This window comes from Octopus bimaculoides, chromosome 10, assembly GCF_046866305.1.
Source record: "Octopus bimaculoides isolate indiv1 chromosome 10, ASM4686630v1, whole genome shotgun sequence".
NCBI classification, from domain to species: domain Eukaryota; kingdom Metazoa; phylum Mollusca; class Cephalopoda; order Octopoda; family Octopodidae; genus Octopus; species Octopus bimaculoides.
In genome coordinates, this window is record NC_142937.1 from 55,937,152 (window position 1) to 56,081,330 (window position 144,179).

General features: G+C 37.7%; 3 protein-coding genes across 3 annotated transcripts in view; all 3 read right to left on the reverse strand.

Annotated features, from left to right (window-relative positions):
- Positions 1-3,072: 3,072 nt before the first annotated feature.
- Positions 3,073-62,762, reverse strand: LOC106881235 (prolyl 4-hydroxylase subunit alpha-3). The gene is made up of 13 exons (XM_052971004.2): positions 62,108-62,762; positions 60,438-60,613; positions 58,424-58,752; positions 56,789-56,834; positions 48,443-48,606; positions 45,872-46,033; positions 42,951-43,021; positions 30,575-30,689; positions 28,365-28,415; positions 23,553-23,633; positions 13,742-13,810; positions 12,641-12,737; positions 3,073-5,988 (listed from the first exon to the last, which is right to left on the reverse strand). Exons 1-13 carry the CDS (start codon positions 62,317-62,319, stop codon positions 5,918-5,920), a joined length of 1,644 nt encoding a protein of 547 aa, XP_052826964.2. The 5' UTR covers positions 62,320-62,762; the 3' UTR covers positions 3,073-5,917.
- A 3,741-nt stretch (positions 62,763-66,503) lies between these two features.
- LOC106881238 (prolyl 4-hydroxylase subunit alpha-1) lies at positions 66,504-112,055 on the reverse strand. The gene is made up of 14 exons (XM_014931548.3): positions 111,678-112,055; positions 103,080-103,246; positions 99,996-100,080; positions 96,450-96,696; positions 95,325-95,376; positions 88,900-89,051; positions 86,904-87,068; positions 80,376-80,443; positions 79,253-79,367; positions 72,009-72,059; positions 71,483-71,563; positions 69,685-69,753; positions 68,535-68,631; positions 66,504-66,605 (listed from the first exon to the last, which is right to left on the reverse strand). Exons 1-14 carry the CDS (start codon positions 111,881-111,883, stop codon positions 66,526-66,528), a joined length of 1,635 nt encoding a protein of 544 aa, XP_014787034.1. The 5' UTR covers positions 111,884-112,055; the 3' UTR covers positions 66,504-66,525.
- Positions 112,056-134,645: 22,590 nt separating this feature from the next.
- The window catches only part of LOC149133738 (ganglioside GM2 activator-like), a 36,883-nt gene continuing 27,349 nt past the window's right edge, over positions 134,646-144,179 (reverse strand). The window contains exons 2-4 of the mRNA XM_089358691.1: positions 143,600-143,789; positions 136,614-136,821; positions 134,646-134,944 (exon numbers count right to left, since the gene is read on the reverse strand). Coding sequence (XP_089214817.1) covers positions 134,828-134,944; positions 136,614-136,821; positions 143,600-143,789 — 515 coding nt within the window. The 3' untranslated portion in view covers positions 134,646-134,827. The remainder of the gene's footprint in view (positions 134,945-136,613; positions 136,822-143,599; positions 143,790-144,179) is intronic.

The following is a 144,179-nucleotide window of genomic DNA, read 5'->3' on the forward strand; positions in this document are numbered from 1 at the left end:
TACTTGTCTTAATCTCTTATGGAAAGTGTTAACAAGCATCCTCACAGGGAAAATATATGCATTCCTTGCGGAAAACAATCTACTTCCAGTAAAGCAAAAGGGATGCCAGAAAGGATCCAAGAGCACCAAGGACCACTTTGTGACAGACAAGGTTGTAATGAAGAACTGCAAACGGTACTAAAAAAACTTGTGCATGGTCTGGATAGATTTTAAAAAGGCTTATAGCATGTTGCTGCATTCATGGATTTTGGAAACACTTGACATGTGTGAAAATAGCTGAGAATATGTGTGCAATGATTAAGAACAGCATCTTTAGTTGCAAAACATGTCTTTTCTGTAAAACCCAGTGCTTAGTCAAAGTAACAATCAAAAGAGGTATTTTCCAGGGAGACTCCTGTTCACTTTTGTCATTTGTTATATCCTTGATCTCACTTTCTATAGTCCTAACCAAGGTCAACACACACTATGAACTGAGAAAGAATGTACTTCATCTCAACCACCTTCTCTTCATGGATGATTTAAAACTGTTTGCAAAAGCATCCTGAAATGGAGAGGCTGGTTGAGACTGTACAGATGTGCAGCAAGGATATAAGGATGGAATTTAGTATCTTAAAGTGTGCGGTGCTCATTTTGAAATGGAGGAAAAAATCAGATTGCAGGGGCATAAAATTGCCAAATGGAGAAAGAATGGAAGACCCAGATGATGATGGGTACAAGTATCTTGAGATCCTGGAGCTGAACAATATCTTGCACAGAGAAATGAAAGACAAGGTCATCACTGCATATTTGAAGTGCCTCAAATTTCTCTTGAAATCAAAACTCAACTCAAGGAATCTTGTGACTGCCATCGACATATGGGCTGTTGCTGTAGTCCGCTATAATGTACCCATCCTGAAATGGACACAAGCAGAGATTAACCAACTTGATCGCACTATCTGAAAGACAATGCCAATGCATGGTACCCTCCACCCTAAGGCGAACATACACAGGCCCTACATGAAGAAGTGTAAAGGTGGACATGGGCTGATTAATGTATGGGAGTGCATCAGCAGTGAAAGAAGAAACATGGCAGAATATTTGGTAAACAGCAAACAAGACCTGCTACAGTATGCTGCTAATGCAGAAGGATTTACTAAAAATGGACTTGAGAGTGCTGATGAATTCCAATCACAAATAGCCAACAAGAGAAACCCTACTCATCATGGAATTACATGGTCAGTTCCACCATGAAACTAACAACTTAAAAGACCTGGAAGCATCATGGAGGTGGTTCAGCAAGAGTGACCTAAAAAAGAAGACTGAAAACCTAGTCATCGCTGCCCAAGATCAACTTAGTGAAAATGGATATATACCACACAAGTGCAACAAACCTCTGCAGAATGTGTGGGAAGAGGATTGAAAGCATGACTCACATTGTTAGTGCTTGTGAAAGTCTTGTGCAGAAAGAGTACAAGTGCAGACATGACAAGGTGGAAGTATGGATATGAGTTAACAGGTGCTTGGTACCAACATACACCAGAAAAGGTAATGGATTAAACGGAGAAGGCAAAAATATTCCAGGACTTTGACTTCCAGACAGACAAGGTATTAGAGCACCGAAGACTGGATATAGTAACCTTTAGGAGGGACAAACAAGAATACCTAATAATTGACATGGCAGTACCAAGAGATCAACATATTATCATGAAAGAAAGAGAAAAGATTGATGAATATGGAGACCTGTGAATTGAGATTGGCGAGTTGTGGCAGCTATGAAAATTAAACATAAAGGTTGTCCCTATTGTCATCAGAGTATTGAGTTCAATACCACCCAACCTGAAGAAGCATCTGGAAACTTTAGAAATACCCTACAATCTAGGTGCATTGCAAAAATTGGCATTACTTGGAACTGCATGCATATTGCATAAAGTACTGTCTGTCTGAGGTCCTTGTGACTTGACAAACAGTACAAACCCCCAGTAGACACAATATCTTCAATCAGCAATATCATGATATTTAATACTGTACCACATCTTTAATAATAATAATAATAATAATAATAATAATAAATAATAATGTTTTCAAAGGATTGACGTAACTCTCCACAAAGGTAAACAGTCAAGACGAAAACCGCAATTTGATTGTAATAGATATTTTATTGGTTGAACAATATTTCAACAGTAAGCCTGTCTTTGTTGAGTTCAAATAAGAAGTGATAAAAATTTAAAATTATAGAAATTTAAATTTAAAGTATGAATGAGAGAAACCAGCGTCTACATGTTGATTGAATGACATCATCAGTCTTTAAATTTCAATTTTATAACAGGTGAAAAGAAAAAGGCAGAAAGAAAGAAGAAGGATAAAAAGAAAAGGAAAAAAAGAAGAATATTTAATCAAACAGTTTTGTATAAATTTGATGATATTCTCCTGTCATTTTATTCATTCCTCCAGGGTGTGATGTTAATAACCCACAAATATATTTCTCCTCTTGCATTTTGAGAAGTGAAAGTGAAGCAGATTCAGAATATTTTCTGAGAATATGCACTTTCAAGTCTTTTTCAAAATTGCAGCCTTTTGAAGCAAAATGTTCAGCAAGTTCTGTCGAACTACTGTTATTGTGCCTGACATCATATCTAGGCCCATTAAATCTTTTGTTTAATTGTTCTGTTGTACAACCAGCATAGGTCAAGTTGTGTTTCATGCATTCTGCCATGTATACCAAATGGGAATCTCTACATATCTCACCTTCTGTATAAATCATAACATTTCTGTTATGATTCCTGATGGAATTCACTTGACTCATGTTGTTGCACAATGAACAGGGCTTACTTCTCTTGCGGCTGTTTTTCAAGGTACAGCATGCAGATACTCCAATGTTCATTTTCTTGGAGTCAGAAATAGTGGTCAATAATTCTCTTATATTCTTATTCTGTCTAAAGGTTACAATAGGCAGCTGAAGAAGTGTCTGTTTGAAATGTGGATATTTTTTCACTACATACTGGTAACTTTCATGCAACACTTTTGAAATGCCAACGAAATTTCGGTGCCAGTTAATCACTAAAGGAATTCTGTTATCTATTGTATTATGTTTGCTAAAATTATGCATGAAGGTCTGACTATCTTTGCTAATCTTAGCTATTTCCTTTAATCATGATTCACTGTAACCCCGTTTGACATAATGATATCCAAAAGCATTTGCATGTTTCCAGTAATCCCCTATGTCAGTACAAATCTGTTTTATCCTCAAAAATTGGGATTTCAGATTTGACCGAATAATACGATGTGGATGATCAGAGTGGTGGTGGAGATAAATGTGGAATGACGTGGGCTTTCAAAATAACTCTGTCACTATTCTGCTTCCAGAAAACTTAACTTTTGTGTCCAAAAATTCAATGTTAGTTTTTGAAAAACTAGATCTAAATTTTATGTTGAACTTAAAGCCATCGTTTTTAGCATAACAGTCACAGAAATGCAAGAAGTGAATTAAACTATCCTGTGATCCTTTCCAAACAAAAAAGATGTCATCAATGAACCATAACCATACTCTTGTTTCATGACCATGAAGGGATTTGAATGTCTTCAGTAGCTGTGTCTTGAATTTCGTCATAAAGACTTTAGCAAAATTAACTGCCATGGGAGTACCCATGGTGCAACCTCTCATCTGGTGGTAAAATCTTTGTCCAAATTTCATTGTGTTACTTTGTAACACAAATCTCAATAATCTACAGAGAAAATTTGATGGAATACTTTTGTTTGACCACTTTTCGAAGGCATCCATGCATGCTTCTACCCCTTTCTCATGGTCAATATTGGGATATAAGGAAGAAACATCCATGGTTACCGTAAAACAGTTCTCAACACAGCCTCAGTGCTTAAAAAAGTTGTTGATTTAGACACAAAATCAAGAGTATCCCAAATATAGGAACTTGATCTTTTTGCAACAGTGAGTAGAAAGTCATCTAGCCATTCAAAAATCTTGGCTGTACAACATTCATATCCACTGCAAATTGGGCACATTAGAGAAAATCTTTTGAACTTTTTGTGTATTTTAGGGAGACTGTAAAATACAGGTGTTTTTCTTTCTGACTGTAAGATCCTAGATTCAGCCTTATTCTGTTTTCCTCCATTTTCAGAATTATTTTGTTAAGTTCCTCTCTGTAATTGAGGTTTGGATCAACGAAGTTTTGTCATTTAAAACTTCTTCACAAGCTGAAATACATTCACTTTTGTCCATTACGATAGTGCCTCCCTTGTCTACCATTTTAATAACAATAGAATCGTTATTAGCTAGATGTCAGAGTGCGTAGCATTGGGAATTTGTGAGGTTATTCCAAGACTTCTTTCTACTTGTTTTAAGGCTTTATCTAATACCTGTCTGACAAGATTCAAGAATTTCTAGTAGTGCCTATGAATGTCCATCCCGAACTTTATCTGGATACAGATTGGGATTCTTTTCAATCCAATTATGCCAGATTCAATCATCATTGTTTTTATTTTCAGTAAGCATAGGGTTTTCTGACTCCTCATTACCAGTTTTTTCAAAAAAATATTCCTTCAGCTTGTGATGGCGGACAAAATGAAATAGCCCTTGAGCTAGTTTATTCTTGTTGAAATTCTTAGTGCTTGGGCAGAAACTCAGTCCAAGCTCCAAGACTGAGACACCGTCGAGCTAAAGTTTTAGTTTAGATAAATTTATGACTGACTTATTCTCTAGTGTGATGGATTTTCTCGGGCAAGTGGTTTTCAGAGTCTTACTCTCATTGGATTCCCGACTACTTTTTGGGCTTTGCTCAAAATCTTCACTTAAATCATGGAACCTATTGGGTGATAAAATTTGTTCTGAATGTTCATGTGAGAAGTTATAATTTTTAGTTGTCTTTCTATGGGTAATCCATTTCTGGGTAGGTGATAGAAAGTGAGTGACTTCTGCGGTTTTTGTTGACATTTGAAAAACCTTGTTTTTGAGGCAAAATCTTAAATGTGCTCACATTTTTGACTGATCAAATAAAAACTTCTCTGGAACATTTCTAATGACCAGTTCAAATGCATATGCCAGAGCAAAAAGGTCACAGTCATATGTGTCAACTTGGGGATTAGTTATATGAACTTGTTGAACTGTAGAAATAATGTTTGTTTGTGGTGAGTACAACGTTGTTATTTGTGCTATTAGTTCCTGTGAAACTGGTGAGTTCAAACTGCCGTAAATATAAACATCTTTGAGAAATTGGTCGACAAAACAAAATAATTGTTCCTGGTGTGATGAATGAACAGTGTGTGGTGTTGGAAATTTCATGTGAGAAAAAATGTTCTTTTTAAAACAGTTTATCCAAAATACAATGATTTCATTTAATTGTATTTATTTAAGGTATTAATGAAACTTGGCCAGGTTACATACGGTAATAATAATCTCACAATAAAAAATATCTCTAAAAAGTTTCTATAAGAGATTAAAAACAGTTAAATGTATTTTATTTACTCAACACAGCATTTCTCCCTCAGACTTCATCCCATGTTGTTTCCAAATTGTCATCTTCCAGTATTTCTTTTATCAGAACACCATTGTTGTTGTTAGTTTCTTTAAGAGATCTTTTGTTGTCTTTTCACTATGAAATCTAGTCTAGTTATCTTTTTTTCTTTTCTATTTTTTTTTTTGTGAGGATTCAGTATGATGGCTTACTTTAGCTACTTCATGGCAATAATAATTAAAACTCAACTGTAGAAGCACAATTTGTTGATTTATTTATTAGTAATGAAGACAATAAAGACTAGTTGCATGTATTTCAATCTTATCTGAATCTCTTCAGTGTGAAACTTGAAAAAAAAACATTATTTCTTTTCTATTTATCATCAAAATATTATAATAAAAACAACTTTCTAGAAATGTGCTCTGCTTTTCAATATTCTTCACAAGCTTTTGGTGTCAAAGTCACTTCCCAGTTTACAAATGAGGATCTAATAAACATGGTCTTCTGAATGTTTGTCCTGCTTCTCGAATCCATTTGGTACTTACTAAATAAAGAAACAAGACAACATAGCAAAGGCTTTTGAGATGTTTCAGTATTAGAATAACACATAGTTTTTAACCAGTAAAACAATACAAGTGGTGATGTAGTACAACTATCATGTGATGTTAAGACAAAGAGACAGTAACACACACATACTTACACATGTACACGCATGCGCGTGCACATGCACACACACACACACATAAATATAAATACATATGTACCATACCTTTTTAAAAAAAACTTCTTTATTCGTTTTCTTGCTTTCAAACTGTATATTACACTGAAGATGGCAAAGGGATTTAATATCTCTAAGCTAGAAATCAATCTATAACTAACCTGTTTTTAAAAAATCTCTTTTTTAAAAAAGAAAATCTTCTATATTCATTTTCTTACTTTCAACCTGTGCTAACGGAGAGCAAAATGTGGTTTTTAGCACCATTTGGCATCTCTCTCTAGCATGTTGGTGTTGTTTATCAGCCCCCTTTACTATAATTATATCTATATAATTATATATTAGTATTAATTGTAACCTATATGGTTTTTATTACATGCTGGCCACTTGATAAAATCTTTATAATGATTTTATCCTTAATTATATATAAATATATACATATGTATAATATATATATATATATATATATATATATATATATATATATATATATATATATATATATATATATATATATATATATATATATATATGTATGTATGTATGTATGTTTATATATTATGTAATATCACTTGATTGATCAAATTATCAGATGTTGTTATACATCACTGGTTACAATATACTTTGCATCATTTTAACATTTGAACGACGATCTGCTCCACTGGCTAAGCAAAGCAGGTCAATATATGTGTGTGTGTGTGTGTGTGTGTGTGTGTGTGTGTGTGTGTGTGCATGTGTGTGCATGTGTGTGCATGCGCTCGTGTGTGTGTATCTATATATATGTGTATATATATATATATATATCACATGATTGACCAAACTATCAGATGTTTTTATACATCACTAGTCACAATGCACTTTGCATCATTTTAGCCTTTGAATGATCTGCTCCACTGGTTAGGCAAGCAGGTCAATATATATCATATATCATAAAGTCCAGAAGGTGTATTAAAGTTGAGAAGGTGTATTTAACAATTAACCTTCTTCACCTGACAAAGTAGTCCAAATTTTGCATTATCCTCAATGAACTTTTCATATGTTGCATTAATGCAGACATGTCAGTAGCTTATTTATTATTAAATATGATGATATGAGCTATTTACATGTTTTGGGACTACTAAAACAAATTTGTTGTGATATTTTGATGTTTATTGTTAAATAAAATTCATCATAACATTTCTCCATCATTAATATTGTGATGTTCTCCTTATTCTTTTCTCATGTATATTACTATATACTCCATATGGTTTGTGCTATGACAAACTAAGGAGCTTTTTAAGAGTACTATGAGATTATTTGAATCTATATATCGGGACTTATATTTATATATACTTATATACTTATATAAATATATGTATATGTGTGTGTGTGTGTGTGTGTGTGTGTATACACATACTTATATATATACATATGCATATGCGTACACACACACATGCGTGCGTGCACACACATGCGTGCGTGCACACACACACACATGTATATATACAGGGTGCAGTGAATAAATTGTCGTCTAAGTTATGCAAAAATGAAAATAACACTGACATCTCATTTTAACAGATATTTTTACCAAAATTACATTAAAATATCTTGAGATAGTAAAGAGTAAATTTATTCAACAAAACCACCATTGGCTTCAACCATGGCCTCCAGACAACTTTGGAATCTCCTTCAACTCTTCTGGATGGTCTCCTTGTTCAAGTTGGTGAATGCTGCTATAATCCTTGCCCTCAGTTCATCTTTGGTGTTACAAGGAGTTTTGTTGGTCTCTCACTCAACCATGCAGCACACATGATAATTAAGGGGGTTGCAGTCTGGGAAGTTAGGTGGCCAGATGTTAGGGGTGATGTGGTTGTAGAAAGCCATGACTGGGTTCTCCTGCTTGTGTGGCAAGGCGCAGAGTCCTATTGCCAAACATAGGGTCTTCCAGCAGCCCCCTCTTGATCCAGAGCAGCCCTACCTCCTCCAGTCACTCGATGTAGCCTTCTATGTTGAGTCTGAGGCCGTGTAGGGAAATGAACAGAGGCATAACATTGCCATCACTAGTGATCACTCTAGATACTATGATTTTGACTGGATGTTTGATTTTTATCACACTTGGAAGATGTTTTGGAGACAGAGTAAGCCAGCAGTTGTTCTGAGTGTTCACCATCTGATCCTGGCAGAAAATTCTCTGGTCTGTTCAAAAGAGAAAATTCTCTGGTCTGTTCAAAAGCTTTGGGACATGGTTTTTCCTCTTGTCCTTGATGGCTTGGGATAAAAATTGATCCTTTCTCATCTTGCATGAGGAATACCGAATGTCTTCATGCACTACTTGCCCGATAAGATACTCCCATGTCCCTGGCGATGGACCTGATTGACTTGGAGATTTTGTCGCCAATCATGGCCTGGATCTCACCAACAAATTCAGGGGTTCATTTCTTATCAAAATGATGAGAGTGAGTTTTCCGAGCTGTCATATCTGCATAGTCACCATTAGAGTCATCCAAGTCTTTCCAAATCTTCTGCACGGTCCTCAGACTAACACCCAAACACTCTGAAATGTTCATATTGGAGCTTCCGTTATGAGTGCTAAGCAGTAGAGCATGTCGTTTCCAAATTTCTGGCTGAGTGAATTGTGTCATGGTGCTGTTTTTCTCACAGATGGTGCCCAACTGCCCCTACAAAACTGTGTAGTCAACAAAATCAAAAACAATGTGTGTGTGTGTTTGTGTGTGTGTGTGTGTTTGTGTGTGTGTTTGTGTGTGTGTGTGTAAATGAATATTTATATGTATGTATGTATATTTATATGTGTATATATATATATATATATATATATATATATATATATAAATTCAGATGAGTGGTACAAGGCACCAATATTTATGTATACATATATATATATATATATATATATATATATGTATACACACACACACACACACACACACACACACACAAACACACACATATATATATTAAAAGTCAGTGTACAATATGCGCCTGTTTGCTAGAAAGAAGAGTTAAAACTCTCCAAAGCCTCACATCTCTCACTATTTGTAAACACACACAAAGAATGTAGCAAATATACTAAAAGCAGTTTTTTTAGTATATTTGCTACATTCTCCGTGCGTGTTTACATATAGTGAAAGATGTGTAGCTTTGGAGAGTTTTAATTCTTTTTTCTAGCAATTAGGTGCATATTGTACCCTGACTTTTAATATATATTTTGCAGATTTTGCCTATTTGGTTATGTTTGCTGGCCACTTTATCATTATTTTTTTAATGATAATAACTTATTTGAATTTTGTACACACACACACACACACACATATATATATATATATATATATATATATATAGGTGCCAAAGAGCCTCTCGCTCAGAGTAAAAGGTAGACTGTATGATGAATGTGTGCGAATAGCCATGTTACATGCAGTGAGACATGGGCCATGACTGCTGAGGACATGTGTAAGCTTGCAAGGAATGAAGCTAGTATGCTCCGCTGGATGTGTAATGTCAATGTGCATACACGACAGAGTGTAAGCATCCTGAGAGAAAAGTTGGACATAAGAAGCATCAGATGTGGTGTGTAAGAGAGATGACTGCATTGGTATGGTCATGTGTTGCGTATGGATGAGGACAGCTGTGTGAAAAAGTGTCACACCCTAGCAGTAGAGGTAACCTGTGCAAGAAGTAGACCTAGGATGAGGTGGTGAAGCACAACCTTCAAATGTTGGGCCTCACAGAGGTGATGACAAGTGACTGAGAATTTGGAAATATGATGTGCTTGAGAAGACCCGGCAAGCCAAGTAAGACAGTAACCGTGGCCTATGCCAGTGCAACATAATCGACCCATTTAAGAGTACCCTTCAATCATCGGGCAATAAACTGTGCTTGCGAAGACTTATTGAAGCAAGTGAAGTCATTGTTGTAGTCAATGTCAGTACTGCCTGATTGGCTCCCATGCTGGTGGCACGTATGAAGCACAATTCGAGCATGATTGTTGCCAGTGCTGGCTAACTGGTCCAGTGCTGGCTGACTGGTCCAGTGCAGGTAGAACATAAAAAGCACCATTCAAGTGTGGTCAATTCTAGTACTGCCTGACTGGCCCACATGCTGGTGGCACATAAAAAGTACTTACTACATTCTCGGAGTGGTTGGTATTAGGAAGGGCATCCAGCTGTAGAAACTTTGCCAGATCAGATTGGAGCCTGGTGCAGCCTTCTGGCTTGCCAGCTCTCAGTCAAACTGTCCAACCCATGCCAGCATGGAAAACGGACGTTAAACGATGATGATGATGATGATATGTATACGTATATATTTTTTATATATATATATATATATATATATATATATATATATATATATATATATATATATATATATATATATATATATATATAAGTATATATAGGAGTGGCTGTGTGGTAAGAGGCTTGTTTCCCAACCACATGGTTTCAGGTTCAATCACACTGTGTGGCACCTTGGGCAAGTATCTTCTGCTATAACCTTGGGCTAACTAAAGCCTTGTGAGCGGATTTGGGAGATGGAAACTGAAAGAAGCCCATCATATATATATATATATATATATATATATATATATATATATGCATATGTGTTTATCCCCACCACTATTGCCTGACAACTGATGTTGGTGTGTTTATGACCTCATAACTTAGTGGTTTGGCAAAAAGAGACTGATAGAACAAGTAAAAGGTACAAGGCTTACAAAGAATAAGTCCTGGAGTTGATTTGTTCAACTAAAGGTGGTACTGCAGTATAGTCACAGTCAAATGACTGAAACAAGTAAATGCATAAAAGAATATATATATATATATATATATATATATATATATATATATATTTATATATATGTAAACATATATATGTATATATACCCAAGTAAGTACACAAATGTGGAAGCACATGGCCTAGTGGTTAGAGCTGTGGACTCACAGTTAAGGGATCATGAGTTTGAATCTCAGACTGGGCAATGTGTCTGTTTATAAGTGAAACACCTAAGCTCCATGCAGCTCTGGCAGAAGGTAATGGTAAACTTTGGCTGACTCTTTTGCCACAACTTTCTCTCACTCTTTCCCCCTGCATCTACTGTTAACAACAATCATAGAAATGAATTGCCTGTGGCTACAGTTTAGCGTAGATATGAAGATTGCAGTAGAGGAGTAACTACTGTAGGGCTGCTTTGTAGATGACATTTTTGGTTTTGCCTTCAGGAGTGTAGATGAATTAGTTGTCTGGATGGCTGGAACAATTGATGTAGAACTGTCCATGTGAAAAGCATGACGTTCGAAGGTCCAATCTGACAACTTTCAATGATTGACCTTGTGCTTTGTTAATTGTCATGGCGAAGCTGAGTTTGAGAGGGAACTGAAGTCTCTGCATAGGGTAGGGGCAGTCTGTTGGGGTTAGTGGAAATTTCAGAATAAATACGGTATCATTTTTGCCATGTCCCATGATAATTTGGGCTTCAATGATGTGGTCTATCATTTGTTTGACCACAAGGCGAGTTCCATTGTATAGTGTGGGTGCATATAGATTGTGTAGGAAGATAACAGGGCAGCCAACTTTTAAGTGAAGTTCATGGGGAGGGAGTCCTGGAGGATCTTGGGAATTGAGAAATTCTGTTGGAAAGTGTGCAACCTGATTGAGATTAGTAATGGTGTCAACTGATCTGTAACAACATTCTTGAGAAGGTAGCTTACTGAGTAAGTTGTAGTTAAGAGTGGTGACAGCTGCATTTGTAGGTGCAAGAACAGACCTGTCGTGAAGCCAATCTGGTTTTATGTATTCCGTTGTAAGATTTGGGTAAATAGCAGAACATAAGTAGTCAAGGCTGGAGACATCATGGCCAATGATGGTAGTGTCAATGTATCCATTGTCATTGCATGCAATTTGTCCATTGCTGATTTTAAGGAGCATTTCTGAAAACTGGGTTGTAGGCTGACCCAGTGAATGGGCAGTGTAAAAACTGTAGTAGAAGATGAAGTGAAAGTAGCATAACTATTCATCAAGAGTAATGTCCCCCGAAGCAATGATCTTTGGTATTTGTTATTTACCTATGAGAAGGTATTTTCGCCCCCTAGGGGCAGTATTACTCATTATGTGGAAAATTTGAAGAGTCTATGACCATCTCTGGAACATAAGTGATGTATGTTCCCAGTGTGAACAAAATCGGATGAAAAATATTGATTTTAAGGGGGATCAAGAAAAAGGCCTTTACACACACACACACACACACACTCATCTTCAGTTTTGTTATATAAAAGATATACACACACACATCTTCAGTTTTGTTATATAAAAGATATACACACACACACACACACACACGTACTTACATACATACATACAGATCCTTAAAGCCAGACATACACACACACAAACACACCCACATGTACACAAACTCACACACATTCAAGCACATATATGCACAATTGTTAATGTTTAGTTATTCTAGAAAACAATGAAAAGTTACTCTTACTCCATTTGTCACCAAATATAACTGGGCAACCTCCATGGAGCAGACGTGTATCTGGTGTCCCATTGCGATGTAAGTTGTACCACACAGCTGCTGCACCCTATAACAATAACAACAACAACAACAAAAAAGAAATATTAAACCATGTGGTGTGGGATTTAATGGAAGAAATTATCATAACGTATTACATAGTGTATGATTTCAAATAATGATTTCTAACTGAAATACAAAACCACAAACATTAGGAGAGAGAGCAGTCATTTATATTGATCCTAGTATATCACTGTTACAAAGATGAAAGGTTACTAGTGACAATAGAATGAATATTGGGGAATCACAAGTAAACAGTTCAAGGCATTCAGTTTGTTGCTCTACCAATTTCGCCATTCACTGAAAAATATGATACAGTGCAAAGAGTTGAGAAATTGAATTTTTATGAAACAAAAAAAAATCTTTTTATAGGTGTAGGCATGGTTGTGTGATAAGAAGCTTGCTTCCTAACCACATGGTTCAGGGTTCAGTCCTATTGCATGGCACCTTGGGCAAGTGTCTTCTACTATAGCCTCAAGTGACCAAAGCCTTGTGAATGGATCTGGCAGATGGAAACCGAAAGAAGCCTGTCATGTCTGTGTGTGTGTGTGTGTGTGTGTGTGTGTGTGTGTGTGTGTATCTTTGTGCCTGTATTTGTACCCCACCACCACTTGACAACTGATGTTGATATGTCCCTGTAACTTAGCAGTTTGGCAAAAATAGAATAAGTGCCAGGCTTAACAAAAAAACAAAAAAATAAGTACTGGCATTGATTCGTTTGACCAAAAGTTCTTCAAGGTGGTGCCTCAGCATGGCCACAGTCTAATGATTGAAACAGATAAAAGACAAAAGATAAAAGATACTGCCCAACCTTGAGACTAGTTTTGGTTCTATGATGTAAACCCTCTTATTTGAGAATGTTTACATTTTAGTCAAGACCACATTCATAAGAACATTTTTGCTTAGTTAAGTTAACAACAAAATTTTCATTTAATTAAAACCCCTCAAAAATAATTGAGATGCATAACTAATATATTTTGTCAGATATATAGTAATGAAACAGTTAAGTCAAACCTTTACAATTGGTACATGGATGTTAAGTTTGGGGAACACTGTTGCACCTCCCATTAGGACATCACTTAGCTGGAAAATAATAAAAGATTTCCACTGGTGAAATTGGAACAAAGTTGTTAATAATATGTTTGGATTTCATTTCATATGATAATTAATACCCTTAAATCTAAAAGTTACATCCAAATAACTTTTACACACTAACACCCATGTACACACATGTGCAACACATATGCATACTCATGCATGCATATATACACACATGTATACAAACATACATATCTATCTGTCTATCTTATATATATATATATATATATATATATATATATATATATATATATATATATATATATATATATATATATATATATATATATATATATAAACAAAAGTGACTATATACAATATAAAACCAAAAAGGAAAAAATCAATTGTCACAGGGAGTAAGATCACTATACTAATCTAGTTTTGTTTGAAAATTACAAACTCATCAGTAGTGACTACTTCATTGCTGGATGGCTTTGCTAAACCCCAACTGTCAGTGCATATATTTACCATATGAATCTATGGCTGATTAAGCAAAATGCTAATGTGAAAATTATAAAATAATGAAGATAGCTATATGCAATCTAAAACCAAAAACAAAAGATTCAATTGTTACTAATTGTGTCTGAGAGTGCAAGGTAGCACCTACATTGATGGAAATAAGAGTTAAAATCCCCCGAGAGCTGCAAGGAAGCATATTTTCATATATTGACAGGGGAGATAACTTCCCCACTGACAGGATTTAGCCAAACCATCCAGGGATGGAATAGTTGCTACTGATGAGTTTGTAACTTTCAAATGAAATTATACTAGTATAGTGATCTCACTGCTGGTCAGTTATCTCCCTTGTCAGTATATGAAAACATGCTTCTTTACAAGTCTAAATGTTTCTTAACCCTTATTTCTAGCAATGTAGGTTATATATATATATATATATATATATATATATTCTGTTGTGTCTCGGGAGAGTCATTTTCTTTTTGTGCCTTATAATTTAACACACTCACTTATATATATATATATATATATATATATATCAGACAATATCAGACAAATTACAATGAATACAGAAATTAATACATCAGAAATTGCTAGTTTTCTATGCTGCAGAAACATATGTTGGCCATATTTAAACCAAATATGCTGTATAATTAACTGCAGAAAAAAAAAAAATGCTGAGGTCCTAATCTCCATATTCATTGTAATTGTCTTGGATTTACACTCCCTTAAATATTCGTAACCCCAAGAAGCGAACCCAGTGTTTACTCATCGGATGAATTACAGTGGGATTGCTTACCATAAGTTATCTCAGGTGCTCTTTACAACTCGATGTAGCTATTCATAGTATAACTGAGTGTTCATATGGTACCTGCCTAGATAATTTATCCCTATATACAAATTATATATATATATATATATATATATATATATATATATATATATATATAGTGGGTTTGAAGATGCTAGAAGAAGCAGAAGACAGTGAGGCACCAAGTTAATGCTTGGACAGGTCTAATACTAAAACTCCAACTTCTTAATCAGGGTAAAGTAATCCAACAGAATAGAAAGAAACAAAGTTTTAGCAAATATGAAAGAGTAATGGTGCATAAATGATTATAAGTGAAAGATGTTACATATATTTACAGAATGAAAGTAGATCTTCAAAGCTGTTTCAAACATTTGGTGAGTAGTTGATATTATAATGCAAATGATGCAAATATGTGTACTTTATGAGTTTGCTTATATGCTTTTGAGACATATTGCAAGTATCGAGAATTCTTCAGATGCAGTGAAGACACACACATGCACACGTATGCACACATACATTAATATTATATATATATATATATATATATATACACACATATATATATATATAATCCAAGAGAGTTAGGGGTTGAGGATTCAACCCACTAAGGGATAGTGTATATCCAATATACTGCTGGGAGGGTACCCAATTATTGTTACACTAGTGTTATACCAAGTGCAATAAGTGGGTGCGGGTAAAAGAGGTTTTTTTTTTACCCTACATTTATATAGCAATAAGAAAATGGAGGGGAATATGAGGTACTCAACAACTTGCAGACACTGTATTCTGTTGATTAATCTGTTTATTTTATAACCAAAATGACAAAAAAGACAATATACAGACATTTATGACATACCATGTCATATCAACAATTAAGATTTCAAATTTAATGGACATCTAGCAATTGGAGAAGGGACAAAATCTTACAGCTGTTTCGGCCTAGTGTTGGCATGCCCCATTCTATCTATATAACTCCAGTACGCTGGTGTAATTAGTAGATGAAAATGATGTAATGGGGGTACATGTATGATTCACTAGGCCTCTTCAGAGATTTACAAAATTCAATTCATGAAAATATAAAATATAAAATAACAATAAAAAATGAAAAATAAAAATATAAAAATATAAAAATATAAAAACATACAAAAAGTATATAAAGAAGTATATAAAAAACCATATAGAGTCATAAAAACTCATATACATGCATATGCATGTATACATTACCATATACAGATATACATGGATACAAAGAAATAAACACATGAGTATATATATGTGTGCTCAGATGCACATACACAGATGGCTGTACATGCATACCAAAATAGTCAACAGTCACTGTTACGATATGTGAGGGGGACAGACACACACACACACACATATACACACACACACATATATATATATTCCCCTACACATACATACATACATACATACATACATACATACATGTATATATAAATACTCCCATACATACATGATCCCTGATATGAACTTTTTCGTTGCGTTTGGAAAGCTGTTTATATTCTAAATCTGTGGGGTACGTGTGTGTCAGTTCTGTATGTGGTGGAGGGGTCTATGTAGAAATTATTTCTTGAGGAGTTGTTGATATAATAATAAAAATAATAATAATAACAATAATAATAATGGTATGGACATGTGGTGAAAATGGATGAGGATAGCTGCGTGAAAAAGTGCCACACCCTAACAGTTGAGGGAACCCGTGGAAGAGGTAGGCCCAGGAAAACCTGGGCTGAGGTGGTGAGGCAAGACCTTCGTACATTGGGCCTCACCGAGGCGATGACTACTGACCGAGACCTTTGGAAATGTGCTGTGCGTGAGAAGACCCGGCAAGCCAAGTAAGATCGTTGCCAGTGCCCCTGGACTGGCTCTTGTGCGGGTAGCACATGAGATGCACCATTTTGAGCGTAGCCGTTGCCAGTACCGCCTGACTGGCTCCCATCGGATTTTCGAGTGAGATCGTTGCCAGTGCCCCTGGACTGGCCTGTGCGGGTGGCACATAAAAGACACCATTTCGAGCGTGGCCGTTTTCATGCGGGTGACACGTAAAATCACCCACTACACTCTCTGAGTGGTTGGCATTAGGAAGGGCATCCAGCTGTAGAAACTCTGCCAAATTAGATTGGAGCCTGGTGTTGCCATCCGGTTTCACCAGTCCTCAGTCGAATCGTCCAACCCATGCTAGCATGGAAAGCGGACGTTAAACGATGATGATGATGATGATGTCAATTTTTAAAAATTTTGATGAGGTTATTTTTTTGGTCCTTCTAGTAGTGGGTATTTAGAATCATGCTGGTATTTGGGGAGGGGTGATTTTTACTAAGTCCTCTCATCTAATTGGGCATCTATTGTTTTAAACTATCTAGGCTTAGCTACGGTTGGATAGCCACTAACCGGTCAAAAGGGTTAGGTGTGAATATATATATACATACATCCACACACACGAGTGCATTATATATTTATACATGTGCACACATATGTATACACACACACATACATACCTACATGCCTGTATATACTTATATAGATGGAGTGTATATACAAAAACAAAGATTAAATGAGTTGTTGAATAGATTATTAAGAAGTTTATATGCGGATACAAATAAATGAATAAATAAATAAATATTCGTATGTATGTATACACCCACATACGACTACACTATAATAAGGGGTAAAGTTACAAAACAAAGCCATAATATATTAATACTATAAGACTGCTCGTATTCCACTTCACGGTATGTTGGCATTAAATGCTAAGATTATATCTATAATACAGTCTCAGATTACTTATTAAGACTCCTACATATATATAACGTATACCTATATGTTATCAAATTGTAGTTATTTTTGGTGAAAGTATGATCAAAAGCTATTGTGCCCCACTCACTGTCTTAGATTATGCATAAGAATTTCCTATGTCTGACAGCAGGATTCTCTATATAGTAGAGTTACTCAACTAATGAACCACTAAAGCAGTTATTCATAAACTTCTTGATTTGCGTGTAAGTATTTCTACTGTTAGATATATACATGGGACGCTATTCACTATAGAGACAAGAGTGAATGGGGGTGACCCTAAGATTTGAGTATCCTACATAACTAACTATTCTAGCTACTAATTAATCAATACATCAGTTCATTTACCAATCAGCCAATTCTTCACCTACCTAAATGAGTAAATAAGTAAATAATTAATTGACTAATCAAACAATCGATGAATAAATCTAGTGTTAAGTACCAGAGACCTTAGCACATAGTAGACAGTTACCCACACATCTTCATACATACACACTCAAAATGTGCATACACACACACACATATATATAAGTGCACGTGCACTTACCCACGTACACACTCACACAACCACACACCTGCATACATATACATATAAGTCAACCTACACATCCACATACCCAGATATAAGTGCATACCCACCTACAACTACATATATCTATACGTATAGATGCAACTAAGTTTATACATCTACAAGCACACGATATTCCCATAAATGATTGTAAGTATATACAGGTGCGCATACACCCACACACAGACATACATACATATATATAGACCCATAAACACACCCATACACACACACACACATATATATATACATACATACATATATATATATATATATATATATATATATAATAACATAAATAATATATAAATATATGCATATATCCATACATATATGTACATACCTATATCTATATGTATACATACATGCATATATGGGTATAGGACATCACAAAAAACGTTAAACACAATGAGAAACGAAAACAAAGACGAAGACAGAAAACGAACTTTTTTTCAAACAACGAAAAAAACAAACAGAGAAACAAGACATGTAACATAAAGAATATTTCCCTTCTTCAGTTGTCTCTGTTCCATCTACTCCGCGCTTCGAAGGCAAGGACAATATGCGACTTCGTTGGAACAGTCCTTCCCACAAAGCAAATTAAATAAAATTTGGAATTTTTTGCGGAGGGTGAGAGTGTAAACAAGAACAGAACAGTGAGAACAAGACAGTAAAAGACAGTAAAAACAACACAGAACAGTGATAACAAATGGTGAGGGCTGTTAGGCCAAGACGATAGAAAAATTATTATTTTGAACACTAGTTAGATGTGAAGGAGAGACAAAAAAATCACGTCTTCTCTATAGGAAGGCAGGAAATAGAAAGAAAGAAAGAATCCCTTTCATCACGTGTCAGCGACGAGATGGTCTAGGAGGAGGAGTGAGAGAGAGGGAATGGTGAAAGGAAGAGAAGAATAGGGAGGGGTTGGGAGAGAAAAACAGAAAGGATGAAGAACAAGAGAGGGAGAGAGATAGACAGGGAAGTGATAGTAATAGTAGTAGAGTGCGCAGTAGTAATTATTAAGATAAAACTTACTTGGAAATGGATGCGTGGCATTCGATCATATAATAACATAAATAATATATAATATATATATACATATTTAGTCATCGAAGAATTCATAAATCATTTATTAAGGTTATTGGAGAAAGTAGTACTTGTATGTAGATGATGCTCAAGATCCATAAAATTCTACAAATACTCAGGAAATTGATTCTCTCAAATGTCCTGGTGCTTCATTAGATATAGTAGATAATTTCTGCTACCATGGGAACCAAATTAGTAGTAGGGGGATGTATGGAAGGTGTAATAGCTAGAATAAGAATAGGATGGATAAAATTCAGAGACCTCTGTTGGCTATGAAAGGTTTCTCTCTCCAAGTGAAAGGAAGATTGTATGATGCATGTGTATGGATAGCAATCCTCCATGGTAGTGAGATGCAGGCCCTGAATTCAGAAGACATGTGAAGTTTAAAGAGGAATGAGGCTAGTATGCTCCAGTGAATGTGTAATGTAAGTGTACATATTCGACAGAATGCTAGTGTATTGAGGGAGAAATTAGGCATAAGAGGAATTAGATGTTGTGTGCAAGAGAGAAGACTAGACTGGTTTGATCGTGCAATGTGAATGAATGCCAACAATTACATAAAGAAGTACTGATCTCTCAAAGTAGATGGAAGACCCGGAAGAGGGACATCCAGGAAGACATGGGATGAAGTGCTAAAAGATGACCTCAGGACACTGAACCTTTCAGCTGAGATGACAAAGAACCAAGGTACCTGGCACATTGCTATACTCAAAAAGACCCATATTCCACAACAGAAGTGTTAAGGCTGCTCTCCTTGGTGAAGAGGATTAGCCTGCAAAAGTCCTGTGCTGGTGCCACATAAAAAGTACTCATGCCAGTGACACCTAGAGCACTTGTGCAGTGTCATGTAAAAGCAGCCAGCACACTCTGTAATGTGGTTGGTGTTAAGAAGGGCATCCAGCTGTAGAAACCATGCCAAATCAGACTGGTGACTGGTGACTGGTGCAGCTCTCCTGCTTGCCAGCTCTGGTCAAACTATCCAATCCATGCCAGCATTGAAAACAGACATTAAATTATGATGATGATGATGATGATGATTATATTTGTCAATACAGTGGGTATATTAATCAAAGTGTACAGTATTATAGATCTATTGTAGCTGATCTTACCAATTGGCTTCACACTAGGTGTTAAAATCAGATATTAGATAACAGCATGGTTAAAATGTACCATGTGCTTTTCAGAGCTGTTAGGTATGGAAAAATATAGTGACTGCTCTTCATCACTGGAGGTGAAAAATCACATCCAGTTTGTGAATATGGTGAAAAAGATGAAACAAAACTACGGGAGGAAAACTTAGCAAGGGTGATATCAAGAGTTCACCTCCCATAGCTTTATCTTGTCTTTTATCACAATACTCGTGAACCAAATTTGTGTTTTCACCTCCAATAACAGAGAGTTGTCTCCATATTTTTTCCATATCTACCAGCTCTGAAGAGCATACAGTATTATTTAACTACGTTATTATTTAATGTTCAGTTTTAACACCCAGAGTGAAACAAATAGGTAAGATCGGCAGTAATGGGTTTTTAATACTGTACACTTTGAATAATACACACACACACACTCACACACATGTATAATATTTATTATATATATAAACTTACTTGGAAATGAATGCGTGGTGTTCAATCAAATAATAATATAAATAATATATATATATACACACATACACATGCATATATGGGTACAGGACATCACCAAGAACAAGCAACATGAAATATGAAAACAAATGAGTTCAATATGCAAACAACAAGAGAAACAAATGGAAAACAGGACAAGTAACACAAAGAATGACCCTTCATCAGTTGTCAGATGTCTATCTACTCATCATTTTGAACAGTAAACGACAATATGAATCTTTGAAGACAGTTACTCCCATAAGTACCAAAATAAAATTTGGGATTTATGGAGGGTCAAAGGTGGGAACAAAAACAGGACAGTGGAGACATACAAGGAAACCGAACAAAAACAAACATGGAGGGTCGTTAGACTAGAACAAGAGTAAAATAGTGAATGCTGCAGAAATATTTTCTTTGATAAGAGAAAAGATAGAAAAGAGAGATAGCACACATTCAGTGCTTAGGACAGTCCTGAAAGAAAAAAAAGATGATCACATGAGGAAAAGAAAGATGGATGATGGACACGTGTGAGCAATGAGAGAGAGAAACTCTTTCTCTTTTTCTCTCTCTCATTGCTCACACGTGACCATCATCCCTCTTTCTTTTCCTCACATGATCATCTTTCTTCTCTTTCAGGACTGTCCTAAGGACTGGATGTATCCTATCTCTCTCTTCTGCCTTTTTTCTTGTCAAAGAAAATATTTCTCAATGTTCCCTATTTTACTCTCATCCTGGTCTAACGACACTCCATGTTTGTTTTCATTCAGTTTCCTTGTATGTCTCCACTGTCCTATTTTTGTTCCCAACTTTGACCCTCCATAAATCCCAAATTTTATTTTGGTACTTATGAGAGCAACTGTCTTCGAAGACTCATATTGTTGTTCACTGCTCGAAATGAGGAGTAGATAGACAGCCGACAACTGATGAAGGGTTGTTCTTTGTGTTACTTGTCCTGTTTTCCATTTGTTTCTCTTGTTATTTGTGTATTGAACTCATTTGTTTTTGTATTCTATGTTGTTTGCTCTTGGTGATGTCCTGTACCCATATCTGCATGTGTGTGTGTGTGTGTATATATATATATATATATATATATATATATGCATTATATAATTTATATCATATATATATATATATATATATATATATATATATATATATATATATATATATATATATATATATATATATATGCACATATACATACATATATGTTCATACTTACATACATATGTATATACATATGCATATATGGGCACAGGATGTCACAGAACGTAAACAACATGAAATACGAAATACAAATACATGGAATATGAACTTTTTCAACAACGAATGAAACAAATAGAAAACAAGACAAGCGACATAAAGAACAATCCTTCATCAGTTGTCGGCTGTTTTTCTATTCCGTATTTCAAGCAATTCATGACAAGATGTGCCTTCGACTAAACAGTTGCTCCCACAAAGCAAATTTAATAAAATTTGGGATTTTGTGGAGGGTCAAAATTGGTAACAAAAACAGGACTGTGAAAACAAACAGGAAGGGCTGCTAAGCCTAAATGAGGTAAGGTGGCAAATGGAGTGGAACAAGCTTGGACAGGAGACAGACAAGAGTGCATCTGATCCCTGCAGCTGAATCACAAGGAAAGAAAGAGACTCAAGTTAGGAAAAGAAAGAAAGATGGTCGATGGTCACATGCGAGCAACAGGAGAGCAAAAGGGGAAGAGTGAAGGAGAGATGGACAGACAGAGAACGGCGAAGGGGAGAGGAAGCACATAAATGTAAAACAAGATGAAAAAATAGCACTTGAATACCAGAAGTGGAGTAATATGCTTTATTAATAAAACATTTTTAATTTGTTAGTGGCCAGGCTGGCTGCTAACAAAACTGTTTTGCAATATAAGCATGTTCTAGCCTATTTATGCTATTCAGCATTATTATTACGTTTGAGAATAAAATATTTCCTCATCTGTATATTTCAATACATTTCAATGCTTCTAAAAAAAAAAGCAAACTTTGTTTACATATGTCGTAATTTCACACACACACGCTCAGAGTTGCTATTACACAGTGTTGCTAGGAGTTGTATTAATAATGAAGATCACAGAGTAGTTAGAATCATCATACATATAACAATATACAGCAACTAAATATAACAACTATAAATAACATGTATATAATATGCAAATATATAACAAATATATACAACAATTATTTATAACAAGTATATATAACAGTTATGTATAGTAAGTATATATAACAGCTATTTATAACAAGTATATATAACAGCTATATATGATAACTATATATAACAACCATGTATAGCAAAAATAACAATAAAAATAATGATTAAATAATAAGAAAGTAAATACAAACATAAAGTATTACTGTTGCAATTCTATCACCAGAATTTTGAAAAAGTGGAACGTTTTCGAATTTTGCTTTTCTGTAGTAACTCTGTAGAAAAAAGCAGACCAAAGAAAAAATATTTTTTGAAGTTAAGAGATTAATATATTAACCCTTTAGTATTCAGATTACTCTATCAAATGTTTTGAATTAATCACACTTTATCTTGTAGCTTCAAGATTTCATTGGTGTGATTGTTTATTCTTAGAATCACATTGGGATCTTTTTTAAAACGGGGGCCACATTTTTCATTAACGAAACACTTTGAAACTTGAAACACTGGTAGAATGTGTCATATAAAACATCTTTTCTCTTAGTCTTCTTAAAAAAAAAAAAAAATCCATAAGTTATTCCATGTTAAAGTTGTCGTATTTCTGTAATTTCAACCAATCACTGACGTCCATTCAGCCGATATACATTAAGTGCCGACTACATAAACAAACGATTCTGAAACAATTAACCCTAACCCTAACCCTAACCCTAGGGTTAGGGTTAGGGTTAGGGTTAAAGCAAATTTAAAATGAAAAAAGCAAATAAAACGAAGGTATGGAGATTAAATATGCTTTACACCGCTTAATCAGCCAAAGGAGTAAATGTAAACAACTGAATACTTGTCAGTGATTGGTTGAAATTATCGAAATAAGACAATTTTTTACATGAAATAAATTCGAATACAAAAATATTTTTCTGTTCTATAACACAAAATAGATAAGTATACGAAGTTTGAAAGTCTTTCCGTACCAAAAACACTACGTAAAACATTAATGAAAAATGTGGCCCCCGTTTTAAAATCGATCCTGACATTGTGAGGTAGGTGAGAGAACCTGGATCTGACCAGTGTGAACATAAAATAGGTAGAATATTTTGGCCGGATATGGCTTTACAGAGTGTACTGAGTACTTAAGGGTTGAATCATACAAGAGCTATTTTAGTCATTGAAAAATACATCAGGTCTCTGTGGAATTGTACCAGTGACAAGGTCACCATAGTGCAATGGAAATTTTGTCAGCTCAAGAAATGAATAAAAGAAAAATTTAATAATTTTTATATATCTTTAGTTGGTTACAATGGTTCTATAATGTAACTGTAGACATTCTCAGAACAAGTTATTTTCTTGACAAGTACAACTGCTGAATTATTCAAATCATTTCTTAAATTCACATTTCCTAGAACACAATACAATACTATTTTACTCTTTTACTTGTTTCAGTCATTTGACTGTGGCCATGCTGGAGCACTGCCTTTAGTCAAGCAAATCAACCCTAGGACTTATCCTTTGTAAGCCTAGTACTTATTCTATCAGTCTCTTTTGCCGAACCGCTAGGTTACGGGGACGTAAACACACCAGCATCGGTTGTCAAGCGATGTTGGGAGTACAAACACAAACACACAAACATACACTTCTTTCAGTTTCCGTCTACCAAATCCACTCACAAGGCTTTGGTCGGCCCGAGGCTATAGCAGAAGACATTTGCCCAAGGTGCCACGCAGTGGGAATGAACCCGGAACCATGTGGTTTGTAAGCAAGCTACTTACCACACAGCCACTCCTATGCCTATTTTTATAATTAATTATGAAATTGAAAACAAAGAAGTCAAAAGGCTGATCACCATCATCATCATTATCATCAGCAGCAGCATTTAACATCCATCTCCCATGGGTTGGACAGTTTGACAGTGGCTAGGCAAGCTGGAGAACTGCATCAGGTTCCATTGTCTGCTGTGGTTATCTACAGCTAGATGCCCTTCCTAACACTAACAACTTTACAGTGTATATTGGGTGCTTTTTATGTGGCACCAACATTAGGACATTTTAAGTGACACCACTAGTGGGGTTACTAAGTAACTTGTGAGATGATGACTTCTTAACTGGGAGAGGGAGTGGAGCCAAAAGCTTTTGATTTCTTAACTTGATAGGTATCTTTCATTTTTCTTTCCTAGATAGAGAAATTTAAGTGAATTGCTTGAAGATAGAATTCCCATGCACATACAAGTTGAAAACATTCAATCTGGTATTTAACTGGCAATTCCTCAACCACAGATTTCTTTCAACTGGAGCCGACTGAAGATAGAGAATGACAAAGCAACAGTAGCAACAATAATTTCTAAATTACTATACACTAATAGAAATATAGAAAATAGTTTAGTCATTTTGAATTAGAATTCCACTTTGATTTAGTTGTTCACTGCTAAGAAGAATTATAAAGGAAACAAATAGCTCAGATGCAATCTAGATGTTGGACTAACTGGTACAATGGTTCAGTTTCAATTCTTCAGTCTAGAATTGTCTCAGAATAAGAGAACTTTAATTGATCTAGAATACTTTTAGGAGTTGGGAGAGCTGAAAAGTATTGCATCTGGCCACAAAACTCTCATGCTTCAGTAAAATCGTTAATTAAATAAGTTTAATTGCTATTTAATTAACCATTTTGTTACAACATTTATGCTGAAATACACTGCCTTTGTTTCAATAAATTTTGACAATGATGAAGAATTTACTAAAATAACTTTGTCATTATTAAATTGGTGTTTAAAACATAAATTAACATGAAGTTTTAAGGGAAGATTTTAATTTAGATCACTTTTAAAACATGGAGTCTGTACCTTAAAACCAAGGTATATTTTGGGCAATTTGGTATCAAAAAGGTTACAGTAAGAAATTTTAGGATTTCTTCCCATTAAAATGTGAATATGATAAACATTTATTTATTCTGTGCACAATTGCCATACATTTTAATTACTTGCCATCTTGGGATCAGAGGTAATCAACCAGCACTATTAATTTTAGAAAATAGAAGAATGGGCTTTGAGGCATTCTTGGTTTTTTTCCTCAAAGACATCAGTAGAATAGGTAAAATAGTAATAATTAGGAATTGAATCATAATGCTAGCTACTTGCCAGGACTCAACTTCTTTCACCATGAACCTCAATACGAGGGGTACCCAAAAGTAACCGGAAACATTCTCTGTGGAACAAGCTCATTGTAGTTCAGGCTTCTGTCACTAGAAATCACTTGATGCAAACCTCAGGCATCAGTATACCAACTAGCAGTGTCAAGTGTAGTTGTACTGCCACACGGTGCATCTTTGTTTTGCAGTGCTTCTTCCCAGTTCATCAATTTTTGTGATGGCTTCTACGAAATTCTGTTTTCTGTTGGGATTAAATGGCAACCAAAACAGTTATGTTTCTAACAGTTTACAAGGACGCTACCATGAGCAAAACACAAGTTTACAAGTGGTATCCATGTTTTAGGAATGGTCACTTGTCACTTGAAGATCAACCTTGTTCAGGATAACCATCAACCTCCAAGATGAATGAAAATATGAAAGTTCATGAACTGATCTTGTTGATTTGACTGGTATACCCTAGAGCTCCTACCAGCGAATTTCGAGCAAGGAATTGTGAATTAAAAGAGTTGCAGCAAAATTTATGCCTCACTTGCTCATGGAAGATCAAAAGAAGTCATGACTGAATGCATGTTGTGAACTGAAAGAACAGATGGAAGTTGACCTGGACCTTTTTTTGAAGGTCATCACTGATGGCAAAAGCTGATGCTATAGAATTTGCAGATATGGAAGAGGTGAAGAAAAAACGATGGAGTCATTGAAAGACATCACTTTACAAGAGTTCCAGCACTGCTTCAAACAGTGGAAAATGTGTCTGGACCAATGCATTGCTTCAAATAGAGAATACTTCAAAGGCGATAAAAGTGTAAACATGTAAAACTAAGTGAATAAAATAATATTGCAAAATTCCGGTTTCTTTTGGGTACCCTCTTGTATATCTTCACATAACAGGCATTAAATGTTTCCTGCCTGAGAATTCTGTTCAATAAGGTTGCTTCCTTGCACATAAAAACTTCCAAATCGTCATCTTTTACATTAAATTCCTGACTTCACTTTATCTATTGATCCCCAAATGACCTCAGTATATACAGGAAATGTTCTGTTTCCGCTTACACAATAAAACCTAACAACAATATATAGCTATATCTATATATAAAGTGGACTACCAGCTGTAAACACCACAGCTCCAATATAACACATGGGGTAAAAGGACCAGTTATTTGTCTGCATCATTATCAGTAGCAGCATCATTTAACATATGTGTTCCATGCTGGCATGGGTTAGATGGTTAGACAGCATCTGGTGGAGTCAAGGACTACATTGTGCTCCAGTGTTTGCTTTGGCATGGTTTCTATGGCTGGCTGCCTTTCCTAATACCAGTAATTTTACAGCTTGTACTGCATGCTTATTTCATAGTACTAGCACTAGTGATGTTGCCATGCAACTTGCATGACTTGAAAACCCAAGGAGGAGAGGGTCAGCTTTATGTGAGGAGATGAGGGGTTAAAGTATGAGAGAAGAGGGAAGGAGTTGAGGGAGTTCTTGCTGTAGAAGAGCAACATGGTTACTCATATTTAGAAGAAGGGTGAGAACAATCACAGACCTGGAAATCCAAGAGGTTCCTCAAGGCACAAAGTGAGTAGAAGTGTGTGGGAACAGAGGAATTGACAGTGTGGGTCAGTGGGTTGGGGTTTGCGAGTGTGTATGGGGGAGCAAGAGATTGGGAAATGAGAGGTAGGTAACAACATACATATAACATATACAGACAATTGCATATACTTCTTAGTATATACATTACAAACATTATGATAGACATTACAGACGTTATAATATCTGTAATATAATACACAAACAGCAGCAAGAATTATATTTGTATATGATGCATTATGATGACAGTAGCGAAAAAAGCAAGAATTGGAGAATAAGATTCTACTTACCACATAATCATGGTGTGGTAGATAGAGGCCACCAATGCCATAGTTTATCACCTGAGGATGAAGGGGTATAAGATGACAGATAGGTAAGAGGAGGAAGATGAAGAAGTGAAGAAGTTATAATAGTAATAATTTTATTTATTTATACAATTAAGTGCAAATGTGTTGAGAGAAAAGTTAGCCATAAGAGGAATCAGATGATGCATGCAAGAGAGAAGACTACAATGGTTTGGACATGTGTGATGTGTATAAATGAGAACAGTGTATAAAGAAGTGCCAATTGCTTAAAGTGGAAGGAACCTGTAGAAGAGGGAGACCCAAGAAGACAAGGGTTAAAGTAGCGAGGGCTGATCTTAAGATACTGAGCATCATGGAGGAGATGACAATAGACTGAGATGTCTGATGATCTAATGTTCTTGAGAAGCCCTGTGCACCTCAGTGAAACTGAACTCTGGAAACATTGCATACTATGTGTTCTCTACTGAGATGTTACATTAATTCATCCCCACCCAATGAACCAAACTTCATCTTGGCATGCACAACACTTGTATCTCCTTACCATTTGCCCCTGCAGCCCAATGTCACAGTGTCATCTCTCTCTCCTGTCCTCCCTCTGTCAACCGCGTCATTGTTATTCTGCTCCTCCTCTATAAACCCAGGTTCACCACTCATTACATCCCCTTCTCCTCTCTCCCACTCCCCTTTTGCACTCTCATGAACTCCCTGCTCACTACCCCTGTCCAATTCTCTACCACTCCGCTCATATTCACCTTCTTGTATCTTGAGGAAACACCCTGGCACATCTTCACAATCTTCTCTGTCTCTCATTTCTCTCCTGCTGAGGAAGCCCTGTACCATCTCAACAGCAAAACAGCTGTTTTTGTTCCTTCAGTTTAACCTCTTATCACCTGGCACAAAGCCACCTCCCTTGATACCCCTCCCCCACCACCTCTCAATTGAGGGATCTTTGTCTTGCAAGTTACTTGGTGACCTCACTGGAGTTGGTGCTAAGTAAAAAGCATCCAGTCCACTCTGTAAGGTAGTTAGGAAGGGTATCCAGCCATAGAAAGCATACCATAACTGACAGTAGAGCCTGGTGCAGTCCCTTGACTTGCTAGCTCCTGTCAAGCAATTCAACCCATGCCAGCATGGAAAATAGACATTAAATGGTGAAGCTGATGATGATGATGATGACAATGATGATGAAGATGATAATGATGATGCTGATGCTGATGATGATGAAGATGATGATGATGATGAATGATTTTATTTACCAACACAGTGGCTCTGACGTTGAAGTATTGAATTAATAGTTTATGCGTCCCTGAACAAGGAATACCCTGCTTGTGTGAATTTACCTGAGTGATTACTTCACCAACACTACCACCACCACTGCTACCATCATCATCATCACCACCACCACCACCACCATCACTATTACCAAAATCATCACAACCAAAAAAAAACAAATCATCATCCTCATTTTTGTTGTTGTCATCGTCATCATCATCATAATCATCAGTCATCATCCTCATTTTTGTTGTCGTCATCGCCATCGTCATCATCCTCATCGTTGTTATCTTCATCATCATCATCGTCAACACAGTCATTGTCTTTGTCATCGTCATCATAATTATCGTCGTCGTCATCATCATCATCATTATTGGTAGCAGTAATGAAACCAACAGCAGCTGCTTCAATATCCATATAATCAAACTATCATTGACACTCAATACACTTTTTTACTCCTCTTCTTTTTCTTTTCCTCCTCGCCCTCCCTTCATGATGATGATGATGATGATGACCATCATCATCATCATCATCATCATCATCATCAGCAGCAGCAGCAGCAACAAATGCGGCAGAGACAGCAGCAACGTTTTCTTTCCTAACATCATTAAGTACCATAATATTCATTAGTATTCATAGTAAGTGTGAAAGACATGTAAGTCCTTACACATGCCACAGACACAAGTGCCAGAAAGGCAACACTGGGCACATGTGCCATCACGATTTCGCTTGCCTTAACAGGTCTTCGCAAGCTGAGTTTCGTGTCCAATGAAGGAGACGACGTTGGCATGGGTGCCAGTCGTAAGAAACAAACTCCTTTGTTTTGTATTTGTTAATTTTATTATTTATTATTGTGTGTGTGTGTGTGTGTGTGTGTGTGTTCGTGTGTGTGTGTGTGAACAAGTATGTGCACCTATTCTTACCTGAAATAACTCACTGTTGGTGTCTTTAAGTTTGAAGTCAGTCTGTAATCCTGTAATCAATTTGATCCGTCGACACAAGACTTCACTCATTTTATCTTCAGCTGGAAGCCATGTGCTGGATGAAAAGGAAAAACAGAAACAAAGAATTTCAAGATTCCATCATCTTTTTAGTGTTATAGTGAATAAGAATAGTATTACCTTTCCTTTTGAAATAAAAGTTTTCAGGATGAAATCAACACTCTTATTATCTTGATATTCCGGAGATCAAGCTTACAAAAATGTTGTGCAGAAAATATTGTTTCTAATTTAGGTATAAGGCTGGAAATTTTGAAGGGTTAGAGTTAATTGATATCCTTGACCTTAATACTAGAATGTTACTTCAGTTAACTTGAGTAGTATTTGAACTCAGAATGTAATGAGCCAGAAGAAATGCTACAAGCATTTTTTCTGATACTTTAACACTTTAGCATTCAGTTTATTCTGTCAAGTGTATTGCTTATTTATTTTGAATTAATCATGAATTATATCATAGTTTTGAGGTTTCAGATTTCAATGATATGATTGTTTATTTTTAGAATGATAATGTAGGATAGGTGTGAGAAGCTGGATCTGTTCAGTTTGAACAAAAATCAAATAAAATATTTGGGCTGAATATAGCCAGTTTGAATATGAAAGGGAAAAATGATTCTGTCAGTTTGCTGCCAGAAAATATGGTTAAGAAGCTAGTTCTGCAGCTGCATGAGTTTGTGTGCAGTCATGCTGCTTAACTTCTTGGGTAAGTGCCTTCTACTACAGCCCTGGGCCAACAAATGTCTTTTGAGTGAATTTGGTAGACAGAAACGGTGTGAGTTTGTGTGCGTGTGTGTGTGTGTGTGTGTGTGTGTCTTTGTGTTTGTTTCTGACCAACTACTTGACAACTGGAGTTGGTTTATTTACATCACTGTAACTGAGCAGTTTGGCAAAAGAGACTAATAGAATAATTACCAGACTTTAAAAAAAGTACTGGGGTTGCTTTGTTGTTTCACTAAATCCTTCAAGGTGATGCCCTTGCGCAACTGCAAGCCCAATGACTGTACAAGTAAAAGGTAAAAGACCTCTAAAATTAGACTGATTGTTAAAAAATTTGACTGATTGTTAAAAAATTTGACTGAATTAGTCTAAACTAGCCTCAGTAGAGGTGCAATGGCCCAGTGCTTAGGGCAGCAGACTCATGGTCGTAGGATTGTGGTTTTGATTCCCAGATCAGGTGTTGTGAGTGTTTATTGAGCAAAAACACCTAAAGCTTCATGAGGTTCCAGCAAGGGGTGGTGGCAAACCCTGCTGAACTCTTTCATCACAACTTTCTCTCACTCTTTCTTCCTGTTTCTGTTGTACCTGTATTTCAAAGAGCCAGCCTTGTTGCACACTGTGTCACACTTAATCTCCTCAGAACTACGTTAAGGTACATATGTCTGTGGAGTGCTCAACCACTTACACATTAATTTAACGAGCAGGCTGTTCTGTTGATCAGATCAACTGGAATCCTCATTGTCGTAACCAACGGAGTGCTACAAAACTAGCCTCAGGATATCTCTCTCTCTATATATATATCTCTATATCACTCTCTCTGTATCTCTCTCTCTCTCTCTCTCTGTATCCCTCTGTATATCTCTCTTTCCATATCTCTCTATATCTCTTTAAATCTCTCTCTCTCTCTCTCTCTCTCTCTCTCTATATATATATATATATATATATATATGGGAGAATGTACGAAAAAAACAACAGACGAGGACAGGTGGTGTAAACAACAAAAGGATGTATTAGTATGACGCTCGGGAATACGGAAAGTCTTTAACGTTTCGAGCTATGCTCTTCAACAGAAAGAATACGGAGACAAGGAGAAAAACACGGAGAAAAAAAATTGAATAGTGTTCAGTCAACGGTCAATCATAGTAATGGCTAATCATAGTAATGGCTAATCATAGTAATGGCTGACCGGAAGTTAAAGATTTTTTTTCACAGGAGAGCTAAGAAAAGGGGGAGAAAGAACGGTGATCGAAGAACGAGGGGCTGTGTGTGTGGGAGATAGAATGCTGGTGATCTTGACGTATGTGTGTGTGAAAATGGGGAGGGGAGAAAGGAATTGGTCAGTTGTAGTGTGTGCGTGGTGTGATGTGAGGGTGTTGGTGTGATGTGATGTGAGGGTGTTGGGAGGTGGGGAAGGCATGGGTGGAGTGTGGGTTAGGCTGAGGGTGGGGGTAGAGGTAGGGGTATGTGGGTAGGGGTGGGGTATGTGGGTATGTGGGTAGGGGTGGGTGGTAGGGGTAGGGTGGTAGGGGTAGGGTATGTGGGTAGGGGTGGGTGGTGGGTGTAAGGAATTGGATGGGGTGGAGTGGGAAGGTAGAGTAGGAGTGTGGTGGGATGAGCTTATGAGGGGGTGTTGACGATGAAGGGGGAAGGGGAAGGTGGATGTAAGAGAGGGGAAGGTGGGTATGGGAGGGGAGAGAAAGAGAGGAAGATAGGAGAGAGGGTGGGTATAAGAGAGGGAAGGTGGATGTAAGAGAGGGGGAAGGTGGGTATGGGAGGGGGAGAAAGCGAGGAAGAGAAAGAGAGTGAGAGAGAGGGAAAGAGAGAAGAGAGTGAAAGAGTAAGAGAGTAAGGGTGAGAGAGTAAGAGAGTAAGAGTGTAGAGAGTAAGAGTGAGAGATGGGGGAGTACGAGAGAAGAGAGTGAGAGAGAGTAGGAGAAAGGAGAGAAAGAGTAGGGGTGAATAGAAGTGGGAGTGAAGAGAAGTAGGAAGAGAAATAGGAGTGAAGAGAAGTAGGAGTGAAAAGAAGTAGGAGTGAAGAGAAGTAGGAATGAAGAGAGGTGGGAGTGAAGAGAAGTACGAGTGAAGAGAGGTGAAGAGACGTACAAAGAAGTAGGAGTCGGAGCAGGAGGGGGAGGGGGGAGGGGGAGAGATGGTTGGTTGGAGGGGGGGAGAGGCAGGGGGAGGGGGTTAGATGAAGAGGGGAGGGGAGTTGAGCCCATGTGGCGCAAAAGAGCGAAGAGAGAAGATTAATCCCTGTTCACGGCGCAAACAGGAGTCCGAATGGCCCCTGTGCATGGACAATCCAAACACGGACAGGTGTTGCTGAAAGGAGTGACCGGCAGAGAGAGAGAGTTATAGAGATATACATAGAGAGATATATAGATATATATATATAGAGAGAGATATATATAGAGAGATAGAAAGAAATAGAGAGAAAGAGAGAGATAGAGAGATATAGAGAGAGAGGTACAAAGAGATATAGAGATATAGAAAGATATATATATATATATACATATATATATATATATATATATATATATATATATATATATATATATATATATATATATATATATATATATATATATATAGAAAGAGAGAGAGAGAGAGAAAGAGACAGACAGACAGAAAAAGATATATATATACATATATATATATATATATATATATATCTTTTTCTGTCTGTCCGTCTGTCTCTTTCTCTCTCTCTCTCTCTCTCTCTCTCTCTCTCTCTCTCTCTCTCTCTCTCTCTTCTATATATATATATCTTAATATATAAATCTGAAATTGTGTGTTTGTGTGAAGCCTTTTTGAATGTTTATAGAAATCCACATTTTCCACTTTTTCGTAAGATTTTTTTACATCAATGGAATTTTCTCGATCTGAACTTTCCAGTGCAGTAATTAGATTTTTAAAATTCCGTTTACTTTGTGTGATTTAAGGGAGATTTGGCTGTTGTTTCTAGCAACTTTTATATTTCATCCCTGCTACCTGGAACGCCATTCTTACACACGCGCTCAACATAAAAATATAGAGAGTAAAAGTAAAAGAGGGAGAGGGAGAGAGAGAGAAAGTGATACATACAACGTCATAGATTAAACTTTCATCTCAGTATTATTTACCTATTTTTCATAACATAGATACGTAAAAACACACACAACCACACATACATGACCTGTGACAACATACACATTGCCCCCAATCTCTATTCATTTCTCCCCCTCTTCCTCTCTCGCTCTCTCAAACGTATACACGTGCAAGTAAACAATCATTCACATCGTGGTATATTTACAAAACATTGATGGCATAACTACAGAGTTGTATCCCCCAACTTTGGAAGGTCATAACTTTCATAAAAATGAATAGTTTTTTATGAAATTTTCTATGCATATATTATTTATTATGTAGATTCCAAATATACAAAAATTTTCGGTGAAAGTGTTTTGGAAGGTGGTGGGGTACAATATTCGGAAATTCCACTTAAATTCCTCTTAACTTCCAGGAAATTTTGCACAAATGTACCTTGATGTATGTACATTTCAAGCATGTAGGAATTTTGAAGGAAACAACTGGAGGTTATTTTTGAGAAGTGTTCCCCACTCGCTGGTGTTTCGGAGCAAGTCGTCCATATTTGTTTCATTTTTCTCTAGTATGTGCTTATGTGCATCCTTAGATTTCTAATGAAGTAATAGGCAGTGAAGAGAAGCAGTCATAAGAAAACTTTTAACTACCCCTATTCCTTTCTCTCCCCCTCTCTACCTCTTACTCTCTCGCTCTCTCAAAAGCATACACGTGCAAGTACACAATCATTCAGTAAAATATAACTCATGTTCGTCAATGTTTTGTAAATTTACCAAGATTTTCACTAGGGTGTTAGGGTTAGGGTTTTAGGGTTAGGGTTAGGGTTTAGGGTTAGTGTTAGGATTAGGGTTGGGTAACCGTGCGGGTGTTAATCTGAAAAATTACAGATATGTGAAAAGTACCGACACTGCCATCTATTATAACTTTTGTTGTTCTGTTTAATATATACATAGATTATGCCTCCAAAGAAGAGAGTTTGCTGGGGAAAGACAGCAACCGGTTTAAAATGACAGCAACAGACTGCAGTAATGCACCACATTCCAGAAGCTATTTTGAACATAATGCAAAATGGTGCATCAACATCTTCTGCCCAATCTGATAGAATTCTGGCAAAACTGTGTAGCAACAGATCGCCAGCAATTGCTTCATCAGAAATTGCCGTCCTAGCTCCTGCTAAAAGGGATTACCCTGCTATGTATAATCAGGGCAGCGCAAAAAGTTGTTTTGCACAAGCATTTGTATAGCCAATTACACGGATGAAATTTATGTATGCTTAATAATTTTACGCAAAACAGCCTTCAGACTTTCCCTATTAATTTTGTCTTTTGAATTATGAACATATTTACATCATAAGGGTTTTTTCGTTGCAAGGCTTTCTTTTTTAGCTGATTTTCAGCTAGCAAGACTTATCGTAGATGGCATAATAAGTCACACCCGGACAAGGTCGGGTTATACTGCTAGTATATATATATATGTATATATATATATATATGTATATATACATATATATATATATATATATATATATATATATATATATATATATATATATATATATATATATATATATATATATGTATATCTTTCTATATCTCTATATCTCTTTGTACCTCTCTCTCTGTATCTCTCTCTCTGTATCTCTCTATCTCTCTCTTTCTCTCTCTTTCTTTCTATCTCTCTCTATATATCTCTCAATATATCTCTGTATCTCTCTCTCTATATATATATCTATATATCTCTCTATGTATATCTCTATAACTCTCTCTCTCTGTCTCTCTCTCTCTCGAATTATAGTTAATTAAACATTTCGTCAAGATCAGAATTTGATAGAAAAAAGAACTACATTCCAATGTGTCGATATATCATTGGTAGACTTAGCATTAAATTCAGATTTGTGCATTCTAATGTATTTTTAAAAAACTGTTACTCGTGTGCATGCAACTTCGTTTTAATTTATTTGGGCATGTATGTGTATTAATGTGTTGAAAAACAAAGGAGCCGTTAGGTTGAATTATAATTAAAAACATTTATTCCTAATTTTCATAATTACTTGTGAGAGCACAAAGTGTCAGCAAAGTTTTTGAATCACTTAAGAATTATATTGTAAGTCATTTAGCTGTAACCCCTACTATTAATAATTAAATACTAATTTTTTTTTTTTATAATTTAAAACATAAATCATAGTTACTTTAACTATGTACCACATGACCATGATGAAATCGCACATGCATAAAATTAAAACAAAATTGCATATACACAAGAAATGGTTTAAAAAAACACACATTAGAATGCACAAGTGCATATATCTGAATTTAATGCTGAGTCTACCAATGATATATTAATACATTGGGATGTAGTTCCTTTTCTATCAAGTGCTGACCCTGATGAAATTTTCGATTAACTATAATTCAATAAGAATCTTTAATTTAATTTTTCTAATTTGAATTAATTGATTGGACATGGAAGCAATTGTATGTTCTGTGAGTTTGATATTGTTCGAAATTGGATTTGTTTCAATGAATTGATGTCTATATGTCAATTTCTCCATTCTCTTCTTATACACAAATGGTAATATACCCATATCTATCAATGTGAAGCTAACATCTTTTAGTATTTCACTGATACACGGGATAAAACTGGGGAACTTGAATGCTGACATCCCTTTAAGAGGTATCTATATGCTTGAAATAATTTATATATATGTACTAGCTGTTGGACCCAGCATTGCTCGTGTTTTCCGTGTTGAAGTTAAGCCTACCTCTGAACTTGTATTGAAATATTCTATGTTACCTGTGCCAACTATTACCCATTAAGATGTTATATCTGGTTGGGAAGGGATTTTACTCGGTTAACGTTTTTGACATACTAGACCATCTGAAATCGCAGTCAAACTTTTGGGTGTACCTCGACTTGTTGAGAGTGATGTTTGTTTATTTCGCTCCCCTTAATGCCACCCTCAGTGTGTCCAATCTCAGCAAAATCCAAAGAAAAATGTTAAGGTTATGTCATAAAATAGAATCCATGTGACCATTTACATGAAAATACCCCATTGACTTTTAAATCCCAATACATTATAGGAATAATTGATGTTGACGTGCTTAATTTTGCTCATGGGTCAATTTTCTTCAAAATCAGTTCATTATTTTATTGTGAGTGAATTTTGACGATTTCTGCCTTTCACCAGTTTAATTTTAATTCTACTACATGACTCAGACCATAAACTTTGTCAAAATGTCAAATTTCATCAAAATCACATGAATTCTGTAAAAGTTACAGCATAAAATATTAATCCTATGGGTAATTGCATACAAAAAGCTTATTGATTTCTTAAAATCCCCCGCTCATGTGCAATTGTCAATTTTTTGTCAACTCTTCATGCTGGCATCAACTAATTGACATGAACTGTAATCACGTGTAAAATTTCTACAAAATCAATAAGAATGTCTCCAAAGAAACGCTTATTTGCATTTGTGCCCTTTTCAAGCCCTTTTGAATTAAATAAACATCTTTACCGTCTCCCCCATCACAAAATTTACCTACATCTCAAATTTCATTAAAATTGGATAAAAGCATAACAGTTACGGCCAAAAAAAAAATCCCTATGGATATTTGCACACAAAAAGCCTATTGATTTTACAAAATCACTGCTCGGGCGCAATTATCGATTTTTTGTCAACACCATATACTGACATAAACTCACTGCCAAGAGCCTTGCTCACTCATCAATTTTCATCAAAATCGGACAAAAAATGCAAAAGCTACAGCTAAAATAACATCGTTAATGGGAATTTCCATTGAAACACCCGAATGAGCTCACAAAAATCGATGCCAACTGAGCATTATCGAGTTTTCGAAAAATTCTGGCCTTATTCGAACTTGAGGGCATGTGATCTACCTATGTGCCAAAAATCATTAAAATGGTTGGACGGTGTGGAAGGAGTTAGAGTAACCCAAAACACACATACAGAGACAGACACCATTACACATTTATGTATATAGAATATATTGTGAGGGCACATGGCTCTGTGTTTAGGGTGTTGCATTCACAACTATGATATTATGGGTTCAATCCCAGACTGGGTGATGCATTGTGCTCTGCAATCACTTTGACATCTGACAAGTGGCATACTGTAGACCTGTACAGGCAATGTTGACTGGATGGAGGGTGTGAGCTTATTTGTAGCACAACCATTTGATTGCTTTAGAGAAATCATATGTACAAGTTATTAAGTAAGGAAGTATATGTATATATGTGTGTGTATATATACACATATACATATATATAAATTATCATCATTTAACATCCGCTTTCCATGCTGGCATGGGTTGGACGGTTTGACATGGAACTGGTTAGCAGGGAGCTGTCCAGGCTCCAGCTGTCTGTTGACGCATGGTTTCTACAGCTGGATGCCCTTCCTAGCATCAACCATTTAACAGAATGTGCTGGGTGCTTTTTATGTGCCACCAATATCACTTTCTTTAAAACAGGGGTTCTCAGCCATTTTTTTATCTATGGACCCCTTTGATTACTATTTTATTCTGGTGCACCCTCATAGCCATTCGATGTTTAAAAACTAGTTTTATAGAATCCTCTTTCAAAATTCATATTTTATCTTTCACACATTAACTTGTGTAAATTGAACTATGTAAATGTTAGAGAAAGAAACCTAGTTGGTTTTTCTCTCGTGCTTTCAAAAGTACCAGCATACTGATTTGAAAATTGAACTGACCGTGTGCTCAAAGCCCTCAGATTGCTTGGAAGCACAAGACATTATAAAAACGTGCCTAGACCCATGTCTCTAAGGCAAGAAACTATTAGTAGCTCATTACTTTATACTGTGTGCATTAAATGATATTTATTTCTCACTGGATGGAGTCCTTTTTAGTTGATCTTAACAAAGCAGTAATCTATATATAATGCTAGTCTTTCAAATCCAAGGTAAATAGTTCTGGAATTTCTTGCTGAAAAAACCAGTAAAGATGATTTTATATATATATATATATATATATATACCATCATCGTCATCATTGTCATTTCATGTCCACTTTCCATGCTTGCATTCTTAATAGGAAAAATCATCTTTAACACACACACACACACACACACACACACACACACACACACACACACACACACACACACACACACACACACATATATATATGTAGAAGACCAACATAATAATGAATAGTTCCAGAATGTTGTTTATGTTTATAAAAATGAACTGTGTCCTGGAGTTTGAGTAAAGTTGAATCAGTTGTTGAGTGTTAAATGTTGGATTCTTTAACACAAAATGGTGTTCAAAGATAGGAAACACTGTCTTCTCTGTATATTACCCTGTAGTGATTGATTCATGCCATACGGTTTCCTTTGAATAGAAACATAAGGCTGCACCAGGCTCAATCTGATCTGGCAAAGCTTCTACAGGTGGATGCCCTTCCTAACACCAACCACTCTGAGAATGTAGTGGATGCTTTTATGTGCCACTGGCATGAGGGCCAGTCAGGCGGTTCTGGCAACAACCATGCTCAAAAGTTGTTTTGTAGGTGCTACCTCCACAGGAGTCAGTCTGGCAGCACTGGCAAAGACCACACTTGAATGTTGTTTTTCACATGCCATTGGCACAGGAGCCAATCCATGGCCCTGGCAACGATGACGCTTGGATGTGCTTTTAACGTTCTACCGGCATGAGTGCCAATCAGGCGGTGCTGTCATCGGTCATGTCAGTGATTTTGATTTGATCTCACTTGCCTCAATAGGTCTTCACAAGCAAAGTTTATTGTCCATTGAATAAGGGGTACTCATAAGTGGGCTGGTTACACCCCCACGCTGAGTTGTGCTTTCAATGTTCCACTGGCACAAGTGCCAATCAGGCGGTACTGTCATCGGCCATGTCAGCGATTTTGATTTTCATTTTACTTGCCTCAATAGGTCTTCTATATATATATATATATATATATATATATATATATATATATATATATATATATAAATTTAAGGAATGGAGAAAACGCATGTTATAACTGCATACTTTATTCCGACATATGTTTTGAAGAATTACAATTTATGCGATCCATAGGAATCGGCGATGTTAAAAATGTAAACTTCTCCTCAGGGAAATGCATGGGAATCATCCTAAATGTAAGACATTATGACCGAGTATGATAACTATAGTTGGATAATGTTATGACGTGATTCATTTGAAAAAACCGTTAGAGAGTTCCAACAGTAATAACATTGAGCCAGGCATTATTAACACTTACCAAAATAACAATAATAACACTAATAATAATATAGGGAACAATAATAATAACACGATACATAATAGTTATAGTCACAACAACAAAATCATTATTTCTGAAGTTAATAACAAAAGAATTAGTTTTTTAAGCGATAATGCGAAACTTAAAAATACTGTCTACCAATGCCAAGTTAGTACTCCTACAAATATCCACTTTTATGTTGGATCTTCCTCTTCAACATTATCCACCAGAATTTCTAACCATTTCTCGACATTTAGAGATAAAAACAAATGTAATACTACGAGCCTAAGCAAACTAATTTGGGATCTTAAAGATATTAACATTAAATTTAAACTAGACTGGCTAATTCTTTCTATTTCTAGGCTGTATGAAAAGGGTGGAAAATTTTGTTCCCTTTGTGTTACAGAACTTTACTTTATTTTATTTTCAAAGAATTACCTGGTAAATACCTTTATAGAAAATTCTTACAGATGTAAACATTGGCAAAAACATGTATTTTCAGTGTTTAAATAACAATCATTGTTTTTATAGAAAGCTATCATATTAACCCTTAATATGTGAGTTCATCAAATAGTTCTAGTAAAACAGGTTATTAATTCCCTCACATGTTAGAAGATTAAGATTAAAATTGATCACGATTCACAAAATTTATCTAATCATTTGTTATTTATTAACTTAAATTAGAACATATATTAAATCTTGATATATTCATGTAACAGCAAATACATACAAAAAATATATGTGCATATGAGTATACATGTATAAGTGTTTATATATACACGTGTATTTGTGGGAGAATGTGTGTGTGTCTGTGTGCATATATATTCATGTTTTTGTATAAACTAGATGAGTTTGTATATATTTTTGTGTACATTTTTATGAACAGATATATTTATGCATAAGTTTCTTTATATATTCATATATGAGTGTATTTGTGAATTTGTATGTGTGCGTATTTGTGTAAATGTATTTTTATATATATAAAAAAATATATGTGTATATTTGGATGTATATGTGTGTATATATATATGTGTGTGTGTGTATATAATTGTGTATACATGTGCATGTATGTGTGTATGCGTATGTATATATATGTATGTGTGTGTGGGTATATATATATATATATATATATATATATATATATATATATATATATATATATATATATATATATATATATGTAGATGTATGTATGTATGTTTGTAAGTATTTGTGTGTATATGTGTATGTATATATGTATATGTATGTAGTATATATGTGTGTATATATATGTATGAATGCATATGTATATATGTGTGATTAGGTTTTGTGTGTGTATATATATATATGTGTGTGTATATATATGTGTATATGTGTATGTGTGTATAGACTTGTATATGTATATGTATATAAATTCATATGGTTTTTTTATATATATATGTATTTGTATGTTTGTATGTATGTATGTGCATGTGTCTGTATATGTATATATATGTATACATGTATACATATGTATATGCGTATGTATTTGTTTGGTTATAGGCATAGATGCATATATATGTGTTTGTATATGTGTGTGTATATTTGTATTTATGTATATATGGGGATGGATATGCATTTATGTGTATTTGTGTATAGGTAGGTATGTGTGTGTATATGTGTAAATTTGTGTATGTGTGCGTATATATATATATGTGTATATGTGTATATAACTATGTGTATATGTATGTATATATATTTGTATGTTTGTGTTGTCCATCCTACTATCTGGTAGCGTCCAAATCTCTAACGGTTTTTTCAAATGAATCATGTCATAACATTATCCAACTATAGTTATCATACTCGGTCATAATGTCTTACATTTAGGATGATCCCCATGCATTTCCCTGAGGAGAAGTTTACATTTTTAACATCGCCGATTCCTATGGATCGCATAAATTGTAATTCTTCGAAACATATGTCGGAATAAAGTATGCAGTTATAACATGCGTTTTCTCCATTCCTTAAATGTTTATATATACTCAAATACCCAAAATATCAAGGAGTTTCTGCCTCACCAACAGGAATTACACCACAGTTATTTTGTGATCTTTGCTACCTTGGTTTCTATTAACCCATTTATTCTATCAGAATTATTATTTATTAGGATAGAATAAATACATATAATTAAATAATATATATATATATATATATATGTGTGTGTGTGTTAAAGATGATTTTTCCTATTAAGAATGTTGTCAATAACATCCCAGATTTAACTTACCTTTGGCTGATCCTAGCACTACTTTTAGTTGTTCCTTTGGAGTCCTGGCTTCCAATGTCTGACCGTGTCAGCTGCAATATATATATATGCAAATTAATTTAAAACAAAAATAATGAATGTTTTTTTTTGTAATTGAGTGTTGGTTATGAGAGTGGTTGTTGTTGCTGTGGTGGTAGTGGTGGTGGTGATTGTGGGGATTTTCTTGAAGGTAATATGTGAAGTAGAGGTGCTTATTTAAGATTATAATGATATTTGATGGTGGTGATGGTAGGATGAATAGTGATTAATATTTAAATGTCTGTAGTGGAGGATGTTGTGATAGTGGTGGTTGTGATGATGGTAGTGGCAGATGTTATGATGGTGATGATTCTTGAAATGATAGTGATTTTTGTGATGAAGATGATTGTGGTAGTGGAGATGGTAGTGATAGTGGTTGTGGTTATGGTGGTAATAGTTGTGAGGGTAGTGGCGGTAGTAGTTGTTGCTATGATAGTGATTATTGTGATGGTAGTGTTTGTGGTGATGGAGATAGTTGTGGTAATGACAGTGGTTTTGTGATGGTAGTAGTTGTTGTGATAGTAGTCATTGTTGTTTTGGTGGTTGTGATGGTGTTGACTGTTGTTGTTGTACTGATGGTGGTAGTTTTCTTATGTTTAAATTTTTAAAAAATGGTAAAGTTTCTATTCAAAGGAAACCGTATGGCACAAATCAATCACTACAGGGTAATATACAGAGAAGACAGTGTTTCCTATCTTTGAACACCATTTTGTGTCTAAGAACCCAACATTTAACACTCAACAACTGATTCAACTTTACTCAAACTCCAGGACATAGTTCATTTTTATAAACATAAACAACATTCTGGAACTATTCATTATTATGTTGGCTGAAAGTGGTTGGCTCAGTTCCTGTGTAACAAAACAACATCATTATTATCATTGTTTAACATCTGTTTTCCATGCTGGTATGGATTTGACTGTTTCACAGGAGCTGGCCAGCTGGAGAATTGCCTGGGCTCCATTTGTCTGTTTTGGCATGGTTTCCCTTGATGCCCTTCCTAATGCCAACCACTTTACAGAGTGTGTTGGGTGCTCTTTACATAACTTCAGCATGGATGCTTTTTAATGTGGTGCCAGCATGAGTGCATTTTATGTAGTGCCAACTCAAGTGCTTTTCATGTGGTGCTGGCACAAGTGCTTTGCACATAGTGCCAGCATGAATGAATTTTATGTGGCACCAGTATGAGACTCGTTTAAATGGTTACCTTGTCTCTATTTGATTTTTGTTAAGCATTGTTTAATAATATATGCTTCTTTGCAATACATGAATAATTTTGATTGATTTAAGTGATTGTGCTCATTACATGAACTGTGCTTGGACTTCATTATGAAGGACTTTGTTATCAGATCAAAGCTATGGAAACTGGAGATATGTACATTTAAGCCTCAATAATCTAAACATTAATTATCTATATTTCAGATTACCCAAACAAGATTTCAAAGTTTGTGAATAATCTAATTCACCATAACCCAAACTCAAGAATAATACTGGTACTATCATTTCCTATTTTGTTTTCAATAATTAAAGTTAATTTGAATTACTGATGGACATGTAAAAATGTAGCATCAAAGAGGTATTACAGACACTATTGTAACAGTTGTGCCTTTTGTTTACAATTATCAAAAGTACCTTGTGTCTGTTAGTTTTCTTGGTCATCTTATTTGAGTTCAGCTGGTCACTTACAACAGTGTTAAAAAAGATATAAACATGCAAAGCAGTGACAATATACAAACTTAGGATTAATTCAAATATTTTGAGAGATATTTGAATTCATTACAGGTTTCTTACTGTAGTTAGTCATGAAGAAAAAAAAAATTCTCACTTAAGACAAAAAAAAAAAATGTCAGTTCACATCGTTCTCTATTGAAGTGATGGATGTGTTTTTATCATAGGTGAGAAATTTTTCCCTGCAACAACAGGAAGTGAAAAGCCTTTTCAGATTCAAATATTTTTCTAATATACTTGAACTGATCATAAAACATTGGAACCAGGTTAACTTGTTTTTGATAGCAGAGTACTTTATGGAATAGTGGATAGAGATAAAAAATATGTTTGAATTATTCTCTATCTTTTATCTTTTATCTTTTACTTGTTTCAGCCTTTAGACTGTGGCCATGCTGGTTCACTGCCTTGAAGAATTTTTACTCAAATGAATCAACCCCAGTACTTTTTTTTTTAAACCTGGTACTTATTCTATCAACATCTTTTGCTGATTGCTAAGTTACAGGGACATAAACACACTGATACCAATTATCAGGAGGTGGTGGGGGACAAACACAGACACAAAGACACACACCCATAGATATACATATATTATATGTCGGGCTTCTTTCAGTTTCTGTCTACCAAATTTACTCACAAGACTTTGGTTGGCCTAAGACTATAGGAGAAGACACTTGCCTAAGGTGTCACATAGTAGGACTGAACCCAGAACCATGTGGCTGGGAAGCAAACTTCTTACCACAGTCACATATGTGCCTACATAACTTGGGCATGCTGATTTCAGCCAATTTTAACAAATTGATTATTGGTATGTTAGTATACAAAAGCTTAATCAGTGCAGTAATTAAGTTCAATATGGCTTCTTTGTCTGTGTTCACACCAATTATCTGAAGAATTACTTATCCAAACAAAATACTTCTCTTTTGTTTTATCTAGATACTTAAAAAGATCTAAATGTATAGGATTTATAAGAGTCTTGACGTTCTGAAAAAGGTAAGTGTTGCTTATATTTTAAGACAGAAGATAGATGGAGTATTGTAGATATGAACTCTCAAACTTTTCCTAGTTTTTATTTTTCATAAAAATCCTGTAAAAATGGTTTAACTAATAAATAAATCAAAGTACACAATAGTATTTACCTTGCGAACTGTTGTATTCTTTATATAAGACATTTCTGAATCTGTGATGACATCATGATAGAGAACCACCAGAGGGTCATAGTGTAATATTTCTTGTTTGAAATTCAAATATGGTACAAGTCTCTCTTGGAATGAACAGACAACACTGTTGGAGATTTGTGGCTTTTTTCATTTTATTTGTAAAAAATGTTTAAAAAATAAAAACAAATATAAATAAGAAACAATATGTACCTGTATATATGTGAAGGTATGTATGCATTTTTGATGTACATGCATGATTGTGTGTGTGTATAAAAATATACATACATAAACATATATATGGTTGTATTTACATGCGACTACTAGGATGATTTTCATTACCCAATAATATATTTAAATGAATTCTAGTTTCTAACTTTTGAAGGCTCAATATCTTATTAAACATTTTTCTGTAAAACAACAATTTGTTTTTGAAAAATTTAAAGTCTGAACATTTTGTTGAACCCTTTTACTGTAAAAAAGGAAATTTTTTCCATTTAAATTTCTTGTTTTTTAAGATTATAATATATCATTTATTATTTAGATTATCATTCAAGTACCATTGCCATCATTAACCCAATTTTTGGTTCACCTCCATACCACATTAAGGTGATTATTGGTTTTTATGGGGGTAAGGTCACCACTGATTTTTAATTTTTATTTTATAATGTACAGAAAACATATCTGATTATTTAGCCCCAGATCACTCCTGAGCTAGCAGACCTATGATCAAAGATGTTTCAGCTTGACCAGCCATTCTGTCTTTCTGAGACAGTACGAATAGAAATACATCATCAAATGTATCTTTTCTAAGAGACAATAGGAAGAGATTTGAAGACAATCTGGCTGCTATTTCTAACACCTTGAGTGATCATGTTGTCTCCATAATAATACCTGTACCTCCCTCTGTTCATGCTATTCAGGTTACCCTTGAGCTCAGTGAAAAAGAAAACAAGTACTAATTTAATGAATTAACAAGAATTCGGACAGTGTTAATTAAATTTGACCTGGCAATGATCACCGGAAAGAAGAGACAAGACATAACTAGAGAGAAGTCATGACCCGGTGGATGGTTTAACTTCTCTAGTATTGTGATATAGAGAGGAAAAGGTAGAGTAGACAGGAAAGAAAGGGTAGGAGGAAAAGTGTAAAAGAGACAGCTGAACAAAATGTGGATATGAAGAGGTTCTTGAGAAGATAATGTTAAAAAGATTTTTATTATTATTATAATTATAATTATTAATTATTATGTTATAAAATTTATATGAAAATAAAGGTTATAATACAATGAATATTTTAACAGAAAGTATATGCAATTTTAAACAAGTTTAAGAATGTTAATGGAAATTAAAAAATAAAAAAAATTGATATTTCTAATGTGTGGCGAGGTTATGGAATTATAGCCAAGGTCTGTTTGAGATTGACTCAACATTTTGTTGGGTCAAGCATGTCCATAAAAGATTTTAACTTCAGACTAAAATTGCAGTAACTTGCCTGCAAACAGTGTATATATACACTAAGTATGATATATAGATGGTTAGTACAGCTGATGATTCACCAGCCACAAACTTATATCAGCTGTAGGTATTATTTTTCAGCAGAATATTTGATTCCTCAGAGCAATAATCATCTGGCCAATATGTGTTAGAATCTTCTAGAGAGGGCTCCTGTGATAATTTGGTTTCTTATCAAAGGGATTATTCATCTGATTTATCTGATTTATTCTTTTTAAATCTACTGTATATTTTAGTATCTGAATGGATGTAGTAGGCGGACATGATGGACAGTTTGACAAGAAGTCAAGGTAAGTGGAGCATTAAGTAAAGAGATAAGGCATACCTTATCTCTTTAGTGCACACATTAAATAGATATTGTAAGTAGGAGGAAAATGATATATGGGAGGGTTGAATTCTTTACAAAACTAGATCTGATGTAGGATTGAGACACTAACAGTGACAACAACAATGATGATGATGATGATGATGGCACTGTAGACAACAATAGTGTCTATAATGGAGAGAACTGGAACTGGAAACTCTAATGATGACAATGATGATTATGAAGATAATGGTGAAGATGGAGATGACTATATTGGAAAGAACTGGAAGATATAAAGATGATGATGATGATGATGATGAAGGTAATGATGGTAGTGATAATGAAGATGATAAAAATGACAATGGCAGTGATGATAACAATGAAAATACCAAGAACAATGACAATGCTGATGATAGTAATAATGATTTCAAATGTTTGTTACAAGGGCAGTTTGGGGGAGGTTGATTAAGTTGATTACATTGACCCCAATGTTTCACTGGTTCTTAATTTATCGACCCAGAAAGGATGCAAGGCAAAGTCAACCTTGGCAGGATTTGAACTCAGAATGCAGTGACAGGCAAAATATCACTAAGCATTCCATCTGGTGTGCTAACAATTCTGCCTGCTGATGATAGCAATAATGATAATTATAATTATGAATATAATCATAATAATAAAGATGACAATGACTTTTGCATGTCTGTTAACTTTAAGTATTTTTCAAAAACGTATTACCTGTAACTGAGCCCGACACAATTTCTCAAAGTCATAGTAACCTATCCATTTTGGTGGTGGGCGAATCAATGGATGCAAAACTTGTTTGTTACTAGATTTCTGAAGATAATTCCGTAATTCTGTCTGCAACTGATTGTCATGGATACCACTCCCATTCTTCTTGACTGAAAAAATATCAACTCCTTAATTCTTTAGAAGGTTCTGATGATGCCAAAATCAGCACCATAACTTTGACAAAGTTGTTATTTCAATATATTGCTGTTGTTGTTGTTTATTTGTCATTTCTCTAATTGTATGGTTAGTAATGTTACAACTGTGATGTTTGATATACAAGGGGATGCTGAAAAGTTCCTGGCTTTAAGGGTATGGTGAAAGGCATGGTTGGAGGCCTAACCTTCTGAGTTCTTTTACTGGGCTTAGTAAAACTGAAGGACTGCTGCAATAAGTGAGTGAATCTGAGAGGCGAATATTTTGAATGATTAATTTATCTTCATGTATTATCTTTTATCCAAAGCCAAGGACTTTTCAGTACCCCCTCGTATATATATATATATATATATATATATATATGTCAAGCATGGTTGAGTATTGCCTCTCAACCACATGGTTTCAGCTTCTCACTACACGTCACAAGTGTGTTCTGCTATAAGCTCAGGCTGACCAAAGTCTTGTGATTGAATTTGGCAGGCAGAAGTTTCAGTTGTGTTTCTACTTGTGTGCAAAAGTACTCGTTCTTTTAATATTTATATTAAAGTCGACCAAAGCCTTATGAGTGGATTTGGTAGATGGAAACTGAAAGAAGCCCATTGTAAATAGATGTGTGTGTGTGTGTCTGTCTGTGTGTGTGTGTGTGTGTCTGTCTGTGTGTGTGTGTGTGTGTGTGTGTGTGTGTGTGTGTGTGTGTGTGTGTGTGTGTGTGTGTGTGTGTATCTGTGTTTGTAACCACCCACCATCACTTGACAACTGATGTTGATGTGTTTTCATTCCTGTAACTTAGCAATTCGGCAAAAGAGACCAATAGAATAGGTACTAGGCTTCCAAAGAATAAGTCCTGAAATCAATTTGTATGACTAAAACCCCCTTAAGGTGGTGCTCCAACATAGCCACTGTCAAGTGACTGAAACAAGTAAAAAGATAAAAGAATATATATATATATATATATATATATATATATATATATATATATATATATATATATATATATATATATATATATATATATATAGATAGATAGATAAAAAATAACGTCGACCACTAACGTGGACAATTAATGCGCTAGAAATAGATCACATCTTGTGTCTATTAAGACCTAAAAAGTTCTCAGACACAAGATGTGATCTATTTCTAGCGCATTAATTGTCCACGTTAGTGGTCGACGTTATTTTTTAAAATGTACCTTAATCCCCTGAGATTGCAGATAATATTTCTGAATCTCTTTGATTCTTTAAATGTGCTGGCCCCCTGATAATTAATCGATATTAATTAATATATTAATATATGACTAATTACCAGATCTTATAATTATATAGATAGATAGATAGATAGATAGATTGATAGATATGGCCAGTCTATGGGGTTACTCTGGGTTTCACGTCCATAAAGCAGTTAGCTTTACAGCATTTCTTCAAACCCTAGGCCTATGGCCTCTTTAGCAAGTGCCCTCTCTAGCAAGTACCCTCTCTAGCAAGTGCCCTCTCTAGAAAATGGACGAGGAAAAAACTTCATTACTCTATGTCAACAAGTCTTTTCCTCCTCCATAGGCCTAGGGTCTGAAAAAAAAAGATGCTGTAAACCTAAGTGGTTTATGGATGTGAATCTAAGAGTAACTGCATAGACCGGTTATATCTATCTTTATCTATATACTCTACTGCTCTATACCTTAGAGTGTGCTTCTTTTTTGGTTTTATAATTTACCAACGATGTGTGTGTGTGTGTGTGTGTGTGTTATGCTAAGAAATGGTGCACAATACCAGAATTTTCAATGTTTTAACCAAGGAAGGTCTTATGTAATGGATGGATTTTCTATTATATATTCCACAGACCTGAAATATACATATTAAATGATTTGTGCACGTGTGTGTGTGTGTGTGTGTGTGTGCATAGTTCAAATTTACAGAAAACAAAAGACAAAGACAGGTGAGAGAATAACAAGTGGGTGCATTAGTTTAATGCTTGGGAAGAATGGAAAAGTCTTTGACATGTTGAGCCTATGCTCTTCAACAGAAAAAATTGAGGGGAAAGAAAATGGAGAGAGAATGTATATATCATCATTATCATTGTCATTTAATGTCCATTGTCCATGTTTGCATGGGTTGGACGATTTGACCAGTGCTGACAAACTGGAAGGCTGCACCAGATTTTAGTCTGATTTGGCATGATTTCTATGGCTGGATGCCCTTCATAAACACCAAGAAAGTAACGGGTGCTTTCACATGCCACCAGTATGAATGCCATTTGCATAAAACCAGTATCTGCCACAGCTGCAATTTTACTTGGCTTAATGAGTCTTCTTCTCAAGCATGACATAATGCCAAAGGTCTCGGTCATTGCCTCCATGAGGCCCAACACTCAAAAAGAACTTTGCATGTGTCACCGGCATCAGCCATTTTGTCTCCATGAGGCCCAATGCTCAACCAGTGCTCTTTACATGCCACTGGCATAGATGCCAGTTACCTGACACCAACATCAGCCATGACTACAATTTCACTTGACTTGATGGGTCTTCTCAAGCACAGCACATCGCCAAAGGTCTTGGTCATTGATCATTTCCTCTGTGAGGCTCAAAGTTTGAAGATCATACTTCACCACCTTGTCCCATATCTTCCTGGATCTACCTCTACCATAGGCTCCCTCCACAGTTAAAGATCAGCTGTCCACGTCCATATGCAAGGGTTGGTAACAAGTATCGCGAAAAATTCAGGGTACAAGTAGGTTCATCAAGGATCAATCCTCAGCCCCCTCTTGTTCATCATAGTCCTCTAGACTATAACAGAGGAATTCAAGACAGGATGCCCCTGGGAGCTCCTCTATGCTGATGACCTTGCCCTTATAGCTGAATCACTACCAGGACTAGAAAAGAAGTTTCAGGTATGGAAGCAAGGTCTAGAATCGAAGGGCCTTAGAGTTAACCTAGCAAAAGCAAAAGTTTTAGTGAGTAGGAAGGCAGACAAATCCCAAATCCCTTCTGGTAGATGGCTCTGCTCGATTTGTAGAAAAAGCGTTGGTAGAAACTTCATAAGATGTACCCGGTGTAAGCTATGGACACATAAGAAGTGCAGCAATATCAGAGGAAGGTTAACAGGAAAAATAGTTTTTGTGTATGGAAGGTGCACAGGTACAATAAACACCAAAAATGTACAAAAAATAGATTCCATCACATGCCAGTGGGGATAACTAGAAGTAGTCGATATCTTCTGTTACCTACGTGACCAAGTCAGTAGCAGGGTTGATACTCTGAGAGCATAGCTGCAAGAATAAGAATAGCCTGGGCAAAGTTCAGAGAGCTCCGAACTTTGTTGGTAACAAAGGGCCTCTCACTCAGAGTGAAAGGCAGACTGTATGATGTCTGTGTATGAATAGCCATGCTACATGGTAATGAAACATGGGCTGTGATTGCTGAGGACATGCATGGGCTTGTAAGAAATGAAGCTAGTATGCTCCGCTGGATGTGTAATGTCAGTGTGCATGCATGACAAAGTGTATGTGTCCTGAGAGAAAAGTTGGACATAAGAAGCATCAGATGTAGTGTGTAAGAGAGACGACTCATTATTATGGTCACATGATGCGTATGGATGAGGACAGCTGTGTGAAGAAATGTCACACTCTAACGGTGGAGGGAACCTGTGGAAGAGCTAGACCTGGGAAGACATGGGATGAGGTGGCGAAGAACGATCTTTGAATGTTGGGCTTCGCAGAGGCAATGACATATGCTGTCAAGCCAAGTGAGATCGTAGTCATGGCTGGTGCCAGTGATGGTTAACTGGTCCATTAAAAGAACCCTTCAATTATTGGGTAATGTGCTGTGCTTGTGAAGACCTGTTGAATAGAGTGAAATCTTAGTTGTGGTCAATGCCAGTGCCATCTGACTGGCACCCATACTGGTGGCATGTAAAGTGTACCGTTCGGGTGTTAGGCCTCATGGAGATAGTGATGTGAAGCCGAGTGAGATCATAGTCATGGCCAATGCTAGTGTCGCATAACTAGCCTGTTAAAAGCACCCTTCAATCGTTGGGCGATATGTTATGCATGTGAAGATCTGTTGGACCGAATGAAATTTTTGTTGTGGCCGATGCCAGTGCCATCTAACTGGCATGTAAAAAGCACTATTCAAGCATTGGGCAGTGAAAGGTGACCAAGACCCTTGGTATTATATCATGCTTGTGTGGGCCTGTCAAGCCAAGTGAGACTGTAGTTGTGGCTGATGTTGGCGTCAGGTCAATGGCATCCATGCTGGCGGTACATAAAAATCCCCCACTACACTTTCAGAGTGGTTGGTGTCAGGAAAGGCATCCAGCCATAAAACCTTGCCAAATCAGATGGGAACCTGGTGCAGGTCTCCGGCTTACCAGTTTTCAGTCAAGCTGTCCAAACCATATGATGATGATGATGATGATAACCAAGAGAGAGAGAGAGAGAGTGGCCCAATTCTATCTCATTATTTTTATTACTATTCTTTCAGACTGGCAGCCTGAATTTTTGCAGTTTCATGGTGTACCCACCCTTCCCACCCCACCACTTGTACTGGGAGTCTTTATCCTCTGACTTCTATCAGATGTCTTTCCCCCTGAACACCTCCAAAGGCTTAATGCTCTCCCATCTCTACTTAAGGTTTATCTCCTATGCGATATAGTAATTATGAAGCACATAAAATGATGGTGCAGTGTATGCAGGTTGAAGGCTATTCTATGGTTATGAGTTCTGCCAAATGCAAGCTTTCTTTTCAGGTATCTGATGCGGCTGTCTCTCATCCCAGGGTTACACAGGTCCACACCTTCCACACCCTCAGAGTTGGGACACTTAATGTTGGCATATTGAAAGGTAGGTCCGGTGAGATTGTTGAGATGTTTGAACGGAAATGTGTAGATCTGTGCTGCATCCAAGAAGTAAGATGGAGAAGTTCTGCTAGGTTCCTCACAGGCAAAGAACATAGGTATAAGATTTTCTGGGTAAAGAACACTGACAGGTTTGGGGACGTGGGTATACTTCGTGTGGAGAAATGGGTTGATTAGGTAATTGAGGTAGACAGAGTCTGTGATAGAATACTTAAGCTTAGATTAGTGCTGCAACATGGATTAGCAACCGTTATCTCAGCTTATGCCCCTCAGCCAGGACTACATGATAAGGACCTTCTCTTTGTGGCTGGTGACTTCAATGGGCATGTTGGACAACATGCAGGGGGCTTCCATGGCATACATGGTGGCTATGGTTTTGGTTCTTGCAATGAGGAGAGAACCAGGCTGCTGGAGTTCTGTGATGCAAATGATTTTATGGTTTGCAATACCAACTTCAGGAAACCTGCCAGTCACCTAATCATCTACCAGTCTGGTGGACACACTAATCAAATTGACATCCTCGCCAAGAAACAGGAAAGATGGCTACTTATAAATGCCAAAACCTTCTCAGGTGAAGAATGCACCCACAACATAGATTAGTAGTTAACGACTTCAGGATCAGGGCTAAATGGATGCCCAGAAGACTACCAGCATGGAAAAGAAGGGTCTGGTAGCTTAAGGATCCTGTGAATGGACAGAGATTTTGAGATGTATTACTCAAAGCTTTTGACAAAATAGAGGAGGATATAGCATCATATGATGTGGAAGACAACTGAAGGCTCCTATAGGACAACCTGTTGAGGGTTACTGATCAGATCTGTGGATGGTGCAAAGTCCCCTCTCGACCCAAGGTAACATGGTGGTGAAACAATGTAGTTGACAGGGCCATTAGGGAAAAGAAAGGGCATGAGAAAACTGGAAGAACAGTGGTAGCAAGGAATTGTATCAGATTGCCAGAAGGGAAGCTAGGAGACAGGTTTACTTAGCCAGAGGGAAAGCAGATAAGAAAAAATTTGCCAATGTTCTGCTTCATGAGGACCAAAGACTTGAAGTGTTTCATGTTGCAAGACAGTGTGTGAGAGAGAAATGTGATGTCATAGAAGAGAAATGTGTTCGCATAGATGATGGCTCACTTGCATTTAATGAGGCTGCAAAGAGAGAGATACTTGGAGATGCTACTATGAAAGGATGCTAAATGAAGAGAATGAATGGGAGAAAGAGAGTCTGCCGTATGTCGACCCAACAGAGGGACCAGCTATCCGAATTGACAGTACCTTGGTAGATAAAGCAATTAAGGGTATGAAGACAGGGAAAGCCCCTGGCTCATCAGGAATCACCACAGAGATGCTCAAAATGTCTGGCGGTGTTGGCTATATTCTTGTCACCAGTATAGTCTATCAGGTAATACATAAAGGAGTCATACAAAAGTCATCACCTTTACAAAAGTAAAGGTGATGCATTAGATACGAATAATTACAGAGGTATCAAATTGTTGGATCAGGTGATGAAAGTCACGGAGAGTGTCATAGCCCAACTAATTAGGGAGAGAGTTAGTTTAGACACGATACAGTTTGGGTTTGTGCCAGGGAAAAGCACCACTGATGCTATATTTCTGGTAAGACAGCTGCAGGAGAAATACCTAGCCAAAGTCAAACCTCTGTACCTGGCTTTCGTTGACATGGAGAAAGCCTTTGACAGGATCCCTTATCTAGTGGTCAATGCGGAAACTAGGGATAGATGAGTGGTTAGTGAGAGCTGTACAAGCCATGTATGGGGATACAATCAGTAAGGTAAGGGTTAGCAACAAGTATAGTGAAGAATTCTGGGTAGGGATAGGGGTCCACCAAGGATCAGTCCTCAGCCCCCCCCCTCTTATTCATCATAGTCCTCCAAGCAATAACAGAGGAATTCAAGACAGGATGCCCCTGGGAGCTTCTCTATGCTGATAACCTTTCTCTAATACAGGACATCACCAACAGTAAACATGAAATACGTGAACAAATGAACGAGAGAAACAAATGGAAAACAGGACAAGTAATATAAAGACCAACCCTTCATCAGTTGAGCATATATATATATATATATATATATATATATATATATATATATATACATATTCACACACACACACATGTGTATATGTTTATGATGGGGTAGCCAAAAGTAACTGGAAATGTTCTCTGTAGGACAAGCCTGTTGTAGTTCAGGCTTCTACCGCTAGAAGTCACATGATGCAACCCTCAGGCATCAGTGTGCTGACTAGTGGCATCGAGTGAAGTTGTGCTGCCACGTGGTGCATCTTTGTTTTGTAGTACTTTTCCCCTGTTTGTTGATTTTTGCAATGGTCTAAATGAAGGAACAGTATGCTTCTATGAAATTCTGTTTTCTGATGGGGAAAACAATGGGTGAAACAATTCTCAAGCTTCTAACAGCTTATAAGGACGCTGCCATGAGCAAAACACAAGCCTATGAGTGGTTTTCATGCTTTAGGAACGGTCACTTGTTGGCTAAAGATCAACCTCGTCCAGGGCGTCTGTTGACCCCCCCACCCCAAAACAAATGAAAACATCATGAAAATTCATGAACTGATCTAGGAGGACCATCACTGAACAATTGATGAACTTGTTGATATAACTGGTATGTCCAGGAGCACCTTCCAATGAATTTTAAGTAATGAATTGTGAATGGAAAGAGTTGCAGCAATATTTGTGTCTCACTTGCTCACAGAAGATCAAAAGCAATCACAACTGAATGCAATCTGTGAACTGAAAGAAGAGTTGGAAGTTGATCCAGCCATTTTTTCGAAGGTCATCACTGGTGAGGAAAGCTGGTGCTGCAGTATTTGCAGATGTAGAAGAGATGAAAAAAAACAACACTGACATTGAAAGGCATCACTTCACAAGAGTTCCAGAACTGCTCCAAAAAGTAGAAAACACATCCAGACTGATGCATTGCTTCAAATGGATGATATTCTGAAGACAATAATTATCTGAAACCTTCTTTTGAGAAAGGAGATGGTTTCTAACAAAGATACAAAGCTCCTCATCAGAATGTAAATAAAAAAACAAATTCACATTTTAAACTTGAGAAAAGTCTTGTATATTTTCACTGTTCTACTTATAGATAGTATTTTTAATGTATGAATTAGCTGGTTGATTTAATTTTATGAAAACCCTAGTTTATGATGTATGCGTGCGTGTGTGTGTGTTTGTATGTGTGTGTATGTGTGTAAAACAACTTTCTCCCTAAGATTTTTTTATTAGGTCTTCATCAATTCATTCAAAATTGTACTCACCAATCAACTGTTGGACAGAATCAGCTGAAAGATCTGGTCTTCCAAGCTACAAAATAAAGTAAAAATCAGCCAAATATTTTCATTGAATCCATTCCATCACACACTGCACTATTTAAGAAAGCACATCTCTATCATTTTATACATCTCCAATGTTAATCCTAAGTTATTCTTTTCAGATAATGATGGTCATGATTTAAAACAGCTTAATCTTGGGCAGACATCTTAATCCTGGATTCTGAGGCAGGTGTTGTATGTGTTGCTGATATAGCACACACTTTTAGGGATCGCTTCCTCTCATCTCATTTCTGGGTGAGGTTTACCATACTGCTCATTAGTTATTTCAGTTCCTCTCTGCTAGGAGATCTGGATCAATCCAGACCCAATTGTTTTAACAGGCACTAAGGGTCCATCACCCTGGATGCTAGCTGGTGTGGGTGTGTCTCTCCAGGTGCCAAGTTGCAAGTCTTCTGACTTGTGGTTGATCAAATTGAAGATTTCGGATTGATCCAAATAGACCAGAACTCCATCACAGCCACATTCATTATCTACCTCTTCTATGATGTATCAGATTGGTTAGAGGTTGTCATGGATAGATCTGCCAAGAATCACACAGACCTGCATGCTTTTGGTCACACTATATCAATGGTAAGTGCCAACCTCTTCATGAGCACCTTGGACAACATCTTAAACTCTACATACTTTGCAGAGTAATAAACCAGAAATAGTTAATGATATCACCTTTGTTTGCAGCCTTCTTCAGCTGCACCACCACTACCTGGTTAACACAATTGGAAATGTCCCCAGTCGCTTAGTAATTGTGACAGATGTCTGCTAAAAAACATGTATCCTTAAAACTCACAACAGATAGACCATCCAAACAAAGTGATTTACTTTTTTTTACACCTGCCACTCACTAGCAAATGTACCTCAGCTACTGTAATTGTTTTTTGTAAGATTCCACCTCTTCTACTAAGAATTATGGAAGGCTGTCGAAATAGGTGCCATTTCCAGTTCACAACTACTCCCTGTTAGAAACCAGAAACTTAGAATCAGGTAAGTGTCTGTTGCTGCCCACCAAAAATATAACTGTGTCTTTGTTGTCATGTGACATCTCTATCAACAGGACCTACTGAATATCATTCCCACTTTCAGGTGTAAGAGTACACATCTTATCTTTGATAATGCAACTTTTGAGCTTTACATAGAAAAAATGCCGCAGTGCCATTTTCACTGCTAGTACATTGTTTTTTTTTTTTGATGTTTTTTATGGTCTCCTCTTTTAATCAGGTAATTCCTTCTCTAATCTGTTGCTATGCTGGATTGAAAAAATCTCCCCAAAGTCCACTATTTATATAAAGCTTTCACCCATTTTCTTATTGTTTTGTAACTTTATTAAGTCCACTACCACATGTATTGTAACCCTTATTTATATACTGTTGTAAGTTTGAAAGGGTCTTGGTACCGATAATAAAGAAATTTATGTTGTTATTTTACTACTGTCCTCGTTGTTTTTGAGTCCTTGTGGTCAATAAAAAGACAGTTATTGTTATTATTGTTAATGTTGTTGTTGTTACTGTTATGTGTGAGTTCTTGACAAACAAACAAATAAAAAAGACAGAAATACTGCACAATTACCTTATAAAGCATAGCTGCCATTGACTTATGGGCTTTAGTGAGTAAATGTTGTGATGCTGTGTCTGTACCAAGTATACTAATGGTATAATTATACCATTTCACAGCTTCCCACTCCATTTCCATGTCCTGGGCCACATCAGCAATGCTAAGGTATTGTGTCGTCTCTAAAGCCATAGTTCTCTTTCCCAGCAGATTCCCTCTTGCCAGTTGATACAGTGGTACTTGGTATATTTCTACAATCCGTAGAAGTCCAAGTGATGCCCCCTCAAGGTCATCTGTGTCTGGCCACATTTCTGAGTCTTGTATGAATTTGGCAGTGTGTAAGAATTCTATAACAAAAGAATATGTTAAGTAATGGCATTGCTCCAGCATGGCACCACCCAGAGGCTGGAACCAGTAAAATAGTAAATGCAAAATATGTAAATAAGTTGGATATTTAAGAATTTTAAGTAGTGGCAGGATTAGAAACTAAAGCTGCTTGGTGCAATATTGGTTTCAAATTTTGGCACAAGGCCATCAATTTTAGGGGAAGGAAAAGTTAATTATATTGACCCCAGTATACAACTGATACTTATTTTATCAACCCCGAAAAGATGAATGGCAAAGTCAACCTTGGCAGCATTTGAACTTAGAATGTAAACATGGATGAAATAATACTAAGCATTTTGTTTGGCAAGCTAATGATTCTGCCAGCTTTCTGCCTTTATGTCCAGTGACATAAATCAGAGACAGTGATCAAGAATGTTGCGGAGTTACTTCTTTTAACTTCTCCTCTCATACTGATATTTACTATCAACTACACCACCTTTGCACATCATTCACTACATAACCTTCTTCACTCATCTCCAACCACTTATTACTCTCCTCCCAATCTCCTATGTATTTATCCAGCCACCCCTCCTCATCCTCAGTCTGTATTCTCTCTTATAATCATCTTCTTGCACCTTGAGAGTATGCTCTGTCATCTACCAACTTATCTTCTTCCCAGATATCCACATTGTCCTTACATAATGCAGGGTAGCCATGTATTTCTTTTATAACAAGACACTTGTACCTGTCCCTCTGTTATACTTTGACCCCTCCACACTTGGCATAAAGCCACGTCCACCCTCTCCTACAACCCCACTCAGCTGAGGGGATTTCTTCTTTCCCTTTGTTTTGCAAGTTACTTGGTAACTTTTTTGATCTTCCAAAGTCATCTTGGTGTATAAGACAATCTACTCATTTTGACTAAATTTTGGTCTGAAAAATTCAACTTGTATGCTAGAAATTCGATGTGTGTATGTGTGTGTGTGTATATATATATGCACATATTTTTGAAAGCAAAGTTTTTAGTTTTTCATCACATATTTAATCTTATTTAATTAAATCTAAACAAAATTTTTTACAAAATCCATCATTGACATCAATAGGATTTGAACTTGTAACACAGAGAGCTGGAGCAAATACCACAAGTTATTTTATATGATGCAATAATAAATTTTGCCAGTTTGCTGTTATTGTATTATAATTAATAAAAGACAAATAGATGGAAAGATGGCTAGAAATATTATGGACCCTTGGTTACATTTCACCATCTTAGTCTCATTTATTTGTGGCTTAGTCTGAATAAGATCTTTGGGACAAGGTTGTTGGTGGGGATAGAGAACAGAGAGGAAGAAACCACAACCCATGGGTTGTGGAAAAGTGGTGTACTCAGATATTGAGTTATCTCTAGAGTGGTTGATCTGTCTAAATGTCTTGCAATGGAGTGGAATCTACTAAAGGTACTCAGTGGTAAAAAGGTTGTGTTATGTCAGGCAATAATCTACTACTCAAAAATATGCACACTAAGATAGACTTAAGCACTGTTTTTGTTTAACCAATTTTGCTTGTGATGCTTGGGTTGATCTAGGGTCATACAAGAATACATATACATAATGTTGTGCTGTGGGATTGAATCTGGATTGACATTATTGCAAACTAAAGTTCTTAAGCACATGAAACTAAATGTCAATTCTATTGTGGTACTTACTGTTTGCAAATGTTTCTGACTCTGGTGTAACATGTTCAGTCCTTAATATCATGTTTAATAGGTCCTTTATTCGGTGCCATTCATACAAGAATCTGTGAACAAGCTGATAACTATTCACTGCATTTCCTACTTGTCTGCCTTCTTGGGACAACTTGTGTTCAGTTTTCACAACAAATCTGCAGTGAATTATTAATATGTTACATAATGGATGGAATCAGAAAAATCATGTTTTATTTATCTGTTTATAAACTTAATGTAACAAAATGCTCGGTTTTAGTTTCATTTGTCTACTTTCTGAGTTCAAATCACACTGAGATTGATTATATCTTTCACCTCTTCAGCATTGTTAATATAAATATTTGTTCCCACTTAAACATGGATTATCTGTTAGAACAAACTGTATTGTGGTAGATACCATGAGAGAAACTCTCATATTGGCTTTTGGTGCAAAATGCACTCTTGTTTATATTGCTAGCAGGGAGATAAATTCATGCCCTCTCCAGTGCTGAGACCACCAGATCACGTGATTTTGATCTTTCTTGGTCTTGTCAATGATGGATGCTTAACCACTAGAGATAGGAGTAACTCATCTCCAGCCAGCAATATATAGAAAACAATGCCAGAATAGGCACTGCTGTTGTTATTAGCCAGTGAGCTTGTTATAAATATATATATTAGTGACAAAAGCAATATAAATACTGAGAGGTAATATTTATCCCCACTTGAATGTGAATGTTCTGTTAAAACAAACTTTACTGTGGTAGATACTATGAAAGAAACTCTCATATTTTGCTTTTGGTGCAAATTACACACTTGTTTATATCACTAGTGGGGAGATAAATCCCTAAAGTATCAAAATGATAAATTATCATGTTCATGGATAACAGTGAGTATCAAATCAATGACATTCATATTCATTCTTAATGCAGTCCTGAAGATTTGAAAGTAAATATGTTACTGACTGTTGAATTTTGTCTTCTGATAAATGTGTGTTGATAATACACTTAATACATTGAGGTAAAGAGATTCTGAGACACCACAGTAAGAGGGTGCTGTACTAGCACTAGGCTTGTACTCATTTTCAGCTGAGAGAGAGAGAGAGAGAGAGAGAGAGAGAGAGAGAGAGAGAGAGAGAGAGAGAGAGAGAGAGAGAGAGACAGAGGAAGAGAGGATGGATAGCTAGCTAGCTAGATAGATAGATAGATAGAAAGATATAGAGAGACAGACAGAGGATATATATATATATATATATATATATATATATATATATATATGGAGGGAGAGAGAGAAAGAGAGAGGATAGATAGATAGATAGATAGATAGATAGATAAATAGTAGACAAATAGACAGGCAAACAAATAGGAAGATACACAGATAGACAGGTGGATAAACAGGCAGTTAAACAGAAAGACAGAGACGGCGGGATAGATGGACAGACAAGAAGACTGACAGACAGATAAATAAATATGTGGACAGGTTAGGAGAGAGTAAGAGAGAAAGAGAGAGAGAGAGAGAGAGAGAGAGAGAGAGAGAGAGAGAGAGAGAGAGAGAGAGAGGGGGAGAGAAGTAGGTAGGTAGATAAGGGAGAAGGAGTGGAAAGAAAATGTGTTTGGATGTTTATAAATATTTCCCAATCAGTAAAATGAATTAAACAATTTTTTCTATCTTACCTGATAATATCGTTCATATTTTGACCACCAATATCTCGAGATTCAATACCATTTTGACTTTGAATGAATTTCCCGAGAGAACTCAATAAAACCAATTCTAGATTGGATAAAACTTTCAGTTTCACAACAGATGAGAAGACCTCAGCATTGATATTCAAAGTTATTTGTGAGGACCACACCAGTAAGAAAGCAGTGACTGTCTGCTTGAACATGGTGTGTGTGCATATATATATATATATATATATATATATGTGTGTGTGTGTGTTAATATATTTATGTATGAGTATATTTATATATATAATGTGTATGTATCTGTATATTTTTATATAATGTGTGCTTGTCTGTTGCTGTGTCTGTCTTCTCTATGTATGTATGTATGTATGTATGTATTATGTATATATGTATTTTTATATGTATGTATGTATGTATGTATGTATGTATTATGTATTATGTATATGTGTATGTGTGTGTGTGTATGAAAGATATTTGTAACCCTGTGTTAACTTCAACTTTCCAGTCTTAGATATTGTAATTGTAAAATATATCAGCACAAACACAACATGATCCAATGTATATTGCTTGTACAATATATCTGTACAATATATTTGTATATCAACGCAAATACAAGATGGATCCAGTCAAAAGAATCAGAGCTACTGAAGTATTTTCAAATGAGTGTGCATGTATGGTGTATGTGCGTACATGTGTGTGTACGTGTGTGTGTGTGTGTGTGCATGTGCTGTTACTTTTTCTTTCCCTCCTGAATCTAGAATCCAGTAAAGACAAGTCGTGATTAACGAAGGGAGGTTGAAACAAATCTCTATTGATTTTGAGCAAGCATGTTGTTTTTACAAGCTTGTTTAATAAATCACATCTTTTTGGTGATTTGTGTTTGGACAAGTCAGAGAAGGCTATCTGTCAGACACATTTAGTGAATCTGAACAATAATTTCCTTGGTCAGTGATGGTCAAAGTTGGTGGTAAAGTTCTTTTCTGCTGAGATGCAGTGAGATATTTGAAGGAATCTTAAATGTTGTCAGCATCACTTTTAATCTGGCTTCTGTCACATTAATTGCAACATCTTATGTTTTTTCCCTCTAATATATTCCATTGATTTTTGAAGTCAATCTCTAAAACACTTATGTGATTATATGTATGTTTTGTCCGTCCATTTGTCCATCCAGCTATCGATCCATTTATCTATATATCTATCTGTCTGTCTAATCAATCTAGCTTGAGATAAGTATCATTTAATAGATATAGGGGTCATCAAGTTTCATACTCAGATAGTGCAGTAATTGGATGGACTTCTGTATAGTGTATTATGCATGATGCAGCAATCATTCACATGGTACCAGGCTATTAGATAATGGCATTATTTGAACATGAAAGTTCACATATAACCCATCTATTCATTAAACAATCTTTCTCTCTCTCTCTTCATATATATATATATGTGTGTGTGTGTGTGTGTGTGTTTGTGTGGGTATATGTGCATGTGTGTGTCTGTTTTACGTGTGTGCAAATCAATTAGATGCAATCTAATGTCTTTGTAACATTTCAACAGAACCTCCATTACTTCTCTTCTTTTCCCCTTCCAACTCTTCTTCCTTCTCTTCCTCATTAGAATCCACTTCATCCTCTTCAATAGCATTACATCCATTTTGGGTTTTGTTACTATCATCCTAACAAGTACCCCACCACCATCCCTTCACTACTTCTACTCTACTCTGATAGACTTTTCCATTGTCTGTTACAATTTCATCTCTTTTACTCTTTTACTAGCTTCAGTCATTTGACTGCGGCCATGTTGGAGCACCACCCTTAGTTGAACAAGTTGACCCCAGGACTTATTTTATTGGTCTTTTTCAATGAACCACTAAATTACAGGGATGTAAACACACCAACATCAGTTGTCAAGTGATGGTGGGGGAGGCAAACACAGACACACAAACATATATATATATATATATATATATATATATATATATATATATATATATATATTTACAAAAATAAATATATATGTATATATATATGATGGGCTTCTTTCAGTTTCCCTCTACCAAATCCACTCACAAGGCTTTGGTCAGCCCGAGGCTATAGTAGAAGACACTTGCCAAAGGTGCCACGCAGACTGAACCTGGAACCATGTGGTTGAGAAGCAAGCTTCTTACCACACAGCCACTCCTGTTTACTTATGCTTGATATGATGACTGGCACGCCACATATACCACTAACTATAGGGTCTCTGTGGCATTAGTCTGTCATTTGAGCATTCAACGTTAATTTTTCCTGGAGTCACTGCTCCTCATAGGAATACTGTGGATGTCAGGTTTTACATCTTTGTCTGCATTAAAAGTGCAAGCAGCTTAAATGAGATTCATTTGAGATTCTCAATTTGAAGAACTCTGCAAGACATCAGTATCAGTAGATTAAATCAGTTCCAATATTTTACTGGTTCTTTATTTTATCAAGCATGGGTGGATAAAAAGAAAAGTTGACATCAGAAGGATTTGAACTCAGAATGTAAAGGTTCAGAATTGAACACCATAAAGGTTTAATCAAAGGAGGAAGGACAATACCCAAGATCAACTTCTAGGGCTTCCATAGTTGGTGAGATGAAGGATGGAAGTTACCCCCAAACCAGAGTCTTGACCTGAAATGCTTACCACATTGTGGACTTTTCCAAAGGCACCCAACAGTCAGATGGTGTTAAACCAGGTAGCAGAGTAAATCTAACTCTTAAGAACAGGAAGAATGCATTCAATAGACTTCCAGATAATTTCCATCTAAATTTTATTCACAAGGCCTTGACCAACCTGAGATTATAAAAGAAAACAGCTGCCCAAGATACCACATGGTGGGATTGATCATGAAACCATGTAGTTGCTAAACAAATTTGTTAACCACAGTCATAACTTTGACTTAAATATCCTTCATTCCAATTAATACATTATTGATTGATTAATGATTCCATTGTACATGTTAAGTCATTGAGTGGTGATCTTGGTAATTAGAACTTGTTTGTTTTTAACAATAAAATTATATATTTAACTTGTTAGCATTCGGTTTACTGTGTCAAATGTAATGCTTGTTTATTCACATTGTTTTGAATTAATCAGGTATCATCTCATAGCTAATAGATTTCAATGCTGTGATTGTTTATTTTTTTAGAATGACATCTTAGAGCAGGTGTGTAAAGCCAGATCTGGATGGTTTGGACATAAAACAGGTAGAACATTTGGGCTGGATATGCCCAGTTTAAATGCTAAAGGGCTAATTAAGGATTTGCGTAATTAAAACTGTACAAAAAAATGAAATATAATCAATAAAAATGGAGGAACCTTTATACAGCCTGTTCCACCTGATAAAAATAACAAAAAGTGGTATCTAGAATTGAAGAACTTCAGTCAATTTTAATGATGAAGAATGAGTTGTTCAAAAAACTGAATTATTGATTGATTGAATTAATTATATGAAGTGGTTAAGTATTCTACAGACACATGTACCTTTAATGTAATTCTCAGCAGAATCAGTGACTCAGATTGTCCAAGATGGATTTTTAAATGACAGGTACAATCCATCCAGAAGCTTCTTCACAGTTTCCAGGTCTATCTTCTTTCATCCACTAGTATGATTTGACTCAAGACTATAATCCAAGATTCTTCACAGCAGACTCAGATCTACAGTCTTGTGATTGTGAAATGAACTTAGATAATGTAGTAGTTCCTGTCCCAGATACCTACTTCATAAAAATAATGGCCATGACAAGGATGATTCTGATAATAGATCTACTCAAACATGATTGACCTGGGGCTAAATAATACAAAACAAAATGCAATAACAACAAACCACATTTCTGTTTTATTGTAGTTTTCTAAAATACGTCCATCAAATGATATTTCAATTTTTATCCAAAGTTGTATCTTGATACATCTAAGTTAGTCCAAGTTACTCAGAATGACACTGAGTTTGCTGCTCCTGGTTTCATCACCTGATCAATCTTACTAAACATTAATTCACTTAATTGCACACTGGAACATTGAATAATGTTTGACTCAAATAATATTTCACATACTTTATTCATGAAATCATACATATTACTCAAGCATTAATAATAATTATAAAATGATGATGGTATATATATGTGTATGTGTGTGTGTGTGTGTGTGTATGTGTGTGTGTGTGTATATATATATATATATATACATATATATATAATTATATATATGTGTGTGTGTGTATATATATATATATACATATATATATATATATATATATATATATATATATATATATATATATATATATACATATATATATGTATGTATACGTATATATATATATGTGTGTGTGTGTGTGTGTGTGTGTGTGTATGTATGTATGTATGTATGTATATGTATATGTTTTATTGTTTTAGATATCTTCAGCATTTATTTTTAATCCACATGGTCGTTGGAACATCTGTTCTACTTCATGAATCCATTTATTGGCAACTAGAAATGTAAACAAAAACAGAAATATTGTCAAATGTAATAACAACAACAACAACAACAATAATAATAATAATAATAATAATAATAATAATAATAATAATAATAATAATGATAATCTTGATGATAATAATAATGGTTTCAAATTTTGGCACAAGACCAGTAAGTTTAGGGGGTGGGGTCAAATCAAGTACATCAACCACAGTACTCAACTGGTACTTATTTTATCGACCCCGAAAGGATGAAAGGCAAAGTCAACCTTGGCAACATTTGAACTCAGAATGTAAAAGACAGATGAAATGCTACTAAGCATTTTGCCCAGCATGCTAATGATTCTACCAGCTTGAATAATAACAACAGTTTTTATATAGTTAAAAAGATATCTGGTGTGGCATCTGGTGAGATGTGTGGTACAAGAAAACAGAGGTCATCATCATCTTCATCATCATCGTTTAAAGTCCGCTGAACTATTTGAAAGAAACATCTAGACGAGGATATTTTATGGCTGATTTCAATTTAATGAAAAATATTTAATGAGATATTCAATGAAACTGCAACAATAATAACATTAAGACTAAATTAATCGTGTCTGTTTTATATTTCAATAAACTTCTGAAATAGTAACAACGACTCCAATGGCTTGAGATGCTGTTATTTTGAATCTTGCATTGTCAAGGAAGTTTGTTTTAAATGCCTCTATTACACAAATAAAGGGAACAGTAAATAAGAAATAGAGTTACTGTATAATTAATAATGTATAGGAAGAAGCATTTGCACATCCCTTCCTCCAGAAAAATTAATTTTAAAATAAAAAGAAAATCATTTTCAGAATGCCAAAAAGTAAATAGTCTGAAAGAACCTTCAGTTAATTCAATATCATTGTTAACTGTTAACCAATTATTGTCAGGATCATCAATTGTAACCAAAATGGAATAAATTATGTTTATGAACATAATTTATGGTTTCATTAATATAGAAGGTGTTAACGCAATACAAGTAAATAAACATTCAGATAAAACAATAGATATGACAAGTGCAGAAATTCTTTATTGGGAATTCAATATTTAAGCTAATTAAGGCAGCGAGCTGGTAGAAATAGCACGTCGGGTGAAATGCTTAGCAGTATTTCGTCTGTCTTTACGTTCTGAGTTCAAATTCCACTGAGGTCGACTTTGCTTTTCATCCTTTCAGGGTTGATAAATTAAGTACCAGTTGTGTACTGGGGTCAATGTAATTGACTGGACCCCTCTCCCAAAATTTTGGGCTTTGTGCCTAGAGTAGAAAAGAATATTTAAGCTAATTTTTACACATTAATTCATATTCTTGATGCCATGATGTGTCTCCTTCTTCAATTGTTCCAGGTTGAGTATGTAGCTGTGAAGACATCTATATGTGGAGAGTGAACATCACCAGAAACCAAATCCCTCTGGTGTTTTGGTGATCAGTTGAGCTGTATTTGTTGGTTATGTTCATGGAAGGTTCTAGTCATGACACCAAACTATCACATGAACAACAGCTAGGTTTGTGCACATGATCAAATTGTGATTTCTATGTGGTCAAATGTGGGATCAAATCCAATTGTAACAAATGTATTCAAATACTATAAAACTGTGAAAAACTTAGAATCACAGAGGTGAGCAGCAGACATAAACAAACTAACTCATTTCCAGCAGCTGCCTTTACAAGTTTCAAAACTGCCACTAGGTTGGGTTTTCCTTATTCTTGGGACCATTATTGTATAGAGGTGTGCACAACACAGGGGGATTCAATGGTAGAGTGTCAGACTAAACATCTTGTTACTTCATTTCAAATGTTTACATTTTGTGTTCAAATTCTTGCATATTTTACTTTGCTTTACCTTCTTCCAGTCCATAATGACAGATAATTTGTCATTCTTGTAGTAATTTGCTGTAGTTGCAAGTGAATTCTTACCCCACTTTGATCCTACTGCAACTGGACAACTAGCATGTAATGTCTTGGGATCTCGGCGCTGGTTTCTTTTCAAATTGTACCAAAAGACTGCTGAACCCTGAAACAGAAACACAATAATCACTTTAGGTGACTTAGAGAACAAAACAAAAATAGTTCTGAATCCATGATGTTTAATAGTACGAAATAGAAACTAAAGTAATAACAATAAGAGGCTATGGTAATAGCAACTATATTGATGATGATGATGATGATGATGATGATGATGACGACGACCACGACAACAACAACGACAGCAACAATGATGACGACAATGATGATGACAATAATGATGATGATGATGATGGGGCTGTATTGGTTCTGACATCTATAAATATAATAAAAGAACAATGCTTTCTAAACCTCCAGAAAGCTTTCAGTGCTTGGTACTGTAGAAGGGTGGAGGGTATTAAACGAATAAATGATGAGTATCTTCATGGATGGATCTACCTCTTATGGTTAGATACTGATTCTACAGTGAAAGGTGAACTGAGAAACAAGATTAACAATAATGTCCACATACAAAACACAATGTCCAAAGAAGAATTCAACTGAAGAACTGCTTCATCCAATACAATGTCAATTTAGAGTCTCATGGTCCAGCACTGCAGACACTGGGACACTTCATTTCTTCTTTTAACTATTACTTGTTTCAGTCAATGGGTCACAGCCATGCTGGAGCATCACCTTAGTGGGTTCAGTCAAATAAATCAACCCCAGTACTTATTTTTAAGTCTGGTACTTATTCTATCAGTCTCTTCTGCCAAACCACTAAGTTATTGGTTAAACAAACCAGCACTGGTTGTCAAGCGGATGGGAGATACAAACACACATAACACACACACACACACACACACACACACACACACACACACACACACACACACACAAATGGGCTTCCACATAGTTTCCATCTAACAAATTCACTCATAAGGGTATGGTCAGTTCAGGATTATAGTAGAAGACATTTGCCCAAGTTGACATGCATGGAACTGAACTCAAAACCATATGCTTCCAAGCTAGCTTCTTAACCATGCAACAAATCTAAAAGAAATTTGTTAAATATATTTCTTCCATCTCTAAAACATTTTTGACAAAACAGAGTGAGACCCACCTTTATTACAGGTATCTGCACATTAATCTTTGGAAAAATTGTGGCTCCTCCAAGTGTAACATTGGACATCTAGAAGAGAGAAAGAAAAATGGTAAAAGAAGCAGGAGAAAAGAAAGAAAAAGAAAACTGTGAATATATCATTGAAGAATTGAGGGGTTATTTTTAGTAGTCATTTTTAGCAGTTGTTGGGGAAAAGATGTGGTGATATTTGTGATGCTGGGTGGGGATAGGGTGGGGGTGATGGTACCAGTGGTGATGACGGTGCTGGTGGTGGTGGTGGCAGGGGGCCTGGTGCTGGTAATGGTGATGGTGGTGGTGATGATCATGATGGTGCTGATGGTGATGGTGCTAATGGTGGCAGTGCCTATACACACCGGGTCATTTATTAAGTGTGTGTATAACCCTAGTGATTGTCACACCTATTTTACTTCTTTAATTAAAGACTGGACAACCAGAACAAACCAATGTGATTGCTGTTAGTACACATCCACTAGATACAACAAACCCAATGTTACAAAAATGGTACATTCCTAAAAATATTGGTTTTAAATTTTGGTTCAAGGTCAGCAATTTAGGGGAGGGGTTCAAATGGTACTTATTTTATCATCCCCAAAAAGGATGAAAAGCAAATTTGACCCCAGCAGCATTTGAACCCAGAATGTAAAGACAGATGAAATGCAGGTAAGCATTTTTGTCTGGCATGCTAATGATTTTGCCAGCTTGCTGCCTTAAACGTTCTTTAAAATATTATGGTAACATTGAATTCCATAATTTGAAAGATCCTTCTCATCAATTTCCATTTTACATAGATTACTAGGAAATAGGTTTGGTATCATAGACTTTAAGATTTTCAGGAATACATTTTCACAATTGAGGTGATGTCTATCTGTGGCAGTTATTCTTGACATTTTTAGTAATCTCATTGGAAGAAGTTTTAATTTTGTGCTTTTAGTTATGCAGGTATTTTGAAAATACCTCACGGAGTGATGACTGTGCCCTGCGTAGTTTCAGGTTGCCCTTTGGCAAGGCATAGCACCCATTCAGCTACCCTTAATGGTGAAGTCATAGGACTACAGCATGGCAGATTGTGAAGAGGTAGCAGAAGAGTTCAACTGAGCCAGTGGTGCTTCTTACATTGATACCGATCAGAAGAATCCTAGAAGATCGATGGTCAGGATCACCAAACTCTATCAAGAGAGTAACTGTAATGCATCCATAGGGGTGGTATCTATGGTTGTGTAATCAGCTAATAAAAGAGTAACGCTTTGACTCAAGTTCTCAATTCAAATTCATAATAATGGAATTGGATGGTGAGAGAGAGCCATGGAAATCTGTGAAAGCAACGAAATAATTTTAAATAACAAGAGGGGTAAAAAAGGTTGTTGACTGTGCATTTTGTAAGGAAAATGTATAATTTATTTTTTCACCTTCTTTGATATCTTCAAGATGTCACAAACCAATGTGAGATGCCTCAAGCGGGACACTCGACCTGCTAGAAATATCAGCCAAAATTTTCCACAAATCGCACCCACCGGAAGGAAGGTTCATCCAATGACATGCTTTTACAAATCTCTAAAATATAGGGTGACCACAGCTGGAGTACTTTTGATCATAGGTCTCTTCGATAAGAGCTGAAATGGGTCTAAGAACCCCACCACCATCACCACAACAAATAACAACAACAGCAGCAACAACAACAATGGCAATAACAACAACCTCAAAGTATTTTCAAAGCATTTTATTAAGTATTTAATTACTTTATCCAACCCCAAAAATGTTTATTAAAGCTGTGACTCACATAAAGCATCCATGTTGCTATACGATCTCCAGAACCAATGAGGAATTGACTGGCAGATTTTTCCAACTGTTCCTTGGATTCCTGGGTAATGAATTAAAAAAAAGTCATGCTAGATAGATACACTAAATGATATTAACAACAAACACACACACACACACACACACACACGCACACACACACACATATGACTGGCTCCTTTCAATTTCCATTTACTAAATCCACTCACAAGACTTTGTTCAGTAGTGGGGCTAAAGTAGAAGACACTTTAAGATTCCATGTAGTGGGACTGAACCTGAAACCATGTGGGAAGAAAACTGCCAGTGCCTTCATTGTATACATCTTACGTCTAAATGATGTTGAGGCTGACTTTCTGTAATTCGATTTATTTCAATCAGTCAACTATGTCCCTTCTCTATAAGTGTTGGCCATGTGTGTCAGGTATGGAAGATGTCTTTAAACAGATCTAGATAAACAACTACTTTGAAATATTTGAAGAAAATGAAAACAAAACCAGTCAAATACTTACAAAATAATCAACACGTGGCTCATACATTGCTCCTAGACCATAATTCAGAACCTGAGAACAAAACATCAACCAAAAGCATTAATATATATATATATACATATACTTTAAAGATTGTAGTTGTTTATATATATATATATATATATATATATATATCATCATCATCATCATCATCATCGTTTAACGTCCGCTTTCCATGCTAGCATGGGTTGGACGATTTGACTGAGGACTGGTGAAACCGGATGGCAACACCAGGCTCCAGTCTGATTTGGCAGAGTTTCTACAGCTGGATGCCCTTCCTAACGCCAACCACTCAGAGAGTGTAGTGGGTGCTTTTACGTGTCACCCGCACGAAAACGGCCACGCTCGAAATGGTGTCTTTTATGTGCCACCCGCACAAGCCAGTCCAGGGGCACTGGCAACGATCTCGCTCGAAAATCCTACAGGAGCCAGTCAGGCGGTACTGGCAACGGCCACGCTCAAAATGGTGCATCTCATGTGCCACCCGCACAAGAACCAGTCCAGGGGCACTGGCAACGATCTTACTTGGCTTGCCGGGTCTTCTCACGCACAGCCCATTTCCAAAGGTCTCGGTCCGTAGTCATCGCCTCGGTGAGGCCCAATGTACGAAGGTCTTGCCTCACCACCTCAGCCCAGGTCTTCCTGGGCCTACCTCTTCCACGGGTTCCCTCAACTGTTAGGGTGTGGCACTTTTTCACGCAGCTATCCTCCTCCATTCTCACCACATGTCCATACCAGCGCAATCGTCTCTCTTGCACGCCACAACTGATGCTTCTAATGTTCAGCTTTTCTCTCAAGATACTTACACTCTGACGGGTATTCACATTGACATTACACATCCAACGGAGCATACTGGCTTCATTCCTTGCGAGCTTACGTATGTCCTCAGCAGTTACAGCCCATGTTTCACTGCCATGTAGCATGGTTGTTCGTACGCATGCGTCATACAGTCTGCCTTTTACTCTGAGTGAGAGTCCCTTTGTCGCCAGCAGGGGTAAGAGCTCTCTAAACTTTGCCCAGGCTATTCTTATTCTAGCAGCTACACTTTCAGCGCACCCACCCCCACTACTAACTTGGTCGCCCAGATAGCGGAAGCTATCGACTACCTCTAGTTTTTCACCCTGGAATGAGATAGAAGTTGTTTCCTGTTTGTTTGCAGTCTTTATTGCACCTGAACATCTGCCACAAACAAAAACTAACTTGCTAGTTAACCTGCCTTTGATGTTGCTGCACCTCTTATGTGTCCATAGCTTGCACCGGGTACATCTTATAGAGTTACTACCTACTCCTTTTCTACATACTGAGCAGGGCCATCTACCTGAAGGGGTTTGTGTTTTATCTACCTTCCTACTTATTAGGATTTTGGTTTTAGCTAGGTTGACTCTAAGGCCCTTCAATTCTAGACCTTGCTTCCACACCTGAAACTTCTCCTCTAGTTCTGATAGTGACTCCGCAATTAGGGCAAGGTCATCAGCATAGAGGAGCTCCCAGGGGCAACCTGTCTTGAACTCCTCTGTGATTGCTTGGAGGACTATGGTAAATAATAGGGGGCTGAGGACGGAACCTTGGTGGACCCCTACCTCTACCCGGAATTCATTGCTGTACTCATTTCCAACCCTCACCTTACTGGCAGCATCTCTGTACATGGCTCGCACAGCTCTCACTAGCCATTCTTCTATCCCAAGTTTCCTCATTGACCACCAGATAAGGGATCGGGGGACCCTGTCAAAGGCTTTCTCCATGTCAACGAAAGCCAGGTACAGAGGTTTATCCTTAGCTAGGTATTTCTCTTGCAACTGTCTCACTAGAAATAAGGCATCAGTAGTGCTTTTACCTGGCACGAACCCAAACTGCATCTCATCTAAATTGATTCGCTCCCTAATTAGTTGGGCTATGACCCTCTCTGTAACTTTCATAACCTGATCTAACAGCTTGATGCCTCTGTAATTATTTGTATCTAAAGCGTCCCCTTTACCTTTGTAGCAGTTGACTATGATGCTGCTACACCAGTCATAGGGTATGACTCCTTCGTGTATCACCTGGTTCGTAATACGGGTGACTAGGCTATAGCCAACACTGCCAGATATTTTGAGCATCTCTGCAGTGATTCCTGATGGGCCGGGGGCTTTCCCGGTCTTCATACTCTTAATTGCTTTATCTACCCTGGTACTATCAACTCGGATAGCTGGTCCCTCTATTGGGTCGACATAAGGCAGGCTCTCTTTCTCCCATTCATTCTCTTTATTAAGCAATCTATCGTAGTGGCATCTCCAGACCTCTTTCTTTGCATCCTCATTTAATGCAAGCGTACCATCATCCATGCGAACACATTTCTCTCCTACAACATCACTATTCTCTCTCCTACACTGTCTTGCAACACGAAATACCTCGAGTCTTTGGTCCTCACGGCGCAGAACATTGGCAAATCTTTCCTTATCTGCTTCCCCTCTGGCTAAATAAACCTGTCGCCTAGCCTCCCTTCTGGCACATTGGTACAATTCCCTGCTACCACCGTTCTTCCAGTCCTTCCAAGCTTGTTTCTTTTGTCTAATAGCCCTGTCTACCTCCTTGTTCCACCACCACGTTACTCTGGGTTGGGAGGGGACCTTACACCACCCACAAATCTGGTCGGTGGCTTTCAACAGGTTGTCCCGCAGAAATCTCCAATTGTCTTCCACGTTGTATGATGCTATATCCCCTTCTATTTCGTTAAATGCTTCAAGTAACTTGTCTCTAAGTCTCTGTCCGTTTGCAGGGTCTTTAAGCTTCCACACCCTTCTTCTCCAAGCCTGTCTAATTCTGGGCACCCATTTTGCCTTGATCCCAAAGTCGCTAACTACTAATCTATGTTGTGGGGTACATTCTTCGCCAGGGTAGGTTTTGGCATTTATAAGCCGCCCTCTTTCCCTATTTCTGGCGAGGATGTAGTCGATTTGGCTAGAGTGTCTGCCGGAGCGGTAGGTGACTAGGTGACTGGCAGGTTTCCTGAAGTTGGTATTGCAGACCATAAGATTGGTTGCATCACAGAACTCCAGCAGTCTGGTTCCCTCCTCGTTGTGGGAACCGAAGCCATAGCCTCCATGTATGCCATGGAAGCCCCCAGCACGACGTCCGACATGACCGTTGAAGTCTCCAGCCACAAAGAGAAGGTCCCTGTCACTCGTCGACGAGGTAGTTTGCAAGAGGGTGTCATAGAATTGGTCTTTCAGACCATCTGGTAGCCCAGGTTGAGGTGCATAGGCTGAGATGACAGTAGCTAATCTATGATGAAACACTAGTCTGATCTTAAGTACTCTGTCACTTACTCTAACGACCTCGATTACCTTATCCACCCATTTCTCCGCTAGAAGTATTCCTACGCCCCCGACCCCGTCAGTGTTCCCTGCCCAGAAAATCTTGTACCTGTGTTCTTTGCCTGTGAGGAACCTTGCAGAACCTCCTCTCCATCTTACTTCCTGGATGCAGCACATATCTACGCATCTCCGTTCAAGCATCTCAACAATTTCACCAGATCTACCTTTCAGCGTGCCGACGTTGAGAGTGCCAATCCTAACAGTATGGGTGTTGGGGGTGTGGGCCTGTAGCCTGGGAAGGGGAAAAGCAGTGTCGTGTACCTGAAAAGAAAACTTGCAATTGGAAGAATTCATAAGCAAAACAGTACCTACAACCTGCAAACATTTCTCAACCTTAATGTTAATGCGCTACCCAAAGGTAGGGGAGAGGATGGCCAAGGGAGACAGCCGGGAGACAGCCGAGGTTGACAGGATGACAGAGGAATGAACTTCCGGTGGAGGGGGCGGGATGACAGAGGAATGAACTTCCGGTGGAGGGGGTGGGATGACAGAGAAATGAACTTCCGGTGGAGGGGTGGGATGGCAGAGGAATGAACTTCCGGTGGAGGGGGTGGGATGACAGAGGAATGAACTTCCGGTGGAGGGGGTGGGATGACAGAGGAATGAACTTCCGGTGGAGGGGGTGGGATGACAGAGGAATGAACTTCCGGTGGAGGGGGTGGGATGACAGAGGAATGAACTTCCGGTGGAGGGGTGGGATGACAGAGGAATGAACTTCCGGTGGAGGGGGTGGGATGACAGAGGAATGAACTTCCGGTGGAGGGGGTGGGATGGCAGAGGAATGAACTTCCGGTGGAGGGTGGGATGACAGAGGAATGAACTTCCGGTGGAGGGGGTGGGATGACAGAGGAATGAACTTCCGGTGGAGGAGGTGGGATGACAGAGGAATGAACTTCCGGTGGAGGGGGTGGGATGACAGAGGAATGAACTTCCGGTGGAGGGGGTGGGATGACAGAGGAATGAACTTCCGGTGGAGGGGGTGGGATGACAGAGAAATGAACTTCCGGTGGAGGGGGTGGGATGGCAGAGGAATGAACTTCCGGTGGAGGGGGTGGGATGACAGAGGAATGAACTTCCGGTGGAGGGGGTGGGATGACAGAGGAATGAACTTCCGGTGGAGGGGGTGGGAGGGCGGGTTACCGCCAGCGAGTAGATAGGGCTCTTAATTGTAGATTTTAAATATTTGAGAGACAACAATGCATAAATCGTAATTTTTTAAAAGAGCAATGAATTCTGGGTGATTAGAATATAACGTAGCATGAATTTAGGAAGCTTAGAAAATGAATAAGCATGAATTTAAGACAACAACTGAATTCAATTGAATTTCATGGAGAGAAACAAGATAAATAATAGGGGGCAAAACTAAAGCGCAAGGTATTATGAGATGTTTGAGGCCGTAAATAAATAAAAAATCTCTATCTTATCTGCATCTTGGGTATTTCGTCGTAGTATGTCAGCGAGATAATTTAGAATGGGTTTCTCATTTATATATAGCCAGAACCTGAAGACCTTAAGGAAAAACTACGAAGGGGAGAGAGAGGATGGAGGGGTAGACAGAGGCATGGCGGGAGAAAAGATCATCATCATCATCATCATATATATATAAAGAGAGAGAGAGAGAGAGAGGGGGGACCAGTCAAGCAGCACATCACGCTGTAATTCTTGGGATATATATATATATATATATATATATAAACAATATATGAGTATATGCATATATATGTACATGTATGTACATACCTTCATCTACATGTACATATAGATACATAACTGGGTACATGACGTGGCAAAAGAACATGGACAAAATGATAAACAAGGTACAACAAACAAGCAAGCCACATAGAAACATCTCCTTCATCAGCTGCCACCATTAAAACACCGGCGTTTTGAAGAATTTATATATATATATATATATATATATATATATATATATATATATATATATATATATATATATATATATATATACATACATATATATACATATATATACTAGCAGAGATACCCGGCGTTGCCTGTGTTACATGCAATTGAAGAATTAGACTTTACTGTTATATTTTCTGTAATGAACTGGAATAGCTATGATTCGAATTTCATAAAAATTGCAGCTGAGGGTTCTTTCCCTCTTTATACACCCCAAAAAAAATTCTAATCTTGACACATGTATCCTATGATCTTTATGCGCAGATTCCAAAAGTCCAGTCTTATGGAACCTGTTAAAAGGATTTTGCCCCTGAAAAATGGAGGTCATGGAGATCTAAAATGTGGAAGTTAAGGCCCCTATTGGAGGTGGGTGTCTTAATGTCAACCAGAGAAGTTGAATTGTTGAGAATCTTTTTAACTTGGGTCTTATATATATTGTTCAATTTTCTTTGAAATAGGAAATATATGTACGTTCACTAAGTTTGTAAAAGAGAGCAAAGCTACAGGAAACCAAAAGACGATTGAACACAATAAGCAGTCAGCTACCCTACTCTAGTCGTTACTACTCCCCAATGTAGGATTCCTCACTATACAGGTGACAAGCACAACCGTAAGATGCATTACGGATGTATAGCAATTGGAAGGGTGTGACCCAACTGAAACATTAACAATTGTGTGACGTGAGGGCTAAAGGGAAATGAAAGTGTCACCTCTGGAGTTTGCAAATGACCACTATACTGATAGGTAACTGGACAGAATAAATTTACAATCTATAAATGTCTTTCAATAACCAGTCACTCATCTGGGAAGGCCTTGAAATCAATGTTACCATCGGGGGACTATGTGTGACCCAGTGATAATAAAAAGACTCGAAGGAGGCCTGCAACTGAATCAGTGGAGGCAAAGATGCGTCTCATTTACTTGACAATTTATGCACCACATTACAGATATCACAATCTAAGTATATCTCAAAGCAAACATTTACACTGTTGTACCATTGAATTACAAATAACGCTTATCTTTTATGCTCGGGTGACCCTACAGCTTCCAAGGGTACAACTGCATTTGTCTTTACTTAGATAAAATAACTAAATTGTAGGTGTTAAGTTCCCATGAGGGGGATCTTTGTAACTTCTAAGAAGATGAAATTTTAGAAATATTACTTCATTTGTGTCTAATATCTATGGTTAAATTCAGCTTTATGATGAAAGTAAAAAAGATTGTTTTTAGAAGCATGGGATGTATTGTAAGATACAGAAATAAATTTATTTCTCAAATGCATGATAATGCTATAAATAGCGTGATCAGGATAAATAATCCATATATTGCAGAAAAATACGTTACTGGCCAGCCATGAGACTCGAACTCACATCTCTGTGATTACGCTTCAAGTGTTTTACCATTAAACTAAACTGCCCAGCAACGAATTCTTCTGCAATTTTAGAACTTATAAATTTAGCTTCATAAGATGCTAACATGGATTGTGGATCCCCGGTTTACTATTTTGTTTGTATGGACCCTCCTCCACCCCCAATTTTATATGGATCCTGGTTGAAAATCGCTGAGCTAGAGTTTTCAGAAAAAGAAATCAACCAGCTAATTCACATATTTCAAAGATGACATATTGAATATTGTGGTCTTAGATAGAAATTTCTTGAAGAAAAGTGATGGAAGAGTTGTGGCATCAATATTTGACCCTGGGCTCAACAACAACAATATCAACAACAACTATAACAACAACAATATCAACAACAACAATAACAGTAACAACAATATCATCATCAACAACAACAACAACAACAACAACGACGACGACGACGACGACAACAACAACAACAACAACAACAACAACAACAACAACAACAACAGTGTACATGTATGAATATAGAAAGAGACTAATTCAAAGAGTAATAATGAATGTTACAAGAATCTATGTTAAGTTGTCCTTGCCTGAAGTGGTTCTGCATTGGAAACGAAAACTTTAAGTTGAGTATTTAATCCAGTGATACTTCCAATTCTGTGGGACAACCTGCGTAAAACTGGGTCTGAATCCCATAACCAAGCACTGCAACATATAGCATCAATATAAAAAAAACACAGGATTATACACAATCAACTTAAAAAAACTGGATTATACAGTCATTATATAAACTAGATTATACAGGATTAACATAATACTGGAAAATACAGGATTAACATAAAACTGGATTATATAGGATCAACATGAAAGCTGGATTACAGGGGATAAAAAGAAGTGATCATTTGTACCACATGAGAACATGCACACACACACATGCAAGTACATGCTTACACACATACACACAAACACATGCACATGCACGAATGCATGTACACACATGCACACACACACAAACACAAGTACACACACACACACACACACACACACACACATGTGCATACATGCACACTTGTGGCTCTAGTAGAATGTGTCTGATGTAGGCTCAGCCTGCTACCTAACTAGTTCAATATATTAATTAATAACACTGTGTAACAAAGTTTTTATTTTTATTTTTTTTTTGTCTTTGGCCAGTAAGTGTTATTTCATATTTGATTCTGACTAGAAATCAAAGGAATTGACTGCTATTCCATTCAAGCTTCATTTTTGTGACCTAGACATCAATGTTTTGAAACTGACCTATTTTCCATTACATTTCACACAAATTCATCACTGAGTTGCTGAAGCAGAAAATTTTTTACAGCAAATATTCTGCTCAATATCACAGATTTGCTCATCAGTTGCTTGACCTTATTCACTGGAGCATGTCCCTCGGTGGATAACAATATGTGAATCTCTGATCACAAGCAAGAGTAGAGGGGAAGTACCATAGCCATATGTTGAGAAGGATTCTTTGGGGTTTGAATGAATTTTGTAACAAAAGCAAAGTTTCAGGGAAATGATGGCCATTTTTCATACTTTTTAGGGGTAAGCAAATAGGAAATAACAGTTGCTACCCAAGGACAAAAATCATGTTACACAGTGTAATATCGTACTTAGGAGGTGCATTGCCCCAAGATTAGTAAACCGATTAAATGGATAAAAGTTATTTTTTACCGTTGACTTATAATGTCAGTTTTCATGCCTTGAATGATGTCATCATCACCAACTTTGGAGCTGTTAAACTAAAGATAAAAACAATTTCTTAAATTATTACATGTTTACAAACTTCTTAGGGAAGTATTTCATTGATTTAACTGTCCCTACCCCACTCTAGCTACCATCAATATTTGATTGGAATTTATTTGATCGAACTCCAGAAAAATATTAAAAAAAACATACTAAACCTATGTATGATTTAAACTCAATACTGCAAATAATTCTGTCCAAGCTTGACCCATTTTTGCCAACTATTGCCTGATATTACTACTACTACTAATAATAATGATAATAATAATGATTTCAAATTTTTAGTCCCAAGGGCAAATTGGGGGAAGGGATTAAGTTAATTACATCGATCCCAGTGCATAACTGGTCCTTATTTAATCGACCCCAAAAGGATGAAAGGCAAATTCAACCTTGGCAGAATTTGAACTCAGAACATAAAGATGGACAAAATACCATTAAAGCATTTCACTCAGCATGCTACTGATTCTACCAGCTTGCTGCCTTGATAATAATAATAATAATGATAATAATAATAATAATAATAATAATAATAATAATAATAATAATAATAACAACAACAACAACAGCAGCAGCAGCAGCAACAACAACAACAACAACAACAATAATAATGGTTTCAAACTTTGCTACAAGGGCAGCAATTTTGGGGGAGGGGACGAGTTGATTACATCGGCCTCAGTGTTCAACTGGTACTTCTTTTATCAACCCCAAAAGGATGAAAGGCAAAGTCAATCCCTGCAGTATTTGAACCCAGAATGCAAAGACATGAAATGCTGCCAAGCATTTTGCCCAGTGTGTTAATGATTCTGTCAGCTCACTACCTTACAATATTAATAATAATAATAATAATAATAATAATAATAATAATAATAATAATACTGGGCTAAACTAAATGCAAAAGAAATAGACAGAGAAAAATCCCAGCAATGGTTGAGAAGCTCAGAACTCAAAGCAGAGACTGAAGGATTTTATTTGCAGCACAAGACCAAAGCCTTCCCACCAGAAATTACCAAAAACATATAATGAAAAGAAACATAACAAGTAACTGCAGAATATGTGGAGATGGACAAGAAACAATAAATAATTTTATCTCTGGCTGCCCAGTCCTGGCTAAGAAGGAATATATTCACAGACATGACAGAGCTGGGACCTACATACACTGGAAGCTATGCCAACACTATGGAATAACAACAGAAAAATGATGGTATAGGCACACGCCAGAAAAGGTCACAGGAAACGAGAAAGCAACCATACTCTGGGATATGCCAATACATACAGATAGAGAAATTAAGGCCAATAGGCCAGATATAGTTGTCAGAGATCATGAAGCAAAAAAAAACCCTTTCTAATTGATGTATCAATACCAGCAGATCACTACGTTTCTCTAAAAGAAATGGAGAAACTTTCAAAATACAAAGACCTGGAAATAGAGGTAACTCGAATGTGGAATCTAAAAACAGAAACAATTCCTATCATAGTAGGCGCCTTAGGTATAATAAAAAAATATTCAGACAAATACATAACAAAAACACCAGGACTTACAAATATATATAACATACAGAAAATTGCACTACTGGGCACTGCACACATCCTACGCAAAAACTTTCAATACAGTAACCATAAGAGCATCACAGCAAACCACAGCACATACCCAAGGCATACAGAGCTGCGCTTGGTAGTGAAGTCAAATCACGCTATAAAAATAAAACTACTGAATAATGATGATAATAATAATAATAATAATAATAATAATAATAATGATTTCAAATTTTGGCACAAGGCCAGAAATTTTGGGGGAGGGGGTAAGTCGATTACACCAATCCTAGTCCTCAACTGGTACTTTTATCAACTCTGAAAGGATAAAAGGCAAAGTCAACCTCAGTGGAATTTGAACTCTGGACATGAGGATGGACAAAATGCTGCTAATCATTTGCTTGGTGTACAAACTATTCTGCCAGCTTGCTGCCTTACAATAATAAAAATAATCATCCTTTCTTCTAAAGGCACAAGGCCTGAAATTTGGCACGAGGTGACTAGTCAATTATGTTGACCCCAGTACTTCACTGGTACTTCATTTATTGACCCCGAAAGGATGGAAAGCAAAGTTGACCTTGGCAGAATCTGAACTCAGAAGGTAAAGACAGACGAAAAGCCACTTAGCATTTTGCCCCTGCTGCTAATGATTCTGCCAGCTTGCCACTTTTACAATAATAATAATAATAATAATAATAATAATCGTTTAACGTCCGCTTTCCATGCTAGTATGGGTTGGACGATTTGACTGAGGACTGGTGAACCGGATGACTGTACCAGGCTCCAATATGATCTGGCAGAGTTTCTACAGCTGGATGCCCTTCCTAATACCAACCACTCCGAGAGTGTAGTGGGTGCTTTTACGTGCCACCGGCATGAGAGCCTGTTGGGCGGTACTGGCAATGGCCACACTCAAAATGGTGTTTTTCACATGCCACCTGCACAGGAGCCAGTCCAGCGGCACTGGCAACGACCTCACTTGAATGTTTTCTAACGTGCCACCGGCACAAGTGCCAGTAAGGTGATGCTGGTAACGATCATGTTCAAATGGTGCTATTTACGTGCCACTGGCACGGAAGCCAGACACCTGCTCTGGCAATGATCATGCTCGGACAGTGCTGTTAGTGCTCTATTGGCACAGGTGCCAATCATTGAATATGGTACAATTATGATTTCACTTTCGATTTCACTTGCCCCAACAGGTCTTCGCAAGCAGAGTTTAATGTCCAATGAAGGAGTAGTTGGCATGGGTGCCAGTTATTGAATTTGGTTCGATTTCACTTGCCTCAACAGGTTTTCGCAAGCAGAGTTTAGTGTCCAATGAAGTAAAGATACGAATAAGTGAGCTGGCTACACTTCTGGCAGAGGCCACGGATTATGGTCTCCTGCTTGCCAGGTCTTCTCATGCACTGCATATTTCCAAAGCTTCCGGTCACTGATGCTTCTTAGGTCCAACTTTTCTCTCAAGGTACTTACACTCTGTCGAGTATGCACACTGACATTACATATCCATCGGAGCATACTGGCTTCATTCCTTGTGAGCTTATGCATGTCCTCAGCATTCACGGCCCATGTTTCACTACCATGTAGCATGGCAGTTCGTACACATGCGTCATACAGTCTGCTTTTTACTCTGAGCGAGAGGCTCTTTGTCACCAGCAGTGGTAAGAGCTCTCTGAAATTTGCCCAGGCTATTCTTATCCATAATAATAATCTCTCATGAAGGAGAGCAAAGAATTTGCTCTTGATTCCATGCATGATACCCAAGCTGGACAGCTTGAGGAAAGTGCAGCAACTGTTGCTGCAAAGAAGATGAATTTAACAGCAAGGGAAAAGTGCATGAATAATTGGCTGATAGGAAGGTGCAGAAACCTCTACATGACAAATATGTGGCTTGTAGCAAACAAGTTGATGCTGACCTGAAATATACCCATCAGTGGTTACAGAGCTCAATTTTAAAGACAGAGAGCAAAGGCTTCATTTTAGCTGCTCAAAGCTTATTGACCTGGAACTACCAAGCCAATGGTGATGAAAAATGGAGTAGACCTAAAGCATCAATTTTGAAATGATGAGATTAAAACAGTGAGCCACCTTATCTCTGGATGCAAAGTTTTAGTACTAGTTGAATATAAATCAAGACATGACAGAGGTGGCCAATATCTACACTTGTTAATATGTTGGTTAATATGCTGTTATTATAAAATCAAAAGTGATGACAAATGGTATAAGCATCACCCTGATGTTGTGACTGAAGGAGAAAATGTAATGTTTCTTTGGGACGTTCCAGTACATAGAGACAAAACCATCAAAGTTAATAAACTGGATATTGCTGTGAAAGATTAAAACAACTAAGTCTGTTTATTAATCGACATGAGCATACCTTGTAATCATAATATCTCAACAAAAGAATTTGATAAACTCAGAAAGTCTAAAGATTTGCTCATTGAAATCGACAAAATGTGGTATCTCAAGGTGGTTACCATACCAGTGATTGTAGGAGCACTTGGAATGATAAAAAGAGGAACTAAAAATGATTTAAGAATGATCTTTGGCTTACCATTCATGCAAGGAATGCAAAAGATTGTTTTAACTGGTACATCACACATACTAAGAACAGCATTGTTGTTGTGAGAATGATTACCATCCATGTATATAATTTCTTTCCCACATAACTTCATTTGATTTTGTAAACAAACAGTCTGATGTATTTATTTTAATGGCCTATCAATATATACAGTGAGTTTCTTTGTCCTCGGTATTGAGAAGACACTCATCAAAAAATGAAAACAAAATTGAAGGAAAAACTCATAATAATAATAGATTCTAGTATAGGCACACGGCCTGAAATTTGGAGTAAGAGTTAGCTGATACCATTCACCCCACCTTCCTCCCTAAGTATAATTGGTGCTTTATTTAATTGCCTCCACCACAAGGATGAAAGAAAAATTTGATCACAATGGAATTTGAATTCAGAATTTAAAGAACCAGAAGAAATACCACAAAGCAGTTTGTTGGAAGCTCTGAAGATCACACCAGTCCATCAAACTTAATGATAACAACAACAACAACACCAAGAAAAATAATAATAATCAACCAGGTGTGAGTAAAATACATAATACAATATATTAAACATTTTGTACAAAAATAAAACAATTAAAGACAACTCTCCAACAAAGATGTGAGAAACGACATCCTGGTGAGAATTAATGTAACCCCACCATTCCAACCATCTTCAGTGTTGGCCATGTTGAAAAAGAATCCTACATCCTTTTGAAAGATGAACTTTAGCTGTTGACTTTTGCTATTTATAAACTATTGGTTCACCTCTCCCAATAATCTATCATCTAGGTCAGTGGTTATCAATCATTTTTTGCCAGTGGACTCCTTTGATTTCTATTTTACTAAGGGAGCAAGCACCCTTATAGCTATTTGTTATCTAAAAACTCCTCTTATATCTTTATGATTAAATATTATTAGGAACTGTGTAAAAATATTGTTAAATTATTTTATGTATCATTGAAATTAAACCAGTTTTATTGTACATAAATTTTAACAACAAAATCTTATATGGACTCCCTAGGGCCATATGGATCCCAGTTGAGAACCGCCAATCTAGGTTTTCAATAACTTCAAATGCCATCTCTTCTTCAGTCAACCCTATATTTCTTTTGTCTTCCTTTGAGTTATTCACCAGATTCACCAGGTTATTATTGATGCTTCAGAGAACTGAATCTCAAGCAATCTTGGAAAATGAATATCTCCTCATGAAGGACTTAACCTCTGGGCCTACTTTTAATCTGCCCTGCATTTTTTTGTTGCTGGTCCTGACACTTCCCCACCATCCCCACATTTCTCTTGTCTCTATCTCCTACCTAGTGCCACAAGATAATGGAGTGGTACTACAGCTCATAGTCTCTGGTCTGTCCTGTGGTGGAGGAAACTTCTTGGCTTCTAAGTATTCTACCTCAGCATTGACCCCTTGGTGCTGGTGGCACTGAGGAGAAAAGGAATTCATTTGCCTTTACTCTGTTTATGTTTGTTGGTGCTCAAGAAACAGCAACTGCATTCATTTCGATTTGTGATGTATGTTATTGGTGTTGCTGTTGTTGCTGTTGTTTCTGTTGCTTTCTGTCAACCTTGATTTTTGTTGACTCCTGGGTTGAAGGTCCTCAGGTAGCCTTTAATTCCACTCATGTAGCAAATGAACTTTCTGCCCTACATCACTACTGTGATTGCTCCACCTCTTCTCCACTCCACTACTTCAGTATTGTTCAGCTCTGGGATTGCTTTATGATCTTCAGGGGTCATCAGGATTCATCAAAACCTGGAATCCTTTAACAAACTCTGGCAAACCACATACTGTCACAGGCCATCTCCACATAAGTACCTCAGTAAAGGTGATGATAAGTAGCAGGTTGACATCACTACAAATATTTCAAGCCCTGACCCTTGTATTCTTATTCCTTATGTACTGCAGCACCAAACTGTGAGCAGGTGTTTAGAGATCCAAATGCCTGCTTATTATGTGAAACTTCTTCCTGGCTTCTAGCCTTATTCTTGGTCTTAAAGACTACCCAGACACTTCCTTGTGCTTTCTTTTCATTGACAGAACACACATCTTGTCTCATCTTCATCTTTGTCAGGGCTTCCTCATACCATTTTTATTGGTGTGCACGTGTGTGTATGTGTGCGTGCGTGCGTGCATGCGTGTGCATGCATGGGTGTGTGCATGTGTGTGTGTGTGTGTGTGCATATGTGAGAAAGAAAGAAAGAAAGAAAGAAGAGAAGAAAAAAGAAAGAAAGAAGGAAGAGAAAGAAGAAAAAGGAAGGAAAGAAAGAAAGAAGAGAAGAAAAAGGAAAGAAGGAAGGAAAGAAAGAAAACAAGAAAGAAAGGACATAAGAGAAGATTAAGCCAAAATTCTTTACCTTTTGCTGAGATTCTTCCAGGATGTATTGGATTTCTTCATCTGTAATGACATCATGGAAGACAACAATTTTGGGCTTATAACTCATGATCTCCTCTTTTACTCTGGAATAATGATTCTCTGTTGGTCGCCAGATACATTTCAGTTGGGCTCTTCTAGAACTTGACTGTAATTATTGAGAACCAAAAAATTATCGTTTATGAATTCAACATTATAAGGAAACAAATGACAAATTACACACACACACACACACACACACACCCACACCCACACACACACACACGCACACACACACACACACACACACACATTTTCTTTTGTACAAGCCTTGCAGCATTTACCTTTCTCCTTCCACACATTTAATGACAGACTACTGGACAATAGATTCTCTGTGTTTACTTCCGACTCGTTACAGTTGTGTCATTACATAACAATTGAATAAAACCTGTAATAATTATAGACTATTTTTGGTCAATTCATTCTACATCCAGAAATTATTAACTTGTCATACTCAGCCTTTTCTAAATGGTCCCATCTCCACGTCACACCTTACTTGTATATCTCTATGTTACATCATACATGTTATAAGTGTATGGAGTGAGTGAGGAATAGTAAGAGTTAGGGACGGGGAGGGTTCAAGTATACAGAATGATAAACAAGTGTTGAGGTGGCAGGATATCCATGATAAAATATGAGTTGGATGGAATGTAGAGGGCAAAGATAATGGGAAGGGTCTTGAGGTAAACACAATGAATGGTGGTGGGTGGTGGTGGGGAGTGATCAATGATACATGTAGGTGCAGGCATGGCTGTGAAGTAAGAAGTTTGCTTAACAGCCACATGGTTCTGGGTTCAGTCTCTCTGTATGGCACCTTGAGCAAGTGTCTTCTGCTATTGCCACAGGCTGACCAAAACCTTGTAAGTAGATTTGGGGGACGGAAACTGAAAGAAGCCCATCATATAAGTGTGTGTGTGTCTTTGTGTTTGTGTTTGTCCACCACCACTTGACAACTGGTGTTGGTGTGTTTACATCCTCATAACTTAGTAGTTCAGTAAAAGATATCGATAGACTAAGTACCAGGCTTAATACAATAATAATAAGTACTAGAGTTGATTCATTTGATAAAAATTCTTCAAGGCTGTGCCCCAGCATGGCTGCAGTCTAATGACTGAAACAAGTGATAGATAAAAGATAAGTTGAAGAGGAAATACTGATTGACAGTAGATGAGGGTGAAGAGCAGCAGGATAGAGAGAAATGGATGGCATGTGGTTCCATAGCTATAGAATGAGTACAAGGAATGCCTTTCATTAAAGATCTGTTCAATGAGGGTTGACCTGGGGTTAAATGACAACAACAACAACAACAACAGCAACAACAATAATTATTGCTTCTAGTCAGTCCAAACTGCTTTTTTCTACACAGCCAACGCCTACACCTGTATAAAAGTAATTTTCTCAGCCCACTATTCTGTACACCATACAATGAACCACCCTATGAAGAGTACAATATGGTCCTCTATCAGTCGGGGGGGGGGGGTGATGAATGTCTAGAACAATGGATATGTGAATCACACCCAGTCACTTGATTAGTTACCAATGTGCCATGGTTCTAAACAGGATCTAAACTACAATAATGACTTTATCAAAGTATTAGTCACTCTCTGACAGATTTATGGTCGAGCCTGTGGTAATGGAGACTTCCACTGTTCTCGGCCCCCAGACCACACCCCTGTTCACTGCTATGAGGGCGGAGATTGCAATCTGCAAGTGCAAGCCCCATGGTTTAGAGTGGCTGATCCAACACTTCTTTGCCATCCTCTGAGGCCATGCCTTTTCCATTTTGTCTGCTGGGACTAGGAGGTGGTCTGAATTACGGGAAATTGTACATTTCACTCCTTAATGTAGAGTTACTCCAAATAATAGTTGAAAACTAACAATAACAACAGCTACAGATTATAAACAAGGCTAATTGGAGAAAACAAAATGAAGAAAATTACCAATAGGTCTTCCCCTCGACATAACGCTTGATATTGGCTGCTGGTGGAATTGATGGGTTTTTCAAATATTTTAGTTCTTTTGCTCCCAGGAATACTTTTCAACTTCTTTTGCAAAAATGTCTTTTCTCTTTGACAACCTTTGTCATTTGTTTCTGAATGAGAATGATCAAACTTTATAAATATTTATTACAATGGGCCATTAAAGGAAAAATACAGGTAAACAAGTGGAAGAGTGGAGTGGGGTTTGAAGAGATTGACGTAAAAATTTGACAATGAATATTTCTGTTACAATAATCCCTTTCCATCAACCTCTGTATGTGAGTGGTCATGTGTCTAATGAACATTTTGTGGTGTGATGGAAGTATCACTGAAGACTTAATCTGGTGAAGAGGTTCTTAAACTTCTTTGTTCAGTGCCTCCTTTCAAATATTTGTAAACCTAGTTGTTTCATTAATTAATTTAACAAGTTAATGATTCAATTATTATAGAAGTACTATAGATTATTATGCATGTTGAAATACAAAATTATCTAGATACTTAAGTACTAATTAAATAGACACAGGCATGGCTGTGTGGTAAGTAGCTTGCATCCCAACAATATGGTTCCATGCTCAGTCCCACTGCAGGGTACCTTAGGCAAGTGTCTTCTACGTTAACCTCATGTCAACCAAAGCTTTGTGAGTGGATTTGGTAGAGAGAAACTGAAAGAAGCCCATCGTAAATATACACATACATATATATATATATATATATATATATATATATATATATATATATATATATATATATATATATATATATATATATGCCTAGAAGAGCGGGGGCAGCAGGAGAATGTGTCAGATAACTAAAAGGGAAGCTAAGAGACAGGTATATATAGCCAAGGGAGTAGCAGAAAAGAAGTTTGCCAATGTTCAGCGACGGGAGGACCAGAGAACCGAAGTCTTTCGGATTGCAAGACAGTGTGTGAGAGAAAATTGTGATGTCATAGGAGAGAAATGTGTCCACATGGATGAATGTACCCTTGCGTTTAATGATTCTGCAAAGAAAGAGGCTTGGAGAAGCCATTATGAAAGGTTGCTGAATGTGGAGAATAAATGGGAGGAGGAGAGTCTGCCAAAGGTTGACCCAATTGAGCTATCCAAATTGACAGTAGATAAAGCAATTAAGGATATCAAGACAGGGAAAGCACCTGGTGCATCAGGAACCACTGCTGGGATGCTTAATATGGGATGCTTAATATGGGATGCTTAATATTGGATGCTTGTTACCCACATCGTAAATCAGGTAGTTCATGAAGGAGTCATACCCAATGACTGGTGTAGCAGTACCATAGTCAGCTGCTACAAGGAGAAAGGTGATGCTTTAGATAGGAATAACTACAGGGGTGTCAAATTATTGGATCAGGTGATGGAAATTACAGAGAGGGTCATAGCCCAACTAATTAGGGATAGAGTTAGCCTAGATGAGATGCAGTTCAGTTTTGTGCCAGGCAGAAGCACCACTGATGCTATACTTCCGGTGAGGCAAAGATAAACCTTTGTACTTGGCTTTTGTTGACATGGAGAAAGCCTTTGACAGGGTTCTCTGATCCCTTATCTGGTGGTCAATGCGGAAACTGAGAATAGACAAGTAGCTTGTAAGGGCTGTACAAGCTCTGCACAGGGACGCTGTCAGTAAGATGAGGGTTGCCAATAGGTATAGTGAAGAATTCCGAGTAGAAGTAGGAGTTCACCAGGGATCAGTCCTCAGCCCCCTCTTATTCATTATAGTCCTGCAGGCAATAACAGAGGAATTCAAGACAGGCTGTTCCTGGGAGCTCTTCTATGCTGATGACCTTGCTCTAATAGCCGAGTCACTGCCAGAATTGGAGACAAAGATTCCATCACATGCCAGAGGAAGAAACTAGAAGTAGTTAATAGCTTCTGCTACCTAGGCGACTAAGTCTGTTGTGGGAGTGGTTGTTCCGAGAGTGTAGTGACTAGAGTAAGAATAGCCTGGGAAAAGTTCAGGGAGCTCCTACCTCTGCTGGCAACTAAAGGCCTCTCGCTCAGGGTGAAAGGTAGACTGTATGATGCACGTGTGCGAACTGCCATGCTACACAGCAGTGAAATATGGCTATGGATGTGTAATATCAGTGTGCATACATGACAGAGTATAAGTGCCCCGAGAGAAAAGTTGGGTATAAGAAGCATCAAATGTGGTGTGCAAGAGAGAAGACTGCGCTGGTATGGTCATGTGTTATGTATAAAGGAGGACAACTGTGTGAAGAAGTGCCACTCCCTAACTGTAGAAGGAACTTGTAGAAGAGGTAGACCCAGGAAGACATGGGGTGAGCTGGTGAAGCATGACCTTTGAACATTGGGCTTCATAGAAGCAACGACAGGAGACTGGGACCTTTGGAGATATACTGTGATTGAGAAGACCGGGCAACTAAAGTGAGATGGCAACTAAAGTGAGACATCCAGCCCTGTTAAAAATACTCCTAATGCATTGGGCAATATGATATGCTTGAGAAGACCTGTCGAGTCAAGTAAAACCATTGTCGTAGCTGGGGCCAGTGCCCTCTGGCTGGCTCCCATGCCAATGGCATGTCAAAGGTACCATCCGAGCACCATCCGAATGTGATTGCTGCCAGGCCCGACTCACTGGCTCCTGTGCCGGTGGAATGTAAAAAGCACCCAGTACACTCTCGGAGTGGTTGGCGTTAGGAAGGGCATCCATCTGTAGAAACTCTGCCAGACCAGCTTGGAGCCTGGTGCAACCGCTGGCTCTCCAGACCTCAGTCAAACCATTCAACTCATGCCAGCATGGAAAACGGATGTTAATCAATGATGATTATATATATATATATATATATATATATATATATATATATATATATATATATATATATAATATATGTATATACTTGTGTGTGTGAATCTTTGTGCCTGTGTTTTGTCCCTCCCACCACACTAGACAACTGGTGTTGGTTTGTTTACATCCCTGTAACTTAGTAGTTCAGCAAAAGAGACTGATAGAATAAGTACCAGGCTTAAAAAAAGTACTGGGGGTGATTTGTTTGACTAAAATCTCTTTAAGGTGTTGCCCCAGCATGGCTGCAGTCTAATGACTGAAACAAGTAAAAGATAAAAGAAAAGAATTAATTGAGAACCAGTGCACCAGATGAAATCTTCTGTGGTGCCTCTGTCACAGAAAATGTTTATGAGACTCCGAACAACCATTCATTAAAGTATTTGACTGAAAGAAAGATTTTTATAGCAGAGAGATGTTTTTGTCAAATTTTTATGTCAACCTCTTTGTTTATCTGTACTTTTTCCTTAGTAACAACAGATATTTATAAAGCTATAAACAGATATTTTTTAATATTTGATGCAAATTTATTTTAAACAAGCACTAATTACTACTGCAAAACAAAAATATGTAAACTTCATGCATTTAATGAAGGAAAAATAATGAAAACTATATAATTTAATGGCTACCCTGAGACTAATGATAATTTAAACATACTCTAAATTTGTGATAGCAACTAAGTATGGTAGGTGATCAGTTGAACATGGAATCACATCACATTTGTGAGAGGAATAGTCTTAGCATTAAAAAATGCTCAACTTTATAAAGTGTGCAGCTTTTTGTGACAGTTTTCATTTGTTCAATATTTTCTCTCTCTCCTTGTCGAAAGCAAGGAAAAATAAAGAAACATTCAGTTTTTTTAATCACAAACTGGCACTGAAATCTCTCAGAGGTAAATATATTTCCCAGGCTTGATCAGTTTCTTCAAATATAAGGTTGAGTGCCTGAAGGCCAATACTGGCCAATACTCAACACTTCAAGGACAAAATAGTTTTGAGAAAGCAAGGCTTTACAGAGGAACATCATATAGATAAAGGAACCATTACTCATTGCTGTAGACGTCATCTTTGACACTGACTTTGCAAAAAGTGAATTCCTGAAGTTGAGAAGTAATTACATGACACCTGTAGCACATTTGATATAACACACACACACACACACACACACACACACACACACACACACACACACACACACTCATAAATACGATATCTATATATGCATAAACCATTGTACTTTGGCCAAGAATAAACTATTATACTTTAGCCAAGAATAAATCATTGTACTTGGTATTGGTTGACTTAGAGAAAGCATTTGACAGTGTACCCCACTGTGTGATATGGTGGGATCTGAGGAAGTTAGGGGTAGATGAAAGGCTTGTGAAAGTCATACAAGCCATGTGCAGAGGTTCTGTCAGTAGGGTGAGAGTTAATCATGAGTATAGCGATGAATTTAGTGTAGAGGTGGGCATTCGTCAGGATTTAGTTCTCAGTCCCCTCCTATTCATCATCATCCTCCAAGCCATAACAGAAATTTAAGACTGGCTATTCCCAAGAACTGTTATATGCTGATGATCTTGCTCTTATAGTGAATTCTATCACAGAAGTAGAAAAGAAATTCCAGGTGTGAAAGAAAAACCTGGAATATAAGGGCCTTAAGATTAACTTAATAAGAAAACAGCAAGAAAACAGACAGGTATGTGGCTCTGCTCAGTATGTAGAAAAGGTTTAGGAATTCCATATGGAATACCCAGTGCAAGCTAAAGGCACATAAGAAGTGCAGTGGAATAATAGGAAGGTTATCAGAGAAAGTAGTGTTCGTATGTGGAAGATGCACAGTAGCAGTAAAAGCTACAGATACTTGGGAAATTGATTTTCTCAAATTCCCTGGAGGCTCTTTGGAGGTAGTGGACAATTTCTGCTACCTAGGGAACCTAATTAGCGGTAGAGGAGTGCATGGAAAGTGTAATTGCTAGAATAAGAATAGAATGGAGAAAATTCAGAGAGCTTTTACCTCTATTGGCAACCAAAGGTCTCTCTGTCTGAGTGATAGGAAGATTCTGTGATGCAATACTACAAGGTAGTAAGATGTGGGCCTTGAATACAGAAAATATGTGAAGGTTAGAGAGGATAAAGCTACTATACTTCACTGGATGTGCAATGTCAGTGTACATGTGTGACAGATCACTAGTGTATTGAAGAAAAAGTCAGGCATGAGAGGAATTAGATGCAGTGTGTAAAAGAAAAGATTGCACTGGTTTGGTCATGTGGTGCATATGGATGTAGACAGTTGCATACAGAAATGCTGATCACTTAAAGTGGAAGAGGGAGACCAAGGAAGACCTGGAACAAAGTACTAAAGGTCTATTTCAAGATACTGAGCTTTACAAAGAAGATAATTAAGGACTGAGATATCTGGTTCATTGCTGTACTTGAGAAGATCCATCCACCACAGGAGAATTGATACCGGTGCTCGTGCCTCATAAAAAACACTTGTGCTGGTGCCATGTTAAAAGCACTGGTGCTGGTGTCACATAAAAAGCAGCCAGTACACTGAGAGGAGTAACTGGCATTAGGAAGGACGTCCAGCTTTAGAAACCATAGCAAAACAGACCCTGGAGCCTGATGCAGCTCCTGGCCTTTCCAGCTCTGGTCAAACCATCTAATCCATACCAGCATGGAAAATGGACATTAAATGATGATGATAATGATGACGATGACGACAACATACAAATATAGAATTTATTTATATACCAATTTTTACATGTCTTATGTGTATGTGTGTGTGTATATATATATATATATATATATATATATATATATATATATATATATATGTATGTATGTATACATACATGTAGAAACACACACACACACACACATTATATACATATGATACTATCTTCATCATCATCATGTAATGTCCATTTTCCATGCTGTCATAGGCTGGAGAGTTTAACAAGGAGCTAGCCAGCTGGAGAGCTGCCCAGGCTCCAATTGTCTGTTTTGGCATGATTTCTATGGCTGGATTCCCTTCCTAACACCAACCACTTTATGGAGTGTACTGGGTGCCTCTTACAAGGCACTAGCATGGGTGCTTTCACATGGCTCCAGCACATGAGTGTTTACATGGCACCAGCATGGGTGCTCTTCATGTGACGCTGGCATGGGTACTTTTCATGTGGCACCACCACCCACAAGCTCATAAGACAAGGACCTCTTGGCTGAGAGTGGATGTGGTGAGCATGGCCACAAAGGACATGCTTGTATGTATGGATGGCTACAATTTTACTTAGCTTGCCAAGTCTTATCAAGCACAGTAAATTGCCAGAACTCTTGGTCTCTTGTCATCTTTGTGAAGCCTAATGTCTGAAGATCTTTTCTCGACTTCATTACACATCTTCCTGAGTCTACCCCTTTCACAGGTTCCCTCCACAATTAGAGATTGGCACTTCTTTATGCAGTTGTCTTTGTCCATATGCATCACATGGCTATACAAGCACAATCTTCACTCTTGCACACTACAACTGATGTGTTTACTACAAACAGATATTAAAACTAACAACTTACTTATTTTCAGACACTTCTCAATGTAATCCAGTGAAACCCATGGCATTCCATACTAGAAATACAATAAGAAAAAAGAAATAGTAATTTTTTGAAATTCTAATCCACTGTTTTATGTCTAATATCATTATCATCCTGATCATCATCATCATCATCATCATCATTATCATCATCATCATCATTATCATCATCATCATTATCATCATCATCATCATCATTATCATCATCATCATCATTATCATCATCATCAAAATGAATATTCTCATTTTCATAATTATCATTTAACATCCACATTCAATTTTCCATGCTCATATGCATCAGACAGAGTTTATTGAGGCAGATTTTCTACAGCTGAATACCCTTCTTGTCACTAATTTTCACCTGTTTCCAAGCAAGGTAATATTTCCTTATGACCAGACATGTTTTTTACAGAAGACTGGAAACAACGAATATTGCTTGTATGATGATGATGATGCTTGTTTAGAACCATTACATGATGTCAAGGCAAGAGTATGCACAGTCACACATACAAGTACACACACAGACACATTCAGACACACACACACACACACACCTATGTACACTCACACATGTACACTCACACATACGTACATACATACATACATACATACATACATAATGTTCATCCATCATTGTCAATGATGACCAGGACATCACATGGTGCATCCAGCCATGGCTGATCAGGCCAATGTTTGCTTGTAAAGTTCTGTTGCAGATCTGGCACTGGTGGTTTGCTGGGAATGAAAGCAATGAGTTGCATCTGGACTTGTGCAGCTCATGTTTTCTTTGTGCTCCTGCAACCCTGTTCTGTTCGTAGGAGGTGGCACCTCTATTGGTGCAGCTACAACAGGCAGGGCAGACCTGTGCCTACATTTTCCAGGAGTCTTGGCTGAGCTGAAAGCACTTAAGTGAGGCTTTGAGTGTATCTTTGAAGCACTTTTTTTTAGAAAAAGCAGGAAAAAACATACATACATACATATATACATACACACACACATACATACATACATACATACATACATGTAGTCAGTGTCCCCATTTATATCCTCACAGTGTAGCAAATATTTCTAAAATATGCTGGAATGAACAAAGCTTCTATTTATTTACCATTGAATAAGCACTGGCAATGGTTCGATATATTTGGTTCTGTTCTACAGTTCCTTTCTCAATTTTTGACTTTCTGTAAAGTTCATCCAGTGCCAAAAGCCATAATATTTCTTCATAAACCATATCGTGCTCATTAGCTATTTCAATTAACTTTAGAACATCATTAGCTGTCATTGGTTCTGTTTGAGTGTTGGCAATACGACCCTGCAGCAGCTCAGTTAAATTCAGAGAATAAATATTTTGTAATCTGAAAGTTATAATAACATTATCATTATCATCATCAACAACAACAACAATAATAACGGTTTCAAATTTTGGCACAAGGCCAACAAATGTAGGAGAGGGGTAAGTTGATTAAATTAACCCCAGTTTTCAACTGGTACTTATTTTATTGACCCCGAGAGGATGAAAGGCAAAGTTGACTGCGGCAGAATTTGGACTCAGAATGTGAAGACAGAGACAAAATGCTTCTAAGCATTTTGTTCAGTGTGCTAATGATTCTGCCAGTTCACCACCTTAATAATAATGATAATAATAATAATAATAATAATAATAATAATAATAATAATAATAATAATAATAATAATAATAATAATAATAAATCTTTCTACTATAGGCAAAGGCCTGGATTTTGTGGGAAGGGGGACAGTCAATCACATTAATCCCAATACTCAACTGGTACTTATTTCATCGACCCTGAATGGATGAAAGGCAAAGTAGACCTCGGTGGAATCTTAATTCAGAATGTAGCAGCAGATGAAATACCACTCAGCATTTTGCCTGGCACACTAATAACTCTGCCAGTTTGCCACCTTTATAATAATAATAATAATAATAATAATAATAATAATAATAATAATAATAATAATAATAATAATAATAATAATAATAATAATAATAAAATGACTTTACCTGCCAAGAAAAGAGGGTGGCGATGAACTTAACTGGAATTAACGATGAAGATTGCCACAATTGGCCTAAACAACTACCTGAAAATCTCTGATGACTGGATGTTAAAACTTGTCTTAAAGAATGAAAACAAGAAAGTAACAAAACAAGCAAAGGAATATCTAAGTGAATTCCAAATACAGCAAATTCCAGAATTAGACGTACAAGAAACAAGCACAGAAAAAGTAAGCGTATGAAAACCCGTGCTAAAACTGCTGCCTTAGATATTCTGACTGATAAATGGCAAGAAAAACCTCTCAATCGCAATACCCAAAGAGAGCTAATAGCGCCGATGTTGACAAAGCCATTACTCATCAATGGTTAGTGTCTTCTGACTTAAAATTAGAAACAGAAGGGTTTATCACAGCAACCCAAAATCAATGCCTACCCACAAGGAACTACCAGGCCAAGATATTAAAGAATGGCAGTAGACCAACATGTTGTGTATGTCAACAACAAAATGAAACCATTGATCATGTTGTCTCCATGTGCAGTCTTCTTGTGCCTACAGAGTATCTCAACAGGCATGATAAAGCAGCACAATATATTCATTGGGTAATTTGTAAAAACCTGGACCTGCCCCATGATAAAAACCAGTGGGAACACAAACCACTTCCAGTGCTTGAAAATGATCACATCTCACTCCTCTGCAACTTCACCATCCAATCTGACAGAATGATAGATGTGAATAGGCAAAATAAGCAAAAGTAAAAAAATAAGATAAAATTGCAAGAATGTGAGCAATGAGGAGTGTAACTGTTAGTAGTTGTTGGGGTACTCAGAGCACTAACAACAACGTTTGAGAAATATGTCAGAGAAATTGGAATTGACATGAGGTCAGAGCAGGCCCAAAAATCTGTTGTGTTGGGGACAGCTAGGATTTTGAGATTGATGTTTGGGCGTTGAGAGTCTTCGATGATAAGTTAACATTTATGTGCCAAAGGTTATGATTTGCAGAAACAGACCCAGTGAGACCTCTGACAACAGGCTGCTGTCCACTCTCACAGAATCAACCAGAGCAAGTAAGACCAAGAGCTCTGAGAAGTAAAATAATTATGATAATAATAATAATAGTAATAACAACAACAATAGTTTTAACATAAACACAAAAACACAAATGTACAATATTTCAGAGGAGAGTAAATTGATTTTATTGATCTCAGTACTTCACTGGTACTTTATTTATTAATTCTTGAAGGACGAAATGCAATGTTGACTTTGGCTGAAGGGAATATATTTAAATACCACAAAGTATCTTTACCAACTCTGTTAACCACCACTCTAACAATATTGATTTTAAAAGAGACACAAGTATATACATTCAATGGGAGGGTATAGTTGATTATTTTGATTCCAGTACTTGACTGGTACTTCATTTTATCAACTTGAAAGGATGAAGGACAAAGTTCACCTTAGTCAGATTTGAACTCAGAATGTGAAGAGATGTTAATAAATATCTAAAGGTATTTTTCTCAAGTTGCAATGATTCTGACAATCAATAGCCCTTTAATAATAATAGATGTCTCTAATTTAAACACAAAACAAAATGTTTTTAAGTTGATAGGCTTAGTTAGTTACACTAAGTCTTTATAGAATATAAAATGTTTGACATACCATTGACTCCCATTGATCAACTTGTAGAGAACTGTGAATGTTTGAGAACATTCTAGGGGCCAGACACCTAATCTTGGTCATCTCTTCATGAGTATCAGGGGAAATGTGCCTCAGAAACAGTGACCACACCTTCTTACTATCTAGATATCTGTGCAGATGTTGCAGTTTCTTTAGCAGTTTAGTCCACTATGGCTGATGATATCATCATATCACCAGACACAAAATACTGAACCTTCAGTGCAGAAGGTGTGAACAGTCGATAGACCTTCAAGTGAAATATGTTCCTTCTACATGAAGCAAAGAAAGTGATGCTTCCCCATAGCTATAGAAAAAAAAATGGATCATGGGCCAATGGTTGGGGGTGTAATAAATAATGGAAGTGATGTATGTGTTTGCTACTTTTACTCAACATTTCGGAGATGACCTCATACTTGTCCATTTCCGATTAAGATTGACTGCCATGCTCATAATTTTATCCCAGTTCATATCCTTGAATGTTCGGCTTGACCCAGACTGCAAGTATCTTAAGATCTTCAGTCTTGCAATCCATGATGCTAGCTTGCATGGATATACCTGTTCAGGTGCCAAGCTGCAAGTGCACAAGCTTATACCACTACCTCAATTTATTACCATAGTAACCATCTTGATTTCTATGGCGACTCAAAAAATCATGGTGATATTGTCCATGGATTGCAATATGGATGTCTCCACTTCCAAGTTAAAGTGGAATGTCCCCTCTCAAACACCTCCAGCTTCTCAGCAATGGTTCAAGAGACTAAACAAACAAGAATGATGTAAAAAGACACTTTCTTCCACTAACCAACTGTGAGATTCAAAATGGTTCTGATAGGTTGCTATTTGACTGTTTAGTAGATGCTGCTGTATTATAAATACCACAATGCATTTTGTCAGGAATTCTAACAACTCTGTTTATATCCAATATAACATTCTCTTCACTCAAAATATAGTGGATAAAAATCTTACCTAAACAAGCCTAAAGCTGCTTCAGTAACATCTTTTTTAGTTGGCCACAATTGTTCTTGAACCATTTTGTATTTTTTGATAAATTCTGTCACAAATAGATAGAAAAATTAACAAAACATGTAAGTCATTCAAAATACAATTTTTATATCTTTGTTCAAATAAGTCTTTACAATTCTTTGAATTAGGATGAAGATTTTGAAGCTCAGAAATGAAAACTAGGAAGTTCCAATAAAGACAGCCAAGGTAGTAATAAAGTTTTGATGAAGACAGAGTGACAGACATGTTATTTTGCTGTTCATTAGTCTAAGTCTGTCTTGGTTGAACATAGGCAGTCCAATTGTAACTAGCCAGTGTTTATATTTTCAGATGTAAAGTATCTAGTTGTTTGAACACTGTGTATGTAAACTAAACTTAGTTAAATACACAGGACAGTTCTACACAGTTGTCTTGTTTATAAAATTTCCCCATGGATTGAAAAAGTGGGATCAACTATTTTCCAAAGATAGTTCTTTCTCTTCAAGATTGTATTTTTGTTGATGAGAATGATATTGTTAACAATAAGCATTTGGTCATTGCTACTGAATAAATCAGACCAATGACTAAATTAACCTGTCACTCTTCTATATGACACATATTAGTCTAATATAGGAATAAAATGCTCCAACAGATGGGACATTAAACTTGGGATATTCTGATACCAATTTATAGCAGTTGTTTGATTAGCAGACATTTTATAAAATATCTCTGTGGACAGAAAAAGAGGGACCAGCAGGATCAGCTTCAATTCTTTATTGAGATTTCATCAGCAATGGAGCACCTACAAAAGCAGTAGTTAGTATTCTTCATTCTTTTCTCTGAAGATAGCAGGGTGAGATTTGAGGAGATTTGTTTACTATTTCTTGCAGGTCAAGTCATCACAAAAAGACTCACAGATGGCTCATATAAAAAATGTTTAACTATGTGGTAGTCATCACAAAATGATGAACCTAACAGTGAGGTGAAAAATTCCTCACATCTGGCATTTGCAATGTTTGTTCAATTCTAGTTGAGTCACCTCACCACACTTATCCAAGATTTCTGGTTTTGTCAATAAAGTATAAAGGAATGGGCTCCACTAAATTGAAAAAAAAAAAGAACAACCAAACAAACTGATTCATTTCTAACACATTAAATGTATTAAATAGTCATTATTGGTAGCTCCATAACTAATAGGACACATTTCAGGGCATCAAATCAGTGATGAAGCTTCAACTGAGAGGACTTACTCTACTAGAAAGAGTAACCAAATCTCCATCAGATCACACCTTAATGTCTTAAAAAGCAAAGACTACATTGGGCAATGTAGTCATTAATATATAACTACTACTACTGCTGCTGTTGCTGGATATTTCATGGCTAATGGTTCCTTTAACATGATAGATAGAAGTTCATTGATGAAAACTGACTACTTAACAATAGAAACATTATCAACATCAGCTAATCCATTTTCTTTCAATAAATCTGGTTATACGAAATTGTTAGAATTGGTGTCAAGTAGTCAACCTTTGCTTTGCCTCTTGACCTGCAAGAAATAACAGCTAAATTTCCCTTAAAACTCACCCTACAATATTAAAAATAGAAAGGACTCATTAGATAATATAGCTTTCAGTACACTACACCTGGTAACACAGGTTGGACATAGCTAAATAGGTTTTTATCAAAGGTTTACTCAGTCAGGGCTGACATGAAGTTAAACAAAATAGTAATGATGACAATAACAGCAACAACAAGTGTTCTCTTCCTATGAATACCTAAAATGGCTGACAATAATAGTTCATCAAGCTTCCTGTCCACAAAATATATTTATGACATTCATAACTTGGATTAGACATTATTATGCTATGACAAGTTTCTTTCAGTTTCCAGAGTTTTATAAAATGTTATTTGTATATTTTTATACAAATTTAGCTAAAAATATTGATTTAAAATTTTGGCTCAAGGCCAGCAGTTTCAGGGGAGGGATAAATTGATTACATCAATCCCTGAGAGGACCCTGTAACTTAACAGTTCGGCAAAAGAGACCGATAGAATAAGTACTAGGCTTACAAAGAATAAGTCCTGGGGTCAATTTGTTCGACTAACGGTGGTGCTCCAGCATGGCTGCAGTCAGAATGACTGAAACAAGTAAAAGAATAAAAGAATAATAAAAAAATAAATCATTCAACATTTGGTGAAAAAGCTGTTTGTCTAGTAATGACAACACACATTTTGTTAATGATAAAAATAAATAATTTTGTATTTATAATCTCAACGAATTTGTGTTCAGTCCATCAACATCAACTCAACCAAATAATCACACTGGCAACTACAAAAATTCAGAAATAATATTTTCATTACATACACACATGCATACATAAATACATTCCTACATATATACATATATACTTACATGCAGATGTAGAGTAGTGCAATCCCAAAAGATTCTGATACTGAAAGTCAGTAGGCATCAAGCATGTACAAAGGAAGTGTTGATGATAAAAGTGGACAATATATAATAAAGTGGTGGACAATATGCAAATAAATATCAAAGAATGTAAGGAATGGAAAAGTTAAATATAGACTACATATGTTTCATGACTAAACTTTATGTGTTACATAACTTGTAACCTGTACAAAAACCATTTAGCCAATATTCAGGTCTGAGGATTAGCTAAATGGTCTTTGTATATGTTATGAGTTACATAACACATAACAGTTTAGCTATTAAACATATGTAATCTTTATTTACCTTTTCCATTCCTTACAATCTTCGATGTGTATGTGTGTGTGTGTGTGTGTGTGTGTGTGTGTGTGTGTGTGTGCGTATACAGTTGAACAGAATCCAAAGAGAACAATGCTGATCAGCAGCTGCAGACAAGTATTATTTAGTAAAATAGGCTGAAAGAGTACAGTGAACTAGTTGTGGGAAGTTCTCTGTACTTTTGCCCCAATTTTTATTTTCTATTCATTTACTGCAGTCTCCCACTTTGTCAGCCATTTTCTCTACTTATACCACAAATTCTCCCCACAACACCTACTCTAACAAGTATCAGAATAAAGACTGACCTTTAGTGTTGTTATTGTGTTCACAGTTGTCACAGTCTAATTTCACCATCATCTCACTCCATCTATTATGAATCCGATGTAACATGCAATATGCATTCAATGGGTTAGCTGTGTAGTTTGTCGTATTTCCCAACTTTGTGTTTTGTGTTTGTGTTTCATTCAAGAAGCTGGAATAAAACAAAGTCTATCCAGGTATATTGCTAATACAAACAAACATCACTTATAATTAATTTTACTGTAAATAAAGATGTAAAAAACAGCATGTAAATACTGGTTTAAAATTCTTTTTGGCTAGAGAAAAGACAAAGTCTACACATGGGACACAAGCTCACATCCTCTCTAATAGTTAATGGACGTTCTACCACTGGACCAAAGCAATACTTTGATATTCACCAATTAGGAGCTTTGTTCATACCAGCAAGAATTGTATGTTGTTTACGTCATCAGAATTCAGAAACTTTGAGAAAACTTGAAATAATCCACTTTAACTGTAGAACTCAAAGCAGATAAAGCTAAAAATAATAGCATTTAAATATTGGGTCAAAACTCCATTTGGATAGAAATGTTGAAGGCTAAGGCTTAAATGTAGCCATGCATATTGCACTTAGAGATTATATTGTTCAATTCACTAACACACATTTACATATGTACACAGACATGTACACACACATACATTCATTCCCTTAGATTGTTGCACATATGTATGTATGTATGTATGTATGTATGTATGTATGTATGTATGTATGTATGTATGTTTGTATGTATGTATGTATATACACTCATATATATATATATATATATATATATATATATATATATTTAATATATGATGTGTGTGTGTGTGTGTAGGAGCAAGATTTAATGAAGTTTTTCTTTCCTTAGCAGAACTCAAGCTGGTCTCTAACAAAGACAGGCATTTCGTCTATTGAATCTTTTTTTGCTGAACCACTATATTATAGAGTCATAAACAAACCAACACCAGTTGTCAAGTTGTGGGACGGACACACATCTCTCTCTATCTCCCTTATTTCTCCCCCTCTCTCTCCCTTCCATTCCCTCTCCCACCCTCTCTCTCTCATATATATCTTTTCTATTCCAGGCACAAGGCCCTATGGCTTTTTAGCTTAACTGATTGGAAGGTTACCCCCAGTGTCACTTTGATAGCATGCACTGCTCTCTCACTCAATAATAATAATGATAATAATAATAATAATAATAATAATAATAATAATAATAATAATAATAATAATAATAATAATAATAATAAGTTCATTCATAAGACGTGACAGCAAAGAATAGCACACATTCACTCTCTGCGTGCAATTAGACTCGGAAAGTTTGTGAAGAACTCATTGACCCAATTTGCTGACTTTTTCAATGGCACACAGGTGTTGATGAGTGGTTGAATGACCAAATCCAAGCTTCTCTGCTAGTTCCTCAACAATTATGATGGGATTTTGTTCCACCAGGGTTTGCAGGACGTCCTCGTTGAGCTCTTCAGATCTTCCATGACAAGGCTCATCTTCTAGGCTGTAGTTTCCAGCTTGGAATTTCTGGAACCACCGTTGACACTGGCTTATGCCTATTGTCTGATTCCCATATACCGCATTAATATTCCTCTTATTTCCCATTGTGTTGTTGCCTTTATTGAACTCATAAAGCAAAATATGTTGAATATGCTCCTTTGTCACTTCCATTATACCTTTGAAAAAATAACTGTTAAAATCGAACTGCACTCTTCAAAACTTGCACTAAGAATAAGTACAAGATAAAATTACTATCTGCTTTTATAGTAAGTTGATGCAGGTAGTTTATCTCATCCCCATCGCATTATTTATGGGATGACCCAATACATAGTCAAAACACCAGGATTTACATAGAACATACAGAAAGTATATAACATAGAGAAAGTAGGACTACTAGTCATCGCATAAAGCACTTTCAATACAGTGAAAATAAGAGCACCACAACAACCTACAGCACATATCCAAGGCACACACAGCTGCGCTCGATAGTGCAGTGAAAGCATGTGATAAGAATAAGACTACTGAATAATAATAATAATAATAATAATTTAATTCTTTATTGGCCACAAGGGGAGCTAAACACAGAGGGGACAAACAAGGACAGACAAAGGGACTAAGTCGATTACATTGACCCCAGTGCGTAACTGGTACTTATTTAATCAACCCCGAAAGGATGAAAGGCAAAGTCGACCTCGGCGGAATTTGAACTAGATCGGAGTGACGGGCGAAATACCGTTAAACATTTCGTCCAGCGTGCTAACGATTCTGCCAGCTCGCCACCTTATTATTATTATTATTAATAATAATAATAATAATAATAATAATAATAATAATAATAATAATAATAATAATAATAAGAAGAAGAAGAAGAAGAAGAAGAAGAAGAAGAAGAAGAATTTTTAATTGCTGCACAAGACCAAAGCCTCCCCACCAGAAATTACCAAAAACACATAATGAAAAGAAATATAACAAGTAACTGTAGAATATGTGGAGATCGACAAGAAACAATAAATCATATTATCTCTGGCTGCCCAGTCCTGGCTAAGAAGGAATATATCCACAGACACGACAGAGCTGGGACCTATATACACTGGAAGCTATGCCAACATTATGGAATAACAACAGAAAAAAGATGGTATAAACACACGCCAGAAAAGGTCACAGAAAACGAGAAAGCAACCATACTCTGGGATATGCCAATACACACAGATAGAGAAATTAAGGCAAATAGACCAGATATAGTTGTCAAAGATCATGAAGAAAAAAAATGCTTTCTAATTGATGTATCAATACCAGCAGATGACAACGTTTCTCTAAAAGAAATGGAAAAACTTTCAAAATACAAAGACCTGGAAATAGAGATAACTCGAATGTGGAATCTAAAAACAGAAACAATTCCTATCAAGTAGATGCCTTAGGTATAATAAAAAAATATTCAGACAAATACATAACAAAAATAGCAGGACTTACAAATATATATAACATACAGAAAATTGCACTACTGGGTACTGCACACATCCTACGCAAAACACTTTCAATACAGTAAACATAAGAGCACCACAGCAAACCACAGCACATACCCAAGGTGCACAGAGCTGCGCCCGGTAGTGAAGTGAAAGCACGTTATAAAAAAATAAATAAATAAATAAAACTACTGAATAATAATAATAATAATAATAGTCATAATAATAATAATAATAATAATAATAATAATAATAATAATAATAATAATAGTAATAATAATAATAATAATGATATTTCTGTTTGCTTCGTTTTTGTTGGAGGTGTTGCGCTTGTCTTCATGTTTTACTATCTCAGTAAATATGTAGAATATGTGGAGATGGACAAGAAACAATAAATCATATTATTTCTGGCTGCCCAGTCCTGGCTAAGAAGGAATATATTCACAGACACGACAGAGCTGGGACCTATATACACTGGAAGCTATGCCAACACTATGGAATAACAACGGAAAAAAGATGGTATAAACACACGCCAGAAAAGGTCACAGAAAACGAGAAAGCAACCATACTCTGGGATATGCCAATACACACAGATAGAGAAATTAAGGGAAATAGACCAGATATAGTTGTCAAAGATCATGAAGAAAAAAAATGCTTTCTAATAGATGTATCAATACCAGCAGATGACAACGTTTCTCTAAAAGAAATGGAAAAACTTTCAAAATACAAAGACCTGGAAATAGAGGTAACTCGAATGTGGAATCTAAAAACAGAAACAATTCCTATCATAGTAGGTGCCTTAGGTATAATAAAAAAATATTCAGACAAATACATAACAAAAACACCAGGACTTAGAATTATATATAACATACAGAAAATTGCACTACTGGGTACTGCACACATTCTACGCAAAACACTTTCAATACAGTAAACCACAGCAAACCACAGCACATACCCAAGGCGCACAGAGCTGCGCTCGGTAGTGAAGTGAAAGCACGTTATAAAAATAAAACTACTGAACAATAATAATAATAATAATAATAATAATGATTTCTTTATTAACCACAAGAGTTTACATTAAGAAAAACATTATGGACAACACAGAACAAAACAAAGAATGTGTATGTGTGTACGTGTGTGTGTTGTTGAGAGGATTTTGCATGTAAACAAGACTAATAAAATTTTAAAAAATCAACATTGTATGATCCTCAATAGGGAGGAGACATTCGAGGGCTGCTCATGGAAAAACCCCATAAAAAAAGCATGCTACCCTGACTTTTGGGGCAGATACATTTTACCTTTCTTTTTTCCAACTACAGGCGTATACTCAGGACAGGCCCGTTCACCCGCATCATTCTCGCCACTGTCATCCATCTTTCAGCAAATTAACTTGAAGACAACACTTCCCTCTCTACTTTTATTTTCCTTTTCAAGTTAAACTTGAAGAAGTTGATCAGGGATGGGCCAAAGATCAAAATATGTGTCTTCAACCCCTTCAATCTCGTCCAACACATAGACTCTTTTGCCATGGCCACCAAGCATATAAACACAGCCATTCCTTCCCGCTTAAAGGAAGGCGGCGGATGATCATGCCGATGGATTCAGTTGACAACCGGATCCGTCCCACACGCGACAGCAGGTGTTCGACATAAACCAACATAAACTCAGCAATGGTCAGGCACTGGACGGGTGCATGCAGGACCATTTCGTCGTCCTGCGCGCATCTTGGACATGTTCGACTGACAGCATTTGCATGCCTGTAAAGTTTATCTCGAACAGGTAAAGCTCCCCAGTAACACTGCCAGGCCAGAGATTTTTGAAAATTATCCATCAGTCCCGGGCTAGTCGATCTTCGACACCCAAGGTCTCCCCAAGAACGTCATCACACTTTTCCTCTACTAGTTCTCTATAAAAAGCTAAAATGGACGTTCCACCTATCGCACTGTCCGATTGGCTAAGAGATCCCCAACGGCAAGGGATCTTTTTGGTTTGACGGGCAACACTTGTTTTCTTAACGAAACACTTTCAAACTTGGGATACTGGTAGAATCTGTCATATAAAACATCTTTTTCTCTTAGCCTTCTTAACAAAAATTAGTTCTTAATAAGTTATTTCATGTTAAACTACAAACGCACGAACGATGTTATAAATAACAGTACCGCCGATAGTTGTTGTTGACAAACAACGGCACTAATTTTATTCAAGGGAAAAGATCCCATAACACCGTTATGTTTAGGTTGTTTATATTCTACGGCAGTAATTGTTTTCACCTCAATAGACGTCAGTGATTGGTTGAAATTACCGAAATACAACTTTTTACATGAAATAACTTCGAATACAAAAATATTTATCTGTTCTATAAGACAAAATATACTAGAATACGAAGTTTGAAAGTGTTTCGGTACCAAAAACACTACATAAAACATAAATGAAAAATGTTGCCCGTCAAACCAAAAAGAATCCAACGTGGGTATTGATGTCAAGAAAAAGAAATATAATGGGCGTGACAAAAGAAAAGATCCATGGTGGAAAAGAAGAATACAGGCAGGGTTAGATATTCTCTTGAAGGAAATTTCTGTGTTAGACCTAAAAGAGAAAGGAGAGCTTAAAAGCGAACAAAAATACAGGGTGCTGAAAAGGAAATATAATATTAAAAGAAAAGGCCTGAAAGTAGTAATGGAGGAACTGAAACAGCGCCTCGTTGCAAAGAAAGCAAAGATGGTAAGATACGACCAAAGAATGAAGTGTTACTACCAGAATAGGTTATTCAGAGTAGATCAGAAGAGATTCTATAAAGAAATAAATGGAGAGTGTACAGATAACAATGAAAGTCAAAGGTTTTGGAGTGACATCTGGAGCAAAGACAAGGAGCACAAGAAGGATGCTGAATGGTTGTAAGAATTGAAACAAGCAGTAGTCTGCCCCAAACAGGCAGAAATAGTCATTTCAGTTAGGGAAGTGAAGGAAATCAGCAAAAAATAAATAAATAAATAAAAAAAGAGCAACTGGAAGTGCCCCCGGGAGTTCAAGGCTACTAGATCAAAAGATTTGGTGAATGTCATGCACAAATAGTTGCGCAACTCAACACCTTGTTAAATGCCGACCAAGTAACACCAGAGTGGTTGACATTGGGTAGGACAGTGCTGTGCTTGAAAAACATCGAAAAGGGCAATACGGTAGACAATTACAGGCCGATATCCTGTTTGCCACTTATGTGGAAATTATTGAGTGGAATACTCGCAGAACACTGGGAAAAAAATGGAGTCCTGCCACATGAGCAGAAGGGTTGCAAGCGTAAGTGCATAGGTACCAAGAATCAACTCGTGATAGACAAAACTGTACTCAGAGACTGCAAGAGGAGGTAAAGTAACTTAGCCACGTCATGGATCGACTATCGTAAGGTGTACGATATGATCCCACACTCTTGGATAATGGAATGTATGAGCCTATTTGGTATTGCATCGAATGTTGAGCGATTACTTGGAAAAAGTATGACGTATTGGAGGACGGAGCTGACAGCATACGGAAGAAGTTTAGGGGCAGTAGAAATCAGGTGGGGCATCTTCCAAGGGGACTGCCTGTCCCCACTGATCTTTGTACTGCGCTTGATGCCACTAACACTGATTCTGAGGAAAGCAAAAGCTGGGTATGTATTCAAAAGCCATTCATGGATGACCTCAAACTTTATGGTAAAGATGAATCCCAAGTCAGTTCCCTCGTTGATACGGTGTATACTTTCAGTGCTGACATCAGAATGGAGTTCGGACTGAGAAAGTGTGGTGTGTTAGTCTTGAAGGGAGGCAAAATCAAATGTATGGACGGGCTAACGATACCGTCGGGGGAAGTTATGAAGCAGATAGAAGAGACGGACCATAAGTGTTTGGGGATTTTGGAAATGGATAAATTGATGGAGAATGAAATGACAGAAAAATTTAAGGTGGAGTACTTGCGCAGACTGAGACTGATCCTTAAGTCGAAATTAAACGGACAGAATAAGATTGAAGCTATCAACATCTGGGCGGTTTCACTCCTTAGATATGGAGCAGGGGTAATCGCATGGACAGTAGACAAACTAAACAACTTAGACAGAAAGACAAGGAAGTTGCTAACTAGATATGGGACACTCCATCCAAAAAGTGACACAGACAGACTTTATATACCAAGAAAAAGAGGGGGAAGAGGACTTATTGGATGTGAACACAGCATTAGAGCAGAAGAAAACAACATCGCATTATGTAAAAAAAATGCCACAGAACCGCTATTATTAGAAGTAAGAAAGTCAGACCTGTGTAGGATAAAAGATTGCGAAGATAAAGCACTGTACAAGGACTTGAGAATAAATGAAACTGAAAATAGGTGGATAAAGAAAAGAATGCATGGACAATTTCATAGGGAAGTTGAAAATAAGATAGGCAGAGAAAAAAGATGGCTGTGGATGACTAAAAGTGATTTAAAACCAGGAACGGAGGCTCTAGTCTGTGCTGCCGAAGAGCAACTAAGAACAAACTACATAATATACAGAATTGACAGTACATCAGAAAGTGATAAGTGCAGAATCTGTGGTCAAAATGGTGAAACCGTATGGCATATTACCAGCCAATGTACGCCACTAGCCCAGAAGGAATATAAGAGACGCCACGATAATATACCCAGGTTTGTGCATTGGATACTTTGCCACAAGTATGGACTTGACAGAGCAAAAACTTGGTACGAATATAAACCCGAAGGCATCATCAAAAATGATAATGCAAATATCCTGTGGGATTTAATGATTCAGTGCGACCTTGAGGTAGAGAATAGGAAGCCAGACATAGTCTTAATTGAGAAAGAAAGCAAACTATGCTGGATCATAGATATAGCATGCCCAGCTGACAACAAGGTGTGCGATACGGAAGAAAGAGAAGTCGATAGATATGACAGGTTAGCTTGAGAGGTTAAGCAGTTGTGGTCGATGAAAAAGGTGGTAGAAGTACGAATAATTGTCGGAGCCCTGGGAACAGTGAGTAAAAATCTTGAGAAGTACATGGAACAAATAGGGGCTGCAGTAAGGGTGGAGCACTTGCAGAAAACAGCACTGCTTGGAAACGCTCGAATACTCCGGAAGGTGCTCGAAAAATAAGAGGTGTTACCTTAGTTCACTGGTAGTGAACAGCTTACACCGTAGTAAATCTTTAACGTTAGAAGCTGTGCAAGGCAATAATAATAATAATCTTTTTTACTATAGGTACAAGGCCTGAAATTTGGAGGATAGGGATAGTCGATCACATCGACCCCAGTACTCAACAGGTAGTTAATTTTATCAACGCCAAAAGGATGAAAGGCAAAATCGACTTCACCGGAATTTGAACTCAGAACGTAGCGACGGGCGAAATACCGCTATGCATTTTGCTCGGCATGCTAAACGATTCTTGCAGCTCGCAGCCTTTATAAATAATAAGAATAATAATAATAATAATGATGATGATGATGATGCTGATAATGAAGAAGAATAAATCGTAATTTGCAGGCAGCAAGCCCGCTATGCATGCAAGACGCTAGGAGCTTAAACAAAACCTGGGATAAAAAGAAATAATAGTAATAATAATAATGATGATGATGATATTAATTACCTGATTAGATCTTTACTCACTGATGTATTTTCAGCCCGCTCTGATTCAATGAAGTTGTGAAGAGATATCAAAAGTTTTCTTTCCTCCTTCACCAATTGATTCATTTTATAAACTGACGTGTAGACATCCGCACACACAAACAATACAATTTTACTTACACAGAATATTTGAAACCACAAAGAATTATAACAGTTCACCATCTTCATTTCTTTCTTTTTTCTATTTTCAGATTACAAAATCGTGTATCGTATATCCCATATACTTTAAAAATTATATAAATTATATAGTAAAACGTCTTCAAAACTTTTTTAAACGAATTATATTCAAACCAACAAAAAAATCACTACAGACATATCTTCTTTATTCGTTCTCGGCTTCAGTAACATGTAGGTTTTAATCTTCTGTGATTTTTTCCCCTTTTCCTCCCTTTCTTTCTTATCAATTAAGCTGTTAAAAAAATGGATATTTCCTTCACCACGTCATTGTTGAGGCGCCAGCCCAAAAGCTTCTGATTTGTGAAAGAAATTGATCAACTTTGACTGTTATTGGCTGCAACTGGCTAAACACGCGTAAGCACACACACACACACACATCCCCACACACACACATCCCCCCACACATCCTCCCACACACACATCCCCCACACACACATCCCCTACACACATCCCCCCACACACATCCCCCCCCACACATTCACATCTGTTGCCAATTAAAACTGATTTGCTTTAAAAAATCGAAGTAAATTAGTTACTCTAAACAGTCTAAGTGAATCCCATTGAGTTACTATGAATATTTTTGTTGCTTTTGCGTTTTTTGGTTTCTCTTTCTGTCCAATCTCCCAGTTTTCTTTTCTTCTCTCTTTGTAGATTGTATTGATTTAATAATACTTCATAGACGCTTTAACGATGTTCACCAGTAGGGAAATGGCTTTTGTATTTCCAGGGTGAATCTTTATCAGTGGTTTTTTAAAATAAAAGCCACCAACACCAAAAGAACTAAATAACTGAAAGACGATGACGTCACACAAAATAAGCAGCAAGGACGTATCTCCATTGTCTTAATATTTAAGCCCCTATCTCCAATAACGTATTTTATTGCACCTCAATGTAAGATTATTCGAATATGCAAGGGTTACTATAGCCTACGGCATAACTACAACAACGTCCTAAAAACATTAATGGTCTCACTTAACCCAAACATAACAACAACTTAAATAATCCTCAAACACTTTGCCAAAATGAATATCGTCAATGAGAGCAGAGTAAGAATGACTGTTGTGCTTTGATCAAAATCTCTTCGTTCGCCTCTTCTGTGGTCAATACCAGAACCATCGAATATACAGAGCTGAAGAGGGAGCATTCAAGCAGTTGCTGATCTACAAGAATTAAGGCAAATTTCCCTAATATTACATCCTGCTATCTTAACAAAGGAAGAGCACATCAGATAGTGTAGTCCTAGATAGGCTATGGTTGCGTATAACGTACTTAGATTTAGGTCAGTCAAGTACCCTAAGACTCACAAGGTCGCAGCTTAATCTGCTTTCCATCGCGTATAAGTAGAACGTCCCTGATCACGATACAAGAAGTACCACCAGAAATTGACGCCGCCTGGGTGGTGGCTGCCCTTTGTTACTCAACGGAAGATAACATTTCCATACTATAGATTACTCCCCCTCCCAACTGGCTAGGGCAAACTATAGAAATATTAATTCAGGCGGCACCGGAGGATCTAGAACAAATTCCGGATAGAATGCTAATAGAAGACGGTGTCTTAAGGGTGCAAACCGAGGGGAGGAAGCCACGTTGTTTCAAGTGTGGGAAGATGGGCCATATGAGCACAGAACGTGGCCATCCCAACACAGACAAGAAATGAAGAAGAAAAAAAGAAGAGAAGAAAAGTAAGAACAAAGGAAAAAACCAATGAAGGAACAAGAGAAATCAACAAAAGAACGAGAAGAATTGAATGCAGAGTCAAGGAATGCGGAAAAAATTCCCCCTCCTAGCGACGATATGTAGGTCATCGAACAGGAGGCGGAGTCATCTCCTGGAAACGGGGGAAGAGAACTATTGTGTCCCCAACTCCCTCCCAACCCACATCCTCAACAAAAAGCGTAACATCACACACCAAAAGAACTTTAAACCCCGCCCCTTTACCCACGCGACCCCCACAAACAGGACAGTGCTTATCAAGTATAATGCCAAAGACAGCCACATACACGAACTAGTAAACAAACACCAACTTACAAAACTTTTCAAAGAGACAAACTATGCACGTATAGAAGAGAAACTATTCAGTCAGCTAGAAGACCGGAGGGCATCCACAGATTAAGTAAGATGCCTAAATTAGTAGATAAGGAAAGAGAGAACAAGGAGGAGGGGAGCTCTATAACACTAAGAGCGATCCCTCCTTCACCTGTTAAAAACAGATAAGTTCCTGACCCCCTTTTTGCGTATGGATATCTATTCTTAACTTAGCTTGTTTAAATGTATGTGGCCTGAGTTCGAAGTGGAAGCAAGCTTGTTTCTGCAACGACCTCAGGTCACATAGCATAGATGTAATGTTGCTACAGAGACCAAGTTAGACAGACTATAAGCTTTCTCGACTCCCCTGAATGGCTATGAGAAAATCATGTCTCCTAGCCAGACCGGAGGCCGAGGAGGGGTAGCGGTCTTGCTCCGAAAAAGCTTAGCTCTGCAAACAAGTACAATCTTTGTAGATCCAGAAGGTCCGTTGGTCGTTCTTGACTTGAAGTACAGAGATAAGGCCTTCAGGTCGGTTGGCTTTATGCGCCGAGTCTTAAAAATAAACAGACTGATTTTTATCAACGCCTAGAGAATTTTCTTGTAACATCGAAGACATTAGTGGTGTCAGGAGATTTTAACGCTATCCTGGATGCACGCCAGGATTGTGTTGGCTCAATTAACAGGAAGAAAAACTTACGCCTCATCGATTTCAGCTGGCAGATCGTTACAGCTGGAGTAATGGCGACGGGTCGTTCAGGTGTTATTTAGATAGAAAAATAGTTCATACTAGAGATAAGTCTAGATTTAATTGCCCACAGTTTGTTCTGGTCTCCTACATGGATCACAAGCTAGTGACGTGTAGGATCAACATAGATAGAGTACATACACAGGGATCTGGCTACGGGAACCTAATCAAGATTATTTTGTCTTGTGAAGCATACCGCAGTCGGATGAAGGAGTTAGTCATGAGGGCATTAACCGGCATCGTGTTGAATAACAGGTGGTGGGTTGCCTTCAAACGAGCCATTCGACTTGAATCGATTAGATTTAGCTAGAAGCTAAGTTAAGATAAGACTAGAGTAGAAAGGGATCAAATCAAGGACTTAGAAGAGTCGTTAAGGTTAGGTTCTGCATCCCAAGTTTTAACAGCAAGATCGGCCTTGGACCGACACCTCAAAGCCAAACACAAAGGATGTAGAGTTCGGACTAAAGTACGTGCATTAAGTCGTGAGGGAATTAACGTTGCCGAGTGAGCCTGCACGGTAGAGACCCAGAACTGCAATAATGCCGCAATTGGGTCTTTGGTCGATGGACAGGAGTGTTTGATCGAAGGACAAGATGAGATGTGTGAGGTCTTTTACAAGCATTTTGCCGAGTTGTGCGGGAGGAGTGAGGCGCTGGACCATGGTGAGCCCCTTCGGGACTTTCTGGCTGGTGGCTCGCGTCTCTCGGCATGAGAGGCCGAATACTGCGAAGGACCAATCACGGCTAAGGAAGTCATGGAGGTACTATCCGAGTGCCCCCGGGAAAAGTCGCCGGGACTTGATGGTCTGTCCTATGAGTTTTTCAAAAGTATGCCAGACTTGTTCGGGCACCTACTGGCCAGCGTCTATGCCAACTAGCAGCAGAATGGGAGAATTCTCAAGGCTGGTGACGCTGATCAGAAATGACCCGGAAAAGGGTAACATTATTGGTAACTTTAGGCCCATAACTCTGTTAAACACAAAGTTATAGATTTTGTTCAAGGTGCTAGCAAAGAGGTTGGTGCAGGTCATGGGCAGCCTTGTTGGGGAGGCAAAAACGTGCGCCATCCCCGGCAGGATGATACACAACAATCTCCACCTCACGCACTACACCTTAGAGCGGGTGGGTAAAATTTCTGGCCAAGGTGGGGCACTGGTACATTTAGACCAGTCTAAAGCATTCGATAGGGTTGACCATCGGTACCTGGTGGCGGTTCTCGAGGCGGCCGGGCTGGGCCCGACTTTCTGCAACTGGATCGCTGCTCTATACAGCAGCATCGAGCCTATCATCCGGGTGAACGGTTTCTTTTCGAAAGCGTTCGACATTAAGCGCTCTGTTCGCCAGGGATGTCACCTGTCTCCTCTTTTGTATGTGTTGGCTCTTGAGCCATTGCTGCGAAGGTTGGAAGCTTTAGGGGGCATATCGCGTGATCTAAGCTGTAGAAGAACTGTGAACGAGTACGCGGATGACACCACCATCAGCGTGTTGGATGAAGGGCATCAGAAGATACGAAGCGGTGACAGGAGCAAAAATTAACCAGGGTAAGTCAGTTGGCTAGCAACTCAGCACCTGGAGGGGCAAGTTGATGCCGTCCAATAACGTCGTGGGACGTTGGACGGAAGGTCCGATTAAGATGCTAGGGGTCTGATTTGGTCCGGATATCCAGGTAGAGAAGAATTGGAGTGAGGTCACAAGCAAGGTAACTGTCCTAACGCAGATTTGGTCTGGAAGGACGTTATCGCTGCTAGGGAGGGTGGGGGAGGCGCAGATGTACATAGCATCTATTATCACCTACCGTCGTGCTTTGCCCCGATTCGTGGCTGAGCAAGTTGAAGTGTCTCCTCTTCCGCTTTTCGTGGAGAGGGGCACTACTTGTAAGGTGCTCTATCTGCTGTCAAAAGTCATTAAAGGGTGGGCTAGGGATGCCATGGCTGAAGATGCGTAAGCTTGCGCTAAGGCTTAGGCATCTCTGTCTCTACCTGGATGGTGAGTAGGTGTGGTCACCGCTCGTGAAGTTCTTCTTACCGCAAATAACCTCCCTTTGGGAGTTAGGTCCTTGGATCAAGCGGAGACCCACACTGGGTGATTGGCAGCTAGTGTCGACAGGCATTCACGTTACTCTCCCGAGCGGGCAATACCGGCAGCTGGAGTTCCACCGTGGACTTCTATAGCGTGTTAGTAGAGTTCATGTCAGACGATGCCCTGGGGGAGACTCTGAGCTTCGATAGAAATCAGTTAACTAACCTATTCAAAAAAAACTTTCGGTTCGAGGTATCTGGATAATTACCAGAAATCCCTCACCTGGTTGTGTTAACGATCCGCCTTACCTGTTCGAGAGAGGTTGTCAAAGCATGGTTGTGCCATCCCGCCGACCTGTTTGAGGTGCGGGCAGGACAGTGAAACTGTCCTGCATGCCTTCGTATAGTGTACGGAAATTAGGGAATTGATAGCCTATATCGAACAGCTGTTATCAACGACAGAAAGAGTACAGCTATCAGCTGAATCTATTATTAAGATTGGACCGCCCTCCTCCCTGAACAGGCAGAGGAGGGCTTGTATTCTCTGTGTGGTAGCCATACTGAAAAAATCAGTATGGAGAACACGTGTGAAAGGGATCACGTTAGGTACCTTTATCTTCGGCCGAGGGCTGGTTAGTTATTTCAACTACCACTTCCAAAGTAAAATCCGGCTGGAGAAGAGATACCGGTCGCATAGCACGTTTAATAAAAGTTGGACGACAGTCATAAGAAAGTTGCGAGTGAATGAAAATGGCTAAGTGTAGCCATCCAGCGACAAAATGGGAAACGTCGGATAACGGCGGTCGGTTAATTAACCCGGTGATGTATATACAAAATAGGAATTTAAAATTTTTATCGATTTCTGTAAAATGTTTGAATATCCATCCGATTTCAAATCACACTGTGCACGTTCGCTCTGTGTTGGGCCCTGTGTGACCAATAAAAAATATCGAGCCTTTTGGTAATCTCGCGAAGTACGTCGTGTGAACACATTGATTAAACCTCCACTGCATAATTTATATATACCAGCCTGTGGCAGGATATGAAACAATAAATATGGAGGTGTTAACAATTAAAGTTTGAAAATTTGGAGTAATTTTAGCCAATCGTAAGCCACAGACACAGTCATGCCTGTTTCCATAGTAAGAAGCGGAACATGAGAACCCTTTTGTCTGGGAGAAAGCACGTGTTGACAAATATATTCTTTTCTACTTTAGGCACAAGGCCCGAAATTTTTGGAGAGGTGGGGGGGCAATCAATTAGATCGATCCAGTACGCAACTGGTACTTCATTTATCGATCCCGAAAGGATGAAAGGCAAAGTCGACCTCGGTGGAATTTGGACTCAGAACGTAAAGACAAATGAAATACCGATAAGCATTTCGCTCGGCATGCTAACGTTTCTTATTTCTTTATTGCCCACAAGGGGCTAAACATAGAGGGGACAAACAAGAACAGACAAACGGATTAAGTCGATTACATCGACCCCAGTGCGTAACTGGTACTTATTTAATCGACCCCGACAGGATGAAAGGCTAAGTCGACCTCGGTGGAATTTGGACTCAGAACGTAAAGACAGATGAATACCGCTAAGCATTTCGCCCGGCATGCTAACGTTTCTGCCAGCTCGCTGCTTTGTGTTGACAAATATATTGAAACTACTTGTTTTACCTATCTGTTGATAACTGAGCATGTGAATTTATGAACTGGGACCTTTGTGATTTGACGGGCAACATTTTTTTATGTAGCGTTTTTGGTACCGAAACACTTTCAAACTTCGTATACTTGTATATTTTGTGGTATAGAACAGATAATAAATTTTGTATTCGAAGTTATTTCACGTTAAAAATTGTCTTATTTCGATAATTTCAACTAATCACTGACGTCTATTCAGTTGAAAACAGTAAGTGCTGTAACGGTGTATATGGTATTAATCCCCGTTAGTTCTGACATTTCCGATTAACTAGACTGTTCGTAAACAAAGGGGAAAAAGCCATCAAAATACTTGAATATTGCCTGCACTTGTTATTGGAGCTACCAGAATTATTAATGCACCTCCACCAAGTGCTTCATTTCCTAGAAATAGCAGCCAAATCTTCTTCAAATCAAACTCTAGTTTAAGGTTAGGGTTCGGGTTTTAGAGTTAGGTTAGGGTTAGGGTTAGGGTTAGGGTTAGGGTTATGAGTGAGGTTATGGGAAAAATATATACACACAGATACGCACAGCGTAATTTATTATATAAACAATATATGCGTATAAATTACGATTAAACCGGATGAAATATGTCACAGGGAATAACATTTTTATGACCGGACAGCACTGACTGTATTCAGCTGAATAGACGTCAGTGATTGGTTGAAATTACAGAAATACGACAACTTTAACATGAAATAACTTGCGATGTACAATTTTTTGTTAAGAAGGCTAAGAGAAAAAGTTGTTTTGTATGACACATTCTACCAGTGTCCCAAGTTTGAAAGTGTTTCGTTAAGAAAACAAGTGTTGCCCGTCAAATCACAAAGATCCATGAACGGGTCAACAAAATGATTGTTTTTTTTAAATATTTAATTTGTAATGTGCTATTTTGTTTATAGATAAATCTTTTAAGTTCGTGCTGTTGCATTAAATGCATATTGAATGCTTAAAACTACAAAATATGTGCTGTTTACTCGTTTCTTTTTGTCATTGAGGTGGTTGTAAGGTGTGCTAGAAATAACAGCTAAATAACGTTTTTGGATAATTTTTTTAAGTTCGTGCTATCGCAATGCTTAAAACTACAAAAGACATATTGTTTACTCTTTCTTAACAACACTTGCTATTTTCAGGATGTTGACAAAATGTTCAGTCACGCACAAAATGATAGCTTCTAAATCTTGTTTCTAGACCAGGTGAAAAAGATCAAACTTTAAACTTCTATGACTCTTTAAAAATAATTTCCTGGAAAAAGTGAAATAGCTCCAGCAATTCAGCTTCGAAAAGTATATTAATGAGTCAAATTTTGTTGAATAATGCAACAGTGGGTTCCCTGTGTACAGGAAAAAGATGGGATGGTCACAGTTGGAAAACTTTTGATTATAAGTCTATTTGATGCACAACAATAATATAACTGAGACAACGATGGCACGTCTACGCAACCACTAAACCTGCTAGAAATAAGAGCTAAATCCCCTCGAATTACAGTCGACTGTCTCGCACAACATCGAACAATGGAGATCATGATGTACAAGAAGAGTCACGATTAAGATGTCAACTAGCGTAGCTAGAATGTGTGCCGCCCGGGACGGCCCTTCAGTTTGATGTTCCCCAGATCCCCTAAAAAAATACATATTGCCTAGAGCAGACCCCAAAATGGTGGCGCTCCACAAAAGTGTCACCCAGGGCAGACCGCCCCCTCCGTCCCTCTAGCTTCGCTACTGAAGATGTTTTGATCTGTAGTCATCTCGATCAAGGTATACCTAGAGTTATATAATAATAACAACAATAGCAACAACAACAAACAGTAAGACAATGCCATATGAACATAAACGAGTATATATATGGTCCTAAGGCGACATAACACCATTAAGATGTCTCAAGATCGCTCAGTCCACGTTGATCAAAACATGACGCAGTGCGTGAAGTAGGTGGATTGTGGGTAGATGTTATGCAAAGGTGGGTGCGGGAAAGGTTATTTCTGAACAGTGACGTTGTAGGATCGATATCGATTTTACACGTTTATGTTTCTTTCGTGGCATTTTACAACTGTAAACGACCACGCCACGTATCTGCTCATAGGCACTCAGTTACACGTGAACACAAACATACACACATACACACACACATACATACATACATACATACACGCACAAACATACACACATACACACTGACACTCATACACAGACACGCTGACACATAAACACACGCTCACACACATACACGCGCGCACACACACACACACACACACACGCACGCGCGCACACGCAAGCACTCACTCATGTCCACATCAGCATCGAGTTTCTTAAAACTAACGAAAAGTCATCAGCACTGCTGTTCTTCTTCCATGAACTTACTTCTGATATGTTTGTGTGTGTGTGTGTGTGTGTAAGTGAGTGCATGTGTGTTTTTTTAATAATTTTGTTAGTCTTGTTTACCCCACAGCAACACACTCACACACACACACATTCTTTGTTCTATCCTGTACTGCCCAAATCTTTTTTCTTAATGTAAACCCTTGTGGTTAATAATCATTATTATTATTTCTTCTTCTTCTTCTTCTTCTTCTTCTTCTTCTTCTTCTTCTTCTTCTTCTTCTTCTTCTTCTTCTTCTTCTTCTTCTTCTTCTTATTATTATTATTATTATTATTATCATATATACAGTCCTGCATGCACTCGTCCAGTGTCCGAGCATTGCTGACCTGTGGGTTTATGTCGAACGCCTGCTGTCGCGTGTGGGACGGATCCGGCTGTCAACTGAATCCATCGTCAAGATCACCTGCCGCCTTCCTTTATGCGAGAAAGGAAGTCTGTGTTTATACGCCTGCTGGCCATAGCGAAAGAGGTTGTATGGTGGACTTGATTGAAGGGGCTGAGGACAAGCACTTTTCTCTTTGACCAATCCCTGATCAACTTCTTCAAGTTTCACTCGAAAAGGAAAATAAGGGTAGAGAGGGAAGTGTTATCTTCTAGCCAGTTTCTGGAAGGTGGATGAAAGTGGGGAGAATGGTGCGAGTGAACGGGCCTGCCCTGAACATACACCTGTAATTAGAGAAAAGGAAGGAGAGAAAAAGCATCTGCCCCAAAAGTCAGGGTACCCATGCTTTTTTATGGGGTTTTTCCATAACCAGCCCTTGAACGTCTCCTCCCTATTGAGGATCACACATTGTTGATTTTTTTAAAAAATTGTGGATCTTTGGGGTTTGACGGGCAACATTTGTTTTCTTAACGAAACACTTTCAAACTTGGGACACTGGTAGAATGTGTCATATTAAACAACTTCTTCTCTTAACCTTCTTAACAAAATTTTGTACATCGCAAGTTATTTCATGTTAAAGTTGTCGTATTTCTGTAATTTCAACCAATCACTGACGTCTATTCAGCTGAATACAATTACTGCTGTTCGGTGTCAAGTGTGTTATTCCCTGTTTAATTATATCATTATTCCCTAGTAAGGGTTTAGGGTTTTAGGGTTAGGGTTCGGGTTTTAGGGTTAGGGTTCGGGTTTTAGGGTTAGGGTTGGGGTTAGGGTTAGGGTTAGGGTTATGGTTATGAGTTATAGGGTTAGAGTTAAGGTTATGGCAAAAATAATCATAACCCTAACCGTAATCCTAAAACTAACCCTAACTCTAAAACCCGAACCCTAAAACCCTAAAGCTAAAACCAGTACAAACGCACGAACGATGTCATAAATAAGAGTAACACGGGTAGTTGTTGACAAACAACGGGACTAATTTTATTCAAGGGTAAAGATCCCATGACACCGTTACGGCATTAATTGTTTTCACCTCAATAGACGTCAGTGATTGGTTGAAATTACCGAAATACGACAATTTTTTACATAAAATAACTTCGAATACAAATTTTTTTATCTGTTCTATACCACAAAATATACAAATATTCGAAGTTTGAAAGTGTTTCGGTACCAAAAACACTACAAAAAAATGTTGCCCGTCAAACCCCAAAGATCCAAATTTGTTTGTCTTGTTTACAGGCAAAACTCTCACAACACACACTCACACACATTCTTCATTTTGTCCTGTACTGCCCATAATGTTTTTCTTAATGTAAACCTTTGTGGTTAATAAAGAAATTATTACTATTGAGTGAGAGAGCAGGGCATGCCATCAAAGTGACACTGGGGTAAAATATACGAAGCCCATTATACCCATCATGACTACCCGTCTGATAAGGGTACACCAGGCACATGTATCACAACCATATGTGCGCAACATGGTGATCTCATATCAAGATAAACAGCGCATGACCTTGCAGGTGGGGTCCAGTTAGAATTTTCTTCAGGTCCAGTAGCCCATCCCGCTCAAAAGGTCCCTGAATAAGGTTTGTTTAAGGATGTTGAGCAAAACAGCCATGTTTCCAAAGGTGAATTATTCAAACCCCAAAGAATTCTTCTCAACTCATGGTTATGATGCTCCCTCACTACTTCTGCTTGTGATCAGAGAGGCACATAGTGTCAACCACTAAGGGACATGCTCAACTGGTTAAGGTCAAACAACTGACAAGCAAATCAATAGTATTCAACAGAATATTTGCTGTAGCCCATCTTTTATACCAAAACAAAACAATGTAACTTGATAACATTTCCAATCAGTTCAGATCAGAAGCCATGAGATCCACTGCCTGGTACTGCATCAGGGCATTTATTATTAGTATCATCATCATCATCGTCATCATCATAATCATTAAGACGACGAGCTGGCAGAATCGTTAGCAAGCCAGGCAAAATGTTTAGCGGCATTTGTTGGTCTTCATGTTGTGAGTTCAAATACCACCGTGGTCGACTTTGCCTTTCATCCTTTGGGGGTCGATAAATTAAATACCAGCGAAACACTGGGGTCGATGTAATCAACTCACCCCTCCCCCAAACTGCTACCCTTGTGACAAAATTTGAAATCATTACTACTGTTATTATTGTTGTTATTATTTAAGGCGGTGAACTGGCAGAATCATTAGCACGCTGCACAAAATGCTTAGCGGTATTTCATCTGTTGCTACATTCTGAGTTCAAGTCCCACCGGGGTCGACTTGGCCTTTCCTCCTTTCGGGGTCAATGAATTAAGTACCAGCGAAACACTGAGGTCGATGTAATCGACTAGTCCGCACCCCTAAAATTTCAGGCCTTGTGCCTATAGTAGAAAGGATTATTATTATTATTGTTGTTGTTGTTATTATTATTATTATTATTAAGGCGGCGATATTTCGCCTGTCACTACTATGTTGTATACTATGTATGGTTCTATACACACACACGCACACACACATAGCTCGCTTCCCAACCACATGGTTCTGGGTTCAGGCCCACTGCGTGGCATCTTAGGAAAGTGTCTTTTACTATAGCCTCGGATCGGCCAAAGTCTTGTAAGTGGATTTGGTTGACGAAAACTGAAAGAAGCCCGTCATATGTATATATATATATATATATATATATATATATATATATATATATATATATATATATATATATATATATACATATATATATATATATATGTGTGTGTGTGTGTGTAAGAACGACCGTGCGAACTAAAAGGAGAAATGGTGTCGAATGGAAAACAGGGTTCCTTCTTTAAACGCGTCACACGGTCGAACACAAAAATATATAAAATGATAAATATGTTATACTTCTATAACATAGTGAATTCGTAAATGCCAGTAAGGAAGACGATAGGAACACAACCGTATGAGATGTATAACAGTAAGATTTATTGTAGCATTAAACTGTATGTCTGTGTGTGTGTGAATGCGACATAATAAAACACATTAAAGACTGGCCGTCATGTAAACAAAAGAGTGTGTGCGAGTAATACATGTATGTGAATGCGTGAGATACAGAGTTAGATTAGAGTTAGTAACACGTATAAGAATTTACCAGTTCTTAATTAGAGTACACAGTAGTAAGTGTCTGTATATAAGAAGTTAAGTCGTGTGGGGCAGAGCGATCACTAGTTGTGATGTTAGGGCTTCTATGCCAAGCCGGGTTCTTAAATACAGATGTTCTTCGCAGGCTGGGTTCTTGGCTGAGGCGATTCACACAAACAGGATCGAAGAGAAGTGCTGCGGTTAGCTGTTGGTAGCTTGTGTATGTGTAGAGTCATGTTGACGCTGGCGGGGACGATGCTGGTAGTCGTAGTGTCGTGTTGACGCTGGCGGCGATGCTGGTAGTGTCGTGTTGACGCTGGCGACGTCGGGGGCGATGCTTGTAGTTCGTAGTTGTACGATGGTGTTGATGTCGTCGCTGGAAACTGGCTGCTGGTTGGTGCTGTGCTACGCGTGTGTGGTCAGCGGCCAGATCTCAAAGGAGATCTGAGGCGCGACGACTTGGCGGGTATAATTTAGTCTATTTATAGCTGAAGGTAGGCTCCAGAGAAGCATTAGAAAAACACTATAAGTGACCTTATTAAGGGCTACGGTTGGTCAGTTTGCGTCCTGGGGCGAACGGGTGGAGACAATTTACCCGCGCAAAGAATAGTCAGTCATGTGATGGATACAGCAAGCTGCTCTCTGCTACGCCCGATCTTGTTAGTATTTAATGGCGATAGTTTCACTACATATATATAGATACATATATACATATACATATATATATATATGTATATGTATATATATATATATATATATATATATATATATATATATATATATATATATATATATATATATATATATATATATATATATATATATATGTGTGTGTGTGTGTGTGTGTGTGTGTGTGTGTGTGTGCGTGTGTGTGTATAGAACCATACATAGTATACAACATAGTAGTGACGGGCGAAATATCGCCGCCTTAATAATAATAATAATAATAATAATAATAACAACAACAACATCAACAACAATAATATATATATATATATATATATATATATATATATATATATATAAACAATATATGAGTATATGCATATATATGTACATGTATGTATATACGTTCATCCACATGTACATATAGATACATAACTGGGTACATGACGTGGCAAAAGAACAAGGACAAAAATGGTAAACAAGGTGCAACAAACAAGCAGGCCACATAGAAACATCCCCTTCATCAGCTGCCACCATTAAAACTCCGGCGTTTCGAAGAATTAAGGCAGTACGCATCGTTAAAATGGTTCTTCCCACGAACACAAATTAAATTGTTTTCGTGGAGGGTAGTGGCGGAGGGAAAACAAGACAGGAAAACGGAAACGGTGAAATAAACAAACAAAAAGGCCAGACGTGAAGTGTGTATGTCTTGAACGCTGTGAAGCACGTACACGAGGGGCAAAGAAGTACGTGCGAGCTTGGTGATTCCAAGAACGAAAAGAAATAGCAGCCGGACACACGTGACTAAGGCTGTGTGAAGAGAAAAAGTAGCAGAGGGAAAAGGAGGGGAGGAAGTAGAATAAAAGTGAGCAACGAGAGGTAGAGAGAGAGAGAGAGAGAGAGAGAGAGAGAGAGAGAGAGAGAGAGAGAGAGAGAGAGAGAGAGATAGTAGTAGTAACGGTGAGAGGCGAAGGATGAGTAACAAGAGATAGAGAGAGAGAAGTAGTGACAGGTAGAGGCGAAGACCAGTAGAGGGAAGAATGAGAGGGGGAGATAGAAATAGAGAGAGTCGCGTTAGAAAATTGGTTAAAACTTACTGTATAAAGGTAACGCGTGCGTTCTGTCGTGATACAAACAATATATGAGTATATGCATATATATGTACATGTATGTATATACGTTCATCCACATGTACATATAGATACATAACTGGGTTATGTATATGTATATATATATATATATTATATATATATACATATATGCGTGTGTGTGTTTGTGTCTATATGTATGTATATATTTGTGTGTCTGTGTTAGTCACCCCACCATCGCTTGACAACCGATATCGGTGTGTTTATATTCCCGTAACTTCGCGGTTCGGCAAAAGACACCGATAAAGCAAGTATTAGGCTGTCAAAGAATAAGTCCTGGGGACGATTTTGTTCGACTAATGGCGGTACTCTAGCATGGCCGCAATAAAAAAACATAAGAACGTATATATATATATATATATATATATATATATATATATATATATATATATATATATATTTCTCTCATCATATGTAAAAACCCACACTTGATGTTGTCTTTATATTGTTCCCCTCATCCTTTGCCCTGATGGCAAATAAAAGAAATCATTATTATTATCATTATTATCCACTGAGTTCGACTTTACCTTTCATCCTTTCGAGGTCAGTAAAATAGGTACCAGTTGAGCACTGGGGTTGATGTTATCGACTTACTCTCCGCTCCCCAGAATTGCTGGCCTTGTGCCAAAATTTGGTTATCTGTTTTGGTTATCACCTTTTCACTAGTTATAATCTATTGGCCAACTAACCTTTTCACTTACCTTACTATGTAAACACTAAAATTCAACTCTACCCTGAAGCTGATGCACCCTTTGTAATCATGTGTGTGTATAAGTATAATAAATATGTACCCTACAAATAGCATTAAGCAATCATTCAGTTTAATGTGAAATTGTTTTTTCAATGCAAACACATTGATACATACGCACATACATAACACACATGCGTGCGCGCACACACACACGTGCGTACACACACATACGCAAACACACACACATATATAAACAGCTATCTGTGTATATATAGACACATACGTACACGTATGTAATGAAGTATTACTTGAACTGAGAAAGAAACTAAACGAATGCGCATACATATACGAATGCACAATCGCATAATACCTGAAATAACACACGCATATTGATGCATATGAATATATGTATATACATACTTATTAGTATGTATGTATGTATGTATGTATGTTTGCATGTATGTATGTATGTATATATATATATATATATATATATATATATATATATATATATATATATATATATATATATATATATATATATATATATATATATATATATATATATATAAAGTTAGATAAGGCCAGTTTATCCGAATACCGAGGATTTTACGTTCATAGAGCGCTTAACTTTACGGCATATTATCAAATCTCAAAACCTGTTGGCTCAAGGCCCCTCTAGCGAGTGGCCTCTCTAGAATATGGAGGAGGAAAGACCTTGCTATTCAATGTCAACAACAGTGACAGCACCTCCATCAACGACGATGACGATAACAATAACAACATAAGTAGTGACGGCACCAACACCTTCGCTACCTCCAATGATGCTAACACCAACAGCGGCAGGACCAACAACAGCGGTATCAGCAACGCCCACACCACAGTACACACAGTACCGCCAAAACCCGACCACGGAAATACATCGGTTGCTCAGGTAACACATTCAAACAACGCCTCTCCAGCCACAGGTCCTCCTTCAGGATACCGGAAATGAGATACGTTACATCACTAGCCATCCATGTGTGGCAGCTGAAAGGCGACGGGAATCCAAGAAAATCTAGGTGTATCATCCAAGCTATGCATAGTTTTCAACACTTGGCTCCATGGAACAGAAAAGAACCACCGAGACCAATCTCACCACCATAAACTTCTTAGACGCCACGCTCGACTTGGGCTCCGGTACATACAGACCGTACCACAAGCCAAATGAGAGGCTAACGTACATCAACGCAACCTCCTGACACCCACCTATTGTGTTCAAAAACCTGGTGGAGGGTGTTAGCAAGAGGATCACGAACCTTTCCTCCAGCCCCCTACTATAACGAGGCTCTAGCTGCTAGTGGATTTAGTGAATTTTAATTATATTACTAAAATCCCTTCCATTTATAAGAAAATCTTCCTATTGATTTATATAAACTTTATTATTATTGTCTTCCATAATTTTCTAAAATTTTGGTTTTCGTTCCTATAACGTTACGTCGAGAATTTACTATTTAACAAAGACTTTCTTTCACCCGAGGACGTTGCTGAAATACTGCATTATTTTTAAGGATCTTTTGCATTTTGCATTAATGCAGACACACACACACGTACACACACACACACACACACACACACACACACGTACACACACACACACACACACACACACACACACACACGTCTGTCTGTCTGTCTGTCTGTCTGTCTGTCTGTACTGTTGACGCCATAAGAATTTTATGAACTTTCGAGAAAATCTGAAATAATTCTTTTCTGGAATAGTGGATTTTGAAGCACACATAAAGGCATAAACGATAGCATGTAAATATTGGGTTGGAAAACCCTTTTGGATTGAGTCAAAGGCTGCTCGCGGGATTCGGACTCATATCTCCTGTAGACATGATAGGAGGCACAAAAAACTAACCAATGATATTCAACAGCTACACTTCAAATTAATTGAATGATGTCAGCAAATATCCAAGGAATCAAAGTTGTACATTACAAATCAGTCAAGCCAACCCTAACCCTAACCCTAACCCTAATCAGTCAAGCTTTAATTAAGCTAACTCAGCTAAAAGAGAGCAGAAAGGTCTGATAACAGGATAGACATTTGACCAGAGAGCAGAACATATTTATGTGTACATGAAAAGCTCTATTCAATAAGACCTGATGCCTACAGCCAGACCTGCCAAATATGAAGTCTGCAACACAAACGACCTAGCTTTTACGAGATCACGCACCAAACTCTGTTAGTTGACACTCGCATTCATTCACTCACTCACACTCTCACTCAGTCATTATATATTTTGCTCTCATCTTCACGTAGCTATTACAGAACCTGCGCAATCAAATATCTAAACAGAAGAACTTTCCTGCTCTACTTGTTCCCCCGTGAATAGTGGTGTCCGATACAACTTTTAGCAATAAACATATAATGAATCGAAAACAAAGAAAGTTTTCGTCCATTCTATTATCAAAATTTATTTATTGTTACCCTTTTAGTCACTAGCATATATTTTTATTCTAAGCAATATATGTATTTACATATGTAAGTAAATATATAGTTGTATACACACACACACACACACACACACACACACGCACACACATACATGTGTAGTGCAGTTACCTCCCTTGACGACGGGGTTAAACCAGTTGAATAATAGAGGACATAACACAACATTAAGGTTCAGAGACCCATCTCTTCCTCTTTCTGCATCAGGACACGAAACTGTGAAGACGTAACCTAACTGGCTTTCTCTCTCACACCACACGCCAGTAGCAGATAGGAGCTAACGCACAGGAGACCATAGCCACCACGCATCAAACCATTTTCATCCAGATTGTGTATATACGTGTGGCCACATTAAAGGTATTTGAAGTCGCAGCCTTGTTTTATATATTCTTTATACCGTGTTCCTGTCAAATGATATTACAGCCTTCTGAGTAGAGTCACATTAGATGGAATACAAACATCCATCTAAAATGGTGACTCCGACGTGTAAAACGCACCCGACTTTCCAGACCACTAAGCTAACTAAAATGTTAACCCGACGCAGCACACACCACAATTCCTTCTAAAATGGTGAACCCCGGACGAATTCTGACCTGTGAATACGTATTCCTCTTCCTCCTTTGCGACTTCGTTTACGCAACCTGACTACCACTCATCGTATATAGGTACATACCGCTGATGTCTCTCATCGATATATTGTCTTCTTCAGCAGAAAAGTTTGGCGCCAATTTCAAGCGGGAAACTGCAAATCATTTTCCTCCGGGTTGTAATCGAATTTACAACTTGGTCCTTTGCAGACATAGCATCCTAGGGGAATATTCTTCTTGCTTGTAAAAAGAAAAGAAAAAATAAATTATCCAGAATTTTTCCTCCAGAATTCACATCAATAACAAATTTTTCCTACGTGCCAGGCATGAGTTTCTTTCTCTCAGCTACCCGCATTATCCACGTGTTAGCCATGTTTTGTTCTGTATCCGTTAGCAAAGACTTCTATTTTCATCCTCTGCTACGCTCCCCCCCCCCAAAAAAAAATAATAATAATAAAATTCCTAGTTCGCTGCTCGTCGTGTCTTCTTTCAACTAGGGTGTTTTGACTGCTATTTCTAATGGCGTTTCTTCCAGCCAGCTTGTTCTTCGTGACGTTCTGTTTTCCTATTATCGTCCAAGATGAGTCATTTTCCTTTGCCTCAATATCATGGAGATGCTAAGATGTGGCTTCATTTCTTCTAATATTCATTCGGTCCAGAGCAAACTACACATCGCTCTTACAGGCATTCCTTCTCCTCTCGCAATTTCAGTGCGAGTTATGATAACAGAAACTCCATCGGACATGACATACGAAACCGTCAAAGCTGAGGTTCTCCGGCGTAACTCTCCTTCAGTTGAGAGTAAATTTCGCACACTCTTGCAGGATAAGCATCTCGAGGACCGAACCCCCAGTTTTTGCGACGAATCCGAGAGTTGTCCGATAGCTCATATGAGGGGACAGGCATTTGTCAAACAATTATTTTTCTCGAGGATTCCTTCTAATGTCCACTCGATTTTATCTCCTATGATGGAACATACGGCCCTTGAACAACTCGCCGCCTCCGCAGACAGGATTATGGAATTTTCTGGTGCACCATCATCCGCAGATAATGTTGTCACTTCTTCGTCTTCCTCTCGAGATTGTACTACTTCTGCTTTGGACGACATACAATCCTCCGAAATCTTACGGGCCATTAGAGAACTGACCCGTCAAGTTTCACACATGTGCAGGAACCGTTCGTCTTCTAGGGATCATTCTGCAGCGAGGACCAGGTACCGCTCCTTCTCGGGTGCACGTGCATTTCCTGCCCCATCAATCTGCTGGTACCACAGGAAATTCAAGGACCAGGCTGACACGCGTACACAGCCCTGCTCTTATTCTTCACGGGGAAACTAGACAGGGAGGCACTGGGCATGTCAGTTGTCTCCCCCATCGATTCACCTTACCATGCATTTTTTATCAGAGACGCCAATTCTTCAAAGTCCTTTATGTTGGACACGGGTGCCAGCTTAAGTGTCTGGACTCGAAGGTTTACGTCCACCAATCCTGGTCTTTCCTACATTTCTCTCTACGCAGTGAATCACTCCGACATCAAAACCTACGGACAAATCTCTCTTACCCTGGATTTATCACTCTGTAGGGATTTCAAGTGGATCTTCGCTATTGCGGACCTGCCCTGTCCCATTCTTGGTGCTGATTTCTTACACCACTATTCACTCATTGTGGACATTAGAGGACGCCGATTCATTGATGACACAACATCACTCTCCGTCTCTGGAAAGGATTCTTCTGTCCCTGTTGTGAGCCCTTCTTTCTTCGTGGCTGCTTCGGGTAACTCCTACCAACAGTCACGACCAAGGGACCTCTAGGTTTTTTTCCCGACTTCGCCGTTTGTCTCCAGAGAAACTCCAGATCATTCGTGGGTCGTTCGTGGGTTAGATTTTGTCTTCCCGTACGTCGATGACCTATTAATCGCCAGTGGTACTACAGACCAGTACCTCCAACACTTAACCCAGCTGTTCAAGCGCCTACGTTCCTATGATGTGACGATCAACCCGGCTAAGTGTGTATTCGGTTCTACCAGTTTGGAATTCTTGGGGCATCTCATTGATTCCGACAGTATTCGTCCGCTTCCATCTAAAGTGGAAGCCATCAAACGCCTGTCTCCTCCTGTTTCCTTAAAATAACTAAGAAATTTTATTGGTTTAATCAATTATCATCGCCGTTTCATTCCTAACTGTTCGGAGAAGCTGCTTCCCTTGACCCAGCTCTTGAATGATCAACGGAAAGAAAAGACTCCCAGATAACGCTGTCTACTACAGTCATCCAAGCTTTTGAATCTGTCAATTCTGACTTTGTTCAAGCATCCTTCCTCGCTCATCCTGTTGCGGATGCAAAGTTATCACTTACTGTTGACGCGTCATCATCAGCTATTGCCGGAGTTTTAGAGCAATCTTTCAACAGCCGAAGCCAGCCATTAGCCTTCTTCTCTCGCCAGTTGAAAAATGCCGAATTGAGATACAGGCCCATTGAAACAAGGCATTTGGACTACATATCACAGTTCACTAGTGACATTCGCCATATCGCTGGCACTGACATCCCCGTCTTATCTCGCCTGCCTATCGGTGCATTGTCGTCCCCTGTTTCGATTGATTTGGTTGCTATGGCTACTGACCAACCCTCATTGAACTCTCTGGACGTCTCTTCGCCACAGTTTTCCTGCTGCAAGTTTGAACACCTGCCTTTGCCTTTTTCTGAAGGAGTCACCACGACCTCTCGTTCCTAAATATCATCGTTGTGCTGTTTTTGAAGCACTGCATTCACTGTCATACCCCGGCATTGCGGCCGCAGTAAAGCTTATCTCAGGCAGCTTTTTCTCGCCGAATATGCGTCGGTCTGTTACTGCTTGGTCACGTGCCTGTCTACCATGTCAGCGTTCCAAGGTGCATCGTCACGTGAGAGCACCTCTTGGATATTTCCAACCACTGGACATCAGGTTCCGTCACATACACATCGACCTGGTTGGTCCTTAGCCGGTCAGTTGCGGATTTACTAATATACTGACCTGCATCGATGCTTCCTCGCGACCAGTCTATTTCTTCTACAATACCTCTGGATATTTCTACCCGGACTCACGTGTTTGTAAGAAATGACGCCGTCAAGGGACCGCTCACACCTCCCTACACTGGACCCTATCGCGTTCTTAGAAGCACACCGAAACTGTTCACTGGACATTCACGGAAAGAAAGATACTGTCTCTATCGACAGAGTTAAAAAAGCCTTTTCCGAAACATTTATGCCACTTGCTGATACACCCATCATTTCACAAACACTGCCAACCCGACCCCTACAAGCATCACCTCCACTCACCAAAATACCAACTACGCAAATGCATTCTTCACCTTACAGGACATATTCTGGCAGATCGGTTCATTGGCCGAAGAAATTGTCTCAGACTATTTACACTTCTTAACTGTGCCTCGTCACTGACTGTTCCGGAGAATAGACTTATGTTGTTATAGACACCGCATTCATATTTTCTCTTTTTCTATATCATTGTACATATATGCTTTGTTATATTTGATTGGACACCTTTCATTGTTGAACATTTTCCTTGTACATACCTGCATTCTATTTCTTTTTTTTTTTTTCAATTTCAATTGTTCATACAACTGTTTTGCCATGGTTCGCTCTTCTGTGCCCTCCTAGTGCAAACTCCACCTACACTACTTTTAATTGACCACGGTCTAAAGGGGGGGTCTCTGTAGGCGCAGTTACCTCCCTTGACAGCGGGGTTAAACCAGTTGAATAATAGAGGGCATTACGCAACTTTAAGCTTCAGAGACTCATCTCTTCCTCTTTCTGCATCGGGGCACGAGACTGTGAAGACGTAACCTAACTGGCTCTCTCTCACACCACACGCCAGTAGCAGATAGGAGCTAACGCACAGGAGACCATGGCCTCCACGTATATACACAATCATCCAGATTGTGTATATACGTGTGGCCATTTGAAGTCACTGCCTTGTTTTATATATTCTTTATACCGTGTTCTTGTCAAATGATATTACAGCCTTCTATAAGTAGAGTCACATTAGATGGAATACAACCATCCATCGAAATATGTACATATGTATGTACGTATGTATGTGTGTGTAGGTGTGTGTGTGTATACATATATGCGTATGCAGACATATATTCACCTACATATATGCATACATATATTACATATATATATATACTTCCCTATATGTAGATGGAGATGTATATATTGCATGTAAACAAAAATGAGATAAGAGAAATAACAGAGAATTAGAGAATAAGGACAAAGAATGGTATTCTAAATATTAGTACTATACAAGATAAAATCATGATTTATTGAAATTGTGTTTGCATCGAGAGAAAAGTAAACAAGTACCTAGCTGCAATTCTGAATGAGAAGAGGAAATAAATTCAGGCAATTCTCCAAAATTTACATACCATTGTAATAAAGATGGACTATTTTTCTGGAAACTAATAAATATGATACCTTTTATTTTTGACAACTAAGAATTCAGTTTCATCAATTTTCCCCGTTGAATTATTTAAATAAAAATAAGACAAAACCAATGAAGGAACCTGCATGTAATTGTTCGGTCTGGGAGAAATGGCAGACAAATTTTCCCTCAAATCAAACCTTACGATTTTAAAAAGGAAACACACTTTAGATAACCATGTCCTAAATACTCTTTAAAAGATGGGGTCATTTTTGATGGTATATCTTTCATCATAGGTCGGCTCTATCACCTTTCATATGAAAATAATGATCTGTAACAACAACGACGTGTATGAAACAAGAAAACGAAAGAAAGACAAACTCCTGATCGGCTAAAGAACATTTTTTATACAATTCAACAAAAGATTCTTGGGTTTAAATTAAATAAAGAGTTAATTTGTTATTCATAATTTTTTTTTTTTAAATAAATCTGCAAAAATGAACATTTTCCATGAGAATGCTCGAGTAATACTCATTGCACAATTCTAATCAATTCTTAGTGGGTTGACGTCATCGAATACAGAACCATCCAGTGCAACCGGTGTCCACTGATATCCTGAATTTCATACAAAAGAATTCTGCTTTGTTTCCGTTGTCTATCATTCTTACTTGGGCTTCAAAATTTCCCTGTAATAAAGAATTGTATATTTACACTGTGATTAATCGTGCCTTGCACTGTGATTAAGCATGTTAATCACAGAGGAAAGAAAGTATTTAGTTATCGATTTAGCATTTATTTATTACATGAAGCAAATTATTGCGAATTAATAGCCTTCGATTGATTGTGTGACTCTGAGCTTTGACCTTTACTACAACTGCACTTTGAGATGCTATTCATAAAATGAATCTCACCAACATGAAATAATCTCGCGTTGTATCCTTGTACCAAACAATTTGAGTACGAAAGACTGATTTGGCAGTTAAAGAGTCTTTGTAACATTTTGACAGATTTACATTGTTTCAAAATCTTTACCCAGTCTTTTCTGTCTTTTTACTCATACTTGCCCAGAATTTTTATTTATCTGTAGACTAATCTATTTAGTCTATGGATATATTTTAGTACTTAACAATCGTTTTATTGTTCCTCTTTGCAACCATCTCTATGGCGTCTACGATGTCAAAAAATAAGCTTTATACTGTGAACGTCTCTAATGGACACCAGCGGTGTCAGTTCATACGTAGCTCTACGGGAGTTTCCGAGATATTGTTTTCTAAAACTTCGGGGTTTTTTTTTCTTTCAGAATATGATATAAAACATTTAATACATTTTAAGTGTGAGGGACTATCATAAGAAACAATAATAAAACAGATTGCAGTCGCTCCTTGTGATATTAGGGATAGAATACAGAGAAGACATACTTCATCGAACATCAGGATATTCACCGAATTACTTTTGACTGTTCTCTGCTTCGTGTGTCAGCGTGTTTATACAATTTAATATATGCATATAAGTTGATATAATTTAATAATACATTAGAGAAAAAAATAATAGAGAAAAGAACCTGGTGAAGGAGAAAGAGAGAGAAAGAAAAAAAGCGCAAGAGAGCGAGAGCAAGAGAGAGAAAGAAAACATGTTTTTAGCAGCTTGTCGATTCCAATTAAGGTTTCTTGAGAGTTTCTCCCCAGTATTGATTTAGTGAAGACTTGAGGGATCTTTTCTGTTTGGCTGTACCTGTGGAAATCTTAAAATTTAGTGAAAATTTTTTAATTTGGTGTATGGATGTAATTTTCCACGCAAATTCCCAAGGGCTAATTCACCTTTTCCAGAAAACGTTTTTTAAAAAATTACAGGGGTTTAAGATTTGATCATTTTTATCCAATCAGAAAACAGGATTTGGAAGCTGTCATTTTATGCGTGACTGCACGTGTTGTCAACTGTAAACAAAAGAAATATTGGTGAAATTCTGCTTTACGTATAACCCCTCGTAACACTTTTATCTTTTTGAATTTTCTGAAAATGTTTGCGACTTTGTATTCTACACACGGGAATGCATGCGACAATGCGAAAAAAAAAAAAAAAAAGAATTTCATGTCAATGATTACCATACAAAACTACACCAAATATAAAATCAATTTAAACAAAAATTGAAGAAATTGTAAAGTGGCTGCCAAACAAAAGATCCGACTTGTGCTCTCTTGTTTAAAGATAGGCACCTTCAATTTCGACAAAAAAAAAAAAAAAAAAAAAAAAACTGCGCATACAAACACATACATAAACACAAATATAGACACTCATACATAGATATACGCATACACACACGCTGTACATGCGCAAACAAATTATAAGGAATCTTACTTTTAAAAACCGTTTCATTATTCTTGACGTTTTTGGTAATGAGAATTCAGCTTTTTGCACCGAGAATTTTTGAGGAGGAACCGGACATTTATAGACAACTCCGTTATTATCGAACATTTTCTTTATAGTCTGAGAAATTGGCCCCATCATCCCACCATAATCATATTTCTCCATTTCGTCCAGAACTGTGCAACTATCCGGGTAGGTACTAAAAAAAAGAAAAGAATATAAACATTTTGAAGGAACATTAAAATTCGAATCTTACTGATGACGAAGATAACCTGTTAGAGTAACGAACAAATCTCTCAAATCACACTTGTTGGCTTTAAAAACAAGTGAGGATACATTCAATAACGTAATCCTAGATATGGTATGTAGCAGATAGTCTTCCTCGAACTCGAACCAGGAATGTTTAAGATCGAAATATCGAAAGCCAAAACTACTGGCAAATAATATTACTATATTTAGATAGATAATAGCCATTGGCGAATAGTAACACTATATTTAATATCTAGTCAATAATCTATGGCATCAGTTTGTGATAGGTGGTGGGGCAGCAAAAAAAGTTTAATTTTCTCGCCTAAAGGCCTTATGGGACATTCTTGAATGCTTTGGCGAGTTCTAAACACCTCCGTCGTGTGTCTCTTGATCCGGGTTTAATAAGATGACTTTTTAGCGTCCAACTTTCTCATAGAGATTATTCTTATTGTAACTGTCAACTTTGTTCTAATTTCTTCGAAATATTTCAGTTTTTATTTTTTAACAATTTCGTTATTTCTTAATTCACTCACATAAAATATGTTTAACAAACTGTAATTATGTGTATCAAAAATATTTAGTGCTGCAGGAGCGGCTGTGTGGTAAGTAGCTTGCTTACCAACCACGGTTCCGGGTTCAATCCCATTGCGTGGCACCTTGGGTAAGTGTCTTCAACTATAGCCTCGAGCCGACCAAAGCCTTGTGAGTGGATTTCGTAGACGGAAACTAAAAGAAGCCCGTCGTATATATGTATATATATATATATATATATATATATATATATATATATATATATGTATGTGTGTGTGTCTGTATATGTTTGTATGTCTGTGTTTGGCAAAGAAGATAGATGAAGTGAATATACTTCAGGCTATCGTCACCGAAAAAACATATTAGATCGGCCACACGGTCCACTTATTAATTCAAGGAGAACAGGCTGTAATTGAACAACTTCCAGAAAAAATAGAAGTTGGAGAGGAATTGTTCCTCAACGTTTTTGTCGAGGGGCGTAAACCCCGATGTTTTCGGTGCGGTCAGATAGGCCACATAAAAAAAATACTGTAAGGAAGGCGAGGAGGAATCTGAAGGTGAGGAGGAAGAGAAAGATAAAGAGACCGAAGGAAAGAAAATTACCAGTAAAAGAAAAATAGAAAATGCTAACCAAGTAAAACAAGTAGAACAACGACCAACAAAAGCAGCAAAAAGAAACCGACCACAAATAACAAGGAAAGAAGTGGAGGACAGAGGGATAGTAGCACTTCACAGCAAAAATGTTGATTTAATGAGAGAAATAAAAGCAAAAAAATCAGCCACCAGAATAGCAGAACTGTCTGAAAAATTTCAAAATTATGAACTATACGAAATGGATTCAAAGACTCATAAGATTTTATTAAATACATACAGAACGTCTGTATCGGCAATGAGACTGGAATTTAACCAGTCCATTTTTCAAGACTTGCCACCTCCGACCCTATGTGAAGAAAAGGTGGAGAGTCCCTCTCCACCGGACAAGCCCTGATTAACAGGTAAGACATGTCTGTTCACATTGGTTGTTTAAATGTTCGTGGCCTGTTGTCTAGCTGGAAGCAAGGACGCTTCCTAAATGACATCAGGTCAAGAAAATTGGATGTGATTGTTGCAACGGAAACCCGAGTAAAGAGGCCAAGAGATCTATCCCCCCCTCCTGAACGGCTACGAGAAATACGTTTCTCCGAGTCGGGCGGGAGGTGGGGGTGGGTGGGGTGTTGGTCCTACTAAAAAGAAACCGGGTAACCGAGAAAAAGTTGTTTTTTTTCTGATCCAGAAGGCAGGCTGGTCGTTCTTGACCTGACATTCAGTTGTGGCAAGATAATCAGGCTAGTTGCTATTTATGCACCCAATATTATGGGCCCGCAAAGTGAATATTTTCGTGACCTGGGCAAGTTCCTGGCCACGTCGCATTCGCCAGTATTGTTAGGAGACTTTAACACAATATGTGAGGCACACACAGATTGTGTTGGCTCGAACACGAACAGAAAATGTAACCCAGGCTTACGGGATCTGCTAAGTCACTTTCAGCTAGCAGACCCATATAGGTTGGAACATCCAAACACTCCACAGTGGACGTGGTCAAATAGTGACGGGTCTACCAGAACATATCTAGATAGGATTTTAATTAGAGAAACAGATAAGTCTATAACTAAGTGTCCACAGTTTTTTCCAGTCAGCTACAGTGACCACAAGATGGTTACCTGTAAACTGACAATAGACAAGTTACATAGTCAGGGATCTGGCTACTGGAAACTCAATACGTCCCTTTTGGCGATTGAGGAATACAGAAAGCGGATCAAAATGTTAATTCATAGGGCTTTAACAGGTACCATCATTAATAACAAATGGTGGTACGCCCTAAAAAGAGCCATCAAATATGAGTCTATTAGGTTTAGCATAAGTTTAGCTAAGAAGGGACGTAGAATAGGAGATGGTATAGTTAAGGAACTAGAAGAAGCCTGGAGGACTGGCAATGCGGACCAAGTGAAGGTGAAAAGACTGGAGTTAAACCAGCATGGGAAGTATTGCCAGAGCTAAGTTACGTGCGATGGGAAGTGAAGGAATCAAGGCCGCTGGATGGGCCCGAGTGGTGGAAGCTCGGCAAGGAAATAGTTCCACGATACGGTCTTTGACGAACCATAATGGCGTCTTGATAAACGAACCCGAGAAAATGTGTGAGGCCTTTCGGAAGTACTTCGCCCAGCTGTTCGGGGGTGACGGCGGTCCTGATGGTGGCAGAGCCCTCGAGGACTTTCTTGCCGGTCTGCCGTGTCTCTCGGAGTCGGATGCGGAGTCTTGCGAAGGGCCAATCACGCCTGGTGAGGTGAAGGAGGCTTTGGCCGACTGTAAAGCGGGTAGGTCGCCGGGACTTGATGGTCTTCCGTATGAGCTGTATAAATGTATGCCAGACTTGTTCGGGCATCTACTGGCTGACGTTTACGCGAACTGGCAACAGAATGGGTTTATCCCCAGATCTGTGCGCCGGGGAGTAGTGTCGTTGGTCAGAAAGGACCCGGACAAGGGGGACGTTATAGAGAATTTCAGGCCCATCACTCTGTTAAACGCAGAAGTGAAGATTTTGGCCAAGGTCTTAGCGAAAAGGTTGGCGCGTGTCGCGGATGGTATAGTCGGGGAGGCACAGACATGTGCCATCCCAGGCAGAACCATTCAGGATACCCTCCATCTTATCCGCTATACCATAGAGAGGGTTGGTAATAAATCTGGCAAAGGTGGGGCACTGGTACATTTGGACCAGTCTAAAGCTTTTGATAGGGTTGACCATCGATACTTGGCGACTGTGCTTGCGCGGTTCGGCTTGGGCCTTGGCTTCCTCAGGTGGTTTATTGCTTTGTACCACAACATTGACTCGATAGTTCGGGTGAACGGTTTCCTTTCGAAGCCGTCTGTATCAGACGCTCGGTTCGTCAAGGATGTCCGCTCTCACCGCTTTTGTATGTGGTAGCTCTCGAGCCACTACTGCGGAGGTTGAGTGGCATTCCGAGAGAACCAGGTCTAGAGGAGTTTGTTACGGCTTACGCGGATGATATCACTATCAGCGTAACCTCAGTAGCACCCTACGTGAAGTGGGTAAGACTATTGAGGCTTACGAGGAGGTGGCAGGAGCAAAGATTAACCGGGAAAAGTCGGTCGGCTTACAACTCGGCACCTGGGTTGGCAAGTCGATGCCTTCAGACAGCGCTGTTGGGCGCTGGACGGAAGGAACGGTTAAGTTGCTGGGAGTTTGGTTTGGTCCAGGCCTCCAGATAGAGAAGAACTGGACGGAGGTATTGAGCAGGGTGGCTGCAGTAGTCAAGACCTGGTCTTGGCGGTGGCTATCCCTGAAAGGGAGGGCGGAGGTGGCCAATGTGTTTATCGCATCGGTCATTACCTACCGCCTAACCGTCGTGCCTTGTCCGGATTCGTGGTTGATCAGGTTGGAGAGACAGCTCTTTCGCTTTTTGTCGAAGTGCAGGTCGCCACTTGTGAAACACTCTGTCTGCTGTCAAAAGCCTTTAAAGGGAGGTTTAGGGATGCCTTGGTTAATGATGCGCAGGCATGCGTTGAGATTGAGGCATCTCTGGATTCTCCTGGATAGTGAACGGGTGTGGTCTCCGCTGGCCAGACAAATGTTCCCCGAGTTCAAAAGTTTTTGCGAACAGGAAGCCTGGTGTTCTCGTAGACCGAGGTCGAGTGAATGGCATAAAGAGTGTCGTAAGGCCCTCTTGCTTTTCCGGCGCTTGGGCAACGCCAGCGGTGGGGGTTTCACACGGATTTTATATAGTGGGTTGGTAGAGTCTGAATGCGACGATGGCCTAGGGGCGACTCTAGGTCTCGGGTTTATTCAACTGGACAACCTGTTTCACCGTACATTCGGGTTGAGAACGTTGGACAACTTCCAAAAGTCCTTAACCTGGCAATGCTACAGAGGTGCCTTGCCCGTTTGGGATAAGCTTGCAAGACACGGTAAGCGTCAGTCGCCGACCTGTCCAAGATGCGGGGGAGACAGGGAAACCGTCCCTCACGCTATTGTTCAGTGTCCGGAGATATCTGAAATGTGGGCTTATGCTGAACACCTGTTGTCCGGCGAAGGAAGAGTACAGCTGTCGACTGAGTCAATTATAAAAATTGACCCACCGGGAGTTTTAACAAACGAAGGTAAGAATTGTTTTCTCACGGTTGTAGCAATAGCGAAAGAGGCAGTATGGAAGACGAGGATAAAAGGAATTAAGACAGGCAACTTTATCTTTGGCCACAATTTACGTTCATTTTTTACTTTTCATTTGAAAAGGAAAGTGTGGCTGGATAGGAGATGTCTGTCGGAGTGTACGTTCCAAAAGAGATGGAAGCATGTTGCACGAGTGTTGTGCGTGCAAGGAACCGTGTGAATAGTCAGGGGAAAAAAAAAAAAAAAAAAAAAAAGGTGCCAGCGATAGATTGGGGCTTGTGGGGTCGGAGCGTGGCCTGATCATTGCTTCATTTGTGTTGTCTAATGTACTGTTAATGTCATTCGATTTTTTATATTTTATATAATTTTTAAAGTCATATTTTATGTAAACCATACGCATTACTGATCCCAATCAGTTGTTTTGTACCATTCTGTGTTTAGCCCCCTGTGGGCAATAAAGAAATTGGTATTTCGTCTGTCTTTACGTTCTGAGTACAAATTCCGCGGAGGTCGACTTCACCTTGCACCCTTTCGGGGTCGATAAATTAAGTACCAGTTGAGTTCTGAGGTCGATCCAATCGACTGGCCCCTACCCCGATATTTCAGGCCTTGTGCCTATAGGAGAAAAGATTATAGAGACTGTTTCTGTTTTCAGGCCCACCACAAACGGGTTATCTCTGTCTCCAAATCTTTATAATTTTTTTTTTCTGTTTTCCTCGAAAACAGAAAACAAGTTTTTGTTTGTGTTTCATAGCTATTTGTGTTAAGATCTCATAATTCTTTACTAGTTACAGGCGCAGGAGTGGCTGTGTGGTAAGTAGCTTGTTTACCAATCACATGGTTCCGGGTTCATTCCCGCTGCGTGGCACCTTGGGCAAGTGTCTTCTACTATAGCCTCGGGCCGACCAAAGCCTTGTGAGTGGATTTGGTAGACGGAAACTGAAAGAAGCCCGTCGTATATATGTATATATATGTATGTATGTGTGTGTGTATGTTTGTTCCCCCCCTCCCGCCAGAATCGCTTGACAACCGATAGTGGTGTGTTTACGTCCCCGTAACATAGCGGTTCGGAAAAAGAGACCGATAGAATAAGTACTAGGCTTCCAAAGAATAAGTCCTGGGGTCGATTTGCTCAACTAAAAAGCGGTGCTCCAGCATGGCCGCAGTCAAATGACTGAAACGAGTAAAAGAGTTATTATTGTAGTCCTGTTATGGATATTTTATAAAAGTTTTCCAGTAACATAAATCCCTACAACCTTCTGCCTGAGATAAGTATAAGCTTTCTCTATCAGATGTAGTGAAATGGATTCTAATTGTTGTCATATTTTTTCTGTCGAAGGTGGCGAGCTGACAGAATCGTTAGCATGCCGGGCGAAATGCTTAGCTGTATTTCGTCTGCCGCTACATTCTGAGTTCAAATTCTTCCGAGGTCGACTTTGCCTTTCATCCCTTCGGGATAATGGAAAGGATTATTATTATTATCATTATTATTATTATTATTGAGTGAAAGAGCAGTACATGCCATCAAAGTGACACTGGGGTAAAATATACGAAGCCCATTACACCCATCATGATTACCCGTCTGATAAGAGTACACCAGGCTCATGCATCAAAACCATGTGTGCGATATGGTGATCTCATATCAAGATAAACGGCGCATGACCTCGCAGGTGGGGCCCAGTTAGAATTTTCTTCAGGTCCAGTAGCCCATCCCGCTCAAAAGGTCCCTGAATAAGATTTGTTTAAGGATGTTGAGCAAAACAGCCATGTTTCCAAAGGTGAATTATTCAAACCCAAGAATTCCTCTCAACACATGACTATGATGCTCCCCCACTACTTCTGCTCATGATCAGAGATGCACTATTATTATCATCATGATCATGATCATCATCATCATCATTATCATTATTATTATTGTTATTATTATTATTATTATTATTATTATTATTATTATTATTGAAAGATTTAGAAACTGATCGAAAAAAAAAAACAACAGAAGTCCGAGTTCAATGAGAGTTACTGAGAACCTTACCAGGAGCCAAAATTAGTGATGCAGGGAACAGGTAAGTTAATAAAGCCCAGTTTCTTTACTTTTATCTCAATTCTGGAGGAGTTCAATATCTGAGTGGTTTCTTCATCAATATCGACATAAAATTTACCTGGCGATTTCAGTGGGGTCGGCCATATTTTTAGACGATTTATTTTTATCACTTTAGATTTTCCTGAAATTAACAAAAGACAGCATAGTGAAATAAATGCCAAGAATAAACATCATGTTTCACGCAAATATAACCAAGATAAAAATGAAATAGTTACAATGAAGACTGGTTAGAGCGTCAGATTAAAATATTTTCTAGTTTTCAGTTACGTATTTTTTACCGACTGTGTTTTATTTTCATTTTATCCATTTTTGTCCCTTTCATCTGCCTGAGACGGATAACATGAAGTACCAATCCTGAACTTTATTTTATCAACGTGATGGTGACTGTTGTATCATCCAAATGTATGATTCTGTGATGGGATGAGAAATCAGATGAAAAAAAACACATATCTGAAATAACAATTACAACTTTGTTATTCATCACATGATATGGTCAATATGTCGTATTAAG

Excerpts from the sequence above, each read along its gene's own strand:
- LOC106881238 (XM_014931548.3), bottom strand. The coding sequence starts at position 111,883 with ATGAAGATGGTGAACTGTTATAATTCTTTGTGGTTTCAAATATTCTGT. Across the intron at positions 96,697-99,995 it reads GCAGCTTTAGGCTTGTTTAG|ATTACAAAATATTTATTCTC; the intron begins GTAAGATTTTTA and ends TATAACTTTCAG. Across the intron at positions 87,069-88,899 it reads GTCGAGGGGAAGACCTATTG|TCAAGTTCTAGAAGAGCCCA; the intron begins GTAATTTTCTTC and ends CAATAATTACAG.
- LOC106881235 (XM_052971004.2), bottom strand. The coding sequence starts at position 62,319 with ATGTTCAAGCAGACAGTCACTGCTTTCTTACTGGTGTGGTCCTCACAA. Across the intron at positions 60,614-62,107 it reads AATATGAACGATATTATCAG|ATTTGTTGTGAAAACTGAAC; the intron begins GTAAGATAGAAA and ends AATTCACTGCAG. Across the intron at positions 46,034-48,442 it reads TGTGTCGGGCTCAGTTACAG|CCACAAATCTCCAACAGTGT; the intron begins GTAATACGTTTT and ends AAATGAAAAAAG.